Source organism: Dreissena polymorpha, chromosome 4 (genome assembly GCF_020536995.1).
Source record: "Dreissena polymorpha isolate Duluth1 chromosome 4, UMN_Dpol_1.0, whole genome shotgun sequence".
NCBI lineage: Eukaryota > Metazoa > Mollusca > Bivalvia > Myida > Dreissenidae > Dreissena > Dreissena polymorpha.
In genome coordinates this window covers 54308016-54427864 of record NC_068358.1, presented here as the reverse complement: position 1 = coordinate 54427864, position 119849 = coordinate 54308016, and the positions used below count along the sequence as shown (strand labels likewise).

The window sequence follows — 119849 nt, the reverse complement described above, 5'->3', positions numbered from 1 at the left end:
TATACAGAAGATGCAGAGTAAAAAAAATACCAGAATACAATGTAGTTCCATGATAATAAACAATTATATGAACTATAATAGATGATATTAAGGTTGAACGTGTTAGATTCTAATCGCGGAACATAACGCGTTTATCTCCCTTTATAAAATCCTAGGGCGAAACGAAATTGTAGGAGATATATGTTTGTTCGTCATTAGGCAGATGTGTGTAAAACAATTGATGAGTACGAAACTGTATATATTTGTAGCGATCTATATTAATGCCTTACGATCATGTACAGGAAGGTTGTTATAGTATTTGCCGCGCTGGCTTCAATCTTTTCTTTATGACAATCGCCATTTCTAAAATTCACATAGACACACCATCTATACAAAAACCATACACATATTTACACATGTAAACTGTTCTTTATATGCATAGCAGCCAAACAGTCGAGTAGAAATATATTTTCGATGTTCTTTTTTTTACAAAATGCTAAATTTTGACCAGTGATATTAATTACTTTGACAAACGATTTTCGTCCCTTATCGATATCATCGTTTTCTATTCCGCTAAATTCCAATATTTCTCAAATATTATCATAAAGAATGATAATTTATGTCGCTTCACCACGGAGAGCATTAAAATCAACATTAAGTAACAAATCACAGTAACCATATCCGGTGCTCGACACAAAATCCTCTAGTGCACCTATGAACCACTTTAAATGAGTCGCGTTCTTGGAAAGCTGGGCTTAATGCAAGTGCGTACAGTGACATCCCTGAATAGCCTGTACAGTCCGCACAGGCTAATCAGAGACGAAACTTTCCGCCTTAACTGGATTTACGTGTAGAAGAGACTTCCTTTAAACGAAAAATATCATAATAGCGGAAAGTGTCGTCCCTGATTAGCCTGTGCAGGCTAATCTGGGATGACACTTTACGCACATGCATTAAGCCCCGTTTATTCAGAACGAGTCTCAGATTATAATAAACATTTCACTGAACATAATTGGCATGTGGTTTATGATAGGACAACACCCTATTAAAATCAGTTTCAACGTGCTTACGAAAAGACCGATATTTCATTTTACTAAAACACATATGCCATCTAGATTTCTACCACCAACTGGAGAAGAGTTTGCTTTATTGCATAAATAGCAAAATTTCTCAAAGAATTTTACACTGAAAAAAAAACGTAAGCTTATAATCTCATAGTTTTATAATTCATGAACGAAAGATAAAACTTTATTAAATAACCCTTAAATGTCCCAAAATTTAAATCGTATAGCATCATGATTTGATTGACCTCGACCGCAAGCCTAATCGAAGCTGGTGTGGTTTAACGATGGACTCGGCGTTGAATGTTAGTGAGAAGAGCTTTACCAGTTATTTAATGAGAGGCTGTTTATATATTGACGCATATTGCTTTGCGAGTTAGATTCTAAACTACATTTTAAACCTTGAAAATAACGAAAATTATCCTTCTTATTTAGCTCGCGAAGCTGCTGACACCTTTGGTGTGTAGAATAATTTGATATGCGGATTCTGTTTTGTTTTATGTACAAGCAAACCATCACCGATCTACACTGATCGCCATTTTAATCATCTATTGATGTACATTCAATTACTACTAGTTTCTTATCGAAAAATAGGTAATGATAGGTTCATGTAGAGGCTTCAATTTGAAAAATGTGGGACCCCTAGCATTGAACTCAAATTTGACTAAAGGAAGAGTGCCACATTGAAAATGTATACATATATGCTTTAAAGGATGTTTTTCCTTCAAACTGCTACCAATTTTGTACATCAACGTATCATAACATCCACAAAATCAATCAAAATACAAAACGATTTTAACAATAAAATATACATTATTTTCAAAAATCTGAATCATGTTTATTCCACGTATTTCGGCGGAAAATTATATAACTAGTGATTAATATCGACATTGACGAGGGCAAGTTACGCTTAAATAGTAAAAAAAGTTAATATATCTACAAATATCAAAACTCGAACACATGTCATTTCATCACCATGGGGGCAGCCATTTTTAAATTAATAAAATAGAAAGAAACATGCTAAAAACTCACTCATCGCCTATTTGACATTCCAAACGGTTGACGATGACAAATGCATTGGATTGTACTCTTTCCGTTGATGTTTGCAAACTGCACGATCAGACCTCATAAACACTCAAAAGAATAACTATGTAAGAAGCATTTCACCAATGTTTACAATCGTTGTCGAATCACATTACTTATATTGTTGCGCATAAAATAGCACGCTTACAGACTGACAGAAAGATCGATACGTAACTCCGTTCAATTCATCACGGTATACTATTATAATGATAGTAAATAATAATACATCGCTTTAACAATCTAAAAGTAGAAATAATTCTTTTAAACGGAGTTTTTAATAACGAAAGTGAAAACAACGGAAGTTGGATGGATATTATGTGAGATGCACTTCGGCTCCAGAAAAGCAATAAAAATAAACTAAAAAAGACGTGTAAGGGACAATTTTCAGCTGGAAAATATTTAAAATAGGGTAAGTGATGATATCTCTACGTGGTCATTTCTGTTATTTAGTGCGATCTCTTGCTGATTAATGTTAATAGTTGTTTTACTAGTTGCCACCCAACTGTCAAAATAAGATATGTGTTTTCTCAGGTATGTGTATACACATTCCCGGTTTTCTCACCACTGCACGTGGTTTCGACCGATTTGTTTGGCACGTTTTTCTACGGAGCACAGCGATGGCCACGCTTTCAAAATGGGTAGAAGGAATCGAAATATAAAATCAATCGGTTTGCCAATTTCTTTATATTCCTTTACAATTTTATATGTCGTCTGCAATCTATTTCAATTTGAGATGGTTTAAAATTTGCAATTTGGTTGAGAGGTAAATAACAGAATTGTTTTTATTTTTTTTATTCGTGTCAGTGTATTATCATGTCAACTTTTGAAAGATTCACTTAATTCGTAGAAGAAATCATGTGTAGGATCATGTCGATTATATATTAAGAACTGAAAAAATAATATATTTATAGTCACGTATAAGATCTGTTCGACTAAATCCAGGGACCCCGTTGGAAATAAGCTTTTTCATGTTTACATGTCTAAGCTTTACGGGTTATTCTGTGTATACATCATGTCGTAATCTTATTTGGATCTGTGATAAATGGCACCATTCATGTAATGCATGTTTCTGAATATGATAATAATGCAATCTATACGTTACTTATTGCCTTGATTGCATTGAATTGTAAATTGCTTGACATGTATGCACAAATAAAACAAACAAACAAAAAAAGCCTTTAAAATATAATTGTGACTCTTATTATCCACCATACCTTGATTTTTAAAAAGTAGTTTCGTTTTAGTTAATTTTAGAACTTTGTTTAGGAAATTTATCCAAAAAAAGGCAGTTGAATAAAAACTCATTTGTTGTTTTATGACAATAATTTTCTGTGAAATGTTGCTAACTTGACCTTGTATATGTATATAGCTTTGTATTTATTCAACTTAAGGTAGTGCATATCCTTCCTAACTTTAGATTGAGATTTTGTAAATTAGTGTAAAAATGTATTGGTTTTAAACCAAAATATGAATAAAGCAAACAATTATTGAATGTCAAAAATTTGTTTATGTTATTCTATCCGTCTTAAGCTTTAAAATGATATATAGTTTGACCATATTGTACCACATTGAATGAAGAAAAACCAAAGCGAAATTTTAATGAATTTTATCCCCCCCCCCCCCATGAACCTTTACATCAAACACACGGATATGTGGGCATCAGTCACGTTAATGATCTATTTATTTCATTGTCAATTTTTATTTTGAAAGTCAACGAGTGTTGTTAATATAAGTAGACGCATATATTTAGTGCTCACCTGTAAAACAGCCCAACCTAACGTAGTCTCTTAAATTCCAAGCGTATCAACCTAGCAGTAGGGTTTGCACTTACGGAGAACTTGTTCGAACGCCTTACATCTGTGAGAAAGTGGCTGTAATCCATTATTTTCACACCATCCAAATAGATCTGAAAATCCCCAAAACGCGAATCAGAAAGGTCAGTGACAATGTGCAAACAACAATACAGTTTGTAGACATTACATTTCAATTATCAGTTGAAATCGAATAGGCCGTTGCTTTGAATTAATTTTATTTGTGTCATTTATTAGTAAATTAAAAATCTATTTACATGTATTAAGTAACTAAACTGTAATTGATAATATATGGTAACTATATAATTATATCAAGTATCAATAATTATACAATAATATAACAATTCTATCTTAAACGATATTTTTGTGAAAACAATTAAAATTTTAACCCGGGACTTTCGGAAGAAAATTTTTAATTGTTTTCACAAAACAAAACATGCGTTTGATCATTAAAATCTTAGTCCGCACAAACAGTCAAAACATATATTATCTCATCGGTAACGATTTGTTCATCTTATATTTTGTCTAGGCATTACATAAAATGCATACCGATTGTCAAAAAACTCCATTAACCCAATTCATTTCGAAAATAAATGTTATTAAATGTTTAAAAACAAAGAAAGAAATAGTTTGAAGTTCAATAAAGGTAGTTTTATTCCATGGAAGATATTCCATTGTAGCGCGCATTGAACTTTTTTGATGAACGGGAATTTCAAGATTCATAAAAAATATCGACGAGACTCGGTACCAACGCTATAAATGAATCATTGTATCTATTTCGAATGATGTTTTTTTCCAATGACACAGATATATTTTAACTTGTCTTAGTCACGTTTGTTATTTTAGTTGTTTGAATAAATGTATACGTTATTTTTAAAATCGATAACCTTGTTAGAACAGTAACAGTGTCATTTAGCCGATCTTTGAATTAATTAATCAATTTAAGTCAAAGATAACTAGAACTATATAACACAAAAATAAACATATCTTAACAATAATATAAAAATGAAATATACGTGTGTCAGTCCTGTGTGATCGACTTCTAACGTGATTGTATTCTGTGACGTCACGCTGCGAGTAAACGCTTGTTCTTTGTCCTCTCCGATTCGCCCACGAATCATAAATCACAAATGCTAATGATGCGCTTTAATAGTCAATAAATTGCGCATATATTGAGGTTTGTAAAAGTTAAAGTTGTTATCACTTTCCAATAAATAGCAAAATCGTATTGCTAATCTCACTTTTACACACATTATCCTCTAAAAATATACTTAAGAGTTTTATTATTACTACATTAAGTTTGCAATCCCACCGTAATTCAATATTATTCTTTTGACAGGTTATAACAAGTCATGATATACAAGCTCTGTGAAAACCGGGCTTAATGCGTGTACGTAAAAGGGCGTCACCTATATGGCTGTACAGTCTGCACAGTCGACACGTTCCTCCTAGACTGGATTCTCGTTAAAAAGAGACTTCCTTTAAACACAAAATGCAATACATTCGGAAAGTATGGTCCCTAATTAGCATGTTATGAGTGCACAGGCTAATCTTAGACGATACTTTAAGCACATGAATTAAACCCTGTTTTTCAAAAGCTTGCTTCAAATGATATCGATTTAATACCTAACTGTAAAACAGAAAACTTGAAATACAGCATAAAACAGTATGAATGTAATATTTGTCACCTTCCCAGCGTAGTGATTGGAGCACTCGGAACATTCAGTATAGTTCCGGACAATATCATCGAAAGATTCTCCCCCAGATATCCAATGTTCTAAAAGTAAAGAATATTGCCACAGTTTTTGCATCCATTTAAAATGCTTTTAAGTTGCCGTTTACCATAGTGTTTGGTTGTTGCTTTTTTCATGAAGATTGCAATCAAGTTATGGACAGTGATAAGTTTTGTTTTTGTTTGTGTTGCATATTAAAAAATATATACTTTGTCTGAGCGGTTGACGTACAATTTGTTTTAGGAAATGACATTTGATAATATAGCTCAGTGCCGTAGCAAGACCCAAATTTAAGCCGAGGCAGTATCTTAGGTCCTTCTAGGGGGGTCCGGGGGCTTGCCCCCGCCCCCCCCCCCCCCGTAAAAAAATTTATACCTAGAACGTCTCTGGTGCGTTTTAAAGGCCATTTAAACTACATTTTATACCTAAATTATCGGAATCGTGGACGCTACATATTACCGTTTGGTATCAATAAAGTTAACAAAAACAAATCTGCTGCAAGTGCATTGTCAATTTTATATTCTGGTACCATAAACGGTGTTTGACGTGACAATGATGTAACAATCAAGTCGGATAGAAAAAAGAAAAAAATGAGACGTAGCTCTCTCATACAAGCCATAATATGTATATGGATAATAGAATGTGCTTAACATATTTATTATTGAAATACTAAAATAAAATAGATCTACCTTATAATATGAAGAAACAGATCTATCAAACATTTTAGCGAATAATGCTTCATGAACATGTTTTATTATTCTTCAACTTTTAAATATCAATCTTATTGAACGCTAATTCAACTCTCCTGTCTCCAGTCGAATCCCACATTTGAAGAATTTGTTTTCGATCAACTGGAATGTGTTTATGCACAAACATTAAAGCGAAGCCATTACGCCGTTCCTCTTTCATAGTAGAACGTGTCAACGTTTTAAGCCTTCGCAATGCGCTAAAACTCCGCTCACATGTACAAGAACCAATAAAAAAATATTATTTCTTAAGTTATTAAATGCATTAAATCAAAAGCGTTTTCAATCATAAACAAATATAAAATGATAATTGATGGAATTTACTTAAACACGGACCGACTGGGATTCGAACCAACGCAGTGACAATATAATAGTGAGCAATGGATACAGAGTCTGACGCCTAAACGATTGCGTCACAGGGGCATATTGCTTATCATGAGGAGTACAAATATTTAACTTAAATCAGTAAAGTTTTTGGCCATTTTTTCAATTTTCTTGTGTAACATTTTGTTTTAGCACTGCGTCACCATTTTCTGTCAGTTGACAGTTCTATCATCAACTTTATTGACTACATGTTTTAAAAAGAAAGACTTGAACTTCTTTATATCAAAAAAGTTTAATACGCGGGATATCATAATTTGAACATTATAATGTAAACAAAGATTCTTACCACCTGAAACGGTCCCGGATTAAACTCGACGCCGGCCATAAAGAGGAGAATTCTAATAAAGGCGAAAACGCCAACCACCCAAAGTGTGTCTAGGTCCAGAATAGACCCAGACCTGACCGCAAAACACCCGATCCTCGCTCGGTACGTTCCGATGTCCACAATGATTGTAACATCGAAGTGTACAGTGCGACGCTTTGTTTAATATACGGATTTTCCTAATCATTTTGCTGAGCCATTTGGCATCAATTGAAGTTATTAAAATAAAATAATTATCTGCCTCAACATAAACCAATTATATTTAATGATAATATTTGTTTGTGAATATCATAGTGCCTCAAATTCATTAAATTGCCTCAATTTCTATAGATTTTATTCTTTGACATAAATTTTCCTTTTTTTCTTGTAATCTCAACATTGCTCTGCAATTTTTAGCCGAGGCAACTGCCTCGGTGTGCCTCAGCGTGGCTACGGCGCTGTAGCTATCATGTATTGTCGGGGTTTTATAACATACCGAATACATAGCTGTTTGCAACCTACCGGTGTATGAGCAGGAAAAAGACTATCAATAAATATGAAAACGTTTTGGCCTGGGGCGAAGCCCCTAGGCCATAGTACTCATAACCGTTTTTAGAGTTGAGCTGACTTGGCTGGCTGCCAAAACAACCACGAATGAATGAATTTGGAAAAGTCCGATTTACCACTTGGCGGTCATTCATGCCAATCAAAGAAGAGGGACCTATACAAACAAATAGGTCCCTGCAAAGAAGTTCTCAATAACCCGCATTGTGAATACAGAACATCACTATATAACATGACAGTGTCATAAAACGTGTAAAAAATATTATTGAAGCAAAATTCCTAAGCATTGGGTACGGCATAGTTTTTATTAGGCGGAGGGATATTGTTTTAGCGTTGTCCGTCTTTCCGTCCGTCCGCAGCCATATCTTGGAAGTGCTCTGGCGGATTTCATTGAGACTTGGTATGAGTATATATTTATATTGATAAAAGGATGATGCGCGCCAAATGGCATTGTAAACCATCTGTTAATAACGGAGTTATGGCCCTTTGTATCTTAAAAAATGATTTTTGTGTGTGTCCGCAGCCATATCTTGGAAGTGCTTTGGCAGATTTCATTGAAACTTGGTATGAGTATATGTATGGATAAGAAGATGATGCACGCCAAATGGCATTGTACACCATTAGTTAATAATGGAGTTATGGCCCTTTGTATCTTAAAAAATGCTTTTTTGAGTGTAAAATATAACACTTTTATGTCCATGAGCATATTGGCGGGGGATATCAATTCAACGAATTTGCTTGTTTAAATTAAGTAAGCATGTTTACAGTCCAAAATGAACCCATTTCACAAGGGAAGATTATGCTAAATTTAATATTTGTCAAATGTATGTCACAGGGGAGACTCATTTTAGATGGGCAAGTAACCAAAGCACGCATGTGCTAATAAATTCCACTACACACCATCAAACACTGATAAAAGTGGAGCATTCTGACAGTTGTTGTTATATATCATTGTATATTTGTTATATATCACATATTGAAAAGTATTTGGGGGGGGGGCAAATGGTAATTTAGTAAAGTAGAATTAATATTACTATACCGTATTTGTCCCATCTAGCGCTTAGAAAATTCTAAAAAATGGAGGGGCGCTTAAAAGGGTACTAAATTGAAGCATAAGACTAGTAAAAAAATTCATCCATAGCGTCTACCTCCGACTCTAATGAGCATGGCGTTTATCATCAAGTTCATGATGTCATCAACAGTGTGCGCGGGTTAGGAATGTTTACAGTTCAGCAAGGTCAACACTAAAAATGTCAGCATTTTAATATATGTCTGCTTTTTGAGGAAATCAAGTGTATAGAAATATCTAGACTCCTAATTGTGGAGAGGAATTACAAACAAAGCGTGAAATAGATAATCCCTCACAGGGCCAAAAACCCTTCTTTGCAAGTGGCCTCTTTTTCTTCCCCTTTCGACGTTAAGAAGACGTACTATATTTCAGACGCAAAAACCATTTTTACACTCAGCTGAGCTATCATAAGAACAAAATAATGTTCTGACCAGGTTCCATGAAGATTGGACAAAAAAATGTGACTTCTAGAGTGTTAACAAAGTTTTACTATAGCCATATAAGGAAAACTGCCCCACCCCGTCGTTGCCATGTTTAGAACCATTTACGAACTCAGCTGAGCTATCATTGAGACAAATGTTACCACAAAGTATTATGAAGATTTGACTATAGATGTGAATTCTAGAGTCAGTGTTAACAAGGTTTTACTATCGCAATGTAAGAAAACTGCCCTGCCCCCTGGCGGCCCTGTTTTTCAAAGAGCCGGAACTCAGCCTAGATATCATTATAACAAATGTTCAGACCAAGTTTCATAAAGATTGTACTGAAAATAAGATTTCTAGAGTGTTAACAAGGTTTTACTTTCCCCATATTAGAAATACTGCCTGGTGGCCATGTTTTTCAACTGACCAGAAACATTTTTGAACTCAGCTGACATAATATTGGGACAAATGTTCTGACAAAGATTCATGAAGATTGGACAAAAAATGCGACTTCAAGAGTGTTAACAAGTTTTTTCCAAAATTTGACCTAGTGACCTTGGTTTTGACCTCACGTGGCCCAGATTCCAACTCGACAAATATATCGTTGGGACAAATCTATTGACCAAGTTTCATGAAGATCAGACAATAATTTTAAATGTGGCCGCAAGAGTGTTAACAAACCAAAATGTTGACAAGGGACGACGGACGATGCATGACAAACAAAAGGTGATCCAAAAGCTAACCATTGAGCACATTGTGCTCAGGTGAGCTAAAAATAGGGATGGAAGGAATAGTCAAAACAAACATCTTTTTGTGCGCTTTTATAACAGTCAGTATGTTAAATTCATACATTAGACTGTAAATTACATTTCATATCGTTAATACTTTCATCATACATGTATTTGTTTATGTCAGCTATTTACATGTATAATGACTCAGATATAGCAAAACAGCACACACCATAATAACCATTGGATCTACATGTGACAAGTTGCATGATGTGTTTTTGTTATTATTATTCATAACACATGCAAATACCTATGAATTCATCATTCAAGTCTTCACAACAAAGTAAATGCACACCTTCAGAAATGAGTTTAAACCACAAACAAACAGTACCTTACACAGTTTTAAAACAAGACTTTACAGGTCATGCTTTCCCCTGAATCGAGTTCTAGTGTCTATCTGCAAAAACAAAACAACAACATTTATACATGTAAAACATGAATAAATTATACAACAAAGGCATAATTATACAATTCAAAAATTATTTATTTGCAAATAAAAACATTAGAGAAATAAGTGGATTAAAAGTGTAGTTCATTGAAAGTACTGATAGGAGACTATTGTGAGTTATAAAATCATGAAACCTTACAATACTAATTATGCTTTCAAATAGTATACTTAAAATAATACATACTGGACACTGGTATTGTTTCTGGAGATTTTTATGAAATTGTATATGACTTATTTACAGGGAATATTTAAACTAACAAATTGAACATATAATATACATAGAATAACTGGATGTTAAGTTTCTAACCTGAGATCTTTTGCACTTATAAAGTGCTTTCCGGTGCTGCTTACATTCATCTGGCATATCCTGACCTCTCTCCATACATTCTCTAGGGGTTTTGTTTTCCTGAAAAAAAGTGATTTATTCCATAAAAATGTCCATTTTATATACCTTTATACATTTGTCTTCAGTTACAGTGGATTACAACTGCGGGAGAACCAGAGCAACTGGACCTGCCAAGTGGTGCTGCAAATACTTTCTCAATAAATGTTTCAAGCGTTTATCAAGTCGTGCTTTGTCCATGTGGAAAAGATAAATATACATTACAATAGCGTGCAAGACAACTGACATGTATCAGGATTATGAGGATATATTAAAATGTCAGAGCCCTCAATCTGTCAAATCTACGGCCGAAATTCGGCCGCATTCCCCCCCCCCCCCTAAAAGTATACTTTTTCCCCTTTTTGGAGGAAAAATTCCCCCTAAAAAAAAAAACGCGTTTTTTTTTATTTTTTTATAGATCTCATGATTACTTTATCTCAATTCTATTTTAATTTAATCTTGTCAAACATACTAAATTATGAAATAAGCAATGAATATAGTGCAAACATGTACAAATGTAATAATTAGAGAGTAAGTTAAAAATCCCCCCAAAAAGGGAAACGCCGCGAAAATTCCCCCTGCTATGGGTAGCGACCCGCTTCCCCTAAAATGGATTGAGGGCCCTGAATGTTATGATATACATCCGAATTGTTTTCATCCGAAAACTCAATAGGAGCCATTTGTTGCATTGAACTGTGATCTTACGACTTTGTAACATTCTGACTGAAGCAGGCAATCAAGTAAATTCCGCCTTATTTTTTCGCAAGCAACTTCGTATTTGAACAGCCCCATGGCGTTTTACACAATAACTCGGAGGATATTAATTGTCCTTGTTTTTTTTGTTATTGCTGTAAGAATTACGCCCCTTTGTTGTTTATTTCAGATCACCAATCAAAAGACAGTGTTTATTGAGTGTGCGTCTGCTAGTAAATATTTCTGTCAAAATTATTTCATATTTCAATTCGATCGAATTTCCAAGAAAATAATACAAAGACGACAGTCACAATGCCTGTATGTAGAGTTCATTTGTTTACTTTAATGCTCTAATAGAAAATTTAAGTAATCATTTTGAATTATTAATTTTATTTTAATTTAATGGTTGTTACTCATGTTAATGAGGTGGGTGGGGAATGTTTATGTAGCCTCTTACTAAGTCTTAGTCTTAAGATATTGTTGGTCAAGTTGATATTCTTACATATATCTTTCACATAATCAATTGCAGCCATCAGGCTGTCCGTGTATTTGACAAAGTATGATGTTTATTAGTTTAAGCATTATAATTTTACCTTGATTTCACTAAAACTTTACTAAACCAGGCTTCTTGAATTTGTGCCTAGCTGGGAACACGGACTCTAGATTACACGGATATGAAACGGGACCGTTACGCCAAATATCTTGTTGTGTCTAAGTCACGTGACCGTGTCGTAACTATCGATCTTCTATCGAAGCGCCGAGGTTATAAATTTGATGTACCCACTCACGTATTTTGTTAAATTATAGTTTCATTTCTAGGCCGATTTTGACAAATTATATATCATTACAAAGCTTACGTAACATAGTTTTCAGATATATAAATATATATTAAGTTTTTCTTTTGATTTCGGCAGCCCGGCGAGTTATAACTTTAACTTTTGCAAATAACATACCGTTTTGGAGTTTTAGAATCTAGATTTACGGTTGACATGTTCGTACTTTATACATAATTGTAGCGTTTATATTTGGAGTTCAGTTTTAAAAATAGCATCTTGCTTAGGAGAATAGAATTCTGTATACGATAGAAAAAAAAATTGTTTAAAAACGAAAGTAATTAAGGAATGAAGGCGGGAAAATGTAGCGCGCGTTCCTAACACACTGAACTGATGCTACGGTCTTGGCGATTATGCTTTTGTTTAGATACCGGCCATTGAATTTCCTTTGCCATGATTATTATATTTTTTATGAAATATATTGAAATATTTTGTTCTAGAGACATATCCATAAAGCTAAGTATTAATGAAGCTTAATAAATTTACGATTTCATCTCTTGATTATAACACAGAAAGGGTGTTAATTTTATGATGAAACAGCGTATACAAATGTATAGCGGACCCTCTTGATATTTTTCGGCTTTGCATACTTCAAATATAATGGGTGTCAAAACATTCATCGTTTGTTGTTTATTATCAAAAAGGTAATTATGTAAAATTATATGAAAGGTTATTAACCATAAATTATCAATTAATTAAAATTATTTAAAGATTCTTGAAAATCACGGTCAACTGTCTATGCATGTATATTGAAATATCTTTATAAGTTAACAGAGTTATAAATATATAGAATTCTAAATTAAAACTCTGTATTATTTGTATTTTTCGGAAAGATTATTTAACCCCGTTGTGGTCAAATGAGAATGCTGTTTTTAATTATGTTGTTCCGTACACTACCATACACTCTTTATAGGACTACGAAATGACGGAGTTTTTTTACCGGTACCCGCTAAATACGTTAAATGTTAAGTATTAGATTTTTTAAATGTTTAAAATGTACATGTATAGGTATTAAGCACTTATAATTATTGTGATTTAGCTGGCTGACATCTATACAGTATTTAGTTTATGGCAATCTGTATGGGCAGATGACTATAAATGTTTTCAATACGCTACATATCTTATAAACGCAAAATTGAGTATTTGGCGTTACATTACTCCAAGAAATGACCACTAATACCACAAGAAGACATGGAGGTATCATAAAAAGTGTAAACTGACCAGACATTGCCACCTGTGGTTAGGGACCAATATACAAGTATAGGTCCCTGCTGTGGCGTATGACACCATAGTGTTATTTAGTATTGGTCGGCACAGTATCTGATCATAACGAGATAATTGGCTTGTGCTGAACACAGGGGCAATAAAACCACAGATCTATCAATAAACAAGATTATTGAGAAATCTTTTATTGAACACCGCGAAAAAAATGCTCAAACCATGGACTCTAGATTACACGGATAAAAAACATGGCAGCATTCTCAGAATCATCACTGCTATATGTGTAATCACCTAACAATTCGTCTTAAAATAATTTATATATTTGAGTTGAAGACGATGTACTGTTGTTTAAGTCTGAATAAACTATCTGTCTGCCTGTCTAAATCCAAGCCGTCATCGTCCCGGTGAAAAAAATCTGATTTTCAATAGTTGGACATGATGCCCTGATGTCAAAATACGAAATGACCCGCGTAACACGGACCGTGATTTTCAAGAATCTTTAATAAATTGATAATTTAAGGTAAATAACATTTCAAATAATTATACATAATTACCTTGTTGATAATAAACAGCAAACGATGAATGTTTTTGACACCCATTTTATTTCAAGTATGCATGCAAAGCCGAATAATATCGAGAGGGTCCGCTATATACGCTGTTTCATCATAAATTTTACAGCCTTTCTTTGTTATAAACAAGAGCTGAAATCGTTAATTTATTAAGATTCATTTATAATAAGCTTTATTGATATGTTTCGTGGAAAAAAAATCTACAATATATTCCCTAAAAAATATAATAAGATGGCAAAAGAAATTAAATGGCCGGTTTCTAAACAAAAGCATAATCGCCAAGACCGTAGCATCAGTTCAGTGCGTTAGGAACGCGCGCTACATTTTCCCGCCTTCATTCCTTAATTACTTTCGTTTTTAAACATTTTTTTTTTCTATCGTATACAGAATTCTATTCTCCTAAGCAAGATGTAATTTTTAAAACTGAACTCCAAATATAAACGCTACAAATTGGTATTAAGTACGAACATGTCAACCGTAAATCTAGATTCTAAAACTCCAAAACGGTATGATATTTGCAAAAGTTTAAGTTATAACTCGCCGGGCTGTCGAAATCAGAAGAAAAACTTAATATATATTGATATATCTGTTTGCTACGTAACGTAAGCTTTCTAATGATATATAATTTGTCAAAATCGGCCGAGAAATGAAACTATAATAATTTAACAAAAGACGTGAGTGGGTACATCAAAATGTATAACCTCGGCAGTTCGCTGTACGCTAATTGTAAAAGATCGATAGCCACAACACGTTAAAACGCGCGGTGGTAAAACATAAAATGTGTATTTCTTGTGTTTAACTCGCTATAAATCCATTAATAACAACGGGAATATACTAAAAGTTATATTTTTTTGAAAGAGGAATTAACAAGCAACAAGATAACGTATAAACCAATAAAATCGGATGAATAGTTTTTGCATAAGATTGAATTTACTACAGTAAGGGTCAAAAACTCGATTCATCTCCTGTCAATATACACTCCGTGCTGGGAAACACTAGAGACTCTGCAAAATCATTCAGACACATTTTACACTTTAAAAATGTCTAACAAGCAACAGTACAATTTTAGACACATTGCATTATTTTAAATGTTAACTTCATTTCTGTTAGATTTACAAATTTCCAAGTTTATAAGACAATGTGTGTTTTTGAGGTTTAACGGTATAAGGGTCAATTCCATATGATTGTGTAGAGCCAGACCCTTTTCTTGGTGTCTATGAATCAAATCTCAGAAAACACTTTTAAAATGCTGTTGAAAAATGTATGTTGTAAAGAGCCAAAGCTTTCAACATTTTTTTTCAGGAAAATGATTCAGACAATGTGCGGGTTTGTGTTCGATGTCGTCCCATGAATGAGAAAGAAAAAGAGCAGGGATGTATTCAAGTAGTGAATGTAAGATTATTATAGAAACTTATTCTTCAAGTTTTGATATTTGATGTGAACAATAGATTTAAATTAGGGCAGTGAGACTGACACCAGTAAAAACTAGAGGCTTAACCCTTAAAGTGCTGAATTGATTTCAACTGTATTATTTGCGGGTGCTGGATTGTTTTATGATAAACAGAAGTTATACTATTAGTTTGCTGAAACTGATGTAAAATTATGAATACATGCATAGTCTGCATGAAAATTGAACTGTGTTATGTGTACATTATGACTTATCAATCAACTGAAAAAAATGATAATAACTTATAAATATGTTACCATGGTTACCACAGCCACATTTTACTTACAGCATTCAGAATTTGAGATTAAGTTTGTTCAAATATAAAAAATGCGAAATATTAAAGACTGTTGCTGTTATTTAAAAAAATGATCAGTGTTACTTGCAATATAACTATTTATAAAGAGTTGTTTTTATAAGAAAGCAATCCCATTATGTTGCCATGGTAACACAACTGGAAAGGTAAAACATTCTTCTTTGTTTAAATTATCATCAGAATTTTACATTCTCTTATGTTTTGGGCTTTTTAAGCACTGAACAAAAATCTTATTGGATGGGCACCTAAAATGTCAGTCAAAATTATTGTGATAATTTAATAAAATAAAAATCAATGGAAAATCATGTAAAAATATGTTTAAAATAGTAATGATTCCTTTTTTTAAATGAGTATTTTTTTTTGGAAAATTAATCCAAGTATGTCGCTGTTAAATTGATACAAGAGCTAAAGCTATAAACATTATTTTTGCAGAAATAGTAACCACCCTTTCAACTATGTGCGTAATCAGGGACCTATACTGTTTGTATAGGTCCCTGGCGTAATTGATCATTTTGCAACTGAATGGCAATCTTGTACACTGGCAATTTTTACTAATTGTTCAGGTTGACACAGTAAGAAAGAACGTAACAGTCAACCACAAAGAGAGCAGCAGAGGGGAACCTCCTAAGACCTACTCCTTTGACAATGTCTATGCACCAGATGCCAAGCAGGTGGACATATACAATGAGACGGCGAGGCCAATTGTGGACTTTGTCCTGGAGGGATACAATGGTAAATGGTCGAACATGTTCTCATGTTGAGGATGACTTGTTTAACTGTTGAATTTCAGATACAGTGTAAATAATTATTATTATGCAGGACATGGGCCAATTTTCATTGGAAAAATTAAGAAGAGCACATCCTAATATAAGATATTCCTTTTCACCTTTGTAAATACTGGAAAAGATGTCTAACAGGTCAGATTTTCATACAATCTAATCAAAAATTGTTATTTTCATTTAAAATATCACAAAGTGTCAGTAAATTGTTGATTTTGTCACCCTGAGTACATGCGAAAACTTACATTTTGATAATATCTTGTTATTTATCTTTAAGCATAATTGAGTGTGCTGTTATTTTTAGCTCGACTATTATATATGAAATATATATAGTGGATGGAGCTAACCTACTCACCCCTGCGTTGGCGTTTGCCTGAGCCTGCAAATGTTAAAGTTTGCGTACTACCCCAAATATTTTCAATGTCCCTTCACACATTGCTTTCATATTTTGCATACTTCTTCACCAACATGACCCCAACCTATAAACAAGAGCACACAACTCTATCAAGCTTTTTTTACTAATGATGGCCCTTTTTCCACTGAAAATACAGTCAATCTTGTGGATGCGACCACTTGTATTAAGCAACCTTTGTCTTATGCGACCATTTTGAAATCCCACGGAGCTTTTTCGCTATATAATGATATTGTATTCAGCGACTTTTGTCTTACGCGACCAGCGACCGCTGATTTCTATGTATTTTGATGTCCAAATCTTGAATTAAGCGACCACTAGGAGGTAAAAGTGGTTAATGTATTGATCTTTCAGGGACAAATTCGTGTTAATTGTTTATCTAAGCCGATTAGATGTACTGTTACACCGCTGCTTTGTTTTCACACCAACCATTATGATTATGCTTTGTCTCGTTGACCGGTTCTGACCGGTATTGTTGTAGACTGCATATCAATTTGTACGTTTAGAGACAACACTGATTTTTCCCGAGTATAGATAACAGGTGCAGAAACAATGCACTGTACGCGACAAACATTTCCTGAGAAGTGCGGAAAATAATATATTAATCGGCAACAACTGTCGAAATCCGTTCATTACCAATTTGTAACTATGCTGATTAGTAGATATTTGTTAGCCAATCACATTGTTATTTACTTAATAAATTTTCCAATCAAGTCTGTTTGTTTGTTTTCAATTGACGTGTTTTAATTTTTTCAGCTCATTATGTATCATAATCGAGTCAGATTTCCTTAAGCGTACATGCAGAAATTAAAATGTCAAAACGAAAAGTGTTAACGTTGAACGAGAAAATTCGGGTTTTGGAATTGTCAAAGGGTAAAAGTGCACGTAAAATTGCAGATTAGTTTGGAGTCGGTAAAACTCAAATTCAGAACATTCTTAAGCGTAAAGCCGAGGTGCTTGAAGACGTGGAAAATTATGTCAGGTGAAAAAAAACGCGAAAAATATTTCCTTGTCTATGTTGTTTTTGCAAATAAATATGTACAAACAATTCATTTATAATATATGATAATTTATAATAAAGTGAAAACATAAAACACATTATAAGTAAAATATTGTTTATGTATTGTGTTTATATTCATTTTATTATAAAAGTTAAAATCATTGTTGACAAAAGAGATTATCCTTCATATAGATTCAAATTGAGGGTAAGCATTCTTCCAGAATGGCCTTTTTTATTTAAAGACCATTTTATTAAGAGACCACTTTTGATTACTCCCTTGAGTGGTCTCTTAATACAAGATTGACTGTATGCATATTATTTATAACTCTGTTAAAGTTTGCGTACCACCCCAAATATTTTCAATGTCCCTTGACATATTGCTTTCATATTTTGCATACTTCTTCACCAACATGACCCCAACCTACAAACAAGAGCAGACAACTCTATCAAGCTTTTTATGCCTCCTTTCAAAGAAAAGGGGACTGTCCGTCTCTCTGTCTGTCTGTCTGTCTGTCTGTCTTTCCGTTACACTTTGCGTTTAGGATTCGAAAAATGCTCATAACTTCTATGTCCCTTGAGATATAACCTTCATATTTGGTATGCATGTGTATATGGATAAGGCCTTTCCATACGCAAATTTTTTTTTACCCCTGTGACCTTGAACTTAGGGTCCGTGTTAAGGTTTCGAAATCTGCGTTTAAGTTTCGAAAAATGCTCATAATCTCTATGTCCCTTGAGATATAACCTTCATATTTGGTATGCATGTGTATATGGACAAGGCCTTTCCATACGCACAAAATTTTATTTTACCCCTGTGACCTTGACCTTGAACGAAGGGTCCGCGTTTAGGTTTCGAAATCTGCGTTAAGGTTTCGAAAAATGCTCATAACTTCTATGCCCCTTGAGATATAACCTTCATATTTGGTATGCATGTGTATATGGACAAGGCCTTTCCATATGCACAAAAGTTTTGACCCCTGTGACCTTGACCTTGAAGTAAGGGTCCGCGTTTAGGTTTCAAAATTTGCGTTTAGGTTTTGAAAAATGCTCATAACTTCTATGTCCCTTGAGAAATGACCTTCATATTTGGTATGCATGTGTATAAGGACAAGGCCTTTCCATACGCACACAAATTTTGTTCCCTGTGACCTTGACCTTGAATCTAGGGTCCGCGTTTAGGTTTCGAAATCTGCGTTTAGGTTTCGAAAAAAGCTCATAACTTCTATCAAGCGTTTATAGGGGGCATAAGTCATCCTATGATGACAGCTCTTGTTGTACTAATTATGACCCTTTTTCCACTTAGAATATGCATGTTATTGATAAATCTTTGTTAAAGTTTGCCTACCACCCCAAATGTTTTCAATGTCCCTTGACATATTGCTTTTATATGTTGCATACTTCTTAACCAACATGACCCAAACCTATAAACAAGAGCAGGCAGCTCTATCAAGCATTTTGTAACAATTATGGCCCTTTTTTCACTTAGATTTTTATGTTTAAGTTTGCGTAGCACCTCAAATATTTTCTATATCCCTTGACATATTGCTTTTATATTTTGCATACTTCTTAACCAACATGACCCCAATCTATAAACAAGAGCAGACAACTGGATCAAGCATTTTGTATGAATTATGGCCCTTTTTCCATTTGCAATATGCATATTACTTTAGTTACATTGCCATAACTTTTTATTTATGATCAGATTTTATTAATACTTTCACAAAACAACACTTACCTGAATACCACAATGGATTCCACCCAAACAATACCCCACGCCCCAACCCAGAATCCCTACCCCCTCCCCCTGCCCCCCCCCCAAAAAAAAAAAATTTGTTTCATCTAATAAATGACCACACCCCACATTATACCCCCCTCTCAACCACCCCTTCCCCCCCCCCCCCAATTTGTTTTTTTTTGCTTTGTTTTTTTTTTAAAGATCGTCTAATAAATTATTGAATATGAACAATTACCCAATGATGGCTTACATTATACTGTCAAGCGCTTGAATAGTCGAGCAAGCTCTCCTCTGACAGCTCTTGTTTACCAGCTTGCCAATGCCACCAAAATAATAAATAAACTATATATGAATCCATATCCTGTTGATCTCTTTTCCTGCATCTTGCAAATAGTATGTATTTTCTGACATCTGAGCGCTTACTTGTATTGTTATTTTTTCTCTAAAGTTCATGGTTTATTTGTTGGTGGATATTTATTTTTTAGTGATTTAGAGGAAGAGAAAGTCAGTAACAGTAGTTACTTGAGCTTAGACATTGCATTTAGAGGTAAACATTTAGGACAGTGTTTAAAGCAATTATCTGTTATAAATTAGGTTTCAATTAAAACATTATTTTATATAAAGATTGTATATGATACTGTAAAATGTTTATGTTTATAAATAATTTTCAGGTACAATATTTGCATATGGACAGACTGGTACCGGAAAAACATTTACAATGGAAGGTGTGCGGGCAGTACCAGAACTCAGAGGGGTTATACCCAACTCATTTGCTCACATCTTTGGTCACATTGCAAAGGCTGAAGGAGATGCAAGGTTAGTATGCTGATTATGTCAATTGTTGAGCCTTAAACTGCTTAATGTTTAATGCGTTATTTTAAATGTTTAAACTATTACAAACGCTCCACACACAGCCCACCAAGGCCAAAACACCCTTTTTATACCCCCACAAACGTTTTGGGGTATATATAGGAGTGAGCTTGTCTGTCTGTCGGTCGGTTGGTCTGTCGGTCGGTAGGTCCATATTAAGTGTCTGCTCTCTAATTCAAGTTGTTGCCAATCTTCACCAAACTTGGTCAGAAGTTGTATTTAGATGATGTCTAGGTCAAGTTCGAATATGGGTCATGCCAGGTCAAAAACAAGGTCAGGGGGTCACTTAGTGCGTTAAAAACATTGAGTATGGTGTCCGCTCTCTTATTCAAGTAGTTTTCATCAGAGTTTCACCAAACTTGGTCAGAAAGTGTATCTAGATGATGTTTAGGTAAAGTTCGACTATGGGTCATGCCGGGTCAAAAACCAGGTCTCGGGGTCACTTAGTGCGTTTAAAACATTTAGTTTAAAACATTTAGCGGACCTGGTGTCCGCTCTCTAATTCAAGTAGTTTTCATCAGAGCTTCACCAAACTTGGTTAGAAGTTGCATTTAGATTTATGTGTCGGTCAAGTTCGAACATGGGCCATGCCGGGTCAAAAACTAGGTCATGGTGTCACTAAGTGTGTTTTAAACATTGAGCATGGTGTCCGCTGTTTTTTGTGAAGACAACATGCAAAATGTTCCGTGTCAATGCGGCATGTGGGGGTATTCATCATGTCTGTGACAAAGCTCTAGTTGGGGAAGGGGCCATAGCCTTTTTTAGGGGAAAAATAGTGCTTTTTTTTTTTATTTGGGGAAAATAAGAAATTTGTATTTCATTTGGATAATGGAGTTGATACATGAAATAAATTATATTGGGTAGTCACAAAGTTAAGTCGTAATAACTTTTTAATGTAATATATTCATAGCTTTTGCATTCAGCTCGTTCCGTCATTCACCATGGTCACGAATGACAAAATTATGTCATGCTTCGCGAGGTAAGCACAGCTAATTTGATCAATACGCCTACCCCTCTAGGAGAATAATACGGGAGGTAATGAAAGGCATATGCAACCAATACGAATACCCCCCCCCCCCCAGGAGACTTTTAACAGCTCTGGGTTTTTCCAGCCTAATAGAAGGCTTGACAAGAAAACAATTATAACTTTTATATGAAGTTTAGATATTATTTTTGGTGGGGAATTTTTCCAGTATTGGGGAAAAGTTTGGTCAAATTAGGGGAAAAAAGTAGTTACTTCGGTTGGGGAAGTGGCCGATATTGGGCTTCTTCAAAGAAAGTTTTTTTTGGTCCTGCCAACTAACAGTGTGTTTACATTTGTTGTTTACACATGAATCCAGCACATAAACTTATGATTGGATTTATCAGAAGCATGGTTAATTATTTGTCAGAAAGGAAATCTAAATTATGTGTGTTTGTGTAGGTTTCTGGTCAGGGTGTCTTACTTGGAGATCTACAATGAAGATGTCCGAGATCTTCTAGGGAAAGATCAGAATCAGAGATTAGAGGTACAGTTTTTGCTTGTACAATGCAATTTTAACCATTATTATACGCCCTTTAAATCTAAGCATTACTGTGAATTAAATACACTAATTCAACCTTAAAGAAAACTTAAAGGGCCAAATAAAAATGGAACTAATAGCAATATTATACATGTATAGATATGGAACGCCATAGCTGCCTTAACATGAAAACGTATGTTTCATTACTATATATATAATTATATGATTATTATTGTCCATTATATGCTGCTCATTGTCCATTATATGATGCATATAGTCCATTATATGATGCTCACTCTCCATAATATATTGCTCATTGTCCTTTATACGATGCTCATTGTCCATTATATGATGCGCATAGTCCATTATATGTTGCTTACTGTCCATTATATGCTGCTCATTGTCCATTATATGATGCGCATAGTCCATTATATGATGCTCACTCTCCATCATATGTTGCTCATTGCCCATTATATGATGCTCATTGTCCATTATACGATGCTCACTCTCAATTATAAGTTGCTCACTCTCCATCATATGATGCTCATTTTCCATTATATGATTCTTATTGTCCATTATATGCCGCTCATTGCCCATTATATGATGCTCATAGTCCATTATATGCTGCTCACTTTCAATTATATGATGATTACTCTCTATTATATGATGTTCACTTTCAATTATATGATGCTCACTCTCAATTATATGAAGCTCACTCTTAATTATAGGATGCTCACTCTTAATTTTACGATGCTCATTCTCAATTATACGATGCTCATCGTCCATTCCATGATGCTCACTCTCCATTATATGATGCTCATTGTTCATTATACGATGGTCACGGACTCACGATCCATTATATTATGCCGATTGTCCATTATATGAATATCATTGCCCATTATATGATGCTCACTGTTTATAATATGATGCTCATAGTTCAATGTATGATTGATTATGATGTCTGGTCCATTTGCTATATTCTGGTGCTAGTTCTTTATTATATGCTCATTATTTATTTTTATGCAATGCTCAGATTCTATTTTAAACAATGATTGGAGGACTGGAGGCTATTTAAATTTCCATGTTGATGAATTGTTATTGTTAAGGCTAAATTGTTCATGGTGATGTGAAAATTTTAATCGATATGATAGATACATGCGGCTGACCGAGTTCAAGTGTGTCAACGATTCAAACATGATTCCCTGGCCAACAAAAAATGCTAACAGTGCATGGAGGCCAATTTCTTTTTTCGACAGTTTTGCGGACGGCCATGCTTCTTTAGTTAGCTAATATATAATGGAAAGTGAGCACCATATAATGTACAATGAGCATCATATAATTGAAAGTGAGCATCGTATAATTGAGAGTGAGCATCGTATAATTGAGAGTGAGCATCATATAATGGAGAGTGAGCATCGTATAATTGAGAGTGAGCATCATATAATGGAGAGTGAGCATCGTATAATTGAGAGTGAGCATCATATAATGGAGAGTGAGCATCGTATAATTGAGAGTGAGCATCATATAATTGAGAGTGAGCATCATATTACGGAGAGTGAGCATCGTATAATTGAGAGTGAGCATCATATAATGGACAGTGAGCATCGTATAATTGAGAGTGAGCATCATATAATGGAGAGTGAGCATCGTATAATTGAGAGTGAGCATCATATAAGGGAGAGTGAGCATCATATAATTGAGAGTTAGTAGCATATAATTGAGTGTGAGCATCATATAATGGAGAGTGAGCATCATATAATGTACAATTAGCATCATATAATTGAGAGTGAGCATCATATAATGGAGAGTGAGCATCATATAATGGAGAGTGAGCATCATATAATGGAGAGTGAGCATCATATAATGGACAATGAGCATCATATAATTTACAGTGCATGGAGGCCAATTTCTTTTTTCGACAGTTTTGCGGACGGCCATGCTTCTTTAGTTAGCTAATATATAATGAAAAGTGAGCACCATATAATGTACAATGAGCATCATATAATTGAAAGTGAGCATCGTATAATTGAGAGTGAGCATCATATAATGGAGAGTGAGCATCATATAATGGAGAGTGAGCATCGTATAATTGAAAGTGAGCATCGTATAATTGAGAGTGAGCATCATATAATGGAGAGTGAGCATCATATAATTGAAAGTGAGCATCGTATAATTGAGAGTGAGCATCGTATAATGGAGAGTGAGCATCATATAATGGAGAGTGAGCATCATATAATTGAGAGTGAGCATCATATAATTGAAAGTGAGCATCGTATAATTTAGAGTGAGCATCATATAATGGAGAGTGAGCATCGTATAATGTAAAGTGAGCATCATATAATGAACAATGAGAATTATATAATGGACCGTTAGCATCATATCATGGTAAATTATCATCATACTATCATTAATTATTGACGTATAATGCCATAGTAACATCATATAATGTAAAATCAACATCATATACTGATAATGATAGTCATGTAATATACTTTGTCATGTTAAGGCAGTTATGGCGTTCCATATATAGAGAAGAATAGTAATGATACTGTCTTTACGTCATGTAAGTTTATCGATTGGATATGCTTATCTTGAGAAAGAAAATATTGCATTGTTTTAATCTTATATAAACCCAACTGTTTAATTGCAGCGTCCCTCAGCAAAATAAATTCTCCCGTTGAAGTTATTCCCCCAGTGGCAAAATACCATTAAATGATAAAGTTCAATAATGTGGACTGTAGCTTCTGCAATAAAGGCCGACTGTGTCTTTGTTTTATCAAGCCAAAAGTATCCGATATCCTATAATTATAACAAAATGATTAACAGTAATTATTGATTTTAGAACACTGATAATCGGATGTTTCTCATACTGCAGATATAAAGATCTTTTTTGTTTTGAACTTATCAATGCTTCCTATTGCTGTTTCAGTAAATTATAATGAATATACTTAAATATATCTTACATTACAATTTACCAATTTTGGTGAAACAAATAAGTTTTCCCCCAAAAGCAACTTTATGCGCTTAAATATGATGCTTAAATATACATTAAGCGATTTCTGGAAGCTGCCATTTGTGATAGTGATTGTTAGACATAATATCAGGATGCACATTTAATCAGGATTTCAAACCATTAAAATATATATAAATTGTGTACTTAAAGCAATTGCCTGTATTTTTGCAGTTGTCAAATAATTGCCTACTAAGCCCTCTAAGTAATTTTTTATGTAACCCTCATTCTTTTACTTAGAAACTTTTTGTTTGTCGGAACATGTTGCAGTGGTTCGGAACAAGTTGCAGTGGTCAAGCAGCATCTGCTTGGCTGATAAGTTAGCTTGGAAATGGTCAATGAGAAAGTTGGTTGCTATCTGTTAAGTGTGTTTACCTTAAGATGGGGTTTTATTTAGTTTAGAGCCACTGCAAACTACATGCGAGGTCATCCTATTGCATATATATGAACTGTTCTATTAACACTGGTCTTGGTTGTTTCTAAACAGGTGAAAGAGCGACCTGACATAGGAGTGTATGTGAAAGATCTATCCTCTTTTGTGGTCAACAATGCAGATGATATGGACAGAATCATGACACTTGGAAACAAAAACAGTTTGTTTATCTGCTTAACTTGCCATTCATCAGCATATGTCAGATGTAAAATCATAAATGTTTAAAGCACACTCATGTATACTGGTAATCACTAAGTCTTCTCTAAAACAACTGAGATACTAGACGCAAAGAATCAATCTTACGGCATTATATTTTAAATAAATTTTCTGCTTTGATAATAACATATTTTGATTAATTCCAGAAAAAGAAATGAGACGTGAGAATCCACAATAACTTGTGTTTTGTCACAAGATAAATAATAATTAAAAAAAAATAAAAGTTACAAACACGCATTCTAAGTTCTATAGCTCTATATTTCTCTTGCCAGGAATGACAGGGGCCACAAACATGAATCTGCACAGCTCCAGGTCTCATGCCATATTCACAGTCACCATTGAATGCAGCGACAAGGGTCTGGATGGTGAACAGCATATCAGAGCGGGAAAACTACATCTTGTTGATCTGGCTGTAAGTTATTGCAGTTTATTTATGGCTTTTGATATTGTGTATTTATTTTTACATTTTGCACAACACTACTGTGTAGAATACTTTGTGTGTGTGTTTTTTTATACCCCCACAGACTGGGACTTATAAAGCTAGCAAATCTGCAGAGAGTACTTATGACCTGTAGATAAAGATATTTTTAAGTTGTAAATCACCCTGTCTTGTAAAGTCATAGTTTTTTAGCACCTTTAACTGATTATTGCCAATATTTTACAAAATAATACAAAATGATATATTAAGATTACAAAGTAAAAAATGAAAACAATACAAAAAGACTGAAGACTGCTAAACATAGTACATAAACGGAAAAATTTAAAAATAAAAACAGGACATGCACTTAAATTCATTGAAAGTGAAACCAATATGTTTGCAATGATACTTAGTTTCTAATATTTGACCATTATCGTTTTTTTTTATCAGTATAAAATTATTTATCAAGAATTTAGTATACCAATAATGTGTTTATAATTTTATTTGTTAATTGAAACATGTGATTGCATGATCCAACACATTGACAAACTACCATGGACTAACAGAAAGGTGGAGAGATCTGAATACCAGTCCTGATTTTGCCGTGTTCATCCACAGGGCTCAGAACGCCAGGCCAAGACTGGTGCCACAGGTCAGCGACTGAAGGAAGCCACCAAAATCAATCTGTCCCTATCCACTCTGGGTAATGTCATCTCGGCTCTAGTGGACGGGAAGAGCAGCCACATTCCGTACAGGAACTCCAAACTGACCAGGCTGCTGCAGGATTCCCTCGGGGGCAACTCAAAAACTACCATGGTAACTCATCAAGTTTGTGACTTTTTTTCTGTAAAGTAACATAACCGCTAATGACATAACCTTTCTTTGTTCTAAAATAGCTGTTTAGTAAGAGCCTGTATAAGGCAACTAAACTAATATTTTAGTTATAGTTGCCTCATAGGCACTCTTACTTATTAGCTAGTGATTCAAAAAGCTTCCTCATAGGCACTCTTACTAATCAGCTATTGATTCAAAAAGCTTGCCACCTAACTTAAACATAAAATACCATCGATTTTATTTTGCTAAAATAGCTGATTGTGTAGTATTCTCTTGTTATTCAAACTCTTAAATGGTAACCCTAGGGTATTCCCTCTTAACTTTGGCCATAAAATAATCTTTGTCTGGAATAAAATATCTTGATGTATTTTTAAGCTGTAAATGCTTTAGGCAGAATATGAATAACAATATTGATGTTAAAACTATTTAATTGAAATGTAACTATTTATTTAAATATGAATAAGTTTACTTTTTTATGTCCCCCACCCACTATAGTGGGGGACATATTGTTTTTGCCCTGTCTGTTGGTCTGTACGTTGGTCTTAAAGCTCCAACTTTAACATTTGCAATAACCTTTTCAATATTCAAGATAGCAACTTGATATTTGGCATGCATGTGTACCTCATGGAGCTGCACATTTTGAGTGGTGAAAGGTCAAGGTCATCCTTCAAGGTCAGAGGTCAAATATATGTGGCCAAAATCGTTCATTTAATGAATACTTTTGCAATATTGAAGATAGCAACTTGATATTTGGCATGCATGTGTATCTCATGAAGCCGCTCATTTTGAGTGGTGAAAGGTCAAGGTCATCCTTCAAGGTCAGAGGTCAAACATGTGGCCAAAATCGCTCATTTTATGAATACTTTTAGCATTATTGAAGATACCAACTTGATATTTGGCATGCATGTGTATCTCATGGAGCCACACATTTTGAGTGGTGAAAGGTCAAGGTCATCCTTCAATGTCAAAGGTCAAATATATGGGGACATGGTGTTTCACAAACACATCTTGTTTAAATATGGGGTACAGCTGTATCATGTTTGAATAGTTTTTATGCCTCTTAACTTTGAAGTTTTTTTCCGTAATAACCTTTTCCTGGAGTTTTTAAAATAAAACGCTTTCAGATATTGAGCTGAATTTTGGTATGTGAGTCGACCTACATGACTAACAGATGAAGTGTGAGTTTTTTTCTGGGTCATGTTTCACAAATGCAGGTCTTGTCATCTGTGAAATCAAAATTAAATTAACTGCTTGTTCATGTTTAAGTTAATTTAACTGAACACATATAGTAGTTTTGTTCGCTATTAAGGTATTTTGACAGCTTGAAGTTTTTTTCTGTTTTGATATGCTTTTAGCCACTTATAGTATACTGTCGTTATAAAGAAAACTGATAAATAAAAATAAAATCACCATATTTAATTGTGCTGCATTGGACAAAGGTTTTACCACTTTGTTGCTTGTAGTTAAAATAATCCTCTATAACTTGTCTGTGATATAAAATTTTAAGGAAGTGATAAAAGAAATCTCATCTTTGTATTAGGACCTTTCAAATAGATGTTGAACCTTTCTGTTACTAGTAGTCATCATAATACATTGCAACTTGTTTATAATCTAGATTGCAAATGTGGGTCCGGCTGATTACAACTATGATGAGACAATAAGCACGCTGCGTTACGCCAACCGTGCCAAGAACATCCAGAACAAGGCAAAGATCAATGAAGACCCCAAGGATGCCCTCTTGAGGCAGTTCCAGAAAGAAATTGAAGAACTTAGAAAGCAGCTTGAAGATGGTACGCTACGGTTGACAATACTTTTTTTGGCGCGGGTGGGGAGAATACATTGAAAAAGCCTTAGCAGTTTACTTTCACATTAATTGAGAGGTTTATCGTCAATAAGGGTAAAACGGAAATTTAGAGAGATTTGCTGTCTTGATATGGTATATGCTTTCTTCCTCAACCTGTTTTCATTAGATCTTCACTTAAGTTTTTGAAATTGTTTATTATTATCATTAAATGGAGTCCATGTTCAATTACCAGCCCCATCCCACTTGGCACCTAGGCATGATGAGTTATGCAGGGGTTTTTCTGCCAATTTTGGGAAAAGGAGTCTGACCAAATTGGGAATTTTTTATCGACAAAATTGGCCATTTTGGGAATTTTTGCTTCGATGAAACTGCTCATTTGGGAATTTTTTTTGAATTTATCATGCTTAAATAATTCAGTGGTTTAACAAATATATTTATTTTTATTTGTTGTTTTGTCTTCTTTATATAAACAGATGCAATATTGGGCATGTTCAACGTTTACTGCAGTTTTGTTTTTCAGTTACAGTTACACTCTGAGATAAGAACTGAACAGTCAAAACCTTATAGCAGATATTTTTGACAAAAACAAACACTGGTTAGTCACACAAGTTACAAGACACTTCATTCTTAAAAAAAAAAAAAAAAATAGTTTTTTTTGTTTGTTTTTTTTAATTGGGAAAAAAAATATTTCGGTTTGGTATCGGGTCCGTTTGCTTTGGGAGTGCCTCCGTCGTTTCTCTGGAGGCGCAGACAGTGCTGAAAAACCATTGTTATGGCACTTAAATTATTGCGCTTTCAGTGATTCATTTTGACAGACGCACGTTTTTTTCTGGGGACGCATCATTCACAAACATGTGCGTTCTCGGGACGCATTGTTTAAAAACTCTGAATTTCAACGTTGTCAATATTGTACATGATACCGAGTACGATTCATGGATATATAGCAAAACAAATGTCAACACCGTTTTGAAAAGTAGAACGGAAATCACATTACTACATTTGAAATGTAATACGCATATTTTGATTGGTTGAAATATATCGATTAATCAATCAGTTAGACGTTTTATTAAAAGTTCGTTGGACGATTAATTGGCTGTCCCGGATTGTAAACAAAGAAAACGCGCGACCGAAAAAGGTTTTCAAAATTGATCCTCAACAATTTAATTGCTGTGTAGATATTTATCGATAACACAACCTCAATGCAAACCGTGTGGTTTAAATATGAAGAATAAACAGCGGAAAACACAGTTTGAGTTCGTCTGTTGTGCGCGCAGACAGTTATTATTTATATAGTAAAGCGATGTTATCATTCTTTTTTGGATTAATTGTTGTTTTTTCTAAAGTGACAATTAAAATTTGCAATTTCTGAAATAAATAGCATCTTTTATTTTTATACGGTACATACATTATAGTGATACAGATCATACAGTATTCCATCCTATGTTACGTAGAATGAAAGTACATATAACAACACAGACATCTGCTGTTTATACTACTTTTCACCAAAAAATGAGAAACACTAGTCATCCAATTTATTAAAAGTCTAGACAGTCCTAATTGTTAAAGATGTTAAAAGTTCTCTGTTAAAGATGTTATATGTTTCACTGTTTGTTAATGTTATTAAAAGTAAAACAAATACAGATTTTACTTGCTATAAACTTATTTAAGCTGTAAAATTGCTAAGGTGTATAATGTTAAGTAGATTATTTGTAACGAATTTACAAAGACACAATCTGGGACCCATTGTTTTCAGTTTGGACCCATTGTTTCAAAATATGCAAGTCCCAGGGACTCATTGATGTAGATTTCAAAATGAATCACTGCGCTTTGTTAATTTTTTTAACTTAAATTTTGTCGGATCATATCTCAAAACTAAAAAAGGTGTGACCTTAAAATTAAATACTTGTAGGTATCAGTTGGTCGATCTCAGTGAGGGGATGCTCAGTGCACAAGAACCATAACTTCTGCTCCCCTATTTTTGGAATTATTGCCCTTTGCCAGTTTATCAATTAAGTATTTTTAATATTATATTCATCCATTACTATTCATCCTCAGACATATCTAATTTCCAAGTGATTGTATTGTATGCTACCACAACTCTTATGCCTTTTTCGATAATATTTTAGGAGTCACTGATGATGAGGGATCTGAGGAAAGTGAGGAAGAAGTCATGGAAAATGGGGTCAAAGTTCGCAGAAAGAAGAAGAAAACAAAGAAAGGTATTACATACAATTTATGTTAGCAATATTTATTTTTGGTCTCAATATTTATTTTTGGTTGACTTAAAAATATTTTTATAATCAAAGACATGCATTATACAGTTGTGTAGAGCTGCAACAATTCACCAACAGCTCGATTCGATTTTGATTTCAGACAGACCGATACCGATTGTTTCGATTTGATTCATCTTTCAACCTTGTTTTATCATATATTCACTCTTCTGCCTCAAAAAAAACATTTCTGTTCAAATGTGTTGCATGCCTAGATATCTTGGGCATTTGTGTGTTTGTTTTATATAATGATATACAAATGTAGTTTGGTTGGTTCAACAGTGTTTCAATATTATACTTAAACCCAGAACTGGTACAAGCAACTGCTACCTCCTGCTAAATCAACGTTATGTTTGTGTTTGACATGTTGTATTATATTAGTGGTTGAACCGGACTTAGGGTATGCCACGTCTGTGAAGCACAGTTAACACGTAGCTTTATCTGGGGGCTACCATCCCGAAACCCAAAATACTGCCACACTTATGATTTTAGCTTCTAAGGCGTATCTGATAATTTCAATTTGTCGGCCACAACTTCTTTCAGCCATTTTGACGCTTTTTCCGAAAGTAGACCGTAAAGCGCTTATTGATTGGATGACTAAAGTTATAAGTAACCAATCGCACGCATCGTAATTACAGGTAAAGATATAACCTATACTGTATCAAATAGTCAGAGTGCAGCGCGCTTTACGTCCTATGTCTATATGTTAAAGAATCTAATCGAATTTGGTAGGGTTGGTATCGTAATCGATTCGACGCTTTTAAAACCCATTTTTGATGCATTGGATCAAATCGTTGCAGCTCTACTTTTGTGATTTGCTTTTTCTAAAACTGTATGATGTCATAAAAATCATGTTGTTGTAAAGCAATTTGCAACTTTAATTATAGTCGTCAGGTTCTGTATAAGCACATAAAATGTTAAAAGTGGTGATTCTTTTTTCAAACGTTCATTTTACTGGGCATACTGTTATTTTCACTTCAGACTTTCAGGCTTTATTGTATAGAATAATCAAGTAATAGAAGATAATGTTAGTCAATAACATATGTTAAACAGATCCTACACAACATAGTGCTTTCACTGTTTTGGTAATCAAGTAGCATTATGCATATACTTTTATTATATACCTTCTTTTAGCAGATTGCTTTAAGTTGTAAATGATAAAAACTAAATCTCTGTTTAATTTTATTAAATGTTAAAAACAGAATCTCTATTTAATTAAACAAAATGTTATGAAAGAAAAAGAAACAAAAATGCTGAATACTTGAAAGCTTTTCAGTCACTTTTTGTTTCATTTTGATAGTTTTGATTGATTGCGCATGATGCATAACTGATATGCTACCGAAGGTATTGAATAAACCATAGTGTTACCCTTTCATTAAATGTACATAATAGTGTAGAACATATACATTTGTAAGCATTCTCAGGGCAGTGATTTTTCTAGTATCAGACAATTTTTATTTTTGATAAGCAAAAAGCTATTTCACATCAGCTTGGAAAAAAAGCTTTTTTGTTCAACAATATTTAGATGTGATGGTCAAAATGTTAAAGTCATTGAAATATTTGTCAAAATCACAACCCTGTGTGTTATATTCTTATCTACTAGAAGCATTATTTTAACCCTTAATGAAAGAAATATTTTCCCCCCACTTCATTCAATAGGACAAGCTGGTATGTACACTTTGTCACCACCCTTCTTTTCACATGTCACATTTTAGTAGTTAGTTACCCTGTTAGGTTCAGGTTTATTGCTATAGTTGGTATGTATGCTTATTTATTGAAATGCTAAAATATCAATGAGGCCATCAACAATCATGCCAATTAAACTTGCACTGTAGCCATCTTTATAAATATAAGGAACATTTTCCTGTGAAAATAATTGTTGTATACTTACAAAAATATGAAAAACAATATTATTAAAAACTATTTAATACATGTACATCAACTAAAGGTGAGAAATAATAAACATGATGTTTAAATTAAACCAATATTTTTTTTATTTAAATAAAACATATTTTTTCCATTTTCACGTAGAATAATTTATTATCTGTTCCACCATTATTTAACCATTGTATACTTTCTTTTTTATTTGTATATGTTAGTTATGCTCGATTGGTCATTGTCGGCTCGGGTACTACTTACATGTACCCCAGGTAATCTTAAGTATACTTACATATAATTATATTCACATGTATGTCAATTTGCTGTAAAATGGCCTCTATATTATCGAAACTCATACTCAAAAACCATGTTGATGCATTTTTTCTTTAAAGAGAAGTTTGTTTAAGACAATCGGTAGGGTGTTTTACGATATCGGATTTTGAGCGGGAATACAACTCGGTACAGTCTAATATCGACCGGGTATGATTAAGTATATATATTTACTGTACCTGGGGTACATGTAAGTATACTTAAGAGTACCCGGGGTACATGTAAGTAGTACCTGAGCCGACAAAGACCTATTGAGCGTTAGTTATTTCTCACTTTCAACATGCATTTTTGGACAATATTTGGTCAATATGTGGAGATATGTAAGATTTTATCAGCAATCAACAGGTTTTTAATAAAATAAGAGTATAACTTATGTGTTAACTTAATTATAACACTGCATCAAGTTTGTTAAAGCTTTTAGACAAACTAAAGTACTGTTAAGGAAAATGATAATATATCTTGAGAACATCATAATGTAACTGTATGCGTACCTCTATTTAGTAATATATATTTGCAACTATACTGAATTTTGTGAAATATTTTTTGGGTGCACCTTTCTATCATACCTTCATTGAATAATCACTGTGTATTTTATTCCAACAAAACATTTTAAGGATAATATATCAGTTCTTAATGCCAACATGTGCAATAGTACTTCAGCTAAATTTTGCAATCATGAAACTTTTATCAGTGCTGTGCAATTTTTTCCACAGCCCTAGTTTTAGTGACTTTATCTACAGAATGTTTCATTTACATGCTTAAAATTTATAAGAACAATTAAAATTTTATAATAACATTTTTGTTTTTGCAAATATTAAATACCGGTAAATTTAATTATAACATTAAAGTGTATTAGTGAATTACATTTTTACCCATTAGTCTGGTCTATATTTTGAGCAATATTTTTTGGTAAAAATGAAACATCCGATTCAGGAAGATCTTAAATTCACAATAATGCATTTTAAGCTCAACTGTAAAATGAGGATCTTGTGCTCATGATGAGCTGTTGTGGTCAATCTTGTGGTTAATCTATGTCCACCGTACATGAAACTTGGTCACAATGTTTGTCTTGACAATTTCTAAAGGAAGTTTAAATATGGTTTACATGCAATAAAAAACTTGGTCACCATGTCAAAACTAACAAAAGCCGTAATACATGTTCTATTAGAGAAGCCACATTCATGACTCAATTTCGATTAAACTTGTTGGATGTTTATCTTTTAAAGCCAGATAAGCACAATTTCTAAGCCAGATTGGAATATGGTTCAAGTTTGGTAAAAAAGTAGACTACAAGGGTCTTAGACAATTGATGTTTTAGTCAGTTGAATGTTTTATAGCCATCTTGCATTAATTGTATTGCTAACTAAAATGGTTGTGGAAGCACAGTTTAAAATTGGACATGCCAATACATCACAGTATAAGATAACTTGATTTTATGGGTTGGCTTTTTCATGTTGTTTTATAAATTCATGAAATGTATCTCATGATAATTCGTTTCTACAATGGAACATTGCAGAAGGTAGATATATCTGTTGTTGTCCAGTATTTCTGCTTTTCTTTTTATGCCACTAGTAGGGTGGCATATAGCAGATGAACTGTCCATCAGTATGTCCGTCAGTCTGTCCGTCTGTCCGAAAAAACATTAGCATTGGCCATAACTTTTTCACTATTGAAGATAGCAACTTGATATTTGGCATGCATGTGTATCTCATGGAGCTGAACATTTTGAGTGGTGAAAGGTGAAGGTCAAGGTCATCCTTCAAGGTCAAATGTCAAATATATGGCGTCTGTCCGTCCAAAAAACTTTAACAATGGCCATAACTTTTTCAATACTAGTATTGAAGATAGCAACTTGATAATTGGCATGCACGTGCATCTCACGGAGCTGCACATTTTGAGTGGTGAAAAGTGAAGGTCAAGGTCATCCTTCAAGGTCAAATGTCTTACATATGATGCGTGTCCGTCCGTCCAAAAACTTTAACATTGGCCATAACTTTTTCACTATTGAAGATAGCAACTTGATATTTAGCATGCAGGTGAATCTCATGGAGCTGAACATTTTGAGTGGTGAAAGGTGAAGGTCAAGGTCATCCTTCAAGGTCAAATGTCAAATATATGGCGTCTGTCCGTCCGAAAACTTTAACATTGGCCATAACTTTTTCAATATTGAAGATAGCAACTTCATATTTGGCATGCATGTGTATCTCATGAAGCTGTACATTTTGAATGGTGGAAGTTCAAGGTCAAGGTCATCCTTCAAGGTCAAAGGTAAAAAAAAAAAATCAAAGTGGCGTTCTCATGAAGCTGCACATTTTGAGTGGTGGAAGTTCAAGGTTAAGGTCATCCTTCAAGTTCATCCTTCAAGGTTACAGGTCAATTATTTTATTTTATTTTTTTCAAAGTGGCGCAATAGGGGGCATTGTGTTTTTGACGAACACATCTCTTGTTCATTTGTAATTTTGCTAATGCTTTACCCCCCACCCATCTGAATTCTGTAATAATGTTCTTAAAGGGACTGTAAACCGCGATTGACGAAAAAAGAAAAGTTCTAAAAAACCGTATTATTTACAATTATTAGTTTATATTGGTTAAAATATCACGACTGGATATTACACTTCTTGAAAAAGTTCATATTTTCAGTATATTTGGAACCAAAATTTTGCGATGTTAAATTGAAAGTACATTGCGAAAATAGGTGACATAACGATATACACACTATAAATAACGCAAGTAGATTGATCATTTTATATATAAAATATATACGATTCACTACGCATGCACACTTTGCATTCCTGGGTTTACCACGTGAGGATGATGATCAATCTACCTTTGTTATTTATAGTTAACTGGTATTTACCTGGTAGACATACCCAGTAAAATTTATTACGGAATAAACTAAAAATATGAAAACTTAACAACTTTTTTCAAGTAATTTCGTCTTTTTTCGTCAATCGCGGTTGACAGTCCCTTTAAAGTTTTTATGAGATCTTATTTCACATTAAGTAGTCTTTCCAAATTCTTTTTCAATTTTTGTTTTGAATATGAAACGTCTCAAGTGTCTGACAATTGTTTTCCTGATTAAATTTAAAAGTAACATGGTTGGGGCATGAAACACCCTCAGTTATAGTTCTGGTTGAACTATAATTGCAATGCTTAGCTTCTTTTAATTTATTGTCAATTACGATATTTTATTCACAGTATGCAATAAGATTGACGTGTTTCTTTTGTATCTCTTTTGTTTTGATTAGCGATAATAAGTCTATCACTTGTTGCAGAGCTTTGCTTTTATTTTGTTTTTGTTCTATATGCTGATTACATGTATATTATAATTTTAAAAAGTTACAATAATGAAACAGTTTTTTTCCCCATTTCTGCTCCTAATAAAATTGGTAATTTTATAATAATGGACAATTATCATTTTAGAACATTATAGTATTATCTTTTCTTTTGTTATCGCGCCATAGGCGGAGTGATATTGTTTTGGCGTTGTCCGTCCCTCCGTCTGTCTTTCCGTCCGTCCGTTTTTCCGTCCGTCCGGAGCTATATCTTGAAAGTGCTTTGGCAGATTTGATTGAAACTTGGTATGAGCATATATATGGATAAGAGGATGATGCACGCCAAATGGCATTGTAAACCATCTGTTAATAACAGAGTTATGGCCCTTTGTATGTTGAAAAAAGCTTTTTTGAGTGTCAAATATAACACTTTTGTGTCCAGAAGCATATTGGCGGGGGATATCAATTCAACGAATTTGCTTGTTTTTATTTAAATGCAGCATTTTAACAATAAAAGTAATACACTGATTATAAACATACTTAAAACTTTTTTTTTTTGTGAATGAAGTGGACTGAAAATTTGAAATTAGAACTTCTTATTTCAGCCCATTGTTGATTACAGCTCACTTTTAAATGTAGATGATGTAAAAGAAATTTTTCCAAATTTGTTTTAAGACCTGAATCTTTCATTAGTCTAACTTCAAGATAATTGTGTATATAAAGATACAACAAAAACCTTTCGTTGTGTATTTTATAATAGCCCACATTAGCAAGGAGAAGATGTTAGAGATACAGTCAAAGATTGATGCGGATAGACGTAAGCTGCTGGAACAGAAAGACATGGCAGAGGAGGAAAAGAACAAGGTTCAGGAGGATCTAGAACTGAAGGAAGCAGAGCTGAAGAAATACCAGTAAGTGTTGGCCGATGTGATGTAATGTTAAGTGTAAAAGAAATACCAGTTGGTGTTGGTGGATGTGATGTAATTTTAGAAAGTGTAAAAGAAATACCAATTAGTGTTGACGGATGTAATGTTATGTTAGAAAGTGTAACAGAAATACCAGTAAGTGATTGCGGATGTGATGTTATTTAAAAAAGTGTAAAAGAAATACCAGTAAATGTTTGCAGATGTAATGTTGTTAGAAAGTGTAACAGCAAATACCAGTTAGTGTTTGCAGAAGTGATGTCAGAAAGTGTAAAAGAAATACCAGTAAGAGTTTGGAACGTGACGTCAGAAATTGCAAAATGATGCAAAAAAGTGGGACAAGCTGTTAGAAATTAGAAAGTTTCAAAGAAATACCAGTATTTTATGGAATGTTATGTTAGAAAGTGCAAATAAAATTAGTCAGTGTTGGGGACTGTTTGAAATTGTCAATGAAATTCCAGTAAGTGAATGGTAAAAAGTGTAAATAAAACTACAACAGTTGATTTCTTTTATTTAAACGCATGCTTAATCAAGTAGTGTTATTTGTAATTTGTGTTTTATTTCACATAATGCCTATGTAAAATGATAAGGATTTAATGATAAAACTGATGTTTCACAAGATGTTAACCCTTTCCCACTCAGAAGCAAAGTTCAAATAGCAATATGCAACCGAAATAAACCACAACAGCCTGTGAGTAACTTGTAGGCTGTTCAGGTTTCATGCTGTTTGCTGCTGATCAGTAGGGTTGGAAATGAAGCCTTTAAAATTTGAAAGTAGTAAGAAAGGTCTATAATTTAACCCTTACAATGCGGGAACCGAATTTTTAAGGCCTTTGCAAACAGTTTGGATCCAGATGAGACGCCACAGAACGTGGCGTCTCATCAGGATCCAAACTGTTTGCTATTCTGATAGTATTCTTTGGAAAACAATCGAAGAAAATGCGAATTTTATTAATTCAGCAGACGACATTTTATCAGACGACAAATTTCCCAGCATGCAAAGGGTTAATATTATTTTTTAAGAGACTGACTACAAAGTGCATATCTGAGCGGGAATGGGTATCTTTAGGTTCAAAATAAACCTATTTACTATGGTCTTTAAATCCATTTGAATTTCTCATGTACTACAAACTGGGCCCGTATTCACCAAACAATTCTTAGATTTAAGTCTAAGAATAAAGAATTTTCTTTAAATTAATATATTCAATAATTGCTTGATTTTTTAGTAAAACTTGTTATTAAACACCTCTATCTATGGAATTATTCATGTAGAACAGTTTGCTAATGACATAATTACCAGTGGATGCATCTATATAGTCAAACAGTGAATGCATTTTTCTTGGTTCCAAGTATTTTCTTTATTCTTAAGTCTAAGAATGGGTTGGTGAATACGGGCCCAAGTCAAAATGCGTATAAATGGTTTTTATTTGCTATACACAACTTCATGGTTGTTATCCCAGGGATGAGCAGGATGCACTGGCCCAGAAGCTGGCAGCCATTGAGAAGAAGATCATTGTGGGAGGTGAGAACCTGCTGGAGAAGGCAGAGGAGCAGGAGCGGCTGCTTGAGGAGAGCGCTGTAGAGCTGGCAGACAGGAAGGCCAAGGAGGAGAAACTCAGGAAACAACTGGAGGAGAAGGAGGTTAGTGATGTGTAACCCTGTCACTCTCAGTAATAAAAGCGGATATATGTAAATGAAACCAGCATAAATCTAGAACAGCCTGGGAGTAACTCGCAGTCTGTTCAGGTTTTATCCAGTTTGCTGCTCATTAGTATCTTAGGGTTGGAGATGAAGCCTTAACTCTCGAATCTAGTAAGAAAGATCTTTAATTTGAACATTTTTAAAAACTTCCAACCCTTCAAAATGCGTATCAGAGCAGGAAAGAGTTCAGTTAGTGTTTGCAGGATTTTGAGCCATGGATGTTTTGAAAAACAAGCTTATTTGAGCAGGTGATGAGAAAAAATAAGCAACAAAGTGTTTGTTGTTTAGCGTAAACAAATTAAGTGTTAAATTTGATAATCAGAATAAATATTGAATATGGGCACACAGCTATAGAAGAAGATAATGTTGTTTGTTTGTTGGTGTACTGAAGAGCGTCTTCAAGAGTATGTGGTAAGCAGACGACCTTTCATAGAAGATTGTAAGTATGCAAGCAAAATTAGCATCATGAGTAGAACTTTAACTGACAAAAATATTCTTTTAAATACAAATTATTGTGGCAAACAAAGACAATGGTTTAAAAGGTTTTGACATTGTTTGTTTGCTTTATGTCTCAAATATAAAGTTTAATTAAAGTATCTTATTATTCATATTTACTGTCAAAAATAATATGAGATGTACATTTCATATGTTGCTTTTTTATCTCTCTTTCAGCAAGAACGACTCGACATTGAGGAGAAATATTCAAGTCTCCAAGAAGAAATTGCAGGAAAGACAAAGAAACTAAAGAAGGTGTGGACCATGCTGATGCAAGCAAAATCTGAGGTAAATGGCACACCCGTAATATCTATCCTTTCTGGCAAGATAAAGAGACAAAGTACTGATTTTTTAAGCCCAAGGTTTTTCTTGGTATTGAGTCAAAATATTAATTTTTTTGAACACTTCAGACTACATAGCTGGGGTAATACTAAAAATGTATTGATATTATCAGTGAATTGCTTAATGTGTATCTCTCACTATTTCAGTCATGTATTTGTCATAGTATGTTACTGACCATATCTTGATTTATTGATATTTATTGGAAATCATCCTTTAATTCAAAATTCTCAAAAAAGTGAGGCATATTTTGTATGTCCTTATCTGTGCACTCTGGTCTGGAGATAGAATGTCTCTAACGAGGGCACAAAACTTTGAGTGACTATATAGTGGATGGTGCAGCGCTTGACAGACTGGGTAAGCTGGTCTAGAGCAATGCTGGCAGCATATGTCATAAGACGGGTTTTTGTATGAGGCGACTCTTGTACTAATGACTCTCAGTTTTTAGATTGCAGATTTACAGCAGGAGCATCAGAGGGAGATGGAGGGACTCCTGGAGAATGTGCGACAGCTGTCTCGGGATCTGAAGCTGCAGATAATGGTTATTAACAACTTTATTCCTCCTGAATATCAGGTATGTTATGTTAATGATAAGATTCATTAAAATGTGAGGCACAGCTAGGCAAGCTAGTTTGTAATTTACTCAACTGTAAATTTGAAAATGTTAAGTTGAAAGTTTGCCTTATTTTTATGCCCACAGAAGGGTGGCATATAGCAGTTGAACTGTTCATCAGTCCGTCTGTCAGTCAGTCTATCCGTCCATCTGAAAACTTTAACATTGCCTATAATTTTTGCAATATTGAAGATAGCAACTTGATATTTGGCATGCATGTGCATATTATGGAGCTGCACATTTTGAATGATAATGGTCAAGGTCATCCTTCAAGGTAAAAGGTCAAATATCTGGCCTTAAAGCGGCACAGTTGGGGGCATTGTGTTTCTGACAAACACATCTCTTGTTTGAATAAGGATTGTTAAGGAAACTTTTAAATAACCTGTCTTCCCTTTCTTAAAGTTTGTGTGTGTGCAGTTTTTCAAGAGTATTTCAGTCATATGACAGCATTCAGTTAACCAACACACACTTGTCCTTAATTAGCTGGTTTACCTGTAACCAGCATTAAGTGTACAAACTTCTGTCAGTAACTGAAAACTGCCCAACTTGGATAAGAGGTAGGGGGAGAATGGCTGTTTAAAGATTGCATGACCATTCCACACACAAGCTATGTGGACAGGCCGGAGATCCTCCCCCCAATTTTCGGATTTGTAGTCCAATGCTCTACTAACTGAGCTCCACTCACCCAGCCTGGGATTCAAGTACAACAATTGTCACTTACTTGCATTAGTTTATGCACACTGAATTTTCAAACTGCTAAGCAATGCGAAACTTGGAGTGAGAGTATTTGAACTGAGCCCCATGATACATAATATTGTTAGAAATGGTAAAAAAAATGAAAAGGTAAGTAAATTTATTCTCTGAAAATAAAATGCTATATTGCTGTATAAAATGTATACATATATTGTCCTTCAATGTTTATCAAATATTATATAGGAAATTTCTCTTTACAGACTTATTAGTTAGTGTCATTATCAAAATCAGATGACATCTTTGTAGCATTCTTTTTCGAGGAAATAATACTAGGATAAAATTAGTAAAATGTTTGATGAATTCACTTTTTTCAGTTACTTTAAAACTCTAAAAATACATTTTAGCAAACAAAAGTAGCCAGCATATTTGACTTGACAATACAGAGTTCAGTTGTTGATATGCATTTTCTTATACAAATGTTTGCTCGCCTATTCACCTATTGACTATTATTCTTATAATAAAAAATGTCATTTCCAGGAGATGATTGAGCAGCATGTGGCGTGGAATGAAGACATCGGTGAGTGGCAGCTGCGATGTGTGGCATACACGGGAAACAACATGAGGAAGCAGACACCACAGCCCGAAAAGGAAAAAGATAAGGTGATTATACTTTGATGGGCTTTAAAGGAAGTCACTTTGTCCATCTGTTTGATGATTGGTCTGTCAGTGTTTCGACAAATTTATTTCTTAAACAATAAATTAAAAATATTTTGTTGCGTAGATGTGCAAAAGCCTTTTCATCCTCTTTTATCCCCCACATAATTTAATTTATGTGCCCTTCATTGGGCATAAAAGAAGCAAACATTTAAAAAATTTAAAATCAATTAACTTGAAACTTCAGCTATATTATTACCATGAAATGTAGGTGTTCCACTTAGTTCATGATCCACATCAAGCATACAAAGCTTTGATGTGTCTTCTCCTAGTAATGCCATTGCATTAAAGATATAGTCATTATTATGTTATTAATAACATTGATAATTGTGAATATGTTTCTGAATTGTAATGACATCCACATCAGCGTAATGAGCCGGACCTCTCAAGTGTGTACCTGGCATATACCGCTGAAGGCGCCCAGCAGGCCTTGAAACAGAAAGCAGGCAAATCCAGCAGGCCAAAATCCAGCAGACCGAAATCTTCCAGACCAAAATCGTCTAAAAAGTAAGTGGTCAAAAGCACTCTAATCATGTGATTTAAACATGAAAACTTGCATTACTTTTCTAATGAAGTGAGTTTGATAATTGTTGACAACAATTTGTTAATGTATTTGACTGAAGTTTAACCTGTATAACCTGTATCCTGGAACTTTAATTTCTTTAATTCATCACAATGATTATGGTAAAGAAGTGTTTTTCCAATACAAATTGAAGCACTTTTTGTGCAATAAATGACATGTAACTTAATAATCTATCAATCCAAATAATCAATTTTGGTTATTTCAATTATTTAAATACTGTGCACAAATATGTTTTAGGAGTAATACAATACGATGCTTTTGTTCAATTTTAAATGTAAGCAGCAATATGAATTCTAACCTAGGTATGTGAAAACAGGGCTTACTGCATGTTAGTGAAGTGTCATCCCATATAAGCCTGTGAAGTCCACACAGGCTAGTCAGGGACAACACTTTCTACTACTAATTAGATATTGGTTTAAATGAAATCTCTTCTAAACTGCACAGGCAAATCTAGGTTGACACTTTACGCCTGATGCTTTAAACCCAGTTTTAACAGAGCAAACTGTGCTATATTTGCAGAAAACGCAAGGATGCAGACATTGACAACATACTGCAGTGACTCTACAGGGCGGCCCTGGCTCTGCTATTCCTGGATATCTATCTGTACATCTGCTGTCAGCACATCTCGTACCTTATTGACCAATCATCTTTAGACTTCTCTCCGGTCACAGTTGGAACTTCTGGGGACCACAAAACAATCTGGCATCTTCATTCGCCTCTTTTAAATCTTGGCTATTTTGCAAACATTTTTTCTGTTGGGCTTTCACATTTTGTGCGCAGGGTCTTTGTTTTTATTGCTACAATTGTTATATTTATCGTGTGGCTTGTCACGTGTTATGTTCTAAATGTTTTGCTGTACTGAATCTCTTTTTTTGAAATTTTTATGTAGAGTGTGAATTGACATTCAAATGAATATAGCCCATGCCCTGACTGAAGGATGCATCAAAGACTTGTTTATGTTCAGACTAGAGTATCTTTAAAGTAAGAATATTCTTTACAGATTAATTAATTTGTGAAATGTTAAAATAACATAGTTAGCTCAACATCAAGGGTCAAATAAAAACAATATTAATGTCAAACCTTCATGTGGAAAGCATGATACAACAGTCACAATGGTCAATTGCTTGGGTGGTGTGTGTACAAGCATGATACAACAGTCACAATGGTCAATTGCTTGGGTGGTGTGTGTACAATGATACAACAGTCACAATGGTCAATTGCTTGGGTGGTGTGTGTACAATGATACAACAGTCACAATGGTCAATTGCTTGGGTGGTGTGTGTACAATGATACAACAGTCACAATGGTCAATTGCTTGGGTGGTGTGTGTACAATGATACAACAGTCACAATGGTCCATTGCTTGGGTGGTGTGTGTACAAGCATGATACAACAGTCACAATGGTCAATTGCTTGGGTGGTGTGTGTACAATGATGCAACAGTCACAATGGTCAATTGCTTGGGTGGTGTGTGTACAAGCATGATACAACAGTCACAATGGTCAATTGCTTGGGTGGTGTGTGTACAATGATACAACAGTCACAATGGTCAATTGCTTGGGTAGTGTGTGTACAAGCATGATACATGATACAACAGTCACAATGGTCAATTGCTTGGGTGGTGTGTGTACAAGCATGATACAACAGTCACAATGGTCAATTGCTTGGGATGTGTGTGTACAAGCATGATACAACAGTCACAATGGTCAATTGCTTGGGTGGTGTGTGTACAAGCATGATACAACAGTCACAATGGTCAATTGCTTGCGTGGTGTGTGTACAAGCATGATACAACAGTCACAATGGTCAATTGCTTGGGTGGTGTGTGTACAAGCATGATACAACAGTCACAATGGTCAATTGCTTGGGTGGTGTGTGTACAAGCATGATACAACAGCCACAATGGTCAATTGCTTGGGTGGTGTGTGTACAAGCATGATACAACAGTCACAATGGTCAATTGCTTGGGTGGTGTGTGTACAAGCATGATACAACAGTCACAATGGTCAATTGCTTGGGTGGTGTGTGTACAAGCATGATACATGATACAACAGTCACAATGGTCAATTGCTTGGGTGGTGTGTGTACAAGCATGATACAACAGTCACAATGGTCAATTGCTTGGGTAGTGTGTGTACAAGCATGATACATGATACAACAGTCACAATGGTCAATTGCTTGGGTGGTGTGTGTACAAGCATGATACAACAGTCACAATGGTCAATTGCTTGGGTGGTGTGTGTACAAGCATGATACAACAGTCACAATGGTCAATTGCTTGGGTGGTGTGTGTACAAGCATGATACAACAGTCACAATGGTCAATTGCTTGGGTGGTGTGTGTACAACTGACCATTTGCAGACTGCTACTTTGTCATTCATCATGCAATTTTACACTTATTGCACCTGATTCTCTACAGCAAATGCCAAAGTCACATATAGAGGTCAAAGGTCAAATTAGGCCATATAGCTACTTGTCAGGGGTAACTTTGGCATTCGTCATATTCAATGTTAAAATAACTTGCCACAAATGACCACTACAAGGTGTGTTTTGTGTAACATTCGTCTCCCTAATTTAAAGGTCAAGGTCACACTTAGTGTTTGAAAGACATATTTCGCCATAGCAGCATGTCCGGACTGTAACTTTGTCATTCCTCATGAACATTTGAAAATAAACTACCACTAATGTCCTCCATGAGAAGTCAAAGTGTGTTGCTTTAAATCCATTTCCCTTTCTTAAACGTCATGGTCAAACATAAACATCAAACTTAAAATGTGGCCCTAGGAACAGCTTGTCCGGACTGTTATCATTCATCATGAAATTTTAAGATAATTTGCCTCAAATGTAAACCTTGTTTTTTAGGTTGAAGTTATGGGCCTTGGACTTAGACATTGTCCTTTTTTCAGAGTTATGAAACGCTTTCAGATATTTAGCTGCTTTTTGGTATGTGAGTCTACCTACATGACTTACAGATGAAGTGTGAGTTTCGTTCTGGTACATTGATTTTTGGCAAAGCTATGGGCCTTCAACTTAGAAAATTTCTCAATAATAACCCAAATATAATAATGTCCCAGAGGTTTTTTTTAAGAAACACCCTCAGATAGCTGCTTTCTGGTATGTTTGTCTACCTACATTACTTAGATGAAGTGTGAATTTCATTCCGGTCCATTGATTTTTGTGCGATGTTATGTGCCTTGGACTTCAAAACGCAGGAGAGAGCATTGTGTTTCATAACGCATGTCTTGTTTATTTAATGATGATGTATTATCCTTAAGCCAACGATCCATCAACAAAAATTTAATATATTGTGATAAAGTGGTATTTTAAACAGTTTCAGTTATGTGAAAGGCGATGAAGGTTGTGATTTTTTTAGAAGTTTTCTTATTTATGTAACATGTTTCTAACAGTGTGTCATTTATTATACGCCTGTTTAAAAACGGGGCTTATTATGAGAACACATCGGCATGCAGCTTCGTGACAATGTGTCTACTTAATAAGTCTAAACAGTTTAAACCGGATCATCCTGAAACTTAGTAATTATTTTTGTTAATTAGTTATGAGTGCTGGGACACTCTGGGTCCTCACATAATCCAGCCTCAGGAGCAGAGGGACCTCATAAACTTCAAAATACTCACATACGCCGATCTTTTAACGAGCTTATTTCGTATGTGAAGTTGGAAATCTTGTGTTGTTTATGTGACTTGTAGAAAAAAATTGTATTTATATATTTTGTCATTAATCCGTCCTGTGAACATTTATTTCTTTTTGTTTACATATCATTGTTGTTACGTGTTCTTGTTCTCTATTTGCCATGCTGATTCATGCATAATCATTTGGAAATTTAATTTACAGAAAAATGTCAATATCAATTCACATTTTAATAAAAAATTATTTAACAGAATGAAAAAATCGTTTATCTAATCAAGTTTTGATAATGTGCAACTGCGTTATATTGTATAGACCATTTTACAACTGTATATACCGGTACACAAAACATCTCACCACTAAAATTTAAACGACATGTAACTGTTTATACCAGGTTGGAGCGCTAAATAATTATATTTGGCGGTTTAAAATGAATTAAGCGCTCGCCTGAGCATTTGGTTGTGAAAAGGTAACGCCACGGGTAATTATTGATGACATCTCTATGAGAGATTCTATCTATATGCTGTACGTTGAAGACATGTGTAGTCTGCGTAGTATTCGAAATATCATCGCAAATGTTTTTTACAAAACATCTACATAAAAAGAGAGAGTGGTCGTTCTTGGCTTTGGCAAGCACATGTGAATATGAATCCAGAAAAAGTGCTGAGGGGGCATTTCGATGCTTTATTTAATTAAATGTTGATTTTGATGGTAAAAGGTGTTCTCTGTGCGCTGGAGAATCAGTAATAGTAGTAAAATATTGAATTTAATTGTAAAATAACGCACTACGCATCGAGCGGTTTCGACGAATTGCGGTTATTTTTGTAGTAGAAGTTCGAATCCCACATATGTGGGGCGTACAAACATGTTTTAGCATTGTGAATATGTGTATGCTCAGTGTAATTGGGTTGTATATAGTCAGCTGTTTTTTTCATCCGTCGGAATTCAAATTCCGATAGAATAGAGTTTGCCCGGGTCAAACACAAATTTCCCAGACAAAAGGTTCTATCCTACTCGATATCTGTCAGTCCTTCCGGCCGTCACAGTTTTCGTTGCAGCGCGAGATCTCGGACACTAATCCAAATTTGATTAAATTTGCTATGCAGTGTCCCTATAGGTTGAACAGGTGCACTCTTTTCAGGTCGTTTTGGTCAAATAATATTTTGAATACATCATGTTTCTGAGAGATACAGCGTTTTATTTATTTTTATTTCTCACTTCGTATCGCGCGATCTCAGCTACTTATGATCCGAATTTGTTTTTATTTTGCAGCATCAATATATGGTAGACATGCAAATAATTGTCCAATAATTTTTAAACTGAGTTAATGCCCTTTGATTAAAAATATGATTTTTAAATGGATTTTCGTGTCCTCCAGAGATCGCAGGAACTAATGATCTGGATTTCATTAAAACTGTATTAACCCTTTCCTTGTATGCGGGACATTACAAGATAGTCCGGCCATTCCGCTCTGTTGATTATACAGCGAGTTTTTTTCCCTTTCAATAGTAATTCCTTACCGCTTGTGATCTCGGACACTTATGATCTTAATATTACGCCACGTCATATGCAGCATCCGTATTGGGTGGACATGCGGTTTTTTTTCAGGTTGTTCCGTTGGAAAAATTTCCGTGGTAGTAATTGCCTTTACATTAACAATACTGCATTTTCGTATGAAGGATACGTTTCTGTTTCATATCATACCAAATGATCCGACATTGGTGAATCGGTATATGAAGTATCCACACAGAATGAACATAGGCATATTGCGATATCGTTCCGCACCAGTGAGTTTTCATTGAGTTATTTTTCATTGCAGGATAAAATAGATTCCACCCAGCTCACCTATATATCGACAAATCTCATCGTCAATGATCAGCCATCAGTTACTGTGATATTCTTGTTCCTTAATAATGACACCAATATAACATTGTAAATAGATACAAACATCTATAAAAGAGGAAATGCGTTTTTTAACATGTATGTATGTTTAGGGGGAAATACCGTCTACATGCCCCCCTAGACGGCCCATAGAAGTAGCGACTCTTTTTCAAGCTTGCAAGCGATACATTGTCGTTCAAGGGAAGAGTTGGAGAAGTACTTAGTCCACTATTTTAACACTTGTCATCACAAAATAACCTCGAACAACCAAACTTATCTTGAAGGCATGGGAATACTAGGTTCGACAGTTCCGAATATAGCATATTATTTCGCAAATAAGACATTTGAGGACGACGCACCATTCTTAGATTGCTATGTCACGATGTACGTGCAGATAACATCGTTGCTTCAAACATTACATAGCAACGCTATCCTAACCGCAACTATTTGATTGATAGCGTGTTTATCTATCTAAAGATAAATAGACCTTGAGTGGAACTCAACAAATCCCTATTATCAACATTAGTTTACTGTTACTTGCACACCTGAATATTCGCATATGAAAAAGATTCTGGTCTCTTCAGGTTCAATAATAATTCATAATCCTTGACTTTAGGTCATATTTTATTGATCCGAGATTTAAATATTAGAATAATATTCCAATTTCGAATGAAATTAAAAACTCGAAATTGACCTCCGGAAGGCATATGACGTCATCATGCAATCGCGGTCATTCGTGGAGTAAAATGAATGTGGGAATCGACGGAAACTGTTAACCTCTATATACATTTGAAGTATACACATGTTTTCCAAGGAAATTAAGTAAAGGATAATGTAATAATTATTATTATTAAACTAGACGCTTGATGTTATATCGTCAATATCTATTAACTTCTTCCACGAGACTTTCTCACGAAACATGTTTATTTCCTGTCTATTTAAATTGATCGTCTACTTCAAAATGATGAATGTTTTTTTCTTCAAGCGCATGTTGTTAATGAAGATGAGCTGTATATACTTAAAATAGTATGTCCTTATGATGAGTAAGTAGGTTTTTTACCGTCCTTATGCTAGCGTAGCAGGAAGACGCTGCCTAGTTTGCCTAATGGTTGGTAAACGCGCTTCTTATTTAGGCAACTCGGGTTCAAAGCCCGACTCTAGCGGTGTAAACGGACAGATGAAGTTTAATATGGATCATCCGCAGCAGCTCAATGTCACATCAAATATAACTCGATTTCAATGAAAAATTTAGGTGGACACAGCTGCTATAATTCAAAATTCTTCTCCAACTTTTGTGAGTCTAAAACTAATGTGGGTGTGCTTCAATAAGGTAATTTCAGGCGCACTAAAACCAAATAAACTTCCAAACACACGTTAATTGTAGCAAAACTCCAAAACCTCTTTTTAGTGACCAAGGAACAGCCATGCTATGACAATACACTTTTAAAAACTTCGACTTTCCAGTTATGGTGGAATACGTAACTGCGACGCGTTCTACATAATGAAAACTGTTTTGAAATGCCACATGTACTGCAAATGATGCAAATGAGCTGGTATTTATGAGCTACGACCACGATTCTATTGTAAACAAGTTAATTAACCCTTTTGATTTATCTTTATTTAAAACCTTAGAAATTCGTCACCACAAATGACGTACGTCGCTTGTTTTGCGTATATTAATTCAATCATACGGCCTGTTTTCCATCAGACCATGTCCAACTTATGCGTTTATGCACTACGAAAATAGTTCAACAATTGCATAAATAGGCAGCTGCTCAAACTAATTGTTTCTAGACTTTTGTTTTATTAGGAAATTAGGAACACCGGTGCTTCAGGATGAACACAAAAGTCGCATGTATTTGTCTGCTGGTGTGTTTTGTAGCAATGACACACGCACGTGAGTACATTAATAACAATTAAATTGATAATATATAATTGTAGTTTCTGATAATAAAATGTTGAGTAATTTTGCAAAAGATAAATTTGATTTTATGCAAAAGGTGTAAAGGTATATTTTGCAGTCGATGAAACTCTCCAGACAACATTAATACTATCATAACGTTTATAGTTAATCGTAAATCAAAACGTATGCAATAACAAACTGAAATGCGTTTTTCATAGATATATTTCGAGAAAACGTTAATAAGTAACATATCTTTTATATACTTTGCTATGCACGGTAGCAGCGCAAACCAAAAATGCCCATGAAAAATTGTGCGCACTGCACAGTAAAATCAGGGTTGACACTTTTCGCTTTAATGGAAGGTTCGTTTAAAGAAGGTCTGTTCAACTAATATCCAGTTCGGACGGAAAGTGTCGTTCCCGAAATGCCTACGCAGATATCACAGATTATTTAGGACGACACTTTACACACATGCAATAATTCCGGATATCCCAGAGCGAGACACAATTCATAACGACACATTTGCTTTCTTATTTAACATGATATTGTACATATAAACGGTCTACATTGGATTGATTTAAATATCATCATAATAAATGTCATTTTAAATACAGAACACTGGAGTGTAACGTTTTAACACAGTGTTAATATTTCAGCCATATACTATTTATAAAATTAAATTATACTGTGGGCATTTTATATAATAGTGTATCTTACTCTAGCTATTTGTAACATTTTGGTACCTCATTTTATCGTAGAGGATTACGGACGTACACGAGGAGGAGGAGGAGGAGGGGGAGGAGTCAGACCAAGCGGTAAGAACATAGATTGGGTTAATAGGGTAAAAGCCGGTTTCAATGGAAATTGTATTGGTGTATCTTGTTAAGTAAAACAACAATTCTGACAAGCATTGGCGACACCCACGGCATATATTACGTAAGCGCTACATTATTGTTTTGCTAGCCAAAGCCCACGCGATTGAACGAAGATAATGTATTATATATATATTGCGCGTTTTAGATACTTTTGTGTGCTGAGCATACAATGAATCACACCCAATTTAAAAACTCCAAGCATTAATTATCTTTCGCTATTGTTTTTGTAAATAAAACAACGACGTTAATTATATATCCATATATAATACAGTTATGAAATAATCATTAGTACTTTCACGCATTTTTTTTGAAGTCCTTACTTTGAGCGATTTACTTGAATTTTACAGAACTGCCAAAGGTACCCAAACCAACTGCTGTTTATTCTTAACTACAATTGTTGTTTTAGATAAAGGTTGCTTTAAATTCCTTTCTTGTCACTATTACGTCATGCCTTATTTCCATCGCTGTGCAGTTTGTAACTATGTTTTGGTAACATCTCTTCGCAGTATATTGCTATTACATGTATTTACACATATTTTCTGTCTTATATCGCTCTCTCATATTGCGATACGTATTCCCATTCGCTCGTGACATGTTGCTTTGACGAGTTTGCCTCTCTTCGCATCACAGTTGTGAAATATTTCCTTTTTTTCGCAGTATATTGTTATGTTTTATTTTCCTATATTCGCAGTATATTTTTGTGACAAAATTGCCTTTCTTCATAGTACATTTCTATGACGTATTTTACTCTCTATGTAGTATGTTGCTGAGACATATTTGTCTATTCTCGTTGTTTGCTATGTTTTACCTCGCTCTTTCCGCAGTGTAAGTTTGTGTGTTCTTTTCTCTTTTTAACAATACATGCATATTTCTATGACGTTTTCCCCTTCATTTTCGGTATATTGCAAATGCTATGACGTTTTTCCCTCCATTCGCAGTATATTGCTATGACGTTTTCCTCTCGATTCGCAGTGTATTGCTATGACTACCAAGGGCAACCTATTGTACCAGGCCAGAGGTATTGTGATGGCTACAACTGGTGCGAATGCGGCTACAATGGCCAAGTTAGTACAGACACTTTTTTAATTTATAATTGCAACACGCGGGGTGTTTCGATTTAATAAATTACATAATTATACCTTTTCCTTTTTACGCAGATGATATACGAGAGTCAATACAAATGTTAAAGCTCAAATCTGCACAATATATGAAATGTCTGCTTATAATATTGGAGATACATTCCACATGACACTGTATGGTAGATAAACAATATGTACCGAAGTAGTTGATATTACCGGTATGTAATAAAACTCTAGATTCCTATTATAAGCAAACCAAAACGTTTCAAATTAATTGTATAAATATTTACGTATACGAAAGCATGTACAATTGAAATGCGATTTATTTCAGCCTAGAGATTGCACTCTGCAGGCATGTGGTCAGCAAATATATCGCCCCCCTGCATATTAGTTTTCTGTTTCCGGATTCGTCGACCGAACCCTGAATTGCGGTCTTATTTGTTTGCTATATTCAAACATGTTGATTAATAAGAAAAAATAAATGTAGAATCGCTGATGTGTGATTTTGTGAACGACTTACGTAATGTGCGGTATGTTTGACTCGACATCTCAACGCTCAAAGATAGAATGCCAGTTACATGTACATTTTCAGTAGGGGTTCCTCCCAGGCAGATCTAGTCGTAACGGCTCTTTATTATAGACTCATACAATAAACCTAAAACAGAGGACCATATATACATAGAAAGAACATTATTGTGGACAATATTTCTTTTAACAGAAACGACTTTAAAAGTCCTGGTAACGACATAGCTAAGAGATAACGATTTGTTCCGTCGCGGTTGTGACTACAGTCGGACCTGAGGGCGCGGCCACATGAGCTAAGCGGCCAACCTGCCGTATGTGGCCAGTTCAGGTCCGCTCGTTCATTTCTGCTCTTTAAAAGTCCGTGTTAAGCACTATTCTGTCGTATGCAGCCAGCGGCCGGGCTTCTTTGTCCAAACAACAAAAATTGACATGTGAATTACGTTCGAGTGACCGGATTAAAGACGCGTGTAATTAATAAAGGTGGTCGAACAATTTTCAAACTGTAAAAACCGCAAACCAATTTATAGAGACTTCATTCTACATTGTGTACACATCGGTCAATGAAGCATTCTATACATAGATGGTGACGTCACTACGTTATTGTCAGTAAGACCGGTGTGACACAATGATAGAGACTTTGCCTGTGATGAACATACTGATCAATAAACCGAGATAAAACGGATTATACGGGGGGGGGGGGGGGGGGGTGAATTAGTAGACCATTATCGGTGATCTTTACAACCTTTGTTTAATGCGATTTTTAATTTGTCAGTGAAAAGGGTGTTTATTATAGAAATGGTGTTGATAAAAGAAGTTTGTAACGGTCTAATTAAATGAAATTGCACAATGTAATTTTGATTGCCGACAATTACATTACAGTTTGCGTTTACTCTAAGGTATTAGTAGAAAACTGAGAAAATGAATTCCTATAAAATAAACGAATTTATGCGATATTTATCATTTATGATGCTAAAATGTCTGAGCGCAAGTACCTTTCGTTAGAGGATCGGGTTAAAGTTGTGCGGCTTCTTGAAAGCGGACGTTCGTCGAGAGACATAGCGTCCGAGTTTGGTGTCGGTCGGACCCAAATTCAAAATGTGGCGAAACGTAAGAGGGACATTATGGACGAATATGACTGTGGGAACCCAGACGCCAAGCGTGTTAAAGTCTGTGTGTCCTACGGTGAAATTGACACTAACTATAACTTTTTTGTGCATATGTGCAGTACAAAGTATCAAGTATATACATTTGTCATCAATGTGCTATACATTAAATGTGTTTCTTTATATTGCAGTACATGCATATACATTTGTCATAAATATGCTATGCATGTATATTAAATGTGCTTCTTTATATTGGAATTAAAAGAATAAAACAGGATTGGATACCTTTTAATTTTGCTTAGCTGACCGTCAATTTTCTTAAATTGTGCTAAGCAGCCAACCTGTCGTATGCAGCCAGTTTGGGTATGTCCCTTCACTGGCTGCTTACCACAGGTTTGACTGTATATAGCTCATGGGAACGAGATAACTTACTTGTAATAAAGACATATTCAACCATTCAACATACAAGTTGTTTGAAAACCGCGGATCTGTCCGTTTTATTGCATTCAGAATAATAAATTAGCAATTTAGAATATGTTTTGCACAATCTGTATTCTGACTGACTTTTTATGACGTAACCGCAACTTACTTAATACTTAACTCGTTTCTACGACGTGTTACGTCGTAACCAATATCCTAAGTAACCAAATAGCCGCTATTAATGAGAGGTTCCCACAAGTAATCTCTGTCGTAACCACGACTTAATAAGTCGTTCATACGCTTAACTTAGTCGTTCCCATGCTTCAGTTTATCGTACAAACGATATACTAAATCGCGGTGGATATAAAGATCATTCCAACTTCACAAGTGAATCCCAAATAAGCGTATACTAGTTGTTCTCATTTGTCTTATCTTAATAAACCTTAATCATAGAGGATGAACTCCATTTGTACATGCTACGGTTTATGAAGACAAAATACATTAAACGTGGCTATTACACGAATCCCTCTGTGTTAAGTAGGGTTTAAGAAGGTTATTGAAATCTACATCTCGATGCCTGTCAAAGAAGCCTTAATTATACGAAATTCTATCATAATTAGCACTGAAATAAAATGTATTTCTCTCTGTATTTTCTTCAAAGTCTGTGTATATACTTTCAGTAATTGATATTTAGTGAATTATTTGATTTCGAGATGCTTTATCAAAATTATTTACTATTTACCATAGTAAATGAAAAATATTTGTAAATATTAACTGCCTTTAAAATGTATGATTCTACTTCTCCAAATCGATGTTTTTTGTTCTTCTGTTCTTATTTACCTTTAAATTCCATTGAACTTACACATATATTGCAATTTGGAAAACATTATAATAAAAATAATTAAAATTATATGGATTAAAGACGATGTACACATGCATAAGTCCTTATTAAATGTATGATGTGTACTGCTCTATTCTTAATTGCAATCTAAACCTTTGATCAGATAAAGGACAGGATCGGAATTATTTCGCATCTTCGTTTTAATGATCAATAAAACATTGTCTCATTTCTTTGATGAGTCTTTTGCTATTTTACCTTTCCTATCGGCAGCAAAACTGTAAGAAGGACACTTCGAGCATTGTCCCGTATATAATAACTCTATTAAGACTTTACAATTTAAGTTTGTAAAAACGTGACGCACTAATAGTTTATATTTAACAAATAATACATAAATTATAAAACTTTATTTGCACGTGTTCTTAATTAAGTCGTAGATTGAAAATGATAACGTATGCAAAATGCAAATAAGCTGGTATTTAAGGAATTTCTTGACTAAATACATTAATAATCCATCAACATTTATCTTCATTAAATTAATAAAAAGTCCATGCTTAACCGCAAGCGTCGAACTTCGTACTTTGCTTGTCTTCACATACATTACAACAACAACTACTACTACTGCTACTAGTACTACTATTGCAACAACAACAACAACAACAACAACTACGACTACTACTACTACTACTACTACTACTACTACTACTACTACTACTACTACTACTACTACTACTACTACTACTACTACTACTACTACTACTACTACTACTACTACTACTACTACTACTACTCCTTCTTCTACTACTACTACTACTACTACTACTACTACTACTACTACTACTACTACTACTACTACTACTACTACTACTACTACTACTACTACTACTACTACTATTTCTACTACTAATACTACAATACTACTTCTGCTGCTTCTGCTGCCGCTGCTTCTGCTGCTACTGCTACTACTACTACTTCTACTACTACTACTACTACTACTACTACTACTACTACTACTACTACTACTACTACTACTACTACTACTTCTACTACTACTACTACTACTACTACTACTACTACTACTACTACTACTACTACTACTACTACTACTACTACTACTACTACTACTACTACTTCTGCTACTACTACTACTACTTCTTCTACTACAACAACAACTACTACTACTACAACTTCTACTACTACTACTACTACTACTACTACTACTACTACTACTACTACTACTACTACTACTTCTACTACTACTACTACTACTACGACTACTACCTACTACTACTACTACTACTATTACTGACACCGCCACCGTCATCGTTATGACATGCATGTCATGGTCGGGGGCTACGCTGTCCGCTATAAAGTCGCACAAGGTTTTGTGATCTAATAAGCGAACCAAACTCTGGTCTCATATTGCATTAGTCACATGTTATTCGCGATCTACATTATTGAATAAGAACGCATTGCTTCACAATAATTAAAACAACAGTTTATGTTTATTGAAAACAAAACTGTATGCTTTCATGTCGTACAGTCATTAAAACATTAAATTTTAAAGTCGCAATCATGAAAAACAACACATATTTAACAATATATTAAAACAGAGAGCGAGTGAAGGGGTTAAAAACAATTGATGCCTCGTGTTCTCAATTATTTAAGAACGGGGGCTCTGTTACGTGCTCATTCAAAGTTTATACATTATGTTACAACAAGCGATAAAGAATCGTCATTTGCTCCCCTCTGCCCCCGTATTGGTCAGTCGATAAGACTCCTTCGTTTTAAAATCATTATTACATTTTACGTTGTGACGATCAGACGCGCTTACGAAATGATTGCAAAGATTGCTTGCATATGCTTTCTGTTAATCTTGATGACTTGTGAGTATAGTGAACGCTTTGTTTAAGTTTTATTTCGTTTACACACATTTGTTAACTTCGACATGTTAAGTAAGTTTGCCCGTAAGAACACCGTGACCGTATCATATTATTGTTAACAATAGGCATAGCATGTGACGCTTAGTTGAACATACATGCACGCATCATTTTGATTATCTCATTAACATATATGTTAAAGATTTAATAAAAAAATGAGGTTATTGGTCGAATTAATTATAGTGTGTGAAAAGTATAAATGACTTGAGTAATACCGTCTTATAAAAATATTTTAAACATCGTATATGTTCTGTTTTCTTAAATTGATTGATAATCGACTTAATATTGTGTTCGTCGACACGCCCAAAGTTGACGAACAACAAGTTGAGACAGCTGAGTCAGGAAAAAACGGCCGAAAACATATTTGCCATGTATCGAAGCGGTCCTGTAGCTTATTGTATAAATCTGGAAAACTCTTATAAGTTTTTGTTATTTTCAATTTTAGGATATGTTTTTGGTTAGTGATTGTATACAAAATAGATATTCGAAGACGGTGCATGTTTTGGGGCAAGTTTTGGATAAGATTTAGCCAAGGTATATGACTTCGTTTTTTTTATCGGAAAAAGTTATGTTTTGGATAGGCTTAATTTATCCATATTTATACAATTGGCTGCAGGTCATTATCGGAAATATTTTATAAGAGTATTTTGCGTATGTAATATATCACACAGGAGATGTGTTAAATGTTTAGTGGTATTCAGTAGATTTGATGTGCTTACAAGATCTTTTAACGTAACCACAATTATTGATGGTAGATTTTAATTGTAAATGCAGTTTGCGGGTGAAACGCCAACACACCCGATGTATCAGCGTTTCAACTAGTTCTTTTATGCAAAGTGTTCCAGGCATGCCGACGAGCGTTTTAATGAGCCATGGATTCCCGTAGAGATTGCCATAGCTAGGATTCAAGTAGCGATCGACCACAAATGAATGATACAGCTTTAACGTTATCATTGTCTTGTACATCAAATAAATACTTATTTATTGAAGTTTTAAGAACAATATTTTCTGTAGCCTTTTTGTGATGTTAACGACCTGGCCGATACGGCCCCGTCACACTAGGCCACGATCATGAAGACCGCGCTGCGTCCTGAAAATATCATAGGACGTAGCGACGACGGGGAAAAAATGTAAAATATGCATTTCTCAAGTTTCTGCTACTCTCATAAACTACGTTTGCGCCAAGTTCTTACTGCGTCCAACAGGTTCCCACTAGGTTCTTAATGCGCGTGTATTCAGGCGGGTACCACGTCGAACATGTTTGTGCTATGCTTTAACTACGCTCGTACTAGGTTGCTTCTACGACCGCCAAGATAGCACTGCGTTCTTACCACGCGCCCATCACGTTCTCACCGCATTCTATGTCTGCACGAAAATTCAATGAAACAGGAAAGTGGTGTTCCGGATTAGCCTATGCAAATTGCACAGGCTGATCAAATTTACGTAGGTATCACTATAACATCTTTTCTCATAGAACGACCCAATCTTATTATATATTAACTGCAGTATGACCTATGAATCAACAAAGTTAAGATTTTAAAAATCAAGTCGTACATATTAATGCAAATTTAATTACATAACCAATTTAACAAACCAAAATTAAATTACCAATACAAAGTAAATTATACACATCACATAATGTCAAATGCAATCATAAGTAAAACCAGGAACACATTTAGTTATCAGTCTTAGTAGGTCCAAAACGCTTATCCAACTCTATTGTTTTGTTACCATATGTTCTTGCCATGGCACCGATCCTGCTGGACTGTTGAAGTACAACTTAAGATACTCCCGTTGCCTATTTCCTGCTACAGTATCACTCTTAGGTCCGTCGAATGCTTCAACTTAATGCATGTTTGCATTGGCTCTCCAGAGGCCTGGTACTACATTATGTTGATCATTCTCCGCGTCAAGTTGGGCATTCTGCGTAACGGGATACCGTTTTCTCATAAGATTATGAAGGCATTTGCAAGCCTCGGGTACAGTTCTCACTATGTCAGGTCCTTGCATCATTGTGGTCAATACTATCTGCCATCCCTGTGTCAGTATTCCAAAAGCGTTCTCTACTACACGTCTCCCTCTTGACATACTATAGTTTATTATCAACTCTTGCTTCGAAAGTCCTCGGTGGGAGTATGGTTTCATCAGGTGGTTCATAGTCCAAAAGCGTCATCACCCAAGATTAAATATGGCATGTCCTGATCACCATTGGGTATTGGGTCTGGATGTGGGAATCCGATTGTTCTATTTTCCTAACACTCCTTCAATTCGGACTTGATGTATATCTGAGCGTATGACATGGACCCGTATCCACCAATATCTGTCCAAACAAACTTATAATCGGCGTCCACCAAAGCCAGAAGAACCACCGAAAAGAAGCCTTTGTAATTGTGAAACAATGATCCAGTGTTTTTTGGGCATCTGATAGCCACATGTTTGCCATCAATTGATCCGCAGGCGTGTGGCACATTCCACTTTGTCTGAAACTCTTCCGCAATAGTGCGCTATTCGACTTGTGATATTGGGCATGATATGACTTCGTCCTTATATTCGTAAACGATTGCCCGGCACACTTCAGGAATAAACAAAGATATTGTATTCCTAGCAACTCTAAACGCGTACTGCAAGGACGGGTACTTGTCGCCAGATGCCAAGTGTCGTAACGTAATCGCAAGTTTCAGACCTGGATCCAGCGCTTTCCTGGCTTCTGACATCTTAAACCAACTCGGTTGAGAAGCTCATCAAACATTTCAAGAGGCATTCTAAGAAAATTGAAGAATGACTGCTGATCTTCCATTTTTAATTCTGCCATACCGGTAAGTCGGTCATAATGCCCGATTTGCAGCCTTCTTTCCGCTGACAGCCAAGGCTGCACCCAGCAAGACCTTGACTGTCTTATTTTTCTTCTCTGCCTTCTCCTTCTCACAAGCAATAGTGCTACCTGTCCATCGAGAAAAGCCTGTTGTTCAGCTTATACAACAATATGCTGGAGAAGTCCTTGTTGTCCATTCTATATTGAAATGGAAGTGAAAGGGTAATGAATCCAGTTTTATACTCGACCACCGGAACGTGACATGGTCGTGGCTAGAGACTGGTGCAAACGTACCTTAGACGTGATAAGCACCGGTAGAACGCACAAAGAACCTAAAATGGTCTTTTGAAACGTAGTATGGAGGTATCATTGTCGCAACACTTGCGTGGAAGGGTCGTAGTGAGAACCTGATGGACGTAGCAAGAACGTAGCGACAATCTAGAGAAAACGTGATGCGAACGTCACACACTCGTCCACGTCTGCACTACGAGTTTATTGCGTCAACGAGGTTCTTACTAGGTTTTGGCTATACGTCATTACTACGACCATGCCAAGTTCTTACCACGTCCTGATTTGAGCACGTCTTCGCCACGTAAATTTTGAGCATGTTCAAAGTTCCCCCACGTCCTTCAACGTACATTAGACGTGATAAGCACCGGTAGAACGCACAAAGAACCTATTATGGTCTTTTGAAACGTAGTATGGAGGTATCATTGTCGCAACACTTGCGTAAATGGGTCGTAGTGAGAACCCGATGGACGTAGCAAGAACGTAACGACAATCTAGAGACAACGTGATGCGAACGTCACACACTCGTCCACGTCTGCACTACGCGTTTATTGCGTCAACGAGGTTCTTACTAGGTTTTAGCTACGTCATTACTACGACCATCCCAAGTTCTTACCACGTCCTGATTTGAGCACGTCTTCGCCACGTAAATTTTGAGCATGTTCAAAGTTCACCCACGTCTTTCAAGTCCATGAAGACCGTACCACGCGCAAAGCTGTGTCTACTGCGTCTTCGCTACGTTGTACACGTTCGCACTGCGTCCTGGCATATTTTTGAGGACGTAGTGGGAACGTGGCATAGTGTGACTGGGGTAAAAGCAACCTGAACCGGTTTAATCTGACATCGTACTAATACTAAACGGAATATTATTTATATACAAAGATGTGTTTTAGTATCGCTAATTGTTATGTAATTGCATAGGTTTTTAAGTCAAGAGGGATAAAGAATCCCATCCCAATACACAGTAACGTATAATTTGCATGCTAAAATCACATACTTAAAATGGATAAAAAAGTTGCACACTTTCCTCTCAGATATATCTCATGCGATACTCACGTACAACTGATCATAATTAATAATTGCATGACCCGATTAAAAGAATGAAAATAATAACAACACACCTTTACAATAAGTATATATAACAAGCTTTGCATGTGCGTAGGGTAATTTAATGTATTGAGGATGCGTTTGCATGTGTATTCTTTCTTCCAGCTGATGGTACGTTCGGACAGATAGTCAGTGACCAGTGTATGTTGCCATTCTTGATTTTTTTATTTAAACCAAACTTGTACGAGACACACATATTGGTCATAAAAACATTTTAAACAAATACGCTTTCATGTGTTCAGGATGAAATCTAATTGCTCGTATTATTTATCGGAATTCTGGAACAAACAACAACATTAAAACAAATTCTCAACTGGAAGTATTCGAATGGCGAAATTTTATATGTGATTTCGTATTATGGTACAATTATATGAAGTACCGGTACTTGATTTGTTGAAATTGCCTTTAATATAATTGTTGTGCTCTAAATAATAGTCCATTTTAGGACCATTTGCGTGTTCACTACCTACTTTAGGTTGTTGATGTCCTATATTTTACTGATAACAAACGCTTTTGTTTGATAAAAATGGAAGAGTCAACGATATAGAGAGCTTTATTTCAGGCTAAACTCCCATCGATATTTCAACACATACACATATCAATGTTTAACCTATAGATTGCTATGACGTGCATGGCCAACAAATTCCACCGGGAAAGGGTTACTATGACGGCTGTAACAACTGCGTATGTGGCTTCGATGGACGCGTGAGTATCTGTTTAACCCATTTATGCCTAGCGTCAAGAAAAAAAGGCCTTGACAAACAGCGTAGACTCTGATGAGACGCCGCATGATGCGGCGTCTCATCAGGGTCTGTGCTGTCTGCTTTCAAGAATTTTTGTAAGAAATATTCTAAATATAGAAACAAATATACTAGACATCCCTAATTTTGGAAATAAATTGATCCAATTTAGAAGGATGGGAGAGTCCACTAGGCATAAATGGGTTAAACACTTCTTGCAGTGGGCATATCCCAGAAAATATGAAGGAAAATATAAGCTGAAGGAATTGAAACAAATACGCGGATATAACGATGTTTATTCATTTTATATAGTTTGAATTTAGATGTTTCATATACTTTTGCTTCCGCGCGGAACAGTTCACATGATGTTTGTTTTTGTTTGATTATGTTTATCATATTTTCCCACTTAACTTTTTTTTTATGAAATACATTTAAAAATCATGATGATTGATGCATACAATTTAGCTTTATAATTGTCTTTGCAGCCAACAATCTGTACCATGCGAGCATGTCTGGATGCGACGTTTGGTCCAGCCTGAACATTGAAATGTTTGCAACTCGATTATAAACCACCGTATTATCGTTGGACATTGGTTGCTTTTTGTTTGAAATAGTTAGCTTCATTTCAAGGTTAAAGCCGTATTGAATGCTAGCCAGCCAAGCGGTAACAGATTATTTAAAATGTGCTCATATTCGTTAACATTTTAACGATTATGCATTTAATATCTACGGGCAAACGATAACGTTGTTAAAGTCAATTCAAATGAAGAGTAAATACACAAAATTCATGAACATATCAGTAGACAACAGAGCAAAACGAATATTTTTATGAACAAAAGACATACATGGTAAAAAGTAAAAGCGGATTTTAAAAAAATGTTCTAAAGATGGTGCTTTCATTGTCAGAGGCTTAAATAAAGCTTTCAATTGTTGGACTATATATATCACAAACTTAATGTATCAGAACCTCTTTTCCATAGTGTCATAAATCGCAGCTTTTTATACAGAATTCGCGCCAAAGTACTCTTTTAAAAACTTTTAATCAAAATTTCTACGAAATGAATACCATCAATTAGTAAAGGCCAATTTAATTAATAACGATCATTCTAGTTTCATTAAAGGGAGATGCATAAGGAAAATACTGAAGGAAATGAGCTTTATTTTGAGCTTCAACCGTAAAAAAGCTAAAAAACAATATTAAAAGCCTCAAGTAAAGTAAATCTGAACATGAGAAATGTGGACTCATTTATTCCGGCGATGAAATTTTATTGGTTACAAAAAAATAACTTTCAAGCGATAATGGATAAACATAAAAAATGTATAACAACAATTCCAAACGATTGGACACTTACTTTAGAATCAACTGAATCATTTAATAGCCCCTCTACCACGGTAAAGCAGAACAGCAGTGTACATACAACAAAAATATAAACATACAATAATTTAAATATTAAACAACAAACACAGATAATGTATTAACGATAAATGCGATAAACCATACATACATGATTACTGGACGAGAGTATCTAAAGAAAGATTAATCTGGAAATCGGTGATATGATTTTATTAATACTGTCATACATAATACTAAAGTTAGACAACTGAGATATAAACGTATTCATAAAATTTTTCCAACGAATGAAAACTGGTTTACTTGGAAAGTTAAAGATTCACCTCTTTGTCTTTGCTGTGGGGAATCAGCAACAATCGAGCACTTACTATACGACTCGCCTTATGTAAGTCCATTCTGATACATTTTTCAAACAATTTTCCAGGTATGCAATTAAATTAAATTGATATTGTTTAGGAAAATAAATCTCCAAGAGCTCAACGAAACAGAAAACAATATGCATGTGATATAAACATTAAACATATAATTTCATAGTGCAGCAGTGTATAGGGGAATGACTCTAAACGCACATCCACATGTATTTTTTCTCAAACCTCTGCTGATCAAAACATACGCATTCTAAGAACGAAAAAAAATTCTAGTGTAACATTTGTTTACTGTTCATGTACGCACAGCGTATTACGGCATGGTTGAGACTGGTTATTAAGTAACGAAGAGGAAATTCTAGGAAACGTTCTGTTGTGTATTTACGATCAATGTACCCGAGCAAGTTTCACGGCCGTTAATCACGGGCGCCACTGGTGGAAATTTGCTCGTCACACAGGCCAAAACATCAATTTGCTTTTAAAAACCCTTCCACGTCACACTTTATAAAGGTCGTCAAATTTCCAAATGGTTTGTGATTGTATATTTATGTACATGATTGTTGACGAATTAATCTACGCTGAATCGCAATACATTGTCCGATTTGTATAATAGTGCGAAATATGTCGAAAAAACATAGACACATTACTCACCCTGAAGATTATCTGTGAAAATTTAGAGCATTGGCTCATTAAGTAATGCATCGCAAAATGAAGGTGGCTCCCGTGATTAACGGCCACGAGTTTGTAACCTTTTATACGTATCTCTTTCACCCACAATATAACGTTTTAAGCATTGTAAAATTTGACGCGCATGTGTTGAGGTACGTTTGACACATCAATACGTCTGCTTGTTGTTCAAGCCGGTAAACTGCACTTGTAAGTAAAAGTCTACCCAGCAAGTTTGACTCTTGAGTGCAATAATGAGTGCTATGTGGGGATTATTATACGAGCAGCAACAAGCAACACTTGTGACACTGTTCTGCGTATTAGCTTGATAACATACGCGCTATCGCTCTATTCACTGATTTCACTATGGGCAGCAACTCTGGATGGGAATTCGAGATTGTAGAAGGATCATATGGGTTACCGTCCAGCGGCATTATCGCGGACAAACCATGTCTTTGAGTGCATATTTTCGAGTACCTGGTTCCTATGGACGAATTTGTCACGTGATTTCTCTTCCGTTGCATTTTGAAACAAAGGTCCCACTGCTCAAGTACATATTTTGATACACATTAAGATTGTACTTACGAAGTAAGCTAACTATATCTTCGATACATCCGTGGCATTGATAAATAATCAATGTTAACAAATCGCATAAGTATATTTAGGAACAGGTGCTTGGTCAAGTATTGACGAGGAAGACTGCATAACTGTCAAGCATGCAAGTTTTATTGCGTCAACATCTAACACTGCGAGTGAAAAGTCAGTGTTGGTAGACAGTTTCATTGAATGTATGTGTTTAACCAAAACATGTTGGCTACTTCAAGTCTTTTTATTTCCGTTTGCGTGCATGTATTCCAAAGTTCACCTCCGTAAACGGTAATCACGTGATTATCAAGATGGCGACGTCCATGCCGAGGCCGGTATTTTTCGCCGTTTTATACCCTTTAATAACTTGTATTAGTATTTAAAATCCGCCCACTTTCCAGCCATTTTAGCAAGAAAGTTACTGACGTTTATTTCATAGTAATATCCGCTCTATATCTCGACTTTACTCGGTGCGAAATTTCTTAGCAGGATGACCTTATTAGGGCTCCACTAAGAAAATTTGCGGAAGTAAAGTCGAGATACAAAGCGAATTTAAATACGAAATAAACGCTAATCACTTTTTAACTGATATGGCTGGAAAGTGAGCGTCCTTAACAATTAAACAAGAGTAATAAAGGGTTTAAAACGGCGAAAAATATCTGTCTCGGCGTGGACGTCGCCATCTTGACTATCACGTGATTATCCCCTCTGGGTCACTGCTTGGTTAACAGTTAAAAGTGCAAGAGAGTTTAAACGTACAGTATGTTTAAGAATGTTCATCGCAGTTTGTTACTAGTGTGGTTCACTAGTTTGGTTGTAGAAGGTGATTTGTCGCATATAAGACATAAGAGATGTACACCTTGACTTTGTTTAGTTTTTGCATTCCCATATACCACTTACTTTCCCGACAATACCGCGCACTGTCATTAAAGGCGATAACGCCACACTTGTCGGAATTATACTTCAACTGCAACTGCTTGGAGTACTTGTCACAAATTGATGTCATGCATTTTAGCCCATGGCGGAATATTAATATCAGAATCACATCATCTGAAACGGTCGGTGCACGCATGTTCATATTAAACATACAGAAACCGCATCCACTTTCTGTCAGTTCTTTGGGTTTTTGATGAAATTCAGATACACGATAGGCGATGTTTTGCTTCCCTGCCTGGTCTCCTGTTTAATTTGAAGGGTTCCGGCATTTTACCTTTATTCCTTAAACAACTTGTGATGTTCTTGTACAATGCTGCTAAGGAGCATAGTGGCGTCAAGGCCAGTCTCATTCAACTTGTTTATAAGGCCTTCGTGGCAGACCCGGTCGAAAGCCTGGCGGCAGTCCAGGAAGCAGACGTATTACACGCTTTTGTTTTCACGGGCTTTAACACATTCTCGTGGATTGCAAATTTAGCAGCCGAGTTGCTCCTATAAAACCTCCCTGATGCGCATTTAGCCGCGAAGTCAGTTGGTTCTCGCAGCGTTGCAGAATTATCATTTCATATAGAGATTTAACAAAGAGGAAGTCAAGGATATAACTCGATAGTTGTTTTGGTTGTCTTAACGGTTTGATTGCCCTTTATGAAGTGTTATTATCATCACCACACCCTTTTTTATTTCATCTGGGACATAAACATTTCGCAACATATATGTGAATAAATTTGCTGTGATGGACGAAAGGATGTCTATCACTAGCAGTACATAGCATACGGTGTCACAATCGGCGGCCTTAGCGCTTGGACAATCTTTGATAAATTCCTGCTCGCTCGTCTTTCATTTAAGGAGCATGAACCAGTGCCTTTACAAAAGTATGCGCTACCTAGAATGCGACGATCATAAAACACATTCAACATACAGACACGACGAATTCATTTATTTCTTGAATTATAAATAAATGGTTAGGTATCTTATTTAAAAAAAAAGCTGTTATATCGAAGGACGCTTCAAATTTGCAATAAATACGGTGATCTATTGTCTGTTTTACAACCATTTCAACGAAACTGGGTTGTGAAAACAACGTGTTCTTTTAATTTGTTAATCGCATATCAATCGAGCATGTGTTCGACACATCTAAGTATGAATGTAGACCGTCTGCAAATTCAAATAATGAAAAGCGCGACAATAGTATGACTTATATATATATAAAGGTGTTTTTTCAAATACAAATAATACTATACTGAATCTTATGTGGGTTTGAGTGTTTGGATTTGTGTATTCGAACATTCGTTGATATCCATGTCAATAATAATAGCTGTTTATTTAAACAATGCGTTCAAGATTGACGCCCTGAAATCATTCTTATATAACTTAAAGGGGTCTTTTCATAGATGTTGGCATGCATTGAAGGTTGTCACTGAATGCTTTATATTGATAAATGTAAACATTGGATCTAAAAGGCCACAGTAAAAAACAAGAATAAAATTAAAGGGAAAAAAGTAACCCTAAACTGGGCTCGAACCACTGACCCCTGGAGTGAAAGTCTATCGCTTAGACAACTCGGCCATTCGCACTCATAGAATAAATGATGTATTTTATACTTTATAAAAGCAATCCTTGTAGTATCACAAACTATAAGCCAACAACAAAACTCTCCAAATTATTCAATCGTTTCCCGTTCCAACGCTTTATCATTTTCAGGTTTGTAAATCGTCATGAGATGCATATAATGGGTATTTTAGAGCATGGTAGATGTTTCCCCACAAATATCATAACTACAACCAAAATTTGCGATTCTGAAACATTTTTTATTTATTTTTTTGTCAATTTACCAAAACGTAAAAAGGCCCCTTTAAAAGCTAATTCAATTTTGACGTGCTGTTCTAAAACCATGACAGATTTTAACAAAGCCTCATAATAAATACAATTTAAACACAATCAGTTGTTATTAAAACTAATCCACCTTCGTTTGTATAGCGAGTTCAAATACTTGTCAAATAATCGGAACATTCGATTGTTGTCACAACATGAATACCAGTGTTATGACCACCCAACTATGTGTTGGATTAAATACTAGGAGAAATACCTATAAGTAATATCAAGTATGAATAGATTTATTACCATAAATATTGAAACAGTTTTTAATGAGAATCTTATCGTATGCAGTCTTCGGTGCCTATTAAGGTAGGATTGTAATCAGTGTGGTCAGTCAGGATGGTAATAAAACAAAGTGAAAATCGACCTTCAACATTTGTTATTGCTCATGCAGTCCCGCTTTCCTCTATCACTTCCTTACATTTGATAATATTTAATATATATGTGTAGTCCATGATTTTTTCTGCTACAAAAACGTGAGGATATAACATGTACATGTCCAACATGACAAATAAATAAAAAACACACCTCGATGTCGGCATGAAATAAATAATAAACAAAGATATTGTTGAAATAATGATGTCGTTTCACGTCGGTATTTTCAGAAAGTTGCACAGACATTTTGGATAACATTTTTTTTCCCAAATTGATTGCGCGAATTTAAGACCGCGTGAATAAGCCCCGAATTAAAATAGCGCGGAATGTGTACACCGCGAATTAAAATGGCGCGGAATGCGTACACCGTGAATTAAAATGGCGCGGAATGTGTACACCGCGAATTAAAATGCTTTCACAGGATATGATTATACCTTGTTATGTGTGCACAACTTTCATGTTTTAAGGACGTAGACAATAAGATGGGCTTTATCAAGCAATTATGTTTTAAGTTGATACACATCTGAATTCTGCAGATATTCTTCAGATAAAATAAGTATCCAAATAAATAATGTCACTTTATAAAGTATAGTTCTGGTATCATGTACTTTTATCCAGTCATATTAATCTTCCTATAGTTGAAATCTCGTTTACTTTTTGAAAAATGCAGTGGAGAAAAGTTTAAATATAAAAAATAAATACAGAGGATTAAGTTTATGAAGTTCCAGGTTAAATTTTCTGTGGAGTATTGGATATTATGTCACCCTATAAATGAGGATTAGCGAATAATATATATCGCGTTCTGAGAAACTGGGCATAATGCCTGTGCGTAAAGTAACGTCCCAGATTAGCCTGTGCAGTCCGCACAGGCTAATCATGAACGACACTTTCCGTCTAAACAAGATTTTCGGTAAGAAGGGACTTCCTTTAAACGAAAAATACCATATTGCGGAAAGTGTCGTCCCTGATTAGCCTTTGCGGACTGCACAGGCTAATCTGGGACGACACTTTACGCACATGCATTATGTCCAGTTTTCTCAGAACGCGACAAATGTGTTTCGCCTGGGAGCATTCACACGATCTCTCGCGATAACACCACGAAGCAAAGTATATGTTTTTATTAAGGTTTGTGGTTGAATATAAATGAGTGAAATTATTTACCTGAAACTAAGGATTATTTATTTAAGTTGTAGATCTATCCGAAACAACAGTCTGTGATTGGTATTTTTCATCTTTTGGGCTACTTATCAACCAGAATTCGACCCTGCGAGCTACATGGAATATTTTGTTCTGGTCCACAATTTAAATTGAAAGAGGATGCAAAATTAGTTGAACACATTAAGATGAGTTGGGGTACGGGCTTAACATGACATAATTTGTCTCTTAAGCAAGTGATTACGCGGCTTTTCTTAAGGAGCGCACACGGGACAAACCATTGTCCGTTAAATGGTTTAAAGGCTTGCGCAGCAGGTGCTACGTCGGGATCAGATGGGATTATGTTAAAGACAGGCTGGTCTAATTCAAGCATTTTTCTTGAATATTTACAATCACACTTCATCAAGTATATTCACAGATCTGATCCATGTCAGCAAATTATCAAAATATTTGACTGCCACAAATATCACATCCATGTCCCTGTATTGGAATGGGCACATTAAAACAACATAATTTTGTTTGTCCTTCCAGCACATACATCATACGTGCTTAAACTCATTGACGTAGGCTGCTATGGACCTCTGCAGAAAATGTATATCAATGCATATAAAAAAAAATTATAAGAAAATATCAATCTTAAAAAATCACAAGATACAATATTGCAGCATTGGCATCAAATGCATATGTGACAGCATTACCCGTGAATAACCTCAGGACTGGCATATTTCCATTTACTAGAAATGTGATAAGTTCTGACATGTTCAAGCCATCCATTCCAAAGGTTGTCCATCAAGAGAACACCGCGGTGTCTGACATTGAGCCATGCATTGACAATTTTTTACAACTGCTGAAACGTTATTGAAATAAAGAAATGTCAGAAAATAACGAGTGATTGCGTATATCAAGAAATGTTATCACAGCCTATAACACGTTCCAAAGAAACACTAGTCTCTCCAATCAACAAAAGAAAACACAATTTATTCTGAAATCTGCGATAGTCTGTCTTCTGAAGATGATGTTCATGAAGAAGACAAATGCTGTGTATGTGCATGCAAACTTTTTTCAACCCAAGGAACGGAAAAAATGTGCTTCCCTTGTGTTTACAAAATTGGCACAATGAGATTAATCAAACAGTGGACATTGGACATACTTGATTTATTGCTGCAAACAGAAGGTTGTTATGCGGAATGATGCCTTTGAATGCCCATGTCATAAAAGTGAAGAGTAAAAATACTAAAATGGAGATAGAGACATACATTTGATAAAATTAATTAGTTATTTATCAATTTTTAATGTTCGTTTTCTAGTTTCATAAAAAAAACTGAACAAAATTAGCTTCCGAATTGCGAAGTAAACAACTGAAGGGTTCGAAAGCAGATACACTTTGTTTTGGCGAACATGTTAGTTTTACCTGATATGGTGGTGCTGGAAACTTGCCCAAATCTGTTATTAAAAGAGGATTTACATAACAATAAAATTTGTCAGTTATGTTTAAACAAGATATTTATCACATAAAATTCTTAAAAAAATATGTTTCACTATTTCCAATTTTATATTTAACATGTCAAACATTAAGAGGTTCGAAAGATTACATATTATAACATATACCATATAGACCATAGGGTTGGAAGTTGGAATCGATATATTCGCATATAATTACTTTTTATTTTGCCACCAAAGCTTCATATTTTATTCCGAGCATTTACCAATACGAACGCCATTGTTCACATAACTAGTAAAGTGGCCTGGTCTTTTGTCACTAAAGCTTAATATTTTGATCCAATTTTTCGTCAATAAGAATGCCATTGTTTGAATAACTGGTAAAGTGGCTGACCGTTTAACCTTTGCTGCGGTCACATCTAAGATTATTTGTACATTTTTTCCAGTTTAGTCCGGTTTCATGACGTATGAGTAAATAACTTTGTGTTATGGTGGCTGAATTCTGCCTTATTGTTCGGGTGAGTTTGCAGGCTGGTATGTCGCCAACACGAAAACACGCACGAATACGGTATATTTTTACTACACCCGCCAATATGACAAAATGAAGTTACTTGTTATTTAGTTATGTCCACCCGACGACGAATATTAAACCCGCCAAAATACAAGAACGACAACTCGGATTCACCAACAAGAAAACGTTATTACCCACCAAAACAAAAATTCACAAACTAATTATGATGATCAGACACTCTAAATGAGTTTTCGTTCTTGTTTGTCCGCTGGTTTGAGTGCCGCCAACACGCGCAAACGTCCGTACGACACAAATTCGTGCAGATGCGACGAAAAAGACTATTTTCAATTTTTGTGTTGGCGCACTGGTAGGTTTGCGGGCGCCAAAGCGACCATCCGCCTTATGAACGAACAACACATATCCTTATTGAGTTGTAATATATATTTTTGTGACACTGGCATATTGACAGGTGTGAACGTTTTACATAATGTTCATGGCATTCCGATGGTCCATACGGGATTCCGTAATTCTCTACTTAGGAGAGGTCTTATTCAATAAATAGTACCATTATTGAAATATTAAACTAGACCAAATTCATCAATATGGTTGTACGCATATCATATTTTCAGAAAATGTTTAAAGCCATTTTCGCTGTGATGATTTTGATTGGACGTACGCCTTACGCGACATGTCAAACCGCAGCGAATGTAAAGGCTCTTAGAACAAAACTGTTCACCACGGATGGATACGAACCTAGAGTGCGACCCATTGACGACCAGTCGTTGCCAATAGGTAGTTCTTTTTTTTGTTACACCTTCTTTCGAAGATATATTGGATCATAGAATCATGTGTCAAACGAATTTCAACTGGTTTTAAGTCTTTTTCGGTTTAATTTGAGCTTTATGTACTAATAAAGTAATCTTGATTTGATAGTGAATTTGTGTCCTTTGTAAAATGGTAAAGCATGTTTTTATGAAATTTCAACGTAAGTTCTAAACAGAGAAAATTGGGTAAAAAATACGTTTTTATCAAGTTTGCAAACCATCGTGTGGTCATACACTTATTAATATATTTTATTTGCGTTATCTCTAAGATAAAATCTTCGGTATTTGATTGCTAATTAGCATCATTTACCGTAGTCATGTTTCTCGTTGACATAAATGAGGTGACGTAAGCCACATACAAATTGAAAACAACTGCATACCAATGTCTGGCATGGACTGATACTTTTCGAAAATTGATTCTGACTATGGTGACTTCGCCTCCGAGGTGTTCTGGGCACAGATCAACAATACTTCGTTTTCTGAAAAAAATGCGGATACTTTTATTAAATAATTAACAAGCAACAAACGAGCTTCCGCTGATTACTGATTCAAAATGCATTGTCGCGCATACAAAAAATGAAGAAACTTATGGCCTTCGATCATATTTAAACTGAAGACAGAGACAATTGGCTGACAACAGATTTTCGTTTATATGTAGGAATACTCTGTAGTCAACCACTCAATAGTTGAATGCCTATGAGAAGCTTACATTATAAAGGACAAATGGCTTAGTAAATATCGAAACATATTTTCAGTTTATTACACGATCATGTCGTCATGGAAAACTTTTAGATATACATAGTTTTTACAAAATCAATTAAGCTTAAAATACTCATATGTTCTCATTTAGCTTTCACAGAAGTAAATATTAAGCGGTTGTTGATATGGTAATGCATAATGATCACCAATGTTCGCAAAAGATGCACTGCTTTTTACGAATATATTATCTATTTTATTATTAACATTTTTGTTTAGAATTAAAATTGCGTCATTATGTACTATTCTCTTTTACAACGCAAATGAAGTTATTGGACAGAAGAATTATTTTTCGCTTTGCGTGGGTTAAAGCCGTTATTTAAACTATTGTCAAATTTATAAACCATGTTAAAATCAAGTCTTGTTATGAATACTTTAAGTCGGGTTAGGATTAAGGTATGGGTTAAGGCTAACCCTAATCCAAATCCGACTCCTCACCCTAACCCTTACCCTCTAACCCCTTCCCCATGCGCATTACAATACCATGCCTCGCTCGTTGTCGTTGTCCGCTTCCCACTACAAGTTGTGTAAACAACGCAACAAAAACCATAACTCCATTATTAAGGAGTAAAACACTCTTTGCATACATACTTCGACAATCAAGGTAACCGAAAAGTCCACAATTGTCTTTCATCTTCATTACGGCCCTCAATGTAATCGTTCATCTAATGACGATAAGACGTAGAACATTTCCTGAAAAACATATGGTATCCGTGAACTCAGTAAGCGCTTATGGGCCATCTTAGCACCTGGTGTTTCATTTTAGAAATCAACGAGGCTTATGTTTTTTGTAAACAATGCAACCAATATCTGATGGTATGACGTTCACGGGCTTTATCGGCAGAACTGTTAGATGAAAGAAGATGCGAGCATTTGAAAACGGTTTAATTTAATATTATTTCCACATATTGTACCTAGGCTGCCTTTCACTTTGCATAAAACAGAATTGAAAATAAGGAAGACAAAGGCTCTACAATACATAGCAGGTCTGTCATGTTCATGTTCTTCGGTTCTTCGTTCTTGCATTGAATGTAATGTTAAAATTTCAACGGCTCTAGTAAGCGATTGTTTGACCGGTTTCTGCGAAATACATATTTTTCCCGTCCTTTTCCACTGCCTCCGGTAGCCTTTTAAGTTTCCTTTCAAAATTTATCTCTAAATAAAATCTCCTGCTTCGTTCTTCACTTAATAAAAAGTCAACTACACTGCCTTCCCTAGAGGCTAATGGTGCCTTTTAATTGCAAGCTCTGCCACTACGTGTCCCCACTTATTGTCTTTGGAATAATAATGGAAATTCACTTACCTTCCAGACAAAATGAAAGCATCTTATCACTCGTTTTCTAAAGTTTACCATTATCATGTGACCTACATAATCATGTATGCACCCCACAATATCAGTTGTCATAAAAATAAAGTTTCCTGTACATGTATGTAATCGGTAAAGTACAATCGCTGCCAGAAGTGTCGCGGTGACGACAAAAATGTAATCATCGTTATTTGATCCTTTTATTTACAGCAATAACCGTAGACCTTTATCTACTCGCCATTAATGATCTGAGTGAAGTCAGTGAAACGTTGAAAACAACGGCATTCCTAGGTCTCGAATGGGAAGACGCGTTTCTAAGATGGACTCCGGCCAGTTATAATAAAACTGAGTACGCCTTTTGGCCACAGGTAAACATACATTTGTAATGTGTAATCCTTAGACCTTCCTAAATACATTTATTAAAATTATTAAACAGGAACCAGGATCGAGCGCAGCAATCCGCTTGCACATGATTTATATCTCACCAACATGTCCACGGCAATTGTGAACCCAATGAGCACATATTTTACACGTGCATTGTTATCTACGTTTGCATTATGTTTTGTTCGAGCTCGTTTAGCACGAGTTGAATTAAACCCATAATAGTCGTTTAACCATTGAACCTTAAATATCGCTTCAAGATCAGAATTTAATTTATATAAATTATTCATACATAAAGGTCACTAATACGGTATTGGCGAACTATACATAGGTCTGATCGATAAGCGGTCTTTACTAGAACTGTCACTGTCGTGGCGCGACTGACATTGCACCAAAGTTGCAATGACGGCGCATTCAGCTTATTGAACAATGATTTATCGTTTCCCGTATACAACATTCACTCAATCTAGAAGTTTTAAAGAAAATAGATTGAAAAGGTAATTCGACCAACTAAAAACTCCATATACATTAAGCTAGAGTGATGTATTGTTTAGGCTCTGTATTACCTCACATCTTTAAATCTTTATGCGTATGAAGTTTTAAGTCCGAATATATAACGTATGCTCCGGACAAATACAACGTGGTATTATCAATACATTTGAATTTAAAATGTTGGTCTTTACGTCATACATTATTATTAAATGGCATGCAAGTCAGTAGATGATTAAGCATCCACAAACGTCACGGACGGTTGGTTCCAAGCCGATTCTATTGTACCTTATTACATCTTTAAAAGTGAAACAATGCATTCAATACCCCATTCTATACATAGATGGTGACGTCACTACGTTATCACCTCTATACTTAGACGCATCACGCACCTCCATTTGGAGGCATTTATGACTACGACACAAAGAAGTCCGCGGATGAATGAAGAATTTGCTTTATAAGTAAACTTTCATGTTATGATTTAAAATTTAAGTATAATTTTGTTCAGTCTTATGTAAGTATCAATTAAAATTTTCGTAAGTTTTCAACAATTTCGCTCTTTATTCATTTTTTTTTAACTGTACTTTCACTTTCGGTTGTATAACAACATGTATCCTTTATTGACGTAAGTTTGCAATGAAATAGCGTTTTCAAAACCGCTTAAAAAGTTTCAGAAGGTGTATCTGATGCATGTTATGAATAGACACAATGTCATAGCTATATTGCCGACTAGTATGGAAACAATTTGGTATTTCAAGTGGCTCCATTTGAATTGCAAGAGAAGTTCAAATTGACTTGTTCAGTTTGTTAAATTTTGACACCCTAATTATATATTTTTTTTATAAGTGCCTGATAGATTTTATTCTTTAAATAATTGAGATCAATGAAAATTTTAGTAAACGCACAGCATTGATGTTCTATGATGGTCATTTTTTAGTGGAATAGTATGTTACAATAAAACAATTATAACTATTGTATAAATGAATTTAGATTAGGTGTCATCTTTAAATGGGGTAGTAATTCATTATATGAGATAAGCACATTACATAGTTGAAAAATAAATAACACTTTAATGACTTACCATAGAAAAATAAAGTAGCATAGAATATGTTGAAGGTCATAAAATGTAAAACTGAAATTGAAGAAGCTTTACAAATATTTTACACTGACAACACTGCTGGTTTTCCAAAAAAAAATTCCTTCCTATCTACCTGCCCTAGTTTTTTGGGGCAAATTTAAATATTATTAATATAATTGAGTTAAATTATTAAAATATCAATATGTTTTGATTACATTAGCTTATTATATTATTAATAATAAATACTTTGCAAGGAAAGTCCAATTCTGTTTTAATAAGTCTTAATTAGGTACTAGTAAAATTGAAAATATCAGTGACATCCAAAACTTGGCTTATATGCGTATGAATGCATATTTTCTTTGACAGTTACATAGTACCCTATTTAATTGGATTAAAAACAACAAAAAACTATAGTTTTACAACCCAGCCCAAGTTGACTCAAACTGAATTAATTCATCAATTGATCCTATTTAATTATATTAAAAACAACATGTGTAAGATTTTGAGAATATCCCATGTATTCCTCTAGTATTCCTCTAGTACACCAACATGCACGTCTTTCTAATGATTTACAAGCACTCCTTAAACAGTTTAACAAAAATAATGAATGATTAATCCAAAGAAAACAACAAACAAGCTGCTTCATATAAAAAGTTTATTACATAAGATTACATAAGCAAAATAATCATTTTGATAATAAATCAAGATTATACTTCAACCAAACCATTATAAATTTATTGTGGGGTGGGGGGGGGGGGTAATGTAAGCACTAAAACTAAAATGGGGGAAATGTCAGGGGAGGGAACATCTTTGGGCGGGCGTCCGGAATTCCTGCTAAGGGCGACAGTGTTGTTAATGTGTCTTTAGAAGAAATAACTGAAGGAAAGTACTTATTGGTGTATGCCCATCCAGAAGCATTTCTGAGCATATCAATTGGAACAGCAATATTGAATGCATTTGAAAGAGATATAACTGTTTCATGAATTGCTTTTGTTGAAGCCCACAAGTCATGGTCCTTTAATGGTAGCTTTCCTATAAGGGAATTTTATACTTATTTTTTACTCAACAATCTAGCTCTTTTGTCATAAAATGAGAAGTTTTATTATCAAACAGGTTTTGTGTTTGAACCTCACACATTTTATAATACCAAAGTCCCATCATACAATCATCATCACAATCAGCAGCAGCATTATCATATTCATCATCATCATCGTTAGCAGCAGCATCATTGTGTTGTATTATCAGAATTCAATACAAATACAAACACAACCATTACAACTCTTACTACTACTACTACTACTACTAATTAATTAATTATCTACTACTACAACAAGAACAACAACTACGACTACTACTACTGATCTTACTTCTACTACTACTAGTCTACTACTACTACTACTACTACTACTACTACTACTACTACTTCTACTACTACTACCACCACCACCACCACCACAACCACCACCACCACTACTACTACTACTACTACTACTTCTACTACTACTACTACTACTACTTGGTACACCAGAACTTGTTGTCCATGGAGACGATAATGAGAACTCCCAGAGTATTGATCGAACCCTCGCCCAGCGGACATCATTCTCTACACCATAGCGACCATGAATTAATATTTGATGCAATGTACAACATAATTCACCTTATTACACAAAACATGGAATACACAAAATGAATGAAAATGCTTTAAAATAAATGCAAATTTGAAGTTTGAAACAAAACAACCTAAGCAATACATAATAAGAAACACTACATTATTGAAACACTGATACCATGAACATTTTAGGGTGTAACACCTTATGTACCAGACCTTTTATGTACTACCGGCACTTTGAAACTTTACGTACCACCTACATAAAATATAGGTGTTATTTCCATTCATTCATAGCAGTCCTAATGAATTAAGGTCATTCTCTAAACATGCTTAAAGTCTAAAGAAGGAAATACAGTCCAAACTACCCGAGCGACCGCCTGTTAATAGCGACCAACAGTCAATAACGACCACACCGATTTCCTCCCGAACGATTTCACTATATATTGAACCTGCGAATAAAGCCCACCTGTGAGCAAAGACCAACGACCACCCTTTTACATTCCCAAATCTCCATTTTGATAGCTTACAACGACCACTGCAATCATAAAAATCAACGATTTCGCAACTTTCAAAATTAAAATGGCCACCAGGACGCTGCGTAGTCACGTGATACACATCTTACCTGTGGACTCGTCGGTCGCTATGGAGATATTGGCAAGTGACAGTTTATTGCACTCGATAGCAGTTGTTTGTTTATTTAACATGCATTGCTAATTGGTAGTCGCCTGCTTCTTTTATGCATTTGACAGTTTGTCAAAAGTGTAAAAATTTGCCTTTGTATTTAAGTGACTCGCGATTAATGTACTAATTGCCGAAAATATCAAAGACAAATTTTTGGCTTTCATAAACTCATTAAGGAAATTAACGGTTTCATATCATTTACGATGCCTATTAAAGACAATCATTTTGAAAGTCATTCTCTTCTTAAATTTCTCCGTAATAAGACGTTCATAGATTATAGAAAAGTAACTTGTCAGTTCAAGTTAACCATCGTGGCTTCCAAGCGTAAGTTCTTGACGTTGGAAGAACGCATTAAGGTCATTTGTTTGTTAGGTAAAGGACACAGTTGTAGACGAGTGGCTAGTGATCTTGGTGTAGGAAAAACTTAAATTCAGAGCATTTTAAAGCGTAAACATGAGATTATGGACGAATTCGAGGAGAACGTAAACTGTGAAAGTAAACGCCCTAAGCGTGAGTCGGAATTCGCGTCAGTGAATGACTTCCAGTGCATAAGTGGTTTGTTGACGCAAGTGCAAGGCTCTTGCCTGTGTCTGGACCTATGATCCAGGAGAAAGCCTTGTAGGTTGCGTGTGAGTTAAGATATTTGGACTTGTAAAACAAAACTGTGTTTTCAATCCTTATTTCATTATACATGCATAAGTATTCAAACATTTAAACAATAGAGCACATACATAGATAAGGTACCTGTTAAAAAACTACTAGCATATTTTGCAAAGTTTCGATCGACCCTGCGAATAAAGACCACCTGTGAACAAAGACCACAACGACCAAATCCCTTGAGTGGTCTTTATTGACGGGTTGGACTGTAATTTCATTTTTTTACAGTTTGAACATTAAGATCATTCTCTCTTCTCTTCAAAGTATCACATTTCAATTATACAATATAATACAAACATTTTAGACTTTATAATCCTTAGTCAGGATAAGATAAGAGACAAATGAATTTTTATAATTTACTTCAATTTCAGGTAAGACTAATAAATCATTTATTAAGTACTACATGTACTTGGGCTAATAAATTAAACTAAGACACTCAGTGACACTTAGACAATCTGACAAAATATAAAATCTATGGCCAATATAGATCTATAAGTCTAAATTCATAAATACTATCACACAAAATACATTTCATCAATAACACACATTCATATGAAATTAGTTATCTCTTTATATTATAACTATGGTACATAAAGTGTCAGATAGTGGTACATAAAGTGTCGGTACATAAACGGACTGGTACGTAATGTGTGACATTCAACATTTTAAAAATCAGTTAACAATATATGGACTTCATTGTTTTGCATATACGCATTCAAAGCATATTTATTAAAAATTAAAACACACTGTTCATGGCTGTATCTTTTTATTTATACATGCATCAACTATTCTGGTTATTAATACATTTTTAAAATTATATATAAACAAGAGCACCACATTATGGGTGCCAAGCTAGGCTGCGGTGCAGTTTTGAATAAATGAAATTTATTAAAAGAATTTTTAGAGGTTAGTGACCTTGACTTTTGACCGAGTGACCCCAAAATGGGTGTGGTGTGTAGAAATCATCAAGGTGCATATACATGTGAGGTTTCAATGTTTTAGGTGGAAGCACTTTGATTTTTGAGCCTATGTAAAGGTTTTAGCACGACGCGGATGTCTGACGACGAGCTGTCTATGACAATACCTAGGGTTTTCCCCGAAAACAGCCGAGCTAAAATTGAGCGCCATTAGTCCAATTTTTTGACGCTCTTAAATATTAAGCTACTTTTTATATGGGTAATATTTGTAGCAAAGAATTTAGCCCATATAAAAAGTATCTCTAAATTCTTTGCGTGTCTTATAAATAAGACTAGAGCGCCATATAAATTAAATGGAAAACATACATTATGTCATTGTCAAGAAAAATAAAGCTGTAAAAATCTCACCTGCTCGTCTTTGATGTTGCAATTAGCACATTCAGCATTTTCAGTATCTACTAAATAAATATATGAAAGTGCCAAATGTCCAAGATACCATGACGTCCTCCTCAAAATGTTAGATCCTTTGAACTCCATTTATTTTATCCCTGATTAATCCTCTCACACATGAGGCCTACATGTAAGATTCCTTGTAATGTTCACAGCGTTTATTTTAAATTGTTCACGTTTTCAAATTTTAGCAGGTATTTAATTATAAATATTTATTTATGATTTTGATTTATTTACTATTTCGAAGAAACAGTCTTGCAACGTGTTTAGTTAGTCTAAGTTACGTGTTTAGTGATTCTTACAAACAATAAACTGACATAAAAAGTGGCTCCTTTTGAAGCACAAACTGCATCCGTGTATATATTACAGCTGGCCCGGTTTGATGGGGCCTGTTTTTGATAATAATTAATTACCATTTTTCACTTCCGTGTTTATTATGTTCACCAACGCCATGATGGAAAAAAGTCCGTTTCCCACAATCCTTAGCGCGCATTCACACAGGTCAGTAAGACCGGTGTGACACAATGTTCAATACCCTGGTATACAAATCCTTCGGTAGGTTAAAGCGAGATTATACGTTTTTTACATGTGTTCAATTGTAATATATTGATAACATATGTTACAATAACACAAAAAGGCAACACAAATTATTCATTGAAGACTAATTTCATAAAAGTGCAAAGACAAATTAGCGCCCCGAGCCGATTGTGACGACGATATTTCGTACATATTTTCCTACAATAACCGATTCATTCGTCTTTTTATAAGGATCGGACTTAGTGTTCGTGTGTCGTATGAATAGATATCGCTGCAGGAAATTAAAATGATCCTTAAAAAAAATTGTGTCGTATGAACGAATCTGCACTAAAAATAAATTTAAATTCACATCGTTCATGCATGATATACATGCTGACGAAATCAACTGTACATGCATTTTCGATTTCAGAATTAAATATCTGGTTTATTTCGCATTTTTTACACATTTTCTTCTTAACTTTAATTTGATTTATATTGAAATATATTTATACTTAGTTTGTTTTACACAATTTATATAAATTAATAAATATTTGACAAAATCGTATAATCTCGCTTTAAGTGATAATACACTTTTCAATTTCCAGTTAGTCACCTGGTCCGAACCTATAGCTTTCTCGGCAAATAGTCCCATGAATTCATAAATGGCTTGGATAACAAGAGGTGAAACACATTATTGTCCCCTACCGGTGAAACCGGAGGGGACTTATGGTTTGCGCTCTGTGCGTCAGTCTGTCTGTCAGTCGGTCTGTCAGTCCGTCACACTTTTCTGGATCCTGCGATAACTTTAAAAGTTCTTCATATTTTTTCATGAAACTTGAAACATGGACAAATGGTAATATGGAGATTATTCACGTCAATTCATGTTGTTCCTACGTCAAGAATTATGGTTGCTATGGCTACAAATATAAAAAAATACAGACAGTAGTGGATTTTCACCGGTAGGGGAACATATTGCTTGGCAATCTCTTGTTCATTTGGATATCTATTCTTCCTTAATCATTGAACAGGGCGACGTATGGAAGCCGGACATTGCCTTGAAGAATTCTAATCTTGATTACAAGGAACTTGGTGTGCCCTCCCTCAATGTTAAAAACCAATATGACGGATTAATTACTTGGTTTCCTTTTCACGTACGTATTTGGTGATTTACTGAAACAAAATTAATACACTTGAATGATTAAATATGTCTTTGCGGATATCCATTTTGAGAAAGAAACGCCTTTTCATTTAACACATATACTTGCATTGTGTGTACACGTCGAATTACATTGGAAACAGAGATTTCTAAAATGATAAAACAAATTAATAAACCTACCTTAGGTATTTGTATTTCATTATTGAAGGTGTTTGAATCCACCTGTTCAATTGACATCAAAAACTTCCCATTCGATCAACAGACGTGCTACCTGAAGTTTCAGGCTTGGAGTTATGCGATTGATGAGGTAATGTGTATTTGTCAGAAATTTAAAACAGTGTTGAAGCGTTTCTCAGATAGCAAATGAATCGTTTACATTCTTATTATCTGTATTTTAGGTTGAAATGGTTGGTGGATCGAAGGGAATCATCATGGACTACTACGAAGCAAATTCGGGTTGGGATATAATTGACTCCAGTTGGAGTGTTGATACAGAAACCGGTGACAGCACCATAAACTTTTCCATCAGACTACGACGCAAACCACTGTACTTTATGCTGTCTGTTATCTTCCCTATCATAGCACTAGCCATTTTGAACCTCTGTGCTTTCCTGTTGCCGAATGAATGTGGAGAAAGAGCAGGCTACGCCATAACGGTGTTTTTGGCGTTCGCTGTCTTCCTTACCATTGTTTCTTCATCTTTGCCACAAAATTCTGAATCTGTGTCATTGGTTGCGATCTTTCTCATTATCCAAACTACCTGCAGCACATTGATAACAATCTTAGTACTGGCCCTTCTGCGCCTGGGTAGTTTTGATGAAAAAGATGAAAAGGTTGCCGTTCCTCGTGTTCTGACTTTCTTAATGCGAAAATTGAAATGGAAATCTCGATCCAAATGTTCCAAGGTAGAAACGGAAAAAGATGGCAAAATGCATGACTCACAGAGCTCATTGCCGGATGCGTCCGAGTCCAAAGTGTCCAGGATAGAAATGCCGACACAATTGCATGAAAACAGATTGTTTAAAGAGGCTTCTACTGTTGACGAATTCTCGTGGAAAGAAGTCGTCGTCTTTCTGGACGTCGTGCTATTTGTGATATTTGCAATCATCCTCACTACATCGTTGCTTGGCTGTTTAGTAGGAGCCCAACGAAACGCTGTGAATTGAAATACAGACAAATAAACGGACGGACAGACGGACGGCTGGACGGACTGACAAACAGACAGACAGACAGATAGACAGGCAGATAGAAAGACACGATAGACAGACAGACACGATAGACAGACAGATACACACAGACAGACAGACAGACAAACAGACAGACAAACAGACAGACAGACAGGCAGGCAGGCGGGCGGGCGGGTGGGCGGGCGGGCGGGCGGGTGGGCGGTCAGGCAGGCAGGCAGGCAGGCAGGAAGGCAGGCAGGCAGGCAGGCAGACAGACAGACAGACAGACAGACACGATAGACAGACAGACACACACACAGACAGACAGACATACGGACGGAAAGACGGACGGACAGACAGACAGACAGACAGGCAGGCAGGCCGGCAGGCAGGCAGGCAGGCAGGCAGGCAGGCAGGCAGGCAGGCAGGCAGGCAGACAGACAGACAGACAGACAGACAGACAGACAGACAGACGGACGGACGGACGGACGGACGGGCGGGCGGGCGGGCGGGCGGGCGGGCGGGCGGGCGGGCGGGCGGGCGGGCGGGCGGGCGGGCGGGCGGACGGTCGGACGGACGGACGGACGGACGGACGGACGGACGGACGGACGGACGGACGGACAGACAGACAGACAGACAGACAGACAGACAGATACGATATACAGACAGACAGACACGATATACAGACATACACGATATACAGACAGACAGACACTCAGACAGACACACAGACAGACAGACATACATACAGACAGACAGACACACAGACAGACACACAGACAAACAGATGACACACATTCATAAACACATGGACACGCACCCACAGACAGACACACAGACAAACTCACAGACATACATACCGACAGACACTAAGACATACACTAATATAGACAAAACTGACAGACACACACAGACAGACGTTAAGACACCCCACAGACAGACCCACAGATATACATAACGACATACGCTTATATAGACAAGACAGACATACAGTTGGATACGTTTATTGTAGTTCAAAATAATAATATATAAACAATTTTATACAGTCAATACAAAGCGATGACTGTGTCTGTTAATATAATCGTTTGTATGTTAATAACCTATATCACCAATACCCCGGTATATGGTTTATTTATATATCGAAAACGGTTTAAATCTAGACTTGAGTAAGAGAGATATATTAAAGGTAACAGAATTTTGTCAATTCTGGGAGGCAAGATCCGGTAAAATATTCTTTAGGACCAAATTGAAACACGTTTTCAAAGCAAATCACTACAACATTAAAGACTTTACGATTTGACAGGGGCATTGAAATCTAACTGAATCGCCTTCTGCGAAATACCTTTGAACAGGGAATGACGGTCTTTGAAATGTCATTTAATAGTGTATGTTTGATATACGTTGACATTCGGTGCACACAATATAACATTGTTGAATTGAAGTTAGCTTTTAGGAAGGTTTAAGGTTGTTTTCGGATGTGTTATAGAATTTCATTATGTTTAATTAAAGTGATTAACTGCTTGTTAACCTCCTTTTTCTACAGACGCACGTGCGCCATTTTGTTTAATTACTTAACAAAATTTTGTTGAAATGTAAATCACCAATTTTATCACGAACTATAGTTATTGATGGATCTTTATTCACGAAACTCATAATACTTCTGTGTATTGTTGTAGAGACATTACAAGATGTGTATCTTCTTTTGAATAAAGTACTTTTACCTCTTTGTATATTGTGCCGACATACCATTCTTTTTGTAAATGTGCTTATTCCTCAAGTGTGAAAACATGCATCACCAATTATGTAATAAATCACTGTTAAATATATCCATTTATAGTTTCTCTCCTTAAAATATTATTTTCACAACAAATAGCAGTGTGTTAAAATACATCCACACAGGATACGCACATAATAAGTACTATGCTTAATAAACAGGAAAATCTTGGCAAAGACAACGGGAGATGAAGGCTGGTCAATGGAAAAGGTCATAATGTAGCAACATCATAGATCAATGTGCCTGAATAGAATGATGGCTGAACACAACCCATTTACCCAGACTGGCAAGTTGTTGTCTGGAAAATCAAGTAGGAGGTAGGTGATGCGGATTCTATGGATACATGATCCAGTGCGTCCCAATCTGAATCTAGATCGTTCACAACATTCCCAATCTTTGTCGGCGCCAGGAAAGAAAGCTCATTCCTTTGAGTGAAAATCGTACCTTGAAAACTCTATTGCCTTATGCAGCTTTCAAAAAGAGTTTGCGATTTAATTGAAAATCATAGATCCCTTAGTCTGCTCAGTTACTTAAAAGATATTTTTGCGACTTTTGGGTAATCTTTTTTTAATTAGAATAAAACGAAGCGCCACCACCAGGCCGAAAAAGTGCATGGTGTATTCATGCGCGTTTTGAACTGATATGAGAGATAAATTGTGCGTCGAAATGCTTCTGTCACCGCGTATTCGTCCAACGGGACTACCTATTTACAATGCAAAACAAAGGGCTGGTGCTTGCCAAGGGAACCAGCTTTATCATTCGCTGAAATGCTTTAACGAAGATTCATTTCTACAAAGCGGAATAAAAAGGTTATTTTCTCCGAATAGATTGGTCTTAGCGATTTTCAGCAAAACTAGAAGTCCAAATTCAGTAGCTGTCACATCAGTTCTACACAAGAATTTGATGGGATCAACACTTAATACGAACGGGGAACTATGCTAGACTTGCTGCACATCTTGAAGAATGCAAACAAAAAAAAATCTCTGGCGTCATAGGAGGCGCTTGCTTAGTCGAATGAAAAAGCGATTTTCCTAGACCCTTGTACGTAAATTGTAAAGAAATATAGGAAATGTCAGGGAATTCAACGCCTCTCAAGGTTTGGTAAATGCAAATACCGTTGATGTAATTGTTAATGCTTTAAAGAGATTTCATACTTCGATTCAAAAATCGCGCATATAAACAGATGATATCGATATCTACCGTGCATACTTGCAGAGAATAATATTAAAAAAATAACAAAAAAGAACGTATTTGAGTCTTTACATTCCGATAAGTCCCAAGTGCGTAAGCTGATTTCTGCGTTCGACTTAACTTTTGGCGAAGAACAGTTAGTTCAGAACAGTGCTCAGTGGATAAGGCGCTTGCGTTGAAATCGAGAGGTCCCGGGTTCGATCCCGAGTCGGGGCATATACATGCCAGTCATGTTTCAGCGGAATGCTGACTGACAAATAAAGGCTTAGCCAGGCATTGGTTTGATTTGATTTTTAAAAAAGTTCCGTACATCGTGCCACTTCCGTTTCTGATAAAAAATCAAACACATATAAAAATTAAATATGAGTTATCATACTCAATAGACAATTCACAGAAATAACAAAAGTTTGTAAATGCATGCAACATTTAATATACACATATATTTGATTTGTTTGGAGCTTTCCCTATACCCATTTCTACAGGCTTCTTCCTTAAACAGTGTAGCGTACTTCTAGTCTAGATACCATCGGCGAAATAATCCGCCAGTCTATTGCTGCCTAATGACAGATGCACGGCACGCAGTTCAAACTCGCGCGTACATGTCAAAAACGCCACCTCCCGATGACACGTCTGCAATATGGGGTCACTGGCCTTTCCAGAATTCAACACTATGCATTCAGTTTCATCACAAAATATTATAATTCGTTCACCTTTCCAAGTATGTGGCCACAACTTCAACGCCACTACAACACTGTAACATTCAAATTCCGCTATATTTGAACATTTTTCAAGCACAAAGTCTGGAATCATCGCATGAAAATATTCAACTCTTTTATTTATCACTTGACATCCAGAAAGGCATGCATCGGAAGAGAACAATTCATAAGCAGTTAAACAATCGCTAGTTTTAATCACAGACACGCCGTTGAAGAAATAGACAAAACGTATCCACCACTTTATGTCTTTCTTAAATTCTTGATCAGTTTGATTTTATACTCGTTTCGTTTGAACCCTCGCATTTGAGCCGTGTCCTGAGAAAACTGGGCTTAATGCATGTGCGCAAAGTGTCGTCCCAGATTAGCCTGTGTAGTCCGCACAGGCTTATCATGGGCGACACTTTCCGCATAAAAAAAGATTTTCGATAAGAAGAGACTTCCTTTAAACGAAAAATACCATAAAAGCGGAATGTGTCGTCCCTGATTAGCTTGAGCGGACTTCACAGGCTAATATGGGACGACACTTTACGCACATGCATTAAGCCCTGTTTTCTCAGGACACGGCTAAAATAAGAATAAGCGTATTACATCCTTCGCCTGGGAGCATTCACCTGATCTCTCGCGATAACACAACGAAGCAAAGTATATGTTGTTTTATTAAGGATTGTGGTTGAATATAAATGAGTAACATTATTTATCCGAAACTAAGGATTATTTATTTAAGTTGTAGATCTATCCGATACAACATTCTGTATGACTGGTATTTTTAATCTTTTGGGCTACTTATCAACCTGAATTCGACCTTACGAGTTACATGGAATATATTGTTCTGGTCCACTATTGACATTGAAAGAGGAAGCAAAATTAGTTGAATACATTAAGCTGATTTTGGGTACGGTTTTACCATGACAAAAGTTTTTCCTAAGCAATTGATTACGCGGTGTTTCTAAAGGAGCGCACACGGGACAAACAATTGTCCGTTAAATGGTTTAAAGGCTTGCGCAGCAGTTTCTACGTCGGGATCAGATGGGATTATGTCAAAGACAGGCTGGTCTAATTCAAGCATTTTTCTTGAATATTTACAATCAAACTTCATCAAGTAAATTCAAAAATCTGATCCTTGTAAGCAAATTATCAAAATATTCGACGTCCACACATATCACATCCATGTCCCTGTATTGGAATGGGTAAATTAGAACAACATAATTTTGTTTGTCCTTCCAGCACATACATCACACGTGCTTCAACCCCTTGACTTAGCCTTCTATGGACCTCTGCAGAAATATATATCAACGCATGTCAAAAATTTATTAGAGAACATCCATCTTAAAAAAATCACAAGATACAATATTGCAGCATTGACATCAAATGCATATGTGACAGCATTATCTGTGAATAACCTGAGGGCTGCCTTTGAAAAGACTGGCATATTTCCATTTAAAAGGACTGTGAAAAGTGCTGTCATTTTCAAGCCATCCATTCCATATGGAAAGAGAAAACCGTGGTTTCTTACATTCAGTCATTCATTGACAATTATTTTAAAACTGCTGAAAACGTGATTGAAATAAAGAAATCACACCATGACAATACACTAAAAATACTTTAAGAAAGACTGTTTCAGGTCAGAAAATAAAGAGTGATAGCGTACATCAAGAAATGTTATAGCATCCTTTAAATCGTTCCAAAGAAACACTAGTCTCTCCAATCAACAAAAGGAAGCACACACAAACAAATGCACCAAATATCCATCAAAGTAACGCCGCTCTCCCAAAACCTCTTCCTGGACCTTCGCACATTCATTGACAGTTATTCTGAAATCTGCGATAGTCAGTCTTCTGAAGATGATGTTCCTGAATAAGACACATGTTGTGTATGTGTATGTACACTTTTCCAACTTAAGTTACTTAAATATGTTTCCCTTGTGTTTACAAAATTTGCACAATGTGATCACCTAAACTGTAGACATTTGACACACTTGTTTTATTGCTGCAGACAGAAGGTTGTTAGGCGAAATGATGTCTTCGAATGCCCATGTCATAAAAGTGAATAGTAAAAATACTAACATGGAGATAGAAACATACATTTTCTAAAATAAATTAGCTATACATTAACTTTGAATGTTATTTTCTAGTTTAATAAACAAACTGAACACAATTTGCTCAAGTATTGCTTAGTGAAATGTAAAACACTGAATTGTTCGAAAGCAGGCACCCTTCGTTTTGGCGGCCATGATAGTTTTAAATGATAACGTGGTGCTGAAAACTTGCGCAAATCTGTTATTAAAAGTGGATTAACATAACAATCAAAGTTGTCAGGTATGTAGATACAACTTATTAATCACATAAAATTCTTAAACATATGTAATACTATGTCGAATTTTATATTTTAAATGTCAAAAGGTAAGAAATCCAAAAGATGGTTCGTCCATGATATATTCCATATAGACCATAGTGTTGGAAGGTGGAATCAATATGGTCGCATATAATTACTTTTTATTTTGCCACCAAAGCTTTATATTTTATTTCGATTATTTACCAATACGAAAGCCATTGTTCACATAACTAGTAAAGTGGCTTACCTTTTAAACATTTGATGCGGCCACATTTAAGATTAGTATAACCTTTTTTTTCCAGTTTAGTCTGGTGGTATGGCAAATAAGTAAAGATCTTTGTGTTATGGTGGCGGAATTCTGCCTTTTCGTTCGGGCGAGTTTGCGGGCTCGAATGTCGCCAACACGGAAACTCGCACGAATGACAATATAATTTTAATACACCCGCCAAGATGACAAAATGAAGTTACTTGTTATTTAGGTTTGTCCGCCCGAAAACGAAAATTAAAATCGCAAAAATACAAGAACGACAACTCGGATACACCAACAAGAAAAGTTTAATACCCGCCAGAAACAAAAGTAAAAAACTTATTTTGTTTACACTTTTTCAATGATTTTTTGTTTTTGCCTGTCCGCTGGTTTGAATTCCGCCAACACGCGCACACGTCTGAACGACACAAATTCTTGCAGATACGACGATAAAGACTATTTTCATTTTTTGTGTTGACTCAGTGATATGTTTGTGAGAGCAAAAACGACCATTCCGCCTCATGAACAAACGACACATATCATTATTGTATTGTAATCTATATTTGTGACACTGGCATGTTGGCAGGTTTGAAAGTTTGACATTATTGCGTGCTATTCCGATGGTCCAGACGGAATTCCGTAATTATACATAGGAGTGGTCTTATTCAATAAATAATGTTTATTCGCTAAAGAATAAGCTGTCTTATTGAACGCAAAGGATATTTTTCCACGTCAAAACTCCAAACCCCCTTGTTAATGCAATGCTATGGCTTAACCCAGTCTATTGCATCAATTGGACTCGTCCACTATTTTAAAGCGCATGTTTGCTAGATAGGTCTTTTTCGTGCTGGTCGAACATCCGAGTAAGTTACTGATTTATGAATTTTTAAATTTTCCCAAGTGGTTGTGAAATTTGCATTTAGCTCTTTTCAAATGAGCACCTCTTTAATTGTTTTTGTCGCATGTACGTTTTAGTATATAAAAGTAAGTATACATATAAGATATTTTGAGTTTTTAGATTCAAGATAGGCCGACCACGCGTTTGGTCTTCAACAATTTGTCTGAAGCTCTATTTTAAAAGTGCATTTCAATGTTTATGTACATTTTTAAAATGTTTTTCGTATTGATATTTATTATATAAACATTTAATAAATACAATTTCCAAGAAATATAAACATAATTTGGATTTTTAGATTTAAGATAGATCGACCACGTGTCTGTATGAATATCGAAATTTGAATCAATTGATTGTGGTTAAACTTTTCTTGGTGTTTGTCGTTGAATAAAAAGTATCATAATTGTAATATTAAACCAAACCACATTTATCAACGGCTGTACGCATATCATATTTTCAGACAATGTTTAAAACCATTTTCGCTGTGATGATTTTGATTGGACGTACGCCGAACGCGACATGTCAAACCGCAGCGGATGTAAAGGCTCTAAGAACAAAACTGTTCACCACGAATGGATACGAACCTAGAGTGCGACCCATTGACGACCAGTCGTTGCCAATAGGTAGTTCTTTTTTAGTAACTCTTTCTTTCATAGTTATATTGGATCATATAATCATGTTTCAAACGAATGTCAACTGATTTTTATTCTTTTTATGTTTATATGAGTTGTATGTACTAATAAATTTATCTTGTTTTGATAGATAATTTACACATCTACGATTTATTAATCAATCTAAAGATTGAACAATAGTCGTAATATGTTTCCTTTGTAAAATGGTTAAGCATGTTTTATGAAATTAAAACATAAGTTCTAAAAAGAGAAAAAACCAATGGGGTAAACAAATGTCAATAAGTTTTTATTAGGGATGAAAGAGGTTAACCAGCTAACCTACCGAAACGACCCCGCGTTTGAGACATTGGATGGCTTATTTTGATGTTTTGTCATATTCTTTTACGCATGAAAATTAAATACAATATGTAGCAAACATTTACAAAATTATTAGAATAAATGTTACAATACATTTTATTAAGAAAAAGACATGTTATCGACGAAGAACGATCCTATTTATTTCAATAAGAAGAGTTTCGGACCATTCCATATAATTTCGCCTACACGATTGAACATGTTTACATGCAGTAAGTCAGTCTACATGCACAAATGTCTTGTCTGGGCATATCGATAAAAATAGATTTCAAATTTAATCATACATCGGTTTGTATTATTAATAAGATCGGATAATTTTTATTATATAAATGGGTAGCATCCAAAGCATCTAGTTCACACGTCGGGTAAATAATGCGTCGATTGAAATTGCTGATTATTGAAATAGACTGACGATTTACTGTCAATAAGCGCCTATTCACACCGATGAATTTTTTTCGTACTCAATTCATTTAATCATTTCTTTAATTTGCAATGCGCCTTTTACCATTAATTTAAAACCATCGCATTATTGAATCCATTTCAGTATATACAGGTCTTCATAAATGTGTAATTTGCGTAGATATTTAACATTTGAAATCGCTGAAATGCTTTGGAGCTTTATTGAATGAAAATTAAAATAACCTATTGATTGGGCTATTCAAGATTTACTATCTATCTTTATATACTGTCTTACTCCCCTTTCGGGTATTATCGACAGGTAAGGTGATCTTAGCGTTACTGATTATTTACTAATACACCAGGACGCGTACACTCGGAATGTCATTAGTGAATTTGAAATACTTGATTGGACCGAATTTTCTGATCATGCTGGACTTTATTTTAGTTTTCTAACAGAAAAAAATATTAACATACAAAATAATTAAACTGAAACAAAACAACAAGAAGTAAAAATAATATTTGAAAATGACAAATCACAAGAATTTAATGTATTGATAGAAGAAAATATAGAAGTATTAAATACAATATTTACTGAAATCAATGCCAATAATCAAATTAAAATTCTAACTCAATATTTACACGAAAATAGCGTTCAGATATTTGGAAAATTATTTACAATTACTAATTAACAATAAAAAATCACATCAAAAAGCGCCAGAATGGTTTGATAATAATTGTAGAACTGCAAAATGCAACTTCCATAACGCAAAAATAACTTTAATAACAATAAGTCCAACTCAAACTGACAACAATTTGTACATTATAGAACAAAATATAACGCTATTCGAAGAAAAGCAAAATATAGACATTAGATGAATGAAAGCACGCGGTTATATTATATTGCAAAAACACAACCAAAAACGTTTTGGAAAACACTTAAAAAATGCTATAAACCGTATAATAAAATTACAGATCAAGCACACATGAACGAAATGTTTAATCATTTAAATGACTTAATCGGAAACGTTCCATGTGATAATATAGATAATGAAACAAATGCACAGAATTTAAATAGACCACAAACCGAAAATGACCATTTGGATTCACCAATTTTTTTCAGAGTCGGAAATCTATCAGGCAGTGTTCAAACAAAATAATGGCAAATCTAGTTGACCCGATATTATTTCAGCTAAAATAAATAAAACAGCATATAATTCTATTAAACCGTACCTCACAACTATTTTCAACAACATTTTTGATACTGCACAATATTCTGAGAGCTGGGGAATAGGTTACATGACACCAATATTTAAAGGCGGAGACCCGAGCGATGCAAAAATTATCGCGGAATAACATTAAATAATATCTTATCAAAGATATATTCTCATATTCTTTTAAACAGACTGACCAAATGGAGTGATGGAAATAAAATTATATGTGACATCCAATTATGTTACCAAAAAGGAAAGAGCACAGTCGATTGTATCTTTATATTGAACAGTATAATCAACACAGTCTTAAACTCTGGTCAAAAATTATATTGCATTTTTATAGATTTTGCTATAGATGTTATGACAGTATAAATCGTTCATTACTATGGCAAAAGCTAACTAACGCACACATAAGCTATAAAATGGTTTCTGCACTCAAAGCCATGTATTTATCAGTAAAATCAGCCGTCAGGCTAAACATTAACATATCCGAATACATCTATTCATACTCTGGTGTTAAACAAGGCGACCCGTGCTCAAGCATTCTAGTCATGATGTTCGTCAATGACATTATTGAAAATATTAATTCTAATATGGAAGGAATCATTTCGTTCAACGATATAACATTCTTTTTATTGTCTTATGCCGATGAGCAAGTCCTATTTTCGACTTCACCCAAATCAGCCCTACTAATGTTAAATGACATTGAAAACTATTGTAATAGATATAAATTGAAAATCAATGTTAGCAAAACAAAAATTGTCATTTTTGGAAAAAGTAATCGACAAACAAATGTAAATTTTACCCTATATGGTGAAACATTAGAAATCGTCACATCATTCAAATACTTAGGTGTAACCTTATTTAAAAACGGAAACTGTTATAAAACGATAAAATCAATAGCAGAACACGGTAATAGAGCGCTTCATCGACTTTTATCTGTTGTAAACCAATATGAGTTCCCAACTAAAGAAATATTAAATCTTTTTGATAAATTATTGAACCCGATTCTTCACTATTTGTATGTGTCAAGAAATCAACAAATTTATCAGCACTGTATGGCGAATAAGGACGATACCCTTTATCTGTCATTCGAAAATTACATATATTTGAATATTGGTTTATAATATCATCATGTACAAATGATAGCCTCATAAAATAGCATATTCATTACTGTTTCATGACGCAAATCAAAACATAACGTACAACAAAAGAAGTTGGGCTTATCAAATCAAATCAATACTAGAGCAGTTAGGTTTAAGTTATGTTTGGACAGAACAAGAAACCCTGACAGAAAAATCTGAACAGACATACACTTACAATCTAATTAAACAACGTTTATTTGATCATTACATTCTATTATACCTTAATACAACTTTAAAAGTGAAACTATGCATTCAATTCCCTGGTATACAAATTCTTCGGTAGGTTAAAGCGAGATTATACGTTTTTTATATGTGTTAAATTGTAATATATTGATAACATATGTTACAATAACACAAAAAGGCAATACAAATTTTACATTGAAGACTAATTTCATAAAATGCAGCAAAGACAAATTAGCGCCTCGAGCCGATTGAGACGAAGATATTTCGTACATATTTTCCTACAATAACCGATGCATTCGTCTTTTTATTAGGATCGGAGTTAGTGTTCGTGCGTCGTAAGAATAGATATCGCTTAAGGAAATTAAAATGATCCGTAAAACAAAATTGTGTCGTATGAACGAATCTGCACTAAATATAAATTTAAATTCACATCGTACATGCGTGATATGCATGCTGGTGAAATCGACTGTAAATGCATTTTCGATTTCAGATTTAAATATCTGGTTTATTTCGCATTTTCGACACATTTTCTTCTTAACTTGAATTTGATTTACATTGAAATATATGTATAATAAGTTTGTTTTACACATTTTATATAAATTAATAAATATTTGACAAAATCGTATTATCTCGCTTTAATTGATAAAGCACTATTCCATTTCCAGTTAGTCTCCTGGTCCAAACCTATAGCTTTCTCGGCCAATAGTCCCATTAATTCATAAATGGCTTGGATAACAAGAGGTGAAACACATTATTGTCCCCTACCGGTGAAACCGGAGGGGACTTATGGTTTGCGCTCTGTGCGTCAGTGTGTCTGTCAGTCGGTATGTCAGTCAGTCACACTTTTCTGCATCCTGCGATAACTTTAAAAGTTCTTCATTTTTTTTCATGAAACTTCAAACATGGACAAATGGTAATATGGAGATTAAGCACATCAATTCATTTTGTTCCTACGTCAAGAATTATGGTTGCTATGGCAACAAATATAAAAAATACTGGCAATGGTGGATTTTCACCGGTAGGGGAACATATTGCTTGGCAATCTCTTGTTCATTTGGATATCTATTCTTCCTTAATCATTGAACAGGGCGACGTATGGAAGCCGGACATTGCCTTGAAGAATTCCAATCTTGATTACAAGGAACTTGGTATGCCCTCCCTCAATGCTGTAAACCAATATGACGGATTTATAAATTGGTTTCCTTTTCACGTACGTATTTAGTGATTTACTGAAACAAAATTAATACACTTGAATGATTAAATATGTCTTTGCGGATATCCATTTTGAGAAAGAAACGCCTTTTCATTTAAAGGGGCCTTTTCACAGATTTTGGCATTTTTTAACTTATTCATTAAATGCTTTATATCGATAAATGTCAACATTGGATCGTAAAAGCTCCAGTAAAAAATCAAGAATAAAATTAAAAAAAGGAAAAGAACATTGCCCGGACCAGGTTTCGAACCAGTGACCCCTGGAGTCCTGCCAGAGTCCTGAAGTAAAAACGCTTTAGCCTACTGAGCTATTCCACCAAGTACACATATTTGACGTATTTTATACCTTATATAAGCAATCTTCGTAGTTTCACAAAATTTAACGACAAAAACAGAACTCTCCAAATTATTCAATCGTTTCGCGTTGCAACGCTTTATAATTTTTAGGTTTTAAAATCGTCAAAAGATGCATATAATGGCTATATTAGACCATGGTAAATGTTCAGTATTACTGTTTCCTCACAAATATCATAACTAAAACGAAAATTTGCGAATCTGAAACAACTTTTTTCAATTTTGTCAATTTACCAAAGCGTGAAAAGATCCCTTTAACACATACATTTGCATTGTGTGTACACGTCGAATCACATTGGAAATAGAGATTTCTCAAATGATAAAACAAATTAATAAACCTACCTTAAGTATTTGTATTTCATTTATGAAGGTGTTTGAATCGACGTGTTCAATTGACATAAAAAAACTTCCCGTTCGATCATCAGACGTGCTACCTGAAGTTTCAGGCTTGGAGTTATGGGATTGAAGAGGTAATGTGTATTTCTCAGAAATTTAAAACAATGTTAGAGCGTGGGCATAACTTTATGTTGTTTCTCAGATAGCAAATGAATCGTTTACATTCTGATTATCTGTATTTTAGGTTGTAATGGCTGATCAATCGAAGGGAATCAACATGGACTACTACGAAACCAATTCGGGTTGGGATATAATTGACTCCAGTTGGAGTGTTGATACAGAAACCGGTGACAGCACCATAAACTTTTCCATCAAACTACGACGCAAACCACTGTACTTTATGCTGTCTGTTATCTTCCCTATCATACCAATAGCCATTTTGAACCTCTGTGCTTTCCTGTTGCCGAATGAATGTGGAGAAAGAGCAGGCTACGCCATTACGGTGTTCTTGGCGTTCGCTGTCTTCCTAACCATTGTTTCTTCATCTTTGCCACAAAATTCTGAATCGGTGTCATTGATTGCGATCTTTCTCGTTATCCAAACTACCTGCATCACATTGATAACTATCTTAGTACTGTCCCTTTTGCGCTTGGGTAGTTTTGATGAAAAGGATGAAAAGATTGCCGTTCCTCGTGTTCTGACTTTCTTAATGCAAAAATTGAAATGGTTATCTCGATCCAAATGTTCCAAGGTAGAAACGGAAAAAGATGGCAAAATGCATGACTCACAGAGCTCATTGCCGGATGCGTCCGATTCCAAAGTGTCCAGGATAGAAATGCCGACACAATTGCATGAAAACAGATTGTTTAAAGAGTCTTCTACTGTTGACGAATTCTCGTGGAAAGAAGTCGTCGTCTTTCTGGACGTCGTGCTATTTGTGATATTCGCAATCATCCTCACTGCATCGTTGCTTGGCTGTTTAGTAGGAGCCCAACGAAACGCTGTGAATTGAAATACAGACAAACAAACGGACGGACAGACGGACAAACAGACAGACAGACAGACAGACAGATAGAAAGACACGATAGACATACAGACAGACACACAGGCACAGACAGACAGACAGACAGACAGACAGACAGACAGACAGACAGACAGACAGACAGACAGGCAGACATACAGACAGACATACACACAGGCAGACACACAGCCACACATACACTCATGCACACAGATATGCACACAGATATGCACACAGATATGCACACAGACAAACACATACATAAACACATGGACACGCACCAACAGACAGACACACAGACAAACCCACAAACATACATACCGACAGACACTAAGACATACACTTATATAGACAAAACTGACAGACACACACAGAGGCAGACGCTAAGACAATCGACAGACAGACCCACAGAGATACAAACCACATAGACATACTGATAGACAAGCAACACATACAGTTGGATACGTTTATTGTAGTTCAAAATGATAATTTATAAAACAATTGTAAATAGTCAATAGATAGCGATGACTGTATCTGTTAATGTAATCGTTTATATATTAATAACCAATATAAACAATACCCCGGTATATTGTTTATTTTAATGTCGAAAACGGTTTAATTCGAGGACTGAGTAAGAGATATATATTAAAGGTAACATAACAGCGTCAATTCTAAGAGGCAATATCCGGTAAAATATTCTTTGGGACCAAATTGAAACTCGTTTTCAAAGCAAATCCCTACACCATTAAAAAAGGCATTAACCCCTTTACGATTTGATAGGGGCATTAAAATCAAATTGATTCGCCTGAACATGTAATGACGGTTTGAAATGCCATTTAAGAGTGCATTTTTGATATACGTTGACATTTGGTACACACAATATAATATTGTTAAATTGTAGTGACCTTTTAGGAAAATTTAAAGTTGTTTTTCGTGTCATAGAACTTTTATTGTGTTTTATTAAAGTGATTAACTGCGTGTTAACCTCCTTTTTTTACAAACATCAAATGCACCATTTTGTTTCATTACTTAACAGACATTTTGTTGAAATTGAGCGCTAGACAATGGCCTTGAGGTCAGAATTGTATTTTTTGACATAAGTAAAGCTTTCGACAGAGTCTGGCACAAAGGTGTATTATTCAAACTTCAACAAGCAGGTATCCGAGGAAATTTATTCTTTTTTTGTCAAACTATCTTTCCGATCGCAAACAAACAGTAATTTTACCAGGAGCGCACTCAAATCTTACTAAATTAGTGCCGGCGTCCCTCAAGGTTCTATTCTGGGCCCTCTCATGTTTCTTGTGTATATAAATGATATTTTAACTGATATACAAGCACATATCCACTTGTTCGCGGATGATACCAGTCTTTTTATGGTTGTAAACTCACCAAACGAAACCTCAGCCGTTTTACAATCCGATATTGATAAAATCTCTATGTGGGCAGATAAATGGTTAGTAAGCTTTAACCCCTCTAAATCCGTATAAATGCTTTTTTTACTAATCAGATATTAGATAATTACATCATTTGGACTGGTCTTGACTTTTGTGCACACTTACTTTTCTTTCGGATAACTTGTTTGTTGAATTTAATGGTAAAATATTTAAACAAATTATTGGCGTTCCTATGGGTACTAATTGTGCGCCACTTATAGCTGACCTTTTTTGATATTGTTATGAAAGCGAATTTATGTTAGAATTATCTAAATCTAAGCAAGTAGATTTGATTAATTGTTTTAACCTTACTAGTAGGTACATTGATGACATACTTAATTTAGATAATCCATTATTTGAACAATATATTCACAAAATCTACCCAAAAGAACTAGTCTTAAATAGATCGTGTATATCCAATACAGACGCTGCGTATTTAGACTTACATTTAACTATTAATAATAATTTGATCAAAACTAGTTTATACGACAAACGGGACGATTTTAACTTTGAAATTGTGAATTTTCCGTTTCTAGATGGCAACATCCCTAAAGGACCTTCCTATGGTATTTACATTTCGCAGTTGGTACGTTATGCCAGAGCATGTTCGTGTATTAAAGATTTTAATGATCGTAATCTAATATTAACTAAAGAATTGCTAAAACAAGTCTTTTTGTATCATAACCTAAGAAATAAATTTTCTAGATTTTACTCTTAGTATGGTGATTTAATTTCAAAATATAATGTTTCTTTAAAATGGCATTTAAATAATGGAATCTCCCATCCATCATTTTACGGAGATGTTTTGAAGCGTGTCCGCAAATTAAAATATATTAAACCAAATGTTCATATTAAACTTTTCCATTTAACTAACTTGTTTTTATCAAAAGGATACGATGCTTATGTACATAAAAACACGTGTTTGATGGTTTTCGATTCATTATATATTTCTTTCCTTAAAATTTGGAATCATTAGTGATATTACAGGCATTTTTCACTGTTAAATAAAATTTTGTCATTGTGTCGTATGAACAAATCTGCATGAAAACTACATTATAGGCATTTTTCACTGTTGAACAAAATTGTGTCATTGTGTCGTATGAACAAATCTGCATGAAAACTACATTTGGACTCAAATCGTACATCAAATCATTTCTGTCTTCAGTTGTCAAAACACCTATATACTGTTTGATTCCAATAATGTCGCTTTAATGGAATTACCATTTTTATTCATTTGCTTCTTAATATTAAATCAACTTAACTTGTTTTATTAGTAGCACAGCCCTATTAATATTTTTATTTAGTACTGCCCCTGGAATTTGTTCACGTCATTATGTCATTATGGATTTTTGTGACGTCATACGACCGACTTTCCCAGTTGTAATCTACATGCATAGGTCATTGGGTTTATAACGTTCCATTTTATTTATATTTTCTCTCTGATAGGCGTTTCTTGTTTGATTTAATTATTGTTATTTTTTTAGCAGTCACATAAACAACCAAGCTATGTAATATGGAATTTTTACACCCATTATTGCTGCTTCTTCCTGTATTTGCGCGATGATTATCTAAGATATTAACTCCATGACGCTATATTCTCAAATCTTTTTCTATAAAGAAGGAATGTAGTTGACAATTTTTAAAAGTTTTATTTGATCGTTCGTCAAAAAGTTGTAACTCTGTTACTCTTGTATCTTCAATGCAATTGAGTAATTAAATAGTAATTAAATTGAATGCGTTTTAATTCCCTTTTATTATTGTTTAATTTGAGTTACAATGCTATGACGTTAAATTTTATTTACACTTAAATGTATTATAAATATTGCTGGGCCAAGTGTGAGGTTGAGCGCTCTATAACCAGGTTTAAACCCCCAATGCGTTACATTGACCGTTCCAAGGCGGTGACCCCAGCTTTATTCATATTTTGTGTTTATGTTGGTTTGTATTGTGCTGTTTTGTACTGTTTGGGCAATCGGTCACTTGCCTTATATAAAGGACCAACTAATTGTTTTTAATGAAAATTCAATACTGCTCCAGCAGCTGGAGTTTCACTTCTTTATATTATATCTAAAAAAATAAACAAACCATCTCATCCGCCATTAACAATGTATAATATTAATATACCGATCGTTGACGTCCATAAGCATTTAGGTGTATTTATTTCAAATGATTGTACTTGGCATGCACAAATATCGTATGTTAAAGAAAAAGTATGGAAACGAGTCCATATAATGCGTCGTTTAAAAACGATTCTCGATAATAAAAAAACTCTCGAGAAAATATACTTTTCTTTTATAAGACCAATTCTTGAATATTCTGACACTGTTTTTGTCCCAAACTATATGCAATCTCTCTTGCCTCCAACAGTGGGTTCACGTAACAATTACTCTTTAAGAAATTCATCACATCTAAACCAATTCAAGCTCGAACATCATTATATTTAAGTTCTTTCTTACCATCTACTGTATCCGAATGGAATTGTCTACCCGACGACATCAAAAATGCTGAAACGCTCCATTCCTTCAAAAGATTAATTAACAGTGATCGACTGATCTTACATTCTTTATTTTCATATGGCGAAAGGCGCTCCCAAATGTTACATACGCGCTTAAGAACCGAGTGTAGCGCTCTAAATGATCATCTTTTCAGACGCAACATAGTTACATCGCCTCTATGTCACTGTGGACTTCTCGAAACCACGTCACACTACTTCCTTGAATGCAATCTGTATATACACATTCGTGGTGAACTCATTAATACAATATCAATTTATTCTGTCCCATGTATCGACACTATTCTATATGGAGACGTATCACGTGACTACTTAACCAATACTAAAATAGCTGATGCAGTTCACAAATTTATTATAAAAAGTAAGCGATTTGATACGTAACTATGCTACAGAACGAATCACATACTTCTCTTTCTCTCTCGCTCGAACTCAACAAGTCTTCATAAACATCGTCTTTCTTTTCTTTCCTCTCTCTTTATTTCTTACATTTTTCAAACATGTCAACATATTAATTTTATAAAGCAAATATAATTATATAAGTAGAGTTTTTTTTGTATAAAAATATTGTTCACTTTGCTTTACATAGCCAATTATGTCCGTAAACATGTAACTTTTCATATAGCAAGGGAGAAGAACCATATAAGACTGTGTCTTTCGTTCTAATCCTTTTCGAACATGAAAGTATGAGTATTGTTGTACGATATTCTATGTATAAATAATGTTAACTTGTTTGAAATAAAATATGTTTAAACAAATTTTATTATAAACTATAATTATTAATGGATATTATGAATGTTTTGTGGTAAATTACTGTCTCTTTGATTTTTACCAAATTGTTTTAGAAAACGAATCCCATGTATCAATAATATTATGATTAATGTTCATCTATTATCAATAATATCATGAATAATTTTCATCTATTGTAATCCGTGTTCACTATTGAACAGGTGTGCTGTATCACAGAGAAAAGATATCAATTACTAAGGTTTACCTAATTCATTAGTTTTCTCTCAATCGATTTTTATTAATAACAATTGTTTAAACCCGTGGTTTTGACGAACCGTTAACAAACACATACCATTACATTAACAAACTATGGCTTGTCATGGCTCTTAAACGAATGGCACTTAACAATGTTAATTGTTATAAACATGGAGTTATCTGTACATGTATGCGTTTCGGTTAATGCAATTGCTGCCAGTGGTGACATGTTTATGACAAATTATAGTTACATGTCTTATTTGTTTATTCGCAGAAATAACCGTAGATCTGTATCTCCTTGCCATAAATAAGTTGATTACCTAGATCTCGTTTGGTACGACGCGTTTCTAACATTGAGACCGCACGATCATAATAACATTGGGTCCGCCTTTTTGCCGCAGGTTAACATATTGTGTATTCTAAACATCTTTTTAAATGCATATATTCCAAATTATGAACAGCAACCACGAACTTGCGCAATCTAGAGCTTTCAACACATTTATAACTAACAGTTAAAATGTATTAATTATTCATGTATTATGAATTGAAGTTCAATACTAGCGTACTTTACCAGGGTCTTTGAGGTTTGGGTTTTGTATTTATAGCGTATTCTCCGGACAAAAACAAAGTGGCCATTCCCTTAAAATTGAATTTAAAATCGGTCAAACAATTTTAGCGATATGAAAGTAGGAAGCCCTTTAAGTATCACACAAACCCTACGAACATCCCATAGTTCCATTTTAAATACTTAAAACTTCAAAAGGAAACATACCACTTGTGTTCCTTAGTATACCAAGAGTATGTTAAACGATATAGTACTGGGTTGTGAAGTTAGTGAGCGGTCTAAATTATATCTTACTTCAGCAGTATACCCTTGCATGTATAATTAGCTTCAACAACAAGAAATGAAACACATTACTCTTTAGATACTGATTATTGATCTATCAGCAAACAAAATGAGGTATGGAAGTCTAACATTGCATTGAGGAATTCGTATCTGGAGCACAAACAACTCAGTGTGTCATCACTCAATGTTATAGACTACAATGACGGGACCGTTTATTGGTATCCTTTTTTCAATAAAGTTTCATGCGATTGTGTAACAAGTAAAGCATACGATTTATAATTAAATATATGTTTGAGCATATACATATTTGAAGAAAATACCTTTACATAAATGTAATGTATTTGCAATACGGGAACATGTTTAATTAGATTAAGATTAATACAAAAGGTTTGTGAACGTTTAAATAAAACATGAACCAATGTTGAGTATTTGTATTTCATATTGAAGCTGTTCGAATTCAATTGGCATCAACATTTGTTCCGTTTGATTATCAGACTAGCTACTTGAAGTTTCGGACTTGGAGTAACTGGTAATATCAGGCTATGTGTCTTAAAACCCTACAGAAGGGACTAACTTAACTGTGTTCTTGATTTCTCCATATGTACAAACGTTTAAACATTTACGCTTGTAATATATGTACGTGTAGGTTACAATGAAAGGTGGATCCAATAGAATCATAATAACAAATATGGATCCCCATTCGGGCTGGGATATAATTGACTCCAGTTGGAAAGTCGAGTTAGACTCAGATGACAGAACCATAACCTTTTCTCTCACAATAAGAAGAAAAACACTGCACTTTATTTTTTCGTGTTATATTACCTATCATGACGCTATCAATTTTGAACCTCTGTGTTTACCTGTTGCCGAGTAACAGTGGAAGAAAAGCAAGTTTCTCCATTAAGGTCTTCTTGGCATTCGCTGTCTACCTTACTAGTGTTTCTTCATCTTTGCCGCAGAATTCCAACACCGTAGTGTTCATCGCGGTTTTTCTCATAATCCAAACTAAGTTCATCATCTTGACAACTGTCCTCGCGTCTGCCTTTCTGCGCATGTAAAGTTTTGATGAAAAGGCGGCCATTCCACGCATTCTGGCTTTCTACATCCGATGTTTAAAATTATGAATGAAATGATGAAACAGTCTCGCAAAATTTAATATTTCAGAATTAAAACTAAATATCTACGCATTAATCTGATAAATACTGCGCTCCAACAGCAAAAAAACTTATTTTTTGACGTCGCATGCCAAAAAACAATCATTAATTGTGTGTTAACAGATGATTGTCCGCTGTTCAACTGCCCTGAATGTCTGACAGATAGTTGGCGAACATTTTAAAACCTTGTTTTTCGAGCAAAGCCTAATGGCTCTCTTTCAGACCAGGGTCATAATGTGAGGTAATTATTTTGTCATAAAGCGTCACCACTGGAAACATAAAACTAAGTGTTGTCCATTTACGCAAAGACAACCGATGTTACCAATTGTAATGAAGAGTATACACATCACTCGAAACAACCTACGACATACTGTTGCCGTTTTTAACCGACTTTTGCCATCAGCTTTCCTCGCAAAATATAAAACATTAATCGGATCCAAAAACAACATCTTAATATCAACACATTTTTGAAAAACTATTCTGTAGAGTTATGCCGTTCCATTTTAATATATTTTATGTTCTTCGATACAGTCAAAGCAGGCAACGAAACTATTTAAATACATACCTATGCAACACAAGTAATACTATTGAAGTATTGTCAAACCTAAAAAAATCCTTAAATGCGACAAATTAAATGCTTGATAGCACATACTCGCCAGCTGTCAATCAAACTCACGTAATAATCAATCACATTTCGTTTATTGCGACCACATGGTCCGACAAACAAATACTGTCGGAGTAATGGAATAAGCGTTTTGTGAAAGCACAACTTTCATACGGAGCGATCTCGTATTTGGCGACTTGTCACGTCTGTTAACGCATACATTGATACACAATTGGTTTATATGAAGATAGAATGGTTTAATGACGATACTTTGACAAAATATCTTTAGTTGTAAACAAAACTAACCGGTAAAATGCTATGTGGGAATTAAGTAATTAGAACACGTTTCCGAAGAAAATCAGTCTAGCATTTTATCCTAATGCCATAAGTTATGGGCTTTTCTGTTCACTGTCAGTCTTTTTAACTTTCTAACCCTCCGTCCGAATTTTTTCTTCAACCTATCTTGCACATGCACCGACAGACTTCGACGATACGATAGTCTATACGATTACATTTGCTACATAAAATATTATAGTAGTTGATGGTGTCCATACAATTTTTCTTAATGGAGATAAAGTATATAGCTACAATTGTTATTGGGTCGCAAATGCAAACAACTCAGAGTAAAAACTAAATATATACTTATTGATTTAGCACAATTTGTCTTGGTTCGAATATATATTGCGCGTTAACAACAAACAAATCATAATAAGAAGTCGCATACCAAAATACAATCATTAATTTCAAACAGTGGACTTGTCCGCTCTCCAACTGCCTTGTATTGAAGACATTTTATTGGCGAACGTTTTAACTTGTGTCGCGAGCAAATCCAGGACAGGGTCATAATGTAAGAGAAAGTGCAACAATTATTTTCAAAATTGTATTTCTACTTTAATTATATCAATTATTTTAAGTCGTGAGATTATGTACATAATGTTCGTGCATATTTTATTTTTAATTCTAACACGGCACGTGACTTGTTTTCTATAGACAAAGAAGGAAATCAAGCGTGGGTTATTCTGCAATAACTTATGGGTGGAGCTTATACACTGAAAGCACGCGCTGTAGCTAAACAAAACATGCCGATACATTTTCCACCAGCGTAATAATCCGGTATTTTATGAATGAAAGTCACGTGACAAAATACTACGCTATGAATAGAAATGCGTAAAATTGACCCAATTTCCCACGGTGTTCGTCTGCTGCTTCGATACTAAAATGGCTGAAGTTCGAATCGGAGTTGTTTTCTTGTAGATTTAACACTCTTGCGTTAATTTAAAGTGTACAATGAAAACATGTTAGTTTACGCAAGTTGTCGTAACCAAACGTGAGAAATGAAATGGTTTTTTTCCATCCAGTTTGGCTGTTATTGAGGGCGGAGATCTGATCGACAGAACAGCCGAAAGCTATTTTTTATGGGCGGAGCTTCACATAAAATAGTATGCAAGAAAAATAAGATACATTCTATAAATCTTTAGTAAAAATCGTGTTAGAATCGTAATAATTCGTGTACGTTATAGTTTGTTGTCGAATAACCCACGGCCGGAAGTTTAGATGCGTGGTTTCAAATCACTCGTGCTTCGCACTCGTGATTTAATCCCTACGCATCTAAACTTCCGGCCGTGGGTTATTCGACAACAAACTATAACGTACACGAATTATTTCTTAATTCTAACACGGCACGTGCCAAATTTAATATAAACAAAGAAGAAAATCGTCCATGGGTTATTCTGCAACAAATTATGGGCGGAGCTTATACACTGAAAGCACGCGCTGTAGCTAAACAAAACATGCCGATACATTTTCCACCAGCGTAATACTCCGGTATTTTATGAATGAAAGTCACGTGACAAAATACTACGCTATGAACAGAAATGCGTAAAATTGACCCAATTTCCCACGGTGTTCGTCTGCTGCTTCGATACTTAAATGGCTGACGTTGATTTAACACTATTTGTAATTTTTTCTGTACAGTAATTTTTTCTGTACAGTATCGTCAGTTTATTCCAATTTATTGTCACATATACCGTGTTGTTTTCTTGTAGATGTAACACTCTTGCGTTAATTTAAAGTGTACAATGAAGACATCTTAGTTTACGCAAGTTGTTGTTGTTCCTATTTAACCAAACGTGAGAAATGAAATGGGTTTTTTCCATCCAATTTGGCTGTTATTGAGTGCGGAGATGTGATCGACAGAACAGCCGAAAGCTATTTTTATGGGCGGAGATTCACATAAAATAGTATGCAAGAAAAATAAGATACATTTTATAAATCTTTAGTAAAAATCGTGTTAGAATCGAAATAATTCGTGTACGTTATAGTTTGTTGTCGAATAACCCACGGCCGGAAGTTTAGATGCGTGGTTTCAAATCACTCGTGCTTCGCACTCGTGATTTAATCCCTACGCATCTAAACTCCCGGCCGTGGGTTATTCGACAACAAACTATAACGTACACGAATTATTTCTTAAATATAAAACCCGTTTGTATGGTAAAGTAATAACAACGTTCATATATACACTCTTGGTTTATATTAAGAATGAATGGTGCAATTTAATGTCAAGGTTTTATTGAGGAAAGTTTAGGCTTAATATCATCGAAAAGGTGACAAAATGGCTTTAAATTTAAACACAAATAACCGGTAAAATATGCTGTGGGAATCAAGTAATTGAAACACGATTTCAATCCAAATCAGTCCGTCATTAAATCCTTATACAATAAGCTAGGTGCATTACGGATATTTTTTTTTCTATTAGTCTGTATAACTGTTTGACAGCCCGTCCGAATCTTCTCCGCAATATATCTACATTCAGCGACAGATTTCGATTGTAATTGTACAATATATTTGCTTCATAAGTTAATAAACTAGTTGATTATTTAAATTGAACGTGTCCATAAAATCGTTCTTATGGGAGATACAGTTTATATTTGTTAACGGATGGAATATCCTAACTTCAATTTTACGTCGATTAAACGAGGTCGCAATTATAAACATGTCACAGTGAAAGCTTAAAGGGGGATTTTTCAAGTTTCAATAAATTGACAAACTTGGAAAAAGTTGTTTCAGATTCGCAAACTATCGTTTTAGTTATGATATTTGTGAGGAAACAGTAATACTGAACATTTTCCTTGCTCTAAAACAGCCACAATATGCATATTTTGACGATTTAAAAACCCGAAAATTATAAAGCCTTGCAACGTGAAACGAATTAATAATTTGGACAGTTCTGTTGTTGTTGTTATATTTTGTGAAACTACGAAGATTTCTTACATTAAGTATAAAATAGATATGGCATTATATCCGGAAGGATGGCCGAATGGTCTAAGTGGTAGATTTTTTACTCCAGTACTCCAGCGGTCAGAGGTTCGGGCCCTGCTGAGGGTTACCTTTTTAGGTGCGTGAAGTTGGCAATAACATCGGCAATCGACATTTGACACTCGAATATCGAGCAAAGACGAATGTCGAGCCAGCTTTGTTATCCACATTCGGCACAAACCCCGAATATCAAGCCTGGACGAATATCAAGCCAGCTCTGACATCGACTTTCAGCAAAAGTCCCGAATATCGAGCTGGGCCAAATGTAGAGCCAGCTCTGACATCGAGATTGGGCTAAAGTCCCGAATATCGAGCTGGGCCGAATGCCGAGTCAGCTCTGACATCGACATTCGGCAAAAGTTCCGAATATCGAGCTGGGGCAAATGTCGAACAAGCTCTGACATCGACATTCGGCAAAAGTCCCAAATATCGATCTGGTGCGAATGTCGAGCCAGCTCTGACATCGACATTCGCCCCAGCTCGTGATTCGGGACTTTTGCCAAATGCCGATGTCAGAGCTGGCTCGACACATGTCCCAGCTCAATATTCGGGACTTTTGCCGAATGTCGATGTCAGAGCTGGCTCGACATTCTTCCCAGCTCGAAATTCGGGAGTAGTTTCAAATGTCGATGTCAGGGCTGGCTCAACATTCGTCCCAGAATAATATTCGGGACTTTTGCCGAATGTCGATGTCAGAGTTGGCTCGACATTCGCCCCAGCTTGATATTTGGGACTAGTTTCAGATGTCCATGTCAGAGCTGGCTCAGCATTCGTCCCAGCTCGATATTCGGGGCTTTTGCCGAATGTCAATGTCAGAGCTGGCTCGACATTCGTCCCAGCTCGATATTCGGGACTTTTGCCAAATGTGGATAACAGAGCTGGCTCGACATTCGCCCTGCTCGATATTCGGGACTTTTGCCAAATGTCGATGTCAGAGCTGGCTCGACATTCGCCCCAGCTCGATGTTCGGGACTAGTTTCAGATGTCCATGTCAGAGCTGGCTTAGCATTCGTCCCAGCTCGATATTTGAGACTTTTGCCGAATGTCGATGTCAGAGCTGTCTCGAAATTCGTCCCAGCTCAATATTCGGGACTTTTGCCGAATGTCGATGTCACAGCTGGCTCGACATTCGTCCCAGCTCGATATGCGGGACTTTTACCGAATGTCGATGTCAGAGCTGGCTCGACATTCGTCCCACATCGATATTCGGGACTTTTCCGAATGATGGTGTCATGGCTGGCTCGACATTCGCCAAGCTCTGTATTCGGGACTTTTGCCGAATGTCAATGTCAGAGAGCTGTCTCGATATTCGCCTCTGCTCGACATTCGGGACTTTTGCCGAATGTGGATATCATGTCTGGCTCGACATTCGCCTCAGCACGATATTCGAGTTTTTTACCGTATGTCGATGTCAGAGCTGTCTCGACATTCGTTCCAGCTCGATATTCGGGACTTTTGCCGAATGTAGATGTCACATCTGGCTCGACATTCGTCCCAGCTCGATATGCGGGACTTTTACCGAATGTCGATGTCAGACCTGGCTCGATATTCGTCCCACCTCGATATTCGGGACTTTTCCGAATGTTGATGTCATAGCTGGCTCGACACTCGCTCCAGCTAGATATTCGGGACTAGTGCTGAATGTCGGTGTCACAGCTGGCACTATATTCTCCCCAGCTGGATATTCGGGACTTTTGCCGAATATCGATGACACAGATGGCTCGACATTCGCCCCTCATCGACATTCGGGACTTTTGCCAAATGTCGATGTCAGAGCTGGCTCATCTTTTGTCCAAGCTCGATATTCGAGATTTCGCCGAATGTTGATGACAGAGCTGGCTCGACATTTGCATCAGCTCGATATTCGGGTCTTGTGCTGAATGTCGATGTCAGAGCTGACTCGACATTCGTCCCAGCTCGATACTCGGGACTTTTGTCGTATGTCGATGTCAGAGCTGCCTCGATATTCGCCCCATATCGATATTCGGGACTTTTGCCGAATTTCGATGTCAGAGCTTGTTCGACATTCGCCCCAGCTCGATATTCAGGACTTTGCCGAATGTCGATGTCAGAGCTGGCTCGACATCAGCCCCAGCTCGATATTCGGGATTTTCGTCGAACTTCGATGTAAGAGCTGGCTCGACATTCGCCCCAGCTCGATATTCGGGACTTTTGCTGAATATCGATTACAGAGCTGGCTCGACATTCGGCCCAGCTCTTTATTCGGGACTTTTGCCGAATGTCGATGTCAGAGCAGGCTCGACATTCGCCCCAGTTCGATATTCGGGGATTTGCCGAATGTCGATGTCAGAGCTGGCTCAAAATTCGTACCAGTCGATATTCGAATGTCGTTTGCCGAACGCCGATGTCAGTGTCAACTTCACGCACCTTACCTTTTTTTATTTTTTTATTTGATTCTTGATTTTTTACTGGAGCTTTTCATATCCAAAGTTTACAATTATCAATATAAAGCATTTAATGACAAACTTCAAAAGATGCCAAAATCTGTGAAAAGGCCCCTTTAATACATACGTATTGATTAAGTACACCTTTTCTTTATTGCAATATATACACCGCTTTAACAATAGGCAAAAAGTCGAATGCCAAATTAAAACCAATATGTTTTAACAGTTGGTTTGTCCGCTCTCTAACTAACCTGTATTTAAGACAGTTAATTGGTGCACGTTAAATCTTGCGTTGCGAGCAAAACCAAGCGGCTTCCTTTTTGGACAGGTTTATAATGTGAGAAAAAATGTAGAAAACAAAAGTAATTAACAAAATTGTACTTCTACTTAAATTATATCAATTATCTCAAGTCGATATTATCAACGTGAGATTATTTACATAATTTTCGTGCATATTTTTTCATAAAACCTGTTTGTATGGTAAAGCAATAACAACACCTTTAACGCGTACATTGATACACAATAGGTTTATATTAAGAATGAATGGTGCAATTTAAGTCAAGGTTTTATTGAGGGAAAGTGACAGCGTAATACCATTTGAAGGTGATAAAATAGCTTTAATTTTAAGCAACAACAACCGGTAAAATATTCTGTGGGAATCAAGTAATTGAAACACGATTTCGATCCAAATCAGTCCACCATTAAATCCTTATACCATAAGCTAGGTGCTTTTCGGATCTTTTTCTGTCAGTCTGTATAACTGTTTGACCGCCCGTCCAAATCTTCTCCGCAATATATCTACATTCAGCGACAGATTTCATTTGTATTTGTACAATAAATTTGCTTTATAAAATATTATAGTAGTTCATTAAATAGTTTTTTAACGGAGATACATTGTATATATGCTAACGTATGGAATATCCTAGCTTCCAAATACAATGAAACGATGTCGCAAATGTAAACATGTGAGAGTAAAAGCTTAATATATACCTATTGATTTAAAACAGTTTTGCCTTGGTTGAAATGTATACTGCGCTTAAGCAAACATAAAAAAAAGATTAATTGTTAACAGTTGGCAAGTCCGCTCTCCAACGTACTTTTTTTTTAAGACAGTTGATCGGTGCACGTTTAATCTTGACTTGCGAGCAAAACCAAACGGCTACCTTTTAGAATAGTGTTATATTGTGAGAAAAAATGCCTAAATACAACATTTATTAATGATTCAATTGTTTTATTTTTGGCATTCGACTTCTTGATTGTTGTTAAAGCGAAGTTTTTATATTCAAAACAAAATAAATTGTACTAAATCAATTAATATATATTATGCTTCCACTCTAATATGTTTACTTTTGCGACCTCGGTTCATCACTGTAAAATTGAAGTTAGGATATTCCAAAAGTTAGCATATATACAATGTATCTCCCATACGAACTATTTTATGGACACGTTCAATCTAAATAATCATCTACTTTAATAAGTTTTGAAGCAAATCTTTTGTACGAATGCAATCGAAATCTGTCGCTGAATGTAGATATATTGCGGAGAAGATTTGGACGCGCTATCAAACAGTTATACAGACTGACAGAAAAAAGTTCCGTAAAGCACCTAGCTTAAGGTATACGGATTTAATGGCAGACTGATTTGGATCGAAATCGTGTTTCAATTACTTGATTCCCACAGACGATTTTACCGCTTATTGTTGTTTAAAATTCAATCGTGTTTGAGTCACCCATAAATTACGCCTACACTTTCCCTCAATAAAAGCTTGATATTAAATTGCACCATTTATTCTTAATATAAACCTATTGTATATACATGTTCGCGTTAACATATTGTGTTATTGCTTTACCATACACACGTGTTTGATAAAAAGAAATATGCACGAAATTATGTTGTTATTTCACGTTAATTATAAGACTTGAGATAGTTACTAATAAGTTATAAAAAAGGGTTTAAATAAGGAGTTGTATGGCATAACCGCAAATAACTTTGAATGTTAAATTTTTCAGCTTATTTACTAACATAGTAACGAGTTAAAAAAAGGAGTTAAGTTTTTTAAGTATTACTATTGTTCTTAAAATAAGCTTTGCTTAATGGTTATATACAATAAATTGCAGAAAAGTCGAGCGATTAGGTTTATCACAGGCATCGGTGATTGTTCCCTACCGAGTGCATCCGAAAATTGCCTGTGATTCATTGTTGAGAAAATGCTTCCCTTTGGTAAACAAACTAGCAGTGCAGCTTACATGTATTATCTCGACAAGCACAGCAGCAGCAGATTGTGCACTCAGTGTGATAAAGTGTTCAAACACAATTGTTATGCTTCAATGGAAATGACCTTCCCATAATATGATGATTTGTATCGAAGGTCTACACAGGTTTGTTTTATATTGACGAATAAATCAAGTTGGTTGTTTTTAAGCATGCAAAGCAGATACAGATGATTCTGAAATAGCGTTAGAGTGAAAATGTACATTATGTTTTGCGTTTATCAGGCCATCTGTTGCACTTTTTATATTACATAACCACGATTTTCTTTTTTGCTGCTTATTTCATAAGACTGGCGTGCTGAGTAATTAATTTATTGTGTTTGAATAAACTCACTACCCACAATGTTAAGTTCAAGTTTAAACTTAAAATACGCAGTGACACTGACAATACAATACGCATTGACACTGACAATACAATACGCAGTGACACTGACAATACACTGACAGACACTGACAATACTTGGGTATCTGTATAACACTGCATTTACTTTTAACCCTTTGCATGCTGGGAAATTTGTCGTCTGCTAAAATGTCATCTGCTGAATTTCAAAAATTAGCATTTTCTTCGATTGTTTTCAAAGAATACTATCAGAATAGCAAACAGTTTGGATCCTGATGAGACGCCACGTTTTGTGGCGTCTCATCTGGATCCAAACTGTTTGCAAAGGCCTTCATAATTCGGTCCCAACACTGAAAGAGTTAAATACACATTGGCTGTGCTGAACAAATAATTACTTGGACCTCTTAATATCATTGTCAGACGGCGTAATCACTCGACTATCAAGATGCCAAGACAAATACGTTTCGCCCTTGTGTACCATTTATTACATATATTATTTTTCAAAGGTCGCTCACATTCCAGCCATATCAGAAATAAAGTGATTAGCGTTTTATTATTTGTCCAATTAGACTTTACTCGCTACGAAATTTCTTAGCGGGGGTCACAAAATTACAGCTCCCGGTAAGAAAATTCGTTGCGAGTAAAGTCGAGATTTTGGGTCACGATGAGTTCTGAAAATTACTTTTGCAATACAAGTTCACAAATGCTGAATAGCAAACTTACAAATTTGTAAAGGTAAGGCAAAAGTATTTGGCTGTGAAAAAAAGTTGGACTAAAGTTTTAAAATTACAACATAATAATTAAGCAAAATGATAAAATGAAAAATTCTATGCACATCAATAAATATAGTTACCCCACTTGTTATCGATACGAGCTAGCACAGTCATTCATAACTCTTAATTAACCGATATAGAACTTAATCCGTTTCCCAGCAGGCCTGCAGTAACGATTGAAAAGTTTCAGCGACTATAAATGTTTTAAACTCGACTAGACTGCACCTGTCGTTAGGGGATCGGAGCCGACAGAGGCACTCTGGATCAACAGACAATCTCACGGAAGTCCGTAGATAGTCGATGTATCACGATTGCCGACAGAGGCAACCGCGGGGGCTAAACATTACATTTTATCTCAACATCGATGTCCACTATTGGAAAATAACACAATTAAGGTTCGATTCGAAAAAGCGCAATTTCTGTTCGTGTGTTTCTTCCGACGTTTAAGAGTTTCTTTCGCGCATAAAACTGCATTAAGTGAGAATGCGGAATGTGTCCGAGCACGTCTACCTAATTGGTAGTGCTGCAACGAATCCAAAAAAAAATTTCGGATTCGAATCCGAATCCAAATACGGTTTCTTGCAGTTTTTGTACAATGTTAAACGAGAAATGTGTTATGTTTTTTGTTAATCAATGTTTTAATTTTTTTAGTCAAATTATACTTCTAAAACATTGATTACTTTAATTTAGACAGAAAATTCTAATTTACTCTTATCTCAGGGATCCGGATCCGAAAAACTGCAAGAAACCGTATTTGATTCGGATTCGGATCCGCAATTTTTTTTGGATTCGTAGCAGCCCTAACAATAAGGATTGAAAACTTACTTATTGCCGTTAGGAATTGCATTTGTTATTTGTAGATCCTCCATGATTTCGAATTGGTTTTGCTTTCGGGGCTCATTACGGAATGTCAAATGACAATAAAAGCTTAAGGATCTCGAATGATCTGCTATTTGACTGTCACTCGTCAATAAATATCGACTATTACACGTATGATTTATCTTTTGAACAGAACCAGTCTGTTTAAAAAAACAATACTTGTAAAACAGCGCTAGGTTACATACAACTATGAAAATAAATATCCGGAACCGAAATTTTCAGGGGTGGATCCGTACCCGCGAATCTGAAGTTGGATCCGATATCATCGGATATTTCGGGTACCGGTTGCAGCCCTACTAATTGGTTTCCTAAACTTGCGAACGTTGTTACATTCTGTTCATTTGATATTAACGGAACGACATTCAATGATGGAGTGGTCGTACGCTGTTGGTGGGAAACCGACGTACACGGAGGAAACCTGACCTGTCCGGTATGATGTCCAAAAATCAAATTCACGTGATTCCGGGAACGGGAATTGAACCGGGTGGACTTTGTTGGAAAACGAGTGTTCTATCCACTGCGCTAATAACCGAGTAATTCGTGTATACATGTATAATCTATTTAATCGCGGGCGTAGTCGCTTTACTGTAGGTCGTTAAATTTTTAACCGGCGTTGAATGCTAGTGTTCATTTCGTATACATTAAACGTTGTTATTCCGATAAAACTGTTTAGATTTAAAAAAAAAATCATATTTTACATTTTAAAATGTTGAAACAAGCTGGTAGTATCGCAGCTAGAGAAAATAAAACTTAACTGTTATAAATTACACATTTTGAAGACGTTTGTAATATGAACGCCTATGACTGTTAATGTATGTTAACCTAAACAACGGAACACTAATTTAAGGCATAGGGCTTTCAACATAAGCACAAATGAACGCGTGAAGCCTCCTTCACATTTATAGCGTTAGTCTTTATGAAAAATCAGTGACTTTGGACAGATGATTGAGTTTTAGTTGTATGAATGAAAGGGAGAGAATATATTAATACATTTCCATTAAATAAGATAGCTTTTTTTTCAAATTTTGAGTGCAATTAAATAGTTTAAATCTTTTGTTGACGTGCAGTCATATGTTTCAACAGTTTTGGATATTCAAAAGGTTACTTATGGGGTGTCCTGAAAATATCGGTCACGGCGTCATACATCAAAATAAATGTTCTTATTGATTCTGGTAAAGTGATCCATTTATATCGGTAGCGACAACCAAATATGTTCAGTCATTGATTTAAACGGATTCATATACAGCATTAGTGTTTGCCTTCATAACCATATCACAGAAATAACATCTCTTAGTGCGTGTCATTAGTGACTGTATGATTGTGGTGCCTTAAAAAACCCATTAAAGTCTCGTTGATGAATCTAATACTGATATTTATACAAAAGGTTTGTTTAATATGTAAGAATATTTCTTTTTAAATAATTAGTTATTGTCACAGTTTGTGATCTTTTTTTCTTAATTACAAGCTCTAGGATTGAACACTTTTAAGAAAACGTGTCTTTATTGATAAATATATTGTAGGATGTTGCGTTTAAAAAACAGAACACCCACTTTGTAAGCAAATGTGATTTTAATTAGCTCATTAGATTAACATTGTGATTATCTAAAGTTAAGTTACCGATTTATATGCATCTCGGTAGGCAACAAACATATACTCGCATTAGGTGTGCACGTTTAACAACATTGTAATAAATATGAGAGGCTTGCAAACGTTTAAACAAATCATGAACCAATATTGCGTATTTGTATTTCATGCTTGAAAGTGTTTGAATCCACGTGTTCAATGGACATCACAAACTTCCCGTTCGATTATCAGACGTGCTTCTTTGAGTTTCAGGCTTGGAGTTACTTGAACCATGATGTAATGTGTCATAGAAAGATATAGAAGTGACCCCCAAAGCTGTATTTTTGAATTTTCTACGTCTAAAAAGGATATAATTTCGTTTACACTTCCATTATTTGTATTTTAGGTTCTATTGAAATGTGTATCACAGGGAATCAAAATAACCGATTACGAACCCAATTTCTGATGGGATTTAATTGACTCCAGTTGGAAGGTTGAGAATGACTCTAATGATAGCACCGTTAGCTTTTTCCTAACAATAAGACAAAAGCCACTGTACTTCATGTTGAATGTTATGTTTCCTATCGTAACGTTTGCAATTTTGAATCTCTGTGTTTTCGTGTTGCCAAATGACAGTGGAGAAAAAGCACGCTACTCCATAACGGTCTTCTTGGCGTTCGCGGTCTTCCTTACAATTGTATCTTCTTCGTTGCCACAGGATTCCGACAGCGTAGCGTTTATTGCGATCTTCCTTATATTGCAACTTACTTGCAGTACCTTGACGACTGTCCTCATGTTGGTCATTCTGCGGACTGCACAGGCTAATCTGGGATGACACTTTACCCACATGCATTAAGCCCAGTTTTCTCAGTCAAATCAACACACATCACTTGCAGCATCTCAGTAGAAATGTAATGATAATGGCTAAGGGTAGATAAATACACGAGGCTGGAAGCCCTATATAATCCATATCTTCGTGGTGGATGAATTTGACAGAAACGAAAACTATCGGACAATAGTTGTACTACTGTTATTAATTGAGAAAAAACAAACAAGTTTTCTGTCAAGAAAAGTGTGTAAACTGTTACAACAGTGTATTTGGCGAGTGATGCATTGTTAGTTAATTAGAATAGAAAATAAAATAATCGCAACAGACGTTTTATAAAATCGTCTGGAAAAATGGTTCTTATATGGGGAATCAACATTTAAAGCCGATGTCCGTTTTTCTGTCTCGTTTTTAATTGCCAATGTTTAATAAACGCATTTTTGCAAAAAACATAACAAAAGTCCATCATAATTTTAAAGGGACATTTTCATAGATTTGGCATGTATTGAGATTTGACATTAAACGCCTTGAATTTGGGAAATATTAACATTTGAACAAATGGCTCCAGTAAAACACACGAATAACATTAAAGTAAGAAAAACGTAATCCTCATCTGGGCTCGAACCACTGACCCTTGGAGTAAAACTCTAGCACTTAAAGCACTCTGCCATCCATGTTGATACATTGAGTTGTGTATTTTATACCTTATATAAGCAATCCTCGAAATGTCACATGATCTTACGGTAAATTTAGAATTCTCCAAACTATGCAATCGTTTCGCGTTTGTAACGCTTTATAATTTTCAGGTTTAAAACGTCAAAAGCTGCATATAATGGATATTTTAGTAAATGAAACATGTTCAGTGTTACTGTTTCCTGCATATCTTATAGATATGACATAATTTTGAATATGTGGGACTTTTTTTTTCAATTGTGTCGATTTACCAAAACGTGAAAATGTGGATTTTTGCCACATATACACACTATATTCAAATACGAGAACCCGTTTAAGCACTTGTTATCGGTTTTGATATCATCCGGAAAACCTTATATATATCGATAAAACGTTATACCTGCTTCAAACTTCTTAACTGACGTAACATAAACTAATGCATGTTTTTTTTTCAAGCCAATAATATATGATATTAATATATGCAATATTTATCAGGTATGCTGTTTTTACACTGAATATCTTTTTTAAAGCTTTGTTTTTAAGAATGATCCGCTCAGGTGACTTCTGAGAACACGCTCGACTGATGCAATATCCTAAAAATATAAGCATACGATTCTATATTTATTATTCCCGTCTTCATTAATCCGTGTGTCTTAATATTATGTTGGCTGGACATACCACATTGTTTCCCTAGGCTGCACTTTGGAATCTGGAAGATGGAGTGGAGGGCAGGTGATGCTGAGTATATAGATTCAATGAGCGGGTACTGTCGAATCTTCATCTAGAACAGGGCACATTACATTCTCCATCTTTTGTTGCAGCCATATAACGACAGAGTATGAATAAATTGCCAAATTAAACATTTTGAGGCTGCAATATAGGGTGCATGCACATGTTCACGTCATTCAAAGTTAATAGTATGGCTAGATATTGAATTCATTATTTTTTCAGGGAGAAATAAAATTTTGTCCTTATAGATTTTCTGAATCTCCATTTGTCCTTTTTTCCCCAAAATAATTGGTTAAATTTAAGGTAGCATAATAGTCCAATTCAAAATTGTGTTCAAGTAGCTCTGCTCATTAACATTTTTCGGTGGTGCATTTATGGATCTTCTTCCTTCATGGTGTATTTATATGAACATTACCTGTGAAGTGAAGTTACAAAATTGTTATGTAGATATTATATGGATAAAGGGAAGTAAATCAATTGATTACATATATTTCACTGAGAGGAGCTGCACCCCTTCATGTACATATTGTTTTCTCATTTAAATGCAAATTTCGTCGACATTTGTATTAATATTATGTGAATTATTCATATGTTATACAGGATAAGACTTTTTTATTTCGATACCATGGAAATCGATTTAGGGTCATCGTTCAAAACTTTCTACGTCGTATTGTATATTTTCGCCATATTGCAACCAGCAATTTACAAGTATGTAAAAATGAAAGATTATATTATTTTGTAAATTTGTAATGGATTCTGTGTTTTGATAACAATGAGTCATATTTATTGATGTATTTTTTAAATATTGGTTTGCATAAATATTTGAACTTAATTGTTCAAATGATTTATGCAATTTAATGCTTCATTTAAATACATATTTCAAATAGTTATCATTTTTAAATAAAAAGATCGATTGATTTTAACAAGATATCATTAATAAAATGGTTACCATGAAAACCATTTTTGACTGCACAAGTGTGGGGCAATTTTTATGTCGTGTTTATGTTTAATTGTTGATTTTACTTACATCCCACCTGTCAATTCGAAAGTTTTAATTGGCCAAGATTTCGATTTTTTTGATGAAATTGAGAAAGGGGTTGAGAAATATGGGCAGCTCGGAAAAACATGCATAACGGGTGACCTCAATTCCCGACCAGGTAACTTTTCAGATATACTAGAGTACGATAAGTACCTTGACTGTTTTGAAGTTTAGATACAGAAAATATAAATACACATTTCCCAGTAATACGCAACAATCCGGACAAGGTTATTGATTGTAACGTTAAAAGGCTAATTAATCTATGCAGAGCTACTAATCATATAATCGTTAATGGTCGTCTCAACAAAGAGCAGGACAATCAATTTACTTTCGTCTCAAATAGAGGCTTGAGTATAACAGATTATCTTATTATAAATGCAAACTATGTTGATAATATAAACGAATTTCAAATACTCAATTGGCAAAACTTTTCTG

At 35.2% G+C, this 119849-nt stretch overlaps 3 protein-coding genes and 2 long non-coding RNA genes across 6 annotated transcripts in view; 3 read left to right on the top strand and 2 right to left on the bottom strand.

The window, feature by feature from the left end:
• Window positions 1–9959: 9959 nt before the first annotated feature.
• LOC127877352 (uncharacterized) lies at window positions 9960–11657 on the bottom strand. The gene is made up of 3 exons (XR_008048372.1): window positions 11477–11657; window positions 10697–10795; window positions 9960–10338 (listed from the first exon to the last, which is right to left on the bottom strand). It is a non-coding gene; the product is annotated as an uncharacterized LOC127877352 (long non-coding RNA).
• Window positions 11658–11663: 6 nt separating this feature from the next.
• Window positions 11664–46615, top strand: LOC127877351 (kinesin-like protein KIF3A). The gene is made up of 17 exons (XM_052423095.1): window positions 11664–11782; window positions 15390–15479; window positions 16411–16579; window positions 20445–20589; window positions 22067–22151; window positions 25643–25748; window positions 26077–26216; window positions 26841–27038; window positions 28672–28846; window positions 30987–31079; window positions 37374–37524; window positions 38997–39177; window positions 39910–40020; window positions 40520–40645; window positions 41915–42037; window positions 42459–42598; window positions 43194–46615. The coding sequence occupies exons 1-17, from the start codon at window positions 11777–11779 to the stop codon at window positions 43231–43233; spliced, it is 2079 nt and encodes a 692-aa protein (XP_052279055.1). The 5' UTR covers window positions 11664–11776; the 3' UTR covers window positions 43234–46615.
• Window positions 46616–48087: 1472 nt separating this feature from the next.
• On the top strand, window positions 48088–52552 carry LOC127879472 (uncharacterized). 2 transcript variants are annotated; one of them, XR_008049112.1, is made up of 5 exons: window positions 48088–48105; window positions 49994–50096; window positions 50861–50917; window positions 51950–52041; window positions 52388–52552. It is a non-coding gene; the product is annotated as an uncharacterized LOC127879472 (long non-coding RNA). The 2 variants fall into 2 exon arrangements; XR_008049111.1 differs by lacking the exon at window positions 48088–48105 and having other exon boundaries at window positions 49899–50096.
• A 19189-nt stretch (window positions 52553–71741) lies between these two features.
• On the top strand, window positions 71742–83071 carry LOC127878433 (neuronal acetylcholine receptor subunit alpha-6-like). The gene is made up of 3 exons (XM_052424957.1): window positions 71742–71877; window positions 74182–74339; window positions 82304–83071. The coding sequence occupies exons 1-3, from the start codon at window positions 71742–71744 to the stop codon at window positions 83069–83071; spliced, it is 1062 nt and encodes a 353-aa protein (XP_052280917.1).
• A 35327-nt stretch (window positions 83072–118398) lies between these two features.
• Window positions 118399–119849, bottom strand: part of LOC127878432 (acetylcholine receptor subunit beta-like 1) — an 11177-nt gene continuing 9726 nt past the window's right edge. The window contains exon 6 of the mRNA XM_052424956.1: window positions 118399–118427. Coding sequence (XP_052280916.1) covers window positions 118399–118427 — 29 coding nt within the window. The remainder of the gene's footprint in view (window positions 118428–119849) is intronic.

What these genes read in the sequence shown, in the direction of transcription:
- LOC127877351 (XM_052423095.1), top strand. An exon ending in TACATCTTGTTGATCTGGCT is followed by an intron (nt 26,217 to 26,840) that starts GTAAGTTATTGC and finishes GTTCATCCACAG; the next exon opens with GGCTCAGAACGCCAGGCCAA. An exon ending in TGATGCAAGCAAAATCTGAG is followed by an intron (nt 40,021 to 40,519) that starts GTAAATGGCACA and finishes CTCAGTTTTTAG; the next exon opens with ATTGCAGATTTACAGCAGGA.
- LOC127878433 (XM_052424957.1), top strand. Translation starts at nt 71,742, where the DNA reads ATGATTTTGATTGGACGTACGCCTTACGCGACATGTCAAACCGCAGCG. An exon ending in CGACCAGTCGTTGCCAATAG is followed by an intron (nt 71,878 to 74,181) that starts GTAGTTCTTTTT and finishes TTTTATTTACAG; the next exon opens with CAATAACCGTAGACCTTTAT. An exon ending in AGTACGCCTTTTGGCCACAG is followed by an intron (nt 74,340 to 82,303) that starts GTAAACATACAT and finishes TCTGTATTTTAG; the next exon opens with GTTGAAATGGTTGGTGGATC.